We start from the raw sequence: 126,681 nt of genomic DNA, 5'->3' as shown, positions 1-126,681 counted from the left end.
GAGGAAACCTTGGAGATCTGGGAAGCAGTTGCAAGAGATTAATTCTTTTTATTGTTTAGTATGTAGTGATACTTTTTAGTAGTGTAACAGATATTTTGTCTCCACTCAAAAATAAATTAATGCTGTAGACTTCACTGTAAAAAATATCCTTGTCACTGGTCAGACACAGTTGGTAACCTCATTTTAAAATTTGATGTGGCAGTGTAAGCAAATGTATATTAGATGATGTATTTTTAATATGATAATTTGGTATTTTCCTTTCTTTACTACTGATATGCAGGAAAGGATTACAGCTGTAAAGACCAAGTAACACTTGCGTGTTGTGTTGTGAATATGTCTTGTTAAGTGCAGAATGTGTATAGGAACTTGCTGACTTCAGATCATCACATCTGTGGCATTTAAACAGCAAACCATTATTTCACGTTAATCTGTAAAGAGAACATAGCTGTCTTGTTTAAAGAAAAAAGAGTTTAGTGAAACTTTATATATTTATGAAAGGGTTGAAAAGGGATGTTAAGTTTTTAAATTTCTTGTCAATGTGATCATTTACTAAAGAGATTACTAAGTCTGTAATTTGAAACACTGTCTCTGTAAATGGAGCTCAACATTCCATGTAAATATTTTATTTCACTTCATACGCTGATAAAGCCATCAGATTTTGCAGTTTTATTCTAAATGCGTATTTAATGTGTGGGTCATTGCATTTGGCTTAGAGTCGTATAAAATAAATGAAATGCAAGTAACAACAGCAAAATCCCTAGGAGTCTGGAAATGTTTATGCAAGAGTTACAGATGTACTGAATCCCAGTACGGATACACGCTCTGCCTGAATAGCTTTAATGTAACTTTTGTCAAATTTCACCGTTTTCCTGGTGGACTTAAACTTTTTTGTAACATAAATAGGAATTTTGTTGATTAAATTAATTGCATGGAGATTATGTGAGTTGAGAAAACGTTTTCTATTTTTTTTAAATCAAACTATTTTTCAGGGGATCTGGAATTCAGCGGGTCTGCTTGCCTTTGCCTGCGAGACGCCGAGTGCCCTCGCCATCTCTTGCAACCACCCCAAACTGAGAGGGCACTCGGCGTCTGTCAGGATCTGGCCATTTCCAACAAGAGGGGCTTTAGCCCTTACTGAAACACTCTTACAGTGCTTCTAACCTGGGCTGTCTCAGAACATTAGTGTGCAGTAACGCTCACGCAAGGGACCTGCTTTTCTCTTTAAGAAATAGATGCTAGAATGATCTGCGGACTCCCTGGTAGAAACAGTTCTGGCTGTCCCGCAGGCGGTTTTTCTTGTCCTTTTGAAATTAATTTAATTCCCATTCCTGGGTCGGTGTGGTCTAGGAGGACCTTCTACAACAGGTTTGCTGTGCCGGGCAGCAGTAAGCAGCACGGTGCCTTGCTGCGTTTACAGACACTGACCCTCTGATCCTCAGCGCAGCCCTGGCAGGAGTTGCCTGCCCCGTCTCCAAGCCAGGAGCTAATTCCTGAATTGTAACACCTGCAAAAGAAAGGGAATCACAAAAACATAAATCCAAACAACAGAGTAAAACGTGTACAGTGTCTTTCAGGAGTGAGAAATAGTTTTAATTAAATTACTAGATTGCTCTTGAAAATCAACATTATTGCAGTGTTAGCTTCAAAAAAAAACCAAAATCAAAGCCACTGGCCTCCATGAGGTGGGCAGAGATGATAGTAGGTCAAGGCAGAAAAAATTTCTTAGCCCAAAAGTTTCAACGGGACAGGAACCTGCTTATTGTGATGGACGCTGAATTGTTCGGGATACCAAGGCGGGGATATTGTTCCTTTGACTCCTAAGAATTTGGGAATGAAGACGACTAAACATGTTTCCAATATTCCACATATTCAACTTGTGCTGTGTGGGTTTTTAGAGAACTGTATGTTTTGACAGTCAAGTCCAGATGTTTTTATTGTGTTTTAGCTGTTTGCCATAGTCAAACAAATGGTAGTATTTTTTAATATTGTACCGAGCTCTGTACTTGAATTTGCCATCAGGTCCTTGGTTGATGTCTTACCTGAAATCTGATCTTACCTTCTTACGCAAAACAATAAATTATTGATATATTACTGAAGGTAGGTTTTTTTGTTGTTGTAAATTGCACCGTAACATACAGGTTTAATGACTTTAAAAGGTAAAATGCCTAAGTAGTAAGTTATTTCATAGGTGTCTCTATTAACTGTAATGCTCCAATTATCTTTAAATGGAAAAATAAAGCAACCTAGAACAAGGACTAAAATTCTTAATTTTTCATTTTTGTTGCTGAATTCTCCTTCAAAATAGATGTTTACCCTTCCCTGCAGCCCACCCCAAAATAAACCATTTTCTTTCTGAGAGGGAAAGTGTAAGTCAGTGAGTCAGACTGAGACATCAGCTGGCCTGGGCCTCCAAAGTGCTTGGAGTGTTACCTGAGTTATCAACGCGGTCACATACGCTCCTAGGCCACTCACAAGTCCCATGGGAGGTTGTGTTTATTTGTAGGACTCAAAGAAGGTAATGCTTAAACTAAGTTACTTTCTGCTTTGTGTTAACGTCTTTTCCAGAAAAAAAAAGCCTAACACGTACTAGGATTAGAGAGAAGACTTTTAAGCCCCTTCTGTTTTGTTTCTGCATTTCCCACATGGACTTAGGTTCAGGTTTCTACTGTGTGTGGAGAATTTTTTCCTCGTCAAAGTTCGTATTTAGTTTTTGTGAGATTGTTTCAAAGGATGAATGGTTTCTTCAGAGATTTACAGTTAAAGTTATAATCTGAGTCTATTTTTGTTACTGCAGTGTCTATAGTAATTTCCCCACAGAATTAAGAGGTTTCTGTGTATCAGTGCTTAAAATCATTTGTACTTGCAATTTGCCCAAGATCCTTTTGCTCTCAAAGTCATTAAGTATTTATCATATATTACCATGATTAATGTATGATACTAAGCATTCAACAGAAAAATGTCTGAACACAAAATTAAAGGAACACAGTGGGTGTATTTGGTGTTTAAGACTTATGGTGCTAGATAATGGTTAAAGGTTTCAGCAGAATCATACACAAAAACATTTGGAAACAGTTAAAGTCTGGTCTTAAATTTTGTCTTATGTTAAATGACAGTACAAATGAGAGAATTTGGAATTCTAGACAGCTGGAGACTTTTTCCCTCTTGGTATCTGTGTCTGAAATACAAGTTGGATATTTGGAAGACTGTATGGAATGATTTTACATCTCTATAATAAAATACTATGGTATTTTGTGTAGCTGACATCCAACATTTTAACAAAGAGGGTAAATCTTTGTGATTACTGGGAGTTTGTTTTGCTTCTATTTTAGTTGTACACATATGTCTGTTTAAACATTTTTTTAAAGACTTAGTGGCACAAAGCTGCCAGCTACACATTTCAATATATGAATGCAGAAAAATATCTTCAGGATTTCCAAAAGGGCTCAAATGGCACAAACAGTATTTGAAAACTTCTTGATAAGAAATAAATAGAGAAAATTAGATCACAGTTTCTTTTGTAATTAGGTCTCTTTTTTTCCAGTAGTTGTATTAATATTCAGGACTTGAATATGCTAAAAAACCAGAAGGCATGTTATCATTTTCCTCAAGCGAAATTTAGATTTGTGATTTAATAAAGATGTTACAAGCTTTCTATAGGACTATGCACAGGCTCATGGAAACTTAGTTTTAAGGGATTCAGTACCTGTTTTAAAGGCAGAGGGTCTGTAGGTATAGCAGAGAGGGACTGGGAATGTTACAAATGCGAGTACTACCCTGGAAATGCATCTTTGGTTTTGTAAGTCTCTGAACAAGGAGGTTAGCGAGTTGGCTGCGAATGTTCTGTGGTTTTTGTTCCCTCCTTGGTAAACATAAATAAGCGCCAGTAAATCTTTATTGGTAAGCAAAGCCAAAATTGTTGGAATTATGGAGAGTTGAAATGTAGTGCCCAGGAGGAGGAGTACTCCGGATCCTGGTGATGTTGGCAAAGCTGTTGCCTGCCTTCTGATTTTGTAAACTTTTAAAGCAAGAGTACAGAGATCACGGCTTTAACACAAACTGGGTTTAATCATTGGCAATTTCATTCTTTTTTTCCTCTTGGCCCTTGTACAGCTTTAGTTTAGTAATCTCAGTCATACAAGGAGGGGGAAAGGGATAATTGACTCATCTCAAAAAATAGTGAGACACCAAAAATCTGACACATTTTTTACTTCCCTCTCAATGGATGCTAGAGGCGGTGTGTTTCTGAAACAAGGGGTGAAGAGCTGGTGTTTGATGCAGATAGAGAAACACATGAGCAGTGTTTTGTCCCATGAAAACAGAACAGCTCTGAGAGTTCCCTGTGGCCTCTTTGATACATGGTACCAGCACGTGGTAAAAAAGGCCAGGAGCAATTTTAGTTTTTATGCAGCCAGTGTTGGCTTCGAGGTTTCTTGTTTAAGAAAATGGCAACTGGGGGCGGTTCTGCTTGTTTTGTGTGTGACCTCTGGATGCTTCATGGTGTGTCGCCTCTTTCCTAGATATGCATTATGGGCTTATTCTTAAGAAACGATGGTTCCCTGAAATTGGGCTAGGCTTCAAGTGGTGGGGAGTAATCACCATGATCAAGGCACAATTTATGATGTGGAAATTGCACAGATGGAAGCATGGGTTGAGACCACTCCAGAGTGTATGTAGCCCCTCTCACATTTTACTCTCTCTGAGAGCTTTACATACCGTGTATGGGTTATGCTTCCCCACTAAACCACTTTGATGTAGGTTCTGGAGCCCTACTCCCAAATACTGACTGGCCTGGTGTAGGCACTGTATGAACACAGAACAAAAACGTAGTCCCAGTTCAAAGAATCTCACTAAAAAAGTCAGAGAGATGGCAGAGCGGTGCAGACCGGCAAGAAGGCACAAAGAGACCCAGTGAGCACAACTCTTCTTACCGACTGGCACCAGGGGCTGTGCTGGCATGATGGGGCAGTCACATCTGGGCTTCGGCATCTCACAGGAGGATCGGGTGGTTGGGGGGCTTCCTGGCAGGGCTTCAGCCCCTGCTGGGTAGTGCCCAGGCACAGTTGAGGGGTAGCAGAAGGTTGGTCCCAGCAGCCATGAGGCCAGCTTGTCTGGGGGAGAGGATTTAGCTGTGCGTATATGAGCTGTGCTGGGCCTCTCTCCTTCAGAGCCCGAGCAACAGGTCTTGGCCCATTTCACTGGCCGGTGCAGATGGAGGCATATGTTTGACGTCCCATTTGCAGTCCTGGCTACTATCGATCGTGAGGCACAAAAGGGATCTTTTTGTTTGGTTGGGGTTTTTTGTTGTTGCTGAAGACTGGCCTGAAAGCTTTGTTATTATTGGTGCTATCTGGATAGTATGAAAGAGCAGCCTCAGTTATTGGCCCTGCTGGGGTATTATTCCAGATGTTTTTCTTTACACAGCTGTTAAGCGGGAAGTAGAACCAAAACCAAAGATTGATTTGAACCATTGTTTTGTCAAAAACCAGAACTGAACCTGAATTATTGTCTTCTTTTGACTTCATTGAATTCAGATCGTCGTTGGCCTCAGCTGGATCCAACCCCAGCTCAAACCAAACTGAAAAAGGCACAGGCTCTGACCAGGCTTTTGAATAGGTGAGACTTGTCTGCATCTTGCAATGAGTGCAGCTGATGTTGCCTTTATGCCAATAGCAACTTTATTTTATTGTGCATGTGTGCATGTGTATATATGTTTATGTATTTATCAAGTGCTGGGGTGTATACCAATTTATTTTAATGAAAAAAGCAGGCTTGCAAAAACACTGTTTATTGCTTAATTGGAAGATCAATGACAGATTAAAGAAAGAAGTCTACTGATATAATACCAAAGTTTTAGCAAATAGATGCATAGTTTTACCCAGGCAGGAGTCACACACATCTCAGGGAGCTTAGAATTTTACATTTCAAATATACTGGTTTGCCCCTATTTTGTGAGAGTCAAAAGAGCTTGATTGAATGCAGACTACAAACTTGTTCGCTACAAACCTAGTTAACATGAAATCTTGCTGGGATTAGCGTAATTGTTCCCTAAATGAAAAGGCTGGTTTGTACATAGACTATAATTTTATGCTTGCCAGATAAAGAAATATGAACCTGTCAGGAGACACAGGAATTTGTCTGTGTAGGAGTATCCCTGGGCCAACTGCCTTGCCTTTTGTGCGATACTGTGGTGTAAAACACCACTCCACTGGTTTCGTTTTACAGAAAATAGTCTCTGTGGTGGTATCCTGTGGGAACTGAAGTATCAAGTTCTATTTTCCCTTCGCAAGTCCAGCTACATACCTACCCCACTTCTGAAACTACGCTCCCCGTGACTGTCAGCCAGCCCCCCAGGGCTGGGGACGCGGTGGCAGGCGGGGGAGCTGCAGGGGAGCTGTTCAAAGCAAAGCAGGAGGTGCCACTCTTTGCCATGGTGGAGACTGCCATAGGTAACGCCACAGTGTTTGAAATGAGAGATGCTACTTGTGATAAGATTAGACAGTAACTTAGCAGAAGAGGAAAATACTTTATTATGCCATTTTTAATCTTCAGAAGTTTATGTGACACTTCTGATTATCCGACACTATTACTCTGACTGCAAACTCTTCTATTTTTCTTTTGGCTTCCCTACTGCCTGCTTGAAAGCAAGAGTTGCTGTAATTAAAGCCTTTATTATTTATATAAATGTAACCCTAAAAGATGTGGAGTTCCTATCTTCCAAAGCTACCAAACCAAGCAAATAAAGACAAAATTTCTGCAACTGTTCTCAAGTGACCTATTGTGTTTAATCTCGTTTCCTTTCTTCCTAACCAGCCACGTCAGGGGCCAATAGTTTAACAAGGGCAATGTGGAGCAGAAAGGAGAGGCTGGCCAGAACCGCTGGAAGGGGGAAGCTGAGGCACTTCTGGGCTCTGAACCTCCGGGGAGTCTGCAAGCCTGGCGCAAAATTGAGCAACCTGTGGGTAAAAACTGAGCAACCTATGGGTGAAAACAGCATGGGAAGATGATTTAAGCAGTAAGGTGTCGTTTACTCCCTCTTAACCATGAGAAGAAGCAGTCTCCACCCCTGTGCCCTTCACTTACAAGCATTTAGCAGGGAGCAGCTAAGTTACCCCTTGTGCCAGGTAACGCACTCCCAATGTGCAGTTCGGAACTCCATCGTGGCAGACTCTGCACGTGGTTTCCCTTCACAGTGTCACGGTCTGAACGTAGCTCTTGACTTTGCGGTCTCCAGAAGTCATCTTCTGAAAAATGGTATTAAAACCGCCTACTCTTAGAGTCTGTTCGAGTCCAACAAGTCCCGAGGCGTGCATGGTGGAAGTGTCTGTGTATCACTGACAAGGTGGGTGCATTCTTAATCTTGAGCCTCCTCCACGGGCACCTACCTTGTGCCAGAGGGATGGCGGTGGCTGGTGTTAACTCTGCTACTACTCGCAAAATGTGATGCATTTATACACTTGGTGTTTGTTACTGTCCTTGCAACCGCATTTAAGTACCTCCAGTGAGACACTCAATCTCAGATTTCCTGCAGGAACTCCTGGGTCGCTCCCAGCTACAGTAACTTGTCTGTCACAAAATCTAAGTGGAAAACACAAGAGGCCAGACTCTCTCTTAATCTGAGAGAGCATTGCAGGGAGGCAGTGCTACTGCTCCGCTCCCTGCACAGCTCCACTTACAGCAGTGGTTACTTGGCTTGGGCTCACTAGTGTCATGTAAAATCCTTATGGATCCTCATGGTTCCAGTGTTCAGGATTGATGATCCTTCCTTCTCTTTTAGCATCTTGTGAATAACTTAGAATTTTTTCATGTTAATGCAACTCCCTCTCTTCCTGGTAAATTGCCTCATTCTGTGCTATTGGAAAGCGCTTAGTCTGGATTGCTTTACTATTAGTACCTAACGGCTGCTCCTGCTTTCTGTATTATGTGTACGGGACAAGTATGAAATATCAGCAGATAGCTGACACCATTTCAACCCCTAAATGAGTGATAGTAGGAACTCTTCCTATAGCTAGCCTCAAATGACTTTCATCTTAAAAACACGGGATTGTTCATGCAGTTAAACAGTGCGGCACAGATGAGATGGCAGTGGATAAAAATGCGGCGCTAGTGAAGTCAGTAGAAAAGTTTCATTTTTATTTTAACAATATCAGAGTTTTACCTCTTGTCTTTCTGTGCCTGGGAAATTAGAATGCCTTCGCTCTGAAGACCTTGTAATCTAATGCCAGGTCTTGCTGACTTTTACTGCTGTCGAGCTTTAGTGCCTCGTTTCATGTGTGGTCCCTTTGACTTCAATAACACTCCTCACAATGGGGTTGGCAGCTCTTACCCTGGAACCAAGCTGATGACTTCTCTGGGCTCAGGGTCTGGCTTTGAGATAAGATGCAAACAGCAAAGATGATAAATATTTTGGTGAGTAATCAAACAATGTAAGAGCTGTCTGGTTATTATCTTTGGATTAATACCTGAGATTAGAACCTGGGAGTGACTTTCAATGCAAATGGATCTAAGTCTTGTCAAGCACATGACAGCACATGAAAAATAAGTGTTGCTGATAAATCTATTGACTCTTTGTCTAAATTATTTAATGCAAATTGTAGGATTGTGTTAGACTGGCATGCCCTTTGCTGCTTAGCTGTTCATCCAAGGTTTCATTTCTTTTACACCTACAATGTGTTCCCAATAAATCTTCTCACACACTTTTAAGTAATTTCCCGAGTGCTCTCAAAATGGAGGCAGCAATTCATCTCTGTCACTTTAGGCAATTATTACTAAAATCTCTAAAACAGTGCTTCAGAATAATTAACCTTAATTAACCTTAAGCCTTAAAAGATTTTCTAGTGTTGATCAACACGCCTGTAAGCTGCCAGTCATACATTTGTAAACTCGGAGCTGTCAAGCAGTTAGTAAACCCATATGAAGGGTGCTCTGTCTGCTTTACTGATTTCGGCTCAAGCAAAGGCACAGCACTATATATTTCAACTTGTAAACTGCGTATCTTGTTTTTTCGTTATTATATTTCTGTGTAATACTTTCCAAACTCTATTTTATTGTATTCCACAGTTAAAAAGCCACCTGGATATTCCTTTTCTAGTCTTTTTTTTGAAACTATCTCTAAGCCTTTTTGCATGTTTTTGTAATGTGTAAGACAGACTCAGACGACAGAGGTTTCAGAAGACTTGTGCAGCTGGTAGCTTTCTGATGATTTCATTTCACAATTCTTTTGGAATAAATGTGGATACTAACGAGAACAATGAGTAAAATGTCAGTTGTACTAAATATAAGTGATCTGTTTTAGAAAAATATTAACACTTTTGTCAGTTCAATTACACCTGTGCATCATGCTACTATAGCAGAGTAAAAAAATAGAGTCTAACAGATGTAAGTACCCAAATGGGGTGAACCAAGGAAATATCGTAAATCCTTTATACTAGAGCATTTTGTGAATGTTTTAAAGACTAGCAGATGAGAATATGTCCAGGTGTTCTTTGAACCCTGTGAGGTGATTAAAGTGAACAGTAAAAAGCTGAAGTGACAGTTCTGAAATACATGAAGATACATGCATGTGGTTGGGATTTACACAAAAGGAACAGCTAGTTCATGGAATGGCAAGACTGCTATGCATGGGAAACAGGGGAGATGAATATTTACAACTTTCTCCAAGTGGGAAAACTGGTTGTGGGGAATCTCTGTAACTATCTTCTTACACAGGAAGTAAAATTTTATTTATTTATCTGAAGTAAAACATTCACTGCTTTGCTGAAAGAAAAATCAGAGATATGGTGAGTGGAAAGGGTATAGCCAGTTATGAGCAGCATCCAGGGTCTTCATGAAACAGTGAAATACTGAGTGCTAGAAGAGGCTAATCAGTTTTATGCATTTTTAAATTAATACGAAATGCTACTCTCCCACTTTTGCTGTACAGCCTGGGTTTTAGAATGTCAAGAAAGTATTTGACATTTACAAGAGACTGCAGGCACTAATACAAATCATTTTTATCCATTTATCCATTTTAACCACCACGCTGAGTGAATTGTTGGCTCTGTGCAATTAGTCTCTGTGCTTCTTGACAATATAACCACAGATTATCATGAATTCTATTAATAATGCAAGGTGGAAGCTCTGTTCTCCAAGTCTGTTATTTTACTTCTAGAAAAACATCTAATTTCTTACAAACCTGATATAAATAGGCCAGCTGACAAGTATCCCAAAAGAACAGAATATGCTCGGAATAGCGAGATTTGAACTGACGTATTTTTGGCCAAAAAAACTTATACAGGCTGTATTTGTCTGAAAGTTTAAAAATAGGAGCCTTTGTCATATATGGCAGGAGAGGCCAGGTTGAGTCATGATTGATGTCACTTGAAAGAACACTTTAAGCTTAGAAAATGACATCAGAATCATCAGAATTTAGTGAGATTTAGAGCGGCCCCTGAAGCCAGGGTGCTGGAGATTCTGGAAGATGCTTTGTGGATGATACACAGCGTGCTGCCAGACATCATCTGAGTGGAAGCCAGGAGCAACGGTACTTTCAGATTATGTTTATAAATGATGGGTATCATTTGTTTTAATAACAATCATTTTTAGCTAAAGCATATTTCGAACCGTTCTCAGTTTTTTAGATTTGGTGCAACCCCCCGTTTCAGGCTGGAAGAGCAGTCTGTCACTGCCTGACCTCTCCCCTCGCTCACTTACATGACAAGTTTCCAAGAGCAGCCAGGAGTGCTTTCCTTATTACCACGAGTCTGCAAATACAGCAGGGTCTCTTTCCATTTACTCTTCTCCAGTTTTAGTGCTCAATTCCTGCTGACTTTACTACTAGGCGTTTATAAGTCAGACTGTAACAGTACATATGTATGTTAGAAGTATTTCTTCTAGCTCCCAGGCTAAAACTAAACTTTGTCTGTCTGTCTGCTACTGCTAGTGTTAAAATGGAAGTAACAAAACAGAAAAGGTGCTTGGATTTCGCTTTATTAAAGATAACCCATAAATCATGCAGAGCTGGCTGTGGTCTAGGTCATGGAGAGGCTATGCAGAGCTTTTGCTGTGCAAAGTGGCGAACCTCTTTAGAATAGTTTCTTACATTTCTCCTTTATTTCCCACATGTAGCAATTCTTTGCTCTTTAAAGTAAGCTTAGTGTGAAAATTAATTATTTACTGTATGTGCACAATGCTACTTTTGATTCAGTTAGATCTGTTTTGCTTTTGAATAGCTTTTAAGTGTAAAGAGAAAGTAAACTGCAAATCACATTTCTAAGAAGTAGATTTGTACTTATTGCAGTTACCAGAAGCATCTTTTGTTCCTAAAAATGATAGATATTAGTGAAAAAGGGAGTTGTACAGTTGTTCGGCTACATGCCTTTGACAATACTTTGTGCATAATCAGTTTTCATACTAAAATGAGTTCACTCCAGGAAAAGAAAAAGTTCATCATGCACACAACTCCGCGAATAAGCATGCTTGTTAGCTAATAGCTGCTGTTATCTGCCATTTAGATTTGCACATTGTGCTCGTTCCTGTTCTGTTCTAAGAGCCAAGTGGTGGATGAATTATTCTTGGTATTCCTGATTTTTACTTCAAGCCAATAAACACCTGTGTGCGACTGGCCTGCCGGAGCAGTTCCATGAAACATCTGGGCATGCTCCAGCCCTGGGGCTACTGGCGTTCAAAACGGTCTTCCCTGATCCTGCCGCTCATTGCGGCTGCAATCTGGGGCCTGATTAAGCGCAGGAATCGGATCAGGAATCCTGTCACTCCCGTGCACCCAACTCTTTTGGTGGTAGAAGAGGCAGACAAAGGGACAAGGACTCTGGTGGATTATGTGAGTGGTGAGGGAGAGGGAACTGTGTGTGATTCCTTTGAGAGCAGAGAGAGTTTTCCGTAGGTCTTCTGTGTTATGTAGCGCATAGAAAAGACCTGCGCCGGAGGATGAATCATTGCGTAGTAAAAGCGAGTGTGCTCTGCGGAATCTGTACTTTCTTTGTTGCAGCCGTTGGAAGTACATAGTGAATGAAGCAGACAACTGTAGAGAAGAGAACATGTTTTCATGATTAAGGCGTGAGTGCAGCCCTGGGGAACTGAATCGTATCCCTGCCTTTGCCACAGATTTCCTGTGTGATACTAGTCACTTCGCACATGTGGTTATTAATTGTGTTTTTCTTGGTGCTTGGTACGCTGGAGTGTAATTTGTAGAAGTGCTGAGCACTTGCAACTGCAAGCCGTAGGCAGCGGGAGCTGCGCTGTGACTGTAAGCACTGCTGTGCAATGAATACTGAGAAATCAGGCACCACGCATCTCAATGAGGCAGTCAGGAAAAGCAGAGACAGGGATTACAAAGATTAATCTTCATGAGTTCAATTTATATGGCTGGAGAACAGCTTGAAGGGGCTTGTCCTTCTTAAACTTGTCCTTCCTTGTACCTAAAATAAGAACAGGACATTTCAAGCTGAATACAAATGCAATATTTGTGAAACATTGCTGAGTTTAAGACACTTCTGCTAATCCGAGAATTAGTAAAGTTACTGTTTAGACTTGTCAGTCCTTCATCTATCTTGCTTTCTTTATCTTTTTAAATGGAGATATTATTGTATCACTGAGCAGTCACTGAAGAATCCACTAATAAAGCAATATTGTGAGTACATGTATGTTTTTACTGACTATATGCAAAGTAATCGCTAGAGATTCAACAGCCTCTGTGTATTTTCCCATAGTCTTAACATTGTACAGCAAAAAGATAACACTTTAAAAATACTACACTGTTCTGTTGGTAACAGTTGAAAAAGACACATAATACACTTTATGGGAAGATACTTCTTGAAGAGTTACTCTCCTGCTTAATCTCAAAATAAAACATGATGGTTTATGTAATGCGGTGTATCTTATAAATCACAAATTATAGGAAAAAATGTACAGCATATAAATACACAAGCTGTCCTTATATCAAGATGGACAAAGCAAAAACCAAGTAGCTTTCATATGAGAAATGGAACAATGAGAACAGGAAAGCACATAACTTCGCAGATTTCTGTAGTATAAATAGCTTTTACAGCTTAAATACACTTTGTCACTCCTTGATGCTGTAATCCAATGCCAAGGAGAATTATGATTTTTTTTAAAAGTGCTATTTATTTACCATATTTTAGTAGAAAAGTCTTCTATTCCCCCATTAGTTAATCACAGCTTTATAAGACATTACATTTGGAAGTGTCTGTTTTATGTTACTAGAAGAGGTATGCTCAGTTCCACCAGAGGTGTTAGTTACATAGATGACTAGAAAATTACAGAATTTTTTTTACTTTAGTAATCACAAACACATACTAAAATGGAAAACCAATTATTTTCTAAATTTTGTTTATTTGAGATGTAGCCTATATTTTTGTTGGAACACAGAGCCATACACTCAGGATGCACACAAGGCACCGAAAGTGGAATTCAGGCAATCCAAATCCACAAAAGCGATTCAGAAAACCTCTGCTTTACTGACTGTAAAACCTGAATTCACTTGGCTCCGTTGTTTTGGTCCTGTCAGTCTGCTAAGTGCCAGAGCTTTGGTTTCTGTGAGTACACCGGGCTCTGAACTTCTAGCTACAGCGTCTTTTAACCCCATTAAAAGACAAGTCTGGCCCCGGTTCCCTGCGGGGTTCACTTCAGCCCGGGTGCCCTGAGCACACCTGCCACTGACTGACACCACGGGCTGCTTCCAGGAAGGATCTCCCTCGTGTCCTGGGCTCACGGCTACTTGGCGATTGCCCGGCAGCTTGTGGGGTTGTCTAGTAAAGTGGTGAGTTACGGAGGAGTCGGGTTCCTGCGTGCTCCAGAGTCACTGCCTTACTGTTTTAAGCTTCAGCTGTTTTACAGAAGGGAATCCCACTGGCCTGGGAGAGTGCCTCAGAGCCCGGCACCCGCACGGGCACCCCCAGGCTCCCGAGAGGAGTGGAGGGGTTTGGAAACACCCCTGCGCTCATCAGTCCTGTTTGGCAGGAGCACAGCTCGAGCTCTACGTGCATATGTGTATGAGTATGTGTGCTCACGTAATCAGAAAGCAGTAAAATATTTTGAGATCCATTTGAATATGGTCTCAAGTGCAGCATATATAATTATCACCAAAAGCGGAGATGAAAAAAATCACCAGATCATCCTTTACTGTTATCAGTATGGCAGACAACACCGAGTATGTTTAATTACTGTATTCCACTTCTATATAGAATAAAATTAAGCTGAATTTAATTGTAAAGTCTCAATGCAGTGAGGTTGCAAACAATTTTCCCCGTTGAAGATTCTACTCAATCCTTCACCATGTGGAGTATTTAATTCCAGTTTTGCTTACTTTAAACTGAATGGAATTTTTGTACCAAATTAGGACAGCTAAGTCCTTCCACGCAGAAAACTACTGAGCTCACTGGATATTTTGCAGTCGTGGTGCCAAACCATACAGCAATCATGCTGAGGATATGGATGGAAGAAAGGTTGCTCTGTACAGTAATTCCATATAGGAATCACTATTGATTACAGAGAGGATACTTTATGGGTAGTGGTAAATTATGAGGTTTCTCTTGTAAGTGAGAACATTGATTTACATGAGTAATGCAAAGGCTCACACGTAAGCTGAACTCAAACTTTAACTGTCAGCCGTAACACATCTATTTATACCACAGATCTGTGCTTAGCCACTTATATTTAATTATAATCAGTTGTGATGCCTCCATTTTCTGTGTTTTCTCAGAGAATCACATTTCTGAGGTCAAATGCAATAACAATTATACTGTAGTTACTTGAAGACATGCTTAGTTGTACATTCTGCATGTATCTGAGGACAGAGTTTCTAGAGAAGAAAGGACGGGCACGATTTGCCAGTCCTTCCTTACATGAATAAAATTTCACACACATCAATTTTAGTCAGGGCATGTCTGTGCTGCACAACACAGTGCTGCCAAAGCAGCTCAAAAGGAGCCAGCTTGGGTAACTGGAAGCAGTTTAACCACATTGCTTAACGCTGCATGCTGTCTAATTTACCCTGTTTTTTAGCAGAGTAAATTAGCTTTGGCAAAGCGTTGCACAAATAGGCTAGCCTGCTTCCAGTCCATGAGCCAGTTTTGGCACCAATTTCTACATCATACTTATCGTGCAGTATAGCACATCTAGTAGGAAATGCAAAGACTGCCTGCATAAAAATTTGCAGATTCGGATCCTCAAATTTTATTCTGCACTTATTCATTTTAATGGCACAAAACTTTTATTAATTCTTAAATGTCACTGCTTCAAAATTTAGTGGTGCTACTGAACCAAAATATCAAAAGAATAAAATACCATTATAAATTAATCACTAAAGCATATCATTTGGGGCTTCCCATGCTTAAATATGCTTATATTTACTTGACAGCAGCAGCAAACTGCTAATTGGTGGTAGATTTCTTCAGAATCTTAAGCCTAATTGCTTCTGATCCCTGGCATACAAAGCCCATCCTTATTTCCAGTGTGAAAGGCTTTACCAAAATCAGAATAAATCACAAACCTTTTACATTGAAATCTCAGCAGAAAAATGTCATTAATATAACTAAACTATGTTTTAGAATGTCATGGGGACTAGATTTTTTGAAAGAGTCTGGTAAAATCACGTTTAACTGTCTGCTGTCTTGACAGTAATGTTGATGGACTGAGTTTTTCCTCCCACGAAATCGATGACAGAAATCTATTGATGACAATGAGAGCAGATACTAAAGTCTTGCCATGTATGATTTTCTAGTAGGGAGAGAATCCCCTTCCATCTCTGAGAAATTATTTCAAACTACCCAGTAAGACAGTCTTTTGGCATCATAATCAGAAACCATTTCAATACAAAAGCAAATAGATGCTAACTTGATATTCCAGGAAAAATTGCATTCAGTGTTATTCTTCCCAAATCTAAACAGAGCACATATACATGCATTTTGAAAAAGTGGCCTGCTTCATCCCCCAAATTTTACATTCAGAGTTAAAGGCTTGCTGGAAATCAACAGCTTTTGTAATAAACCGAAATATTCATTTGTGCATAAATTGGCTGCAAAAAGAATAAAGGGGCTTTTAAAATAGATAGTTTTAATCTCCAACTCTGCTTGAGCTGAAAAATAAATGAAGATGTAACAGCTAGATGCAACTCTTTCTACAAGAAAATAACTAACTACCAAAATGTGGGAGAGCTTCAGATCCTCCAGAACAACCTTAATGATTCTAAATTTCAACTAAAATGCTTGATTTTATACAGTTATTACCAGAAGAAGAAATGGAAAAAATCAGAGGAAAAATGTACCCATATGGAGGACTCTAATATCCATGGCACAGATCTTGAGAATAATACCAGAAAATTGGCTGAATTAACTGTATCAGAATGTACACTATGCAAGAAGACATGTATATGTAACACGCAGTGCTGCTTCTCTCAATAAATTTTGATAAAAAGACAACTTTCCTCCCAATTTGAAGTTCTACTGTAAATGGATTTGGAATGGAGCTATAATCCCTATTCTCATCCACGCAGGACTTATTTTTCATCCAAGTTGAGTGAAGATGTCGGTATCATCAAATATATTCTATGGACTTGAAGGAGAGTTGCTCTTTTATTTTGTTTTGTTTAATAGCTCACACAGTACAATCACTATGAAACAGAAATTTAGATAAGTAAATTATTTTTCTACCAGGCACTGGATTAATGCTCAACCTTGCAACATCCAACTGTTGCTCTATATTAATTTTACAGCCAGTTGCTGCTCAAACCCCGTAGCGATTTGGCTTTATTCTGATCTCCACTCCTCTCACAATTTCACATTTTCCAATATAATATTACCGTACCACCATAAATGATAGAAGCAGTCTCTTCAAAACCAGTGATTGCTCCAAGGTGCTTGAATTTCTGTCTTAAAATGACCTACAAAGAAGAGAAAACGCCCTGATGTCAATCTTGGCTTTCTTTCTGATTATATAACGGGGGAAAAACGATTTGGATTTTTTTTTAATGTTACTTTTCATAAAAACTATGCAGAGAATTACCCAGAATTACTATTGGTGATTGCCTAAGTAATGAAATGGGGCTAGCACAGTAATAACTGGAAGCTGAATACCTGAAAAGAAAAGGATTTAAAATCCTCTTTAACTATGTAGTGTCTTTTGCATGTTTGTATTAGCACCTAATGTGAGAATCCGGTCTTCATGGAACAGCCAAACTCTCTTTCCTGATTAATATCACCAAGTTACAGTCCAAAATAGTTTCCACCAATACCTCTCATTTTTCCTCTAGGAAAAGAAATCCATAAATGGAGACTACTTATGACATTCTATTTCTAATTTTAAAACAATCTCCCTTTCACACTCCCACCCCAAAACAAACAGCCCAATCCTTTCTCCCTTTTTCCCCTTGAAAAAGGAGGCAATTTTTAGAAACCACTAGGAAAGCAAAAGGTATTTGGGCATGTCAGTAGCATTCACTTGCAAAGAGTTTATGTTTGAAAGCTAAAAACACTGTCTTCAATCACAGTACAAGACATACCGGTCTGCAGTATTACTTTTAATATCAAGTTATTTGAAACGTCTAGCACCACAGGCTAAACAGAAAACTAATAAGTGTAGCTGGTAATTTTTCTTCCTACATTTTAAAATACTTCTCCATTTTTTGTTTTACTAGCCAGAAAGTCAAAATCTCTTCTAAATTGCAAAGGTGAAAAGTGGTTCTGGATACCCCTGACCTAGAGTAAGGTGCTCTATCGTGCAGGGTTACCACTTTGTCCATTCCACTTGGCACACACTATTTTGGATAAATATTCTGTTGTTTTTCTTTTGTTTTGTTTTAATTGAATCTCTACTACTTTGGAGAAAAATATCACTGTTGAAGTTCCATTGATTTTTATAATATAAATTAGAATGCCTGATTTACACTGAAGCCTTAAAAGGCTTCTGTATCTTTTTGATGGTTGTACAGAAACTGTATTAACTTTGTAGTTATAATCCACTCATAAACCTAATACAACTAACCAATAAGCAAGTTTTAAAAGACATTATATAGCTTCTATGAATACTGAATTGCTATACTATTAAGGTCGGAATAATTAACTAGTTCTAGAAAAAGCATTTATGTAAACATCAAAATGGAAAAATATAAGTAAAATATAAATGTTTTATCCAGGGAAGAATCAATCAGAAACGTAAAGAGAATCAGCCATTAATCCTTTCTGTGCATAAGGGGTTGTACCGGCACATGAACAAACTAAGGTGACTAATGGATTCAATACTTTGGTGACTCCTCCTGTAAAAGTCAGCATTTTAAAACAATTCAAAATTTATTCATATACTTAAATAACTTTACTCCAGAATATCTTTCTCTGAAACTTTCTCTTTCAGTGTTATTATGTACACATATTTTAATAGCAGAAATTTCAAGACAAAATATTACATGAAGAGGGAATTGAGGTTGACGATGCAGGAAGATAATGTAGGAATTAAAAAGAAAAATCCTTGAATGTAATTATCCCCCGTTAAAGTATTACAAACCCAGGGAAAACTGCCTAAGTTTCACTGAAAAGATACCCCACCATGTTAAGGCCCCTGATAACCTGACCTACATCTTGTTCTGAAGCTACAAAGAAAACATATGAATGAATTTACATAATCTTTAAAAAACACAGCCTTCTAACCCGGTACTCCAAATATTATTATGACATAGTCATCTGGTTATTACACCATACTGATTATTTCTTCCAAATTATACTCAGAAATATTCAAAAGACCTGGGCAGTAGTAAACAGAAATGAACAAAAGGGAATAAACAACTGTCTACAAATAGAGGGAAGCACAGTCTAGTAACACAGTTCATATTCTGAAATATTATATTCTTTACTGATAAAAACTTATTAAATCACATTCAATCTTGGACTGTAAACCATGATTCCCATCTGGAAGCCATTTCTAAAAAAGAACAGCAGAATCTCTGTTATTGTCATTGTTCGGAAAATAACTATCCAGAAATTGTTAATCTATAACTTATTAACCAAAATATTGTCCTGCTTTATTTTCTTTGAAGATTTTTGAAGTAACTGTCTCTTTGCCAGACACCCACGCACAACATTGCATACCTCTTTGTCCCTTGCATTGAGTCCCATTTGAAAAATGGTCTTTTCTATTTTTTAATTTTTAGGGCCAAGACAGTGTATTGCGCAATGTCCAATCTTTAAAAAACCCCTCACTTCAGATCATTTGGCATTTTTTAAGCACGTAATTACTCAGAAAACAAGAGGTAAGTAGGAGATCACAACACAGAAATCAGAGACTCAGTGAAAAATGAGTAGTCATTTGCTTTGTACGGATTAGGTTTTGAACATTGTTTTCCATAAAATTGTGCTTAAAGAAAAGACATCAACAGATTCATCATGTCCTCTCCCTCTTTTTACATTCTCATGTAGGTCGCCTCTTGAGCCGAAACCCTGCCTTTCCACAAAATACTAGTCCCTAATAAAAAAAAAAAAAAAAACAAACAAAAAAAAACCAACAAAAAACTAACAATGGGTTAGAAGAATTTAAGATGCGTAAAAATGTTTGTTAAAAACTCTAAGCACCTAAATATTGCATTTGTACTGATACAAAATGAATTAAATGCAGCACAACTAGATTTTTTATTTCTCTAGCTAAGCCCTTTTCACCAAAACAGTAGGACTTTTGATTGTTTTGTGAATAACAAAAATATGTAAATTTTGCAACAAAGGCAAGCTAATGAACAATAAAAGGAAATAAACAAATATTATTTTGTTTTCTCCTGATTTTCAACTTGTCTCACAAACTGCCTAGGAAGCTGACCAGGTAAACTGCTATTTAACAGAAGGAATAGCTGGTATTGTTTACCTTGAATGGCTTTTTTATTTTATGTAAGCCTCTACAACTGTTTTTTACAACTTGTATTACTGTTCTACTTTAACAGTAATAATCTACACCCTATTCTGCAATAATGTGAGGAAAAATATACAAGAAAAATTGCTTACACATTCTGTCTGCAACTTTGAGATTGTAAAAAAAAATTTCCAGTTGCCCTTCTCTCCATGTTAACAAATTCTTCATATTCCCCATTTCTTTGTGCCAGTAACAAATTATCTCATCTTTGACTACGCTGAGGCAAACATTTCACCTACTGTTTTATAAAATGTCTTTTACATTAAAAATGTAAAAATAACTTACAGTAAAAAGTCACTAAAAGTACATAAATGGACTACTACTAATTTATAGAATTAGCCAAACACGGAGCAAATGCCATCTCTGGGTGGACACAGTTCCTGAGTAAGCTGCTTTTGAGAATACATTATGACTTCATTGCCTGGAATTTTTTGCACGCTGATTTTGAGTCACCACGAGAATACTTTCATAAGTCTTTAAGTGATTACTTAACACTTCAGCTTTTAGACAAAATTTTCCAAGATATCCAGTTATACTCTTGTGCTAGGAGGTATTAACAGCATTGATCAATGAACCTGGTAAAAGCTAAAGCTGGTATTAAATTTCCTTCAGTCTGGCTAAGTGAGGGAGTTGCTAAGTGCTTATTTTTTAGTGATAGCTGATGTAAGAAGGCATGACTTCTTGTCATCCAGCAAGACAAGCCTGAACGTGACCAAGGGAATCGCCCAGAGCTTAACTACCAATGCGATAACTGCAGCAATGACTTGCTACAACCAATATGTGTCTGAAAACATGCAAAAGACTGTAGAGCACAGAGACTATGAGCAGACAGCAGGAACAGAAATAGTTCATATCACATGAGGGAATGAGTGAAGAGTTTTGGTACTGAAGAATGCAGTTCCCAGAACCCAGCGAGGTGCAGGGCAGGCATGGCAGAGCACCTGCATGTGAACAGGCACCACCTGGAAGTCCCTGCACCCACAAACTCTGCCTGAGGCTCTCTAACCTTCTCATCTGACTTGAAGGTCAAAAAAAGAGTTCATGAGCAGCAAAAGTAATGAGATCTGATTTCTTATGGAATTATGTGCTTTGTCCCTTAATCATCTGCTGTCCACCTTCTCCATGAAACACCCACTGGTCAAGGCTGAGGTTACTCATGTTCTAATTAGCCAGAATGGTATGAACAAAACACTTGGCTGGCTGGTTGCTGCAGAACGTGATCTGCAGTTCATATGCCTGCCTTTGCCTCAGCAAGGGCATTAATTTTGCTTTTGCCTCCATTCAACTACCTCAGGTTTTACAAAACTCGTAGGAGCTTAATTATTTCCAAGACCACAACCCTCTGTGAAATACGGTCCAAATTTGCTATCGGGTTCAAAAATTACTTTGGAAAGAGGAAGAGGATGGGGACCAAAAGATAGAGACTGCATGCTATAAATATTTTTTTGTCTTTAGAAATGAAATTTGATTTTGTAAGAGCAAACTGCAATACTATATGCTTAAATCCTGCAAAAAACTACAAACTCATCAGCTGAAAATAAAAGTAATGGATTAAAAATTGGTTGTATTATTCAACTGCAAGGTGACAACAATCCTTAATATGATCTGAAGAACAAAAACTATCCTAGAATGTAGTAGCTGAGGAACTTCCAAAAGAGATGAAGGCTATTAATGCCATTGTAAAGGGTCCTGGTGAAATGTCCTTAGAAATAGTGTCAAATCCATTTAAGAAAAACAAGCTCAGACTGGAACACAGGCAAATAAGGGATACTAAGATGGTAAAAGAAATCAAGAACTTGCAGGCTGAGACTAGAGGAACTGAACTTGTTTAGCCTAGCAAAGTGAAGTCTAAGAGAAAATATTCTAACTCAGAAACTGGCTGTAAAATCTAAGGAGGAAAAGTAGCCGCTGAAAATAAGGTAAAGGACAAGTGTTGGTACAAGAACAAATAGACACAAACTAGTCATACAAATTGAGGTTAGAAATTAAATCAGATGGTCTTCAGAAGAGTTAGAGCAGTCTTCCTATGAGTACAGCTGAGCTACAAACTCAGTATTTGCGTGCCACAAAGAAGAAAGGGGAAAAGCACCTCTGACCTCTAGACCATCCATAGCCCTTTAGCTTCTAATATCAGATCCCAGCAGCATTCCTCACTGCTGCCTTGCAGGATGTGTTCTGCTTTTTCATTTTTTGACTTATCTGTCCCCACAGGAAGTTCCACTAAGCCTAACTAAGGTAACTAAGCCTAAGCTAGTTAGCGAAGCTCCTTTTGTGACCAGTGGAGATGTGTACTCTTTGAGGGCAAATCATCCCATTTATCTTAGCCACTGAAATATCTTCTTTCTTTCTTGCTGTTCAGTGGAACAGAGTGATCTCATTTAGGAATTCTATTTCTTACTCCACCGACTTCTTGCTTAAAATACTCAGCTCTGTGTGAAAACTCACTGTTTTCACTCCCCACCACCCATGGTAGATCATACTTTTACTCCCTTCCACATTTTGCTGTTTGCACCTTCTGCCCATCAAATTCAACTTTTTAATGGTCATTATTTCAATAAGAAGAAGTGATTTAATCCTTTCTGGAAATGCCTTCATATTCCATAAAGAAAAGAAATTGCATTAAGTCTTTACCCAGCCTTTTTACTAAAAATGCTCTTTCATTTTCACCTAATCAAATGATTCATTTTCTATCTTCTCAAAGTTATGCAGTGAAACAAGAAAAGCCAATGCTATTCTTAAGTCATTATTGTGCAGACTGCACGTACTTATCTGTAGTTACTGCTTGAAAGTTTCAGTAAGTAAAATGTATGTGGACAATCATCTCCATGAAAAAATGTATTAATCCCACAGTTATTCTTTGAGATACATCCCACACACATTCCGTGACCTTCCTCATTATTAGAGGTTTCTTATCCAGCTGAGCTCTGCGTTGGTAAAATAACTCTTGGCTCTGTTAACTCTATGTTGTTGGGACAGCTGGTTACTTCTGTGGGACCGTCCTTCCAAGGATTATTTTCCTAAGCCTTCGGAAGGACATATATACTGGAAAGTTGAACATAGCATCCTAACCTCAGCTAGAGTGTAACAGGTAACCATTCCTTCCTAGGTCAAATCTAAGCCCATTTTTATCATCTGATAGGTATTTTGGCGGACCCAGATAATGAAACTGGAGGGGATTTACGGGTGGGAAGGGAAGTCAGGGAAAACAGTTCTTATCTGCCCAGTGGTACAAAAGAGGAGGCAGGTGGGTGGGAGTGGAGTAGCAGCTTTATAACTTAAAAATTTATCCAGAGTGGTAGCTCATTCACATTATGGCTCAAAAATAAGACTGGGGAAATAATACTGATTGCCGTTCTGGTTTGGGGTGCTTTATTTGCATGTTTATAGTGTTGTGTTGCCCTCAATATATGAAAGGACTTTATTCATTGGCACTGTCTGTACATATTTCCTTTAATTCTTTCAAGAAACACTAATTTCACATTACATTTTGTTTAACAAAAAGCATTTCAAGCATAATCTGTCACGCTGCCCCAAGAACTAAAAGTGGTCAATGTTAACCTTATTAATTAAAGCTGTTTTCTTGTAATGACTGAAAGCTAGTGAAAGGTTTAAGCTATACTGGCTAAAATTCAAGCTAATTCAGGTATTTAGTGGTCTTCATTTAAACTCTGGTGTAAAGTAACTCTAATCACTACATTATTGAATTCCACGCGAAAAACATATAGCCTGTTTTATTACTTTAAATGTACCCTCCTCTTACCTTCTAATGAGAAACGCCCTACCCCAGCTCCACGGGCCCCACCACCCGCCACCCTGCTCTCGAGCCTCCTGAGGAGCACAACTGCCACAGCCCGACCCCTCTGCTGGCGCCCAGCCCCCTTTCCCAAGTCAGAAATCTGTGTTTTCCGCTGCGCAAACCCTACCCCAGCACCTCCGGATTTTGAGGGACACTGTGGATAAGGGGGTGCCGCCGCAGCAGCAACCACCCACCCCACTCATCCATCTGCTCTCCGGGGTTCAACGCCTTCGGCCCTCCCCTCAGGGTATCACCCTCCGGGGCACACCTCCATGGCCTGCACCCGCAGCCGCCGCACCAGGCTGCACGTCCAAGGAGGCGGCAGCCCGGGGTGAGCGGCCCTTCCCCGCCGCCGGGCGCCCCTTGTGTTTACCCGCTTCTCCCGGCAACGGCTGCGCCCGGGCCCCGTCCCCATAGCAACGCCGCCGGCCTCGGCCGCGGCCCGAGCGGCGATGGCGGGGTCCAGGGCGGCACATCCGGGGCAAGGTAGGGGGGCGAGCGGTGAGGGGCGTCCATCCGCCGGGCTCCTTGCGTCCCTGGGGGGCTCCGCACTGCCGCCGGGCGCCAGGATCCCTCCCGCCTCCTACAGCAGCCCTGACCCCAGCCTCTGCCCCGGGCACGCCGCGGAGCGCGGGTGGGCCGGCGCCATGCCGGGCGCCCCGGGCTCTCCTCGGGAGCGAGGCCTCCCCGCGCCCGTCTCACTTCGGCAGCTCTCGGCCCCTCCAGGCTTGACGGGCGGGTCTGTCACCCCGCTTTGTACTCCATTTAAAGAAAATGTCTGGGGGATGTCATTGTTGGGGGTTGTATGTGCCTGTCCCCCTGCACATATGGTCTCTAACGGTGGCATCAAGTTTGCAAGGAGAACCTGAGAGCCTTTTGTTACAGCCATAACAGAGGCCTTAGGCTCTCAGCTTCCTGAGTTTCTCGTAGCACCAGGAATTAATTAATCAAGATGAAAAACCCTATATTTTCACCAGATTTTCCTATTTCTTCAAAAATATTTGCAAGTTCTCTTCTTCTATTTCCCCACTTAGGGGATTTAAACAAGTTGAAAGAATCTAATCACTCATAGATATGTTTATTTCAAATTATAGCATCCACGGCATATTGCATTTATCATCTGAGAGCTCAGTTTGGTCATTCTCTAACTGTGTTTCTTTGCTAAGGTGTACATCTTTCATACTAGTTGAGACCATGGGAGCGGCATTGGCGAGAGCAGCTCAGTGGACTGCTGCTGGTTGTGGAACTGGCACACTCGAAATCACCCCTTTGAATGAATCTCTTTTAAATCAAATTATTAAGTTTGCGGAGGACTTCAGCACTAGACATCCTCGGGAAGCAGCATTTGTCTTCAGAGAGCCCCTTGAGTGGAAAACGCAATTGGGCTGTTCAGTATTTGGAGAGGGTTATGAGATCAAGTAAGTCTGAATTGCAGTGTGTTTCGAAGCAAAACTGTGCTCATTTAGCATAAAGAAAGCTTTAGTGTATTTGGGAGGCTGAAATGGGTGGGTTTTTTACTGATACATGTTGAAAATTTTGAGTTAAAATTTGTAGGGTTTTTTGAGTTTGAGACTATTCTACCTTGGTTGTGATACAGACCTGTTTAGTTAGTGATTTATACAACTTACATTGTTTATTCCCAAGACTTTTTACAACATGCATCTAACAGCGATTAACCCTGTGATTTCTGTTAGTGTTAGGAGTGGCTCCTGTGTGCTGGGTTGACCTTGGCTGGCCACCAGGTGCCCACCAAAGCCGCTCTATCACTCCCACTCAGTTGGACAGGGAGAGAAAAATAAGACGAAAGGCTCCTGGGTGAAGATAAGGACAGGGAGATCACTCACTGATTACCGCCACGGGCAAACCAGACTCAACTTGGGGAAATTAATTTAATTTCTTGCCAATGAAAAGTTAGAGTAGGATAATGAGAAATAAAAACAAATCTTAAAACACCTCTCCCCCACCCCTCCCTTCTTCCTGAGCTCAACTTCACTCCCGATTTTCTTTACCTCCTCCCCCCTGAGCGGCGCAGGGGGACAGGGAATGGGGGTTGCTGTCGGTTCAGAACGTGTTGTCTCTGATGTTCCTTCCTCCTCACACTCTTCCCCTGCTCCAGCATGGGGTCCCACCCACGGGAGACAGTCCTCCACGAATTTCTCCAACGTGAGTCCTTCCCACAGGCTGCAGTTCTTCACAAACTGCTCCAGCATGTGTCCCTTCCACAGGGTGCAGTCCTTCAGGAACAGACTGCTCCAGCGTGGGTCCCCCACGGGGTCACAAGTCCTGCCAGGACCCTGCTCCAGTGTGGGTCCTCTCTCCACGGGTCCCCAGGTCCTGCCAGGAGCCTGCTCCAGCGCGGGCTCTGCACAGGGTCACAGCCTCATTCGGGCACATCCACCTGCTCCGGCATGGGGTCCTCCACGGGCTGCAGGTGGATATCTGCTCCACCGTTAACCTCCATGGGCTGCAGGGACACAGCCTGCCTCACCATGGTCTTCACCGCGGGCTGCAGGGGAATCTCTGCTCCGGCGCCCGGAGCACCTCCTCCCCCCTCCTTCTTCACTGACTTTGGTGTCTGCAGAGTTCTTTCTCTCACATATTCTCACTTCGCTCTTCTGGCTGCTGTTGCCCCGCAGGTTTTTTTTCCCCCTTCTTAAATACGTTATCCCAGAGGCGCTACCACCATTGCTGATGGGCTCGGCCTTGGCCAGCGGCGGGTCCATCTTGGAGCTGGCTGGCAGTTGCTCTGTCGGACATGGGGGAAACTTCTGGCGGCTTCTCACAGCAGCCACCCCTGTAGCCGCCCCGCTACCAAAACCTTGCCATGCAAACCCAATACACTCCTGATTAAGCATAGGTGTTTTACTGCTGTTATTGAGGCAGATTAACAAGCACAGTCTTGCATTACAGCTTCTTTGTGAACAGTAATCTCCAAGTTCTTTCTAAGTAGGCAGTTTTAATATATTAACATGGTTTCAGTCTTAATCAGTAGTTATACTGCTGTAGCTTACTTATCAAATATTCTAACGGTTCTTTTAGTATTTGAAAATTAGTGCTGAAAAAATAATGATGATCAAGAGGTTTATGCTTCTTTTTTAATCTGGTGCTGACTGATTTTGCAATGATACCTAAGGCTTATACGATAGTAACTCTATTTAGTTTTTGTGATTCTTTGAACAATAACATAGCAAGGTGCCATGGATGCACACAATCATTTTTCTTGGCTAAATCACAAAGCTACTGGAAAATTTTCAGAGTTTTCCGTGATAAGTTGTCAAATTCAGGTTCTGTTTAGGTAACGCTGTAGAAATACCCTAATTCTGAGAAAATATTTTATTCCCTTCCACCAGAGAGTTTTTTCCAAATAAAAATATACATTTATATAATTTTAAGTCAGTTGTCATTTGTGAACCTAATACTCAGTAGTCTTGTAGAAGGAATATGCAGAATACGAGTGAATATTTTGTGAGGCCAAACAGCAGGTGTGACCAGTCCTGTAAGAATAGTTTTTCACAATTCAGCCTGTCAAAATTCTATTTAAAGATGTTGCCAAGGTAAAGCAAATGAGTTACAGATGTCTGATTTGCAGTGAATAAATTGGCTTACCTCTGAAGTTTTCAGAAATACAGTTTAAAGAAATGGTATATGCTTTATCATGTGAAGCTTGAATAACATTCAAGATTCTTCTCTAAAATTTGCTGTTTATTAAAGTTCTTATTTTAAAAAGATATAATTTAATTTTTCTAGCGAAGCAACTGTTCAGTCTGAAGCCAAAGGTAAAGATGGCCAACCATTGCTTCTCCTCACAGCATCAACTCTCAGAGTTCGCAGTTTTGACCAGCTGTCCTGTTTGCTACAAATTGCTATGGAAAGAAAGTTAAAGGAAGCACAAGCATGCCTTGAAGGTTTCCTTTCTTCTTTTTTTTTCATCTTTCCTCTCTCTTAAAAAATGTGTCTTCTCCTTCAATTCGTGTTTATGAAATGGGAAGAAAGAAAGGCATGCCTTCATTTTAAGTATATAAGAAGGTGTTGATTCATGAAGGTGGCTAAAGGTGCTGATCCAGAACTTAATGAAGTTTCTATTTCTTCTTTTATTTTCACAGAAATCAATAACAGAGAAATCTGGAATAAAGTTAAAATAAAACTGTTGAATCTCATATACAAATTCATGTATACTGAGTAATACCACAGCTATTGCAACAGACAGTAGGTTTAAATTTCTGAAAAAGAATGTCTTATTGGAGGCTAATAGTTTTTCCTATGTTTGTAGTTTAATCCTCTTTTAAAATGTTACATCCTTAAAAAATAACCAAAAAAAATTTATATGCTTAAGGCATTCTTACCTGCACAAGGTTCACAGTGAGCAATTCCAGCTTCCTCTCACAATGTTTTTTAAAATATAGGTACGAGTACTTTTACTATGTAATATTCAAGTCCTAGATTTTCAAACTGACAAGAAGACCCTCGGTATGCTAAACTGGATATCCTCCTCTCTTTGGAGGTAGAAGAGATTAGTAATATTCTTTGGTAATATTAATAGAAATTGCATCTGCAATACTAAAATATAAATGCTCATACTGAATTAAACTTCAGATCCATCTAATCCACGGTCCTGTCACTGACAGTGATCAACCATGAATAATAGGGAGGAACAGTATGGATAGGGCATTGTGCAAAGGCGTTCACAGATGCATGGGACTTCATTTGCAGGAACAGAGCAAAATGTTTTTGTGAAACCCATTGACATGCAGTTATGTCACTGTTTACCAAAAAGAACAGCTGGCATAGCTGAGGAAGTAATGGGGCCGTTGGGAATGCTGCTAGAAAACTTCAAAGATGTTGTTTATCACTAAATCATATTTCCAAAATTATCAATTTTCAGTGAGTTAAACCCATTGATTTCCTGTTTTGTTGATCAGCCAGGCATATTTTCTGGAAAGGGGGCTGTTCATAAAGGGAAGTATTTAATATTCACCTCTTGGTTGAATGAATCTTAATCTTTGTTGTGAAAAGCAATTTTGTTTGTTATGAAAAATTTCTTTTTGTTCGTAATGTTTTCATATTTTTAAAAGTGCATTTCAAATTACAACAGAGAGCTATGAAACAATACTTCATACAGTAATATTTGATGAATAACTATGCACATTATTAGAGTATAGTACCACATTATATGATTCTGTTTCATGTTTACAGCTAACAGAGATCCTATAGTGAAAATTCTTGGCCCTGAATATGGGACTGTTGAAGGAGAAGATATGTCCATGTTGCATTTATTTGACAAAGTGAAAAAAGATGATGACCCGGAAACAGAGGTGAAAATGAGAATCTTTCTTCTTCTTCATCAGCTGGATTTGCAACTGCTTAATAGTTCTTTGAAACACATTTCACAGTAAGTGCATTTCAAATGGAAACTAAGCATGTCAACCAGTGCATTTTTTTGTTTTATTGTTAAATCAGATTGGTTTCAACCCACAACATGTGCTTTTGGTGTGACATAAAAATAACTTTCACTGTTCACTAAGTTATTGAAAAAACATTTTTTTTCTGAAGATTTTGCTGTAGGTGTGAGTATGCAAGTGTGTGCCCGCGAGTGTGGTTTTTTTATTGCATATGTTTTGCATTTTGGTAGCAAATTGAAGTCATTTGTACAAACAACAAAGTTACAGTTAAATATTTTCAAGGAAATGTTTATTTCTTCATGGAAGCATATTAAGTATTACATTGAGTCTGTTTTGTAGTTACAAGGACTTCATATTATATATGGAACTAAAATTTCACTAAGCTAACAGATAAAATAAAGAAAAACAATGGGAGATGACCCATTTCCAGATTTTGTTGCTACTATTAAGACTCAGTGTAAAAGAAAAAAATAATGTAATATTCTCTTTTCATTTCTCTGAATACATTCTTTTGATTAATACATTTTAGTCCATTTTCTATTAATTGCAGAGACGTAAGACTAAATCCAGCTGCTATAAATAATGAAGTGAATCTTCTCAAGAATTTCTCTGGGAAAGGAGAAGATACAGTACTGGAATCACTGAAATATACATCAGGTCCAAATCTGATCATATCTCACATTTATATATACCTTTATTAAAGTACTCGACTTCCGTGTGAAATTTGCTAAATTAATTTCAGTAATAAATTTAAAGTGTTTATTTCTACTTTAAAGTTATAAAGTAAAATAAAAAGTGTTTTCAGATATGGAATGTTGTTCTTCAGCCTTTAGTTATAGAAATAATCTCCAATCATATGAATTTCTTCAGTGGAAGTAGAGGAAGTGAACTGAGTCCCTGATCCTGAAAAGTGCTAAGCACAGTTGCACGGGGCCACGGGTTACAGAGCTTTGCGTGATTAATTCCTAACACTATGAATTCTTAAGAATAAGGTATTGTTATGGGAATTTCATTTGTATGCATGTTATATTTATCATCAAGCATAACTATTAAAAATACTTTTAAACTGGATAAAAACACTAATGCTAATTGGTTACAGATTACACATTCTCTAATGGATGCCGAGCTCCTCCCTGGAGACAAGTGCATGGAGAAATTTGTTACTTAGTCATCAAACCACATGACACTGATCCTTTGTATATCACTTGCAGCACAGCAGGAGTGTTTTTAAATGGAGTAAGTAATAATAAAGGATACCATGGAGTGATGAATATTTTTATGTGCTAAAATCAAAAATCCATCAGGTTTAGGGTAGTGGTGTTGAGGCTGTAAGACCTGCAGAGTTAGTTTATAGGTACAGAAGGAGAAGACACGCTAATAAATGTATGCTAGTTTTCCCATATGTTTTGAGTCCTTTTTCTATAAATTTTATACTAGGAGTGTATTCTACACTTTTTGCTAGCAGTGTTTGTTTAGTCTTTAAAGGTGTCCTAACAGTCCTTCACACTATTCCTGTTTAAAAGTACTGTGGGACTAGATGCCTCTCTAGTGCCTCATTGCTCTTGATCTGAGGTGTAATATTATTGTGTGGCTAATATAGCTTGCTTTTGTCTTTTTATAAATGATAAGCAGTTCTTTTTCCTTTCAGTGGAAGTTTTTTAAAAAGTACCTCTTTTCTTCTACTTTTCATTTTGGTTACCTCTTTCCTTACAGATTTTATTTAGACATAATAGTCCCCCCTATGTATTTTAAGCAGTTACCAGAGCTCTTATATTCATTTTGAAGAGAGACTGATATCCGTCAGGTGTAACTCCACAAACTGATTTCCTAAGAGTTAAAAAATCCAGGGAGATTTTGACTTAGCACGTTTTTAATGGATGAAGCTCAAAGCTTGGGCTCAGTCAGGTCACATTATTTTCTGTGATTTTAGACATCTGCCATACTGCACTGGAAGCTCACATTTAGTTGGTTGTTTGCCATTAGGCATAAATTCTTTTCAGTGGAACTACCCACAGTACAATTAACTGATAGTAATTACTTGCAGAATTCTATGTAAGATCTTGATTATCTGTTGGGATCCATGGAGATGATCCGTGCATCTCTACAAAGCGTTATTGAAGTTTGATGGACTCTGTGCTGAGCATGAGACTTCTGTATATAATTCATTACAGTATGACCTCTGTGCTCTTTAGTAGTATTTTATGATGCAGATTAAATTACCCATGTAAGGTGATACTATTAATAATTTAAAATTTATTCTTTTTTTAAGGGTGAGATAAATGGTAAAGATGGCATTGACTATGAAAGAAAAAGTGATGTATATAAAGATATTGTCACATTTTTAAGGGAGAGATCACCTAGATTTGTAGAAAATATGGCTAAACAGGTATGTATTTACTGATACTGGGTGTAAATTCTACTTTGTACAAGCATACCTTGTACATTCCTAAGAATTACATTTTAAATCTGGCTGAATGTTTATGTTCTTTATCAAAGATAAATCTGTGATTAAATGAAGAATTTTAAAGACTCTGAAATGTATTTATTATTTTTCTTTGTATTTGTTTCAGTTTCTACTAAATATATTCATTTTGTAAATAGCAAATAATATACTATTTCACGTATTGTTCTATCATACCTTATTATGAGGTTTGATCCAATATGTGAAGTCAGTTTCTAATTTTGCATAAGAAATTTTGCTCGTCTTCCAGTGTTATTCTTTGTGGAGCACTGGAAATGTTAAAGCAGGAAAATATGATATCCTTACAGAAAAGGTCAGCTTTTTATGACAATATTTTTCTGTGATCAAAACCACTTAAATTTTTATCTTCATTCTTTGTAACAAAAATATAAATAATAGCCCAACTTTTTTACGAGAACTGCCTGATTTAAATATCAGAGCTGAGAGTTAAACACAATATGTTTAAGCTGAGCTTACACACAATATGTTGCCTCAGCCACTGCAAAATGCAAGTGTTTTGGCTTTTATTTAGAGCTCTCTATTAGCTAGAATCACATAGTGCTACTACAATTTTAGTTGTTTCATCATTCCTGATAAAAACTCTTTTTTTCAGATTTATAGTGTGGTTACAGATTAATAACTTGGTGGTAAAATTCATTACAGGCTAAAACCTGTCAAAAGTTTTATTGTGGTTATTTATATGCAATTTTAATTATTGCAAGAAGAAAGTCATTAACAGGGAAATTTTCTTATCCTTCAGTTCTGATTTTCTGGGAGGTAAGGCTGATATTTATTTTCTTTGAGATATAGATATTTGACAGTCCTGAAAGAACAGAGCATTTCAAGTTGTACACATAAGTACAGTAGCTCATATTAACAGTAATGGAATTAAATTTGTAAGTTGTTCTGTTTGAAAGTGCAGTAAGTTCCAAAATGTGTTTTATTTATCCCATAGGCAAGTATTTTTTAAATGTTTTATCTACATATTGGTTTACATTTCACAAATGTGACAATACATGAATGCTTTTAGACATAATTACTGGTTTAATGTATTTTCAAAGTGATTTGGCTTCATTTGGTGGTCATGAACAGTAAAATGATAATATTTTAATAATGTTTTACACTTCTAAACCTAGATGTTAATATAGATTAATGTTGATATCAGTAATAGAGATAACATACCTTTCTTTACTGGTTTTCTGCTCTTATAAAGATACTGTAGCTATTCAAGAAATGTGTACACTTATTAAATAAGAGTAAATAAATAGAATTTATCCTATTTTCCTTCAATTGTCATGTAAATCACTTACTCAGTATTCCCTGACTGTATAAATAAGTTTATGCTGAAGAATATAAATTATACCATTTTAAGGTTTAGGAATATCATATCATATTGCCTTGCTGAAGAGCTGGTTTAGTACATTCTGCATTCTAAAACTAGGGTTTAAACAAGTTAATACTGTAGAGCTGCAGAGCATTTGTATTTGAGGGAAAATCTTCTCTACTCTAGAACTCTGAAAAGCAGGGAAAAGTTGTATTTCCAAGTTGCTTACATGAAATAAATTATGACTGGAAATAGTTCTGATTTATTTTCTGAGGAGAGGAGAGCTTCAGAAAGCTCATTACATACACATATATTGCAAACCCAATTAACTTTTATAATATCTTCTTGGCCTTGTTTAAGCTAACATTTAGAATTGCTGTGTTGGCATATAGTGCTGTAGGAAACATACTTTTTAACATGTGCTTAGCTGGTCAAGCTACAGCATCAATTCCCCTGTGATTTGTCTAGTTTATCATGTTTTAAATTGTCTTGTCTAGAGTACATTTTCAGAATGAGATAATTAGCATGAGTTAGTTTATGATTATACAGTTGGGTCAGCAAGCCTGGAACAGCCGATTCACATCAGGGACTGGTCGAAAACAGACCATACTGTCTCCTAAGTCTCCTTAAAGTCTCTTAAGACTCCTCTTAAGTCTCCTTAAAACTGTCTTGAAGCAGATATATAAAGGAATGTCTTCACCTATCTGGTAGTGACAGCTGCAATAATAATAATAAGTAATGATTGTATGCTGTCTTTCCTGTAAAAATTGAATACGTTCCAGTAGAGAGTTGACAAGAGTCCGTTCTGTTCTGGATATTTTTGATCAGACATGGTACTAGACACAGACAGCTGAAGGATTGGTAGGTGCCACTCATCTCCATTCTTGTATGTGACTTGTTCAACAATGTTTTGTCCTGAGAAACGGAAGATGAAAAAACTGAAATGGAATGTGTTTATATTAATTCTAAACTATATCAAATTAAATTACTTGGAACTGAAGTCTAGCAGTTTATCATAGCCTATTTCCAGTTTTATGTTCATTATTTTCTTGTGGGAATTCTTTGTAAATCCTTTATGCAGGGAAATAGTTTTTATATGAATGATCCATTGAAGGCAGAATGACTGACTTTGCAATTCTAGATCTTAAAACTGATTTGGAATTAGGTTCTATAAAAGTGCTTGTGTCACAAATTATTTAACATACTAGAAATTGAACAACACCCAACATTCAAATATGTTCAGGAAGTTCCAAATTTAGCTAGTTCAGTTATTTCAAAAATTTTAATTTGCACACGGTAACAGCTACTTTCCAGATTAATGTTTCATTCTTTTAAAGGCAATATGATTTTATCCTTATAATCTAATTCTACATTTAATACATACAATTTTTAAGCACAGCATCCTGGAATTCTGCTTGTAACTTACTGTTTTAATATGCATTATTCATATAGCAGTACGACTGACAAACCATGTCTCCTTCTTTTATTAGGAATATAATTTTTTTAAAGAACCAACATATGAGAAGAATTATCAATGTATGGAAGTAGTTTATGCTAAGGTCTCTGGCCAATCCCAGAACCTTTATGATTTTACCGAAAAGAATGTATGTGAGAAAGTGAAAAGTTCTGCAGCAAGAAGGAGATCCATTAACAAGAAGAAATTAGAACCATCTATGAAGTGGAAGAATACTGGGCTTTCTGCTTCCCACAGATAAGTAGTTGTCTTTATAATTGAATTTTCCTATAGATCTCTCTAAACTGTGCTAACGATTGGACTGCATGTTATAGGTTTGTGTTATTATCTTAAGTTAGGAGCAATAAAACAAAATTTACTACATGTTAATTTCTAAGAAGAGAATAGAGACTACCAAAGAGATTTCTCTGTTTTCTTCTGTCATGCAACAACTTTGATGATGTTATGTCATTTCCACAGCAAGGCAGAAAAATATCTTGCAACCATCTGCAGTACTCGTCCTCCAGGACTGTGATATTATCATACTTTTGGTGTAAAATGCCCTTTAAAGCAAGACAGAGTAGACAATCTAATCTAAACCACACTTTCTGAGGGAGGCAAAAGAGATCCAGGATGGAAAATCAGGATGACTATTACTTGCACTACCAATTTTTAATGATTTCATATTACATGAGCCACTTTTCTAGCTCTGCTTAGCAACAGTCTTCACTGTTGAGATTATTTCAAAGTTTGGACACCCAAAAATACACTATACATATATTGGATATTGTTGGATTTTTCCCGATTTTGTGTTAATGGAGGAAGAAGAATATCTGAAGGAAAGGCTTTGATTGCCATCCTACAAAAAAAAGTCAGTATCTTCTCAAGTCTGCCAATTTGACATGCTGCAAGAAACACTTCAAGAGATTTTGGGTGTGACCTACAGTCATCAGTTAAAAAAATGTGGTTTTCCAGAGACAAGAGTTTATCTTTTTCCACAGTCATTGTTAGAGTCTAGATGTAGTGAAATTGGCTGTAATCATGAGTAGTATTCTCTTTTATTGTTGTGACTGTATAGCATGACCAGCCCAGGCTCGAAAGGACATTTTGTTTTCACAACATTGTAAATTAGGGCCAAAAAAGCACCAGAGATTGTGCCCGGTTAGGCCTAGGAGTCTTCTTGGAATATGAGGAAAGCAAGATATATTGTATTCAGCATGATCAAAGCTATGGAACAGCTCAGTGTGTGGAAGAACCAGGCAGACCAGAACTCTTCTGCCTGGAAAAAATATGTCTGGGGGACAATAAGACAGATACAAAAAATCATGACTGGAGACGGTAAATAGGGAACAGATAGACACTGTCAATTCTAGTAGAAGAACAAAGGGCATCAAATGAAAATGAGCCAGTGAGACCAGTTCAGAACAAAGGGAGAAGCTTCTTCATACAACACATGGCTAAGCTCTAAAATTCTTTGCCACAGGATGGTAGAGGCCATTTGTTTATGTGAGTTCAAAAAGCAACAAGACACATTCATGGAATAAAAATCCATCCAAAATTGTTAATGCAAGGATGATCAGGAGTTCCCTGAATCACAATGTGCTGAAGAATATTCTGGAAAAAAATAATTTCCAAGTTCTTCTATTGTTCTTCTGCTGTTACCTAGATAGCTGCTATCGGTCATGGTTGGAGATGGTATGCTAGGATAAATGGACCTGTGGTCTGTCTGCATATACTCATTCTTTGTTCTTGTGTCACATACAGGTCAGCATAATATAATTTTTCTAATATTCCACTATTTTATTAAAGCAAAATTAGTCACTTAAGGCACAGCATACTTTCTGTTTAATGAAGTTTATTGTGTAGGTTCATAAGCTCATATGTACTGACATAATATGTGTCCAACCATAGCTTTTCGGTTCTATGTATATATATAACAATTTTTTTTTAAATAAAAACAAATATTTTAGTGACAAGGCCGCAAAAAAAGATACTGAAGAAGAAGGGAGAAGTAGTACTGTGTCTCTGAAAATCAAAAAGAAAGCCAGTGGCATTTCTTCTGAATCTGTTAAAATACAACCAGCTTCAAAATGGTATGGGTTATTTACCTTTCTTCCTTCAATTCTTTTATTTTTATTTTCCATATGTACAGTAATTATCACCATACTTAGTATTTGGCAATGTCAATTTTATTTTTCTAATTCTGTTATTAGGCAGTGTTGCCATACCTGTTTAAAATGTGCTTGTTCATATTAGTTTATAGCTGTTTAAAATGGGTGATGCTGTTTATTTATTTTTAGTAAGACATCAGGCAGGTTTGAAGATGTTAGTGAAAGTTCCTCAGAGACTGAGGAAGATGAAGAACAGCCTGTACGTCATCAGGAAGGAAACACCGATTTGCCCTCAGAATACTGGGGAATTCAGAAACTTGCAAAATATTTAAAGGTACATAAGAAGCGTTGATAAATTTCATAAAAAAAAAAAGCTACTCTTTACCTTCTACATCTGAGGACACCAGATCAGCTCCTCATCCTTTCTATCTTCCACATCTTTTAAAATAGCCTTGCTATGTAGTGTGTTCAAATCCTGGAACTGTGGACTTTCCTATCACACACCCATTTCTCCTGCATTTTCTTAATCTGCTATTTTTGGCTTATATAGACCCTTAGATTAAACCATCTGTTCAGTGTTATTTAAAACTTAAGATGGTATAATTTCTTTATTAATTATTGGGTTTCTGTTCTGCTTTTTGGGTGAAACTTTCCAAGATATTTCTTTATGTGGATAGTAACTTTCAAGAGTTTTTATTAAAACTGAATACTTGCCTAAAGTCTTTCATCAACTATGATTAATGCATGACTGAAGTAATTCTAACATGGTCTTCTGTCTGGGTAGATGCTGTTAGTGGACAAGAAAATGTATGATAAACAGGCATCCTCTAAAACAACAAAAAAAAGCTTTTTTACACAGACTTGTTGAAAATCTTTTGGAACCTATAAATATAGACGTTTAGAATTCTGTGTATGTCTGAAACACGTAAAAAGCCAACAACCCTACTATTCTGGAAAACTCTAAAACTATGTTTTTCCCTCAGGAGAAATTCCTTTACAAGTTTGTACTGGAATTTATGTACTGTAAGTTACTAATAAAAGCGCTGGTTTATTTGGTTTTTTGAGTACAACTACAGAGTATACACATCCGACTGATAAAATGATGGTGCTGGCATTTGGTACAGCAGAAATACTTGTGAGGAATAAGCAAAGCTTTGGCTGCTTCCAGTCCTTTAACCATTGTAGAAGAGTAACTTAGTCTTTTAAATAGTTTTCAGTGCACTCACACTGCTTGTTCTCAGTTCGTGTGTGTGGGGCCTATCCTAGTGGCTGTAGCCAAAGAGACACAGAAAAGCATGGATAATACAAATCTTTCTACAATTCTCTTTGCCTTTTATTTTCTAGGTTGGACCTCTATATTCTTGGCATTTTGGCTACGCTAAAATAACCCTTTGCAAGTGTAATCAGGTGTAACATTCAGCATTTAACTTGCTTAGTTATCCGCTAAAGCTAAACATACTATATGCACATTTTGCATGATACAATTGTTTCTATTTGCATATAATTACAGTTCAAGGTGTTATTTTCAAATCTTTCAATCTACTAATAGCTTGCTTCTGTCTGTCTTATGGACCACCTCTTTGTACTTTTCTGAGAGCTCAGAGAAATAACCATGCTACTTTTTAGTAAAGACCCAAGGTCCTCCTGGAGAGATACTTGGAATTCATTACTGTTGACGAACTCCCAGAAATCTTTTCATTGGCCCATCTATGGACCACCCTCTTTACTGACAAGGCTCTTCTCTCCTGGTTCCATAATTCTCAAACTCCCTTTCCCCTTTAGACCCTTCATGTAATCATGTTTAGAGTTTAGTATTGGACCTGATTGAATACTATATATATGCTTGCATGAAACCTCTTCTGAATGAAGAGTGAGAATGGCAAATAGGAAAATATATTTTTCATGCTCCTCTGTTTTATAAATGAGTATATTTTGTTCCAGCTGTCAACAACCAAAATTACTTAATGGCTTAGAACTAGAAAAAGAAAGGGGAGCGTTTTTGATCAAATTGTGAGTACCTGTTAAGAAGTGTTTATAATACAAAATTCTATCATATGAAGAAGTTTTGTTATGAAAATTCAAATGTATACTTGTTTATGTATTCATGCACACCCGAGTCTTCCAATAGTTCTTTAAATTAGACGTAAATTAAACAAAGTACTTGAAGATACTCTTAAAATAGTTCTCTGTTGATTCTTAGCTACGTAAAGCAAGAAATCCCTAGTGTCAGATAAAGCTGAAAAGAGATGCCTCAGTGCCATACCACAGACAGTGGTTGAAATTTTTATTGATGGAGTGCTACTTTAGCTTGCACATGGAATTCATTTTAATTCAAGTATAAATACTGCACTTCTGGCCAGACTTAGGAGATTTTTTGGCATTCTTGTTGTTCATGTAGGCAAGTGTTCATGACACATGCAACATAAGAGAAAATAAATTTATGACTGCAATATTTAAGTATCTACAAGCATATTTATATAGAAGCACAAATTTCAGAGGGCTTGTGTGTCTTCAAAGGTTGTATACGTTATTTGCACATCTTGAAAATTTAATGAAAAGCCTTAAATAATAGATGTTTGAGATACCAAGTTAGAAAATATAATAATTTATAGATGCGACCATTTTTTAAATTCTGCTACCTAGTTTTTATACCAATGTTAGATTGTCATTAAAACTTAAAAAGATGTTTGCTTCCTGTATAAAGCAAACTTGCCAGATCCTGTGAATTGTGCCTGTAGACTATGTATTTGTATACCTCTTCATGGATAGAAAATTTCAGTGCAGGGGAAATTCCCTTCTGACTTTTTGCCCTTCTCCATTCCCCCTCCTTTCTGGGAAAGAGCAGCCATGTTGGAATTGCTCCACTGGGAAGCAGCTGCTTCTGTGGTCTGGCTCCTTGTCCTACCTTCAAGCTTCCCAGGGCTGTGAAACAGAAGATGGAGCATGTGTGCTCTTGCCATGTCTCCCCATCGACTTAAGAATGGGGAGCGCAGATAGATCAGTGAGCTTGGTGATGGTGTTGTGTTAGGCATCTTTTGGGGCTAGAGTAAATAAAATTGTAATGAAGCGCTCTGTTGATGTTTGTAACAGTGAGATTCACTCAGGAGAGCCTGCTTCAGATTTCACATTATTTATTAAAGTAGTGCTTCTGAAGTATTACATTTCTAGGGGAAGGGCTACATTTTACATGAGAAAAATTTTAGGAATAGGGTGAAGAGGTCACATTTTACAATGATCTTTTTAATATAAATACGAAAAAAAAGGTGATGATAGCTGGGCACAATGCTTTGTGCTGCCTGCTGTCGAGCACTGATTATTGCCAGTTTTAAGATAAAATTGAGATGTTGAGAGGTGAATTGGGGCTGGTGACTGCGCCAGGAATAACTCCAATCTCCAGAATAAGTCTTTAATCCCTTAAGCCTTTGTGCTGTTCGGTTTTGGTTCCCTGTAAGGGTGTGATTTATATGTATACCTATGCCAGGGTGAGCTCTGGATAAAGTTCTGCAGGACCTTGTCAGTTACAGAATTCTTCCTTCAGTTTCTTACCTGGAAAGTCATTCTACTTTCGGCTGTATTTCAGGGGTATACTAGTGAAACTAGTCAAGTCTTACACCTCATGTAAAATATCCACTGATTTTATATCTGTTTTGAATTACTCCAGCTCCAACGACCTCATTCCCAGAACAACACTGTGTTTCTTTTCTACTTTGGAATCATAGGTGGACAAACCTGCTGTCTCTCTCCAGCTGCTTGCATCTTGTGCCAGGTCCAGGAGCTGGAGAAAGGCTATGGCGCTGCACAGGAGCTAGGGAGGATGTGCCTGAGTATGGCCTTGAACACCAGCTCCCAGGTGCCTGTGTGTGCTAGTGCTGCATTGCAGTGGATGGCTGGGAAGGGAGGACATCTGTCACGTGAATCAGTGAAATCTCATTGACTGGACAAGGAAACGTTTGAAAGAACTGTGGGGTACACTGGGTGTATTCAGGTCTGCTCTACAGCTGCATTTTGGCAGGACCTTTGGAAGACTGTTGCGTCTGCAGCTGGCAGGAGGCCCCTCTGTATTGGGCTTACATTACACAAAGATGGCAAACAGTCCAGGGAGGTACGAATGTATAGGAATATTCCTTCTGGTCTTTGTCTCTTCCCTTTTCTTTCTGTCCAACTCCCTCTAAAAGTCCTTACTTATTTCTAGGCAATTGGGTCAAGGAAGTGAAAGTCTTAAAAGACCAAAGCTATGGGTCTAGTTCTTACAGTGCATGTGTTGCAGTGAGTATTGGCTGGGCAAGACCTACTGCCCATCACTTCTACTTCCCCTTTGCAGTGCAAGCAGAGCTGCGCCGGGAGGATGTAGTGTGGCTGCTGCACCGCAGGCAGAGTTTGTTCACAGGAAGCTCAAAGTTATCAGTTAGGGAAATGCAGCTGTGTGTTGGCTTGCAGGAAGGAATAGTGGATCCCTAGCTGAGCTCTTTGTACATGGAGGGCACTTAAATTCTTGGGGAAGAAAGGTACAGGTTAGAAATGCAGAAAGTCAAATAGACAGTGAAAAGATGCAGGGAGGCTCTGCCAGGAGCTAAGATGCAGGATCTGAAATGAGAGGTTCATGTAGCTATTGTTGATAAACAATATGGGATAGTTTTATTCCCCAGGAAAAGACAGGAAGGTCTGGAGGTTGGAATCTAGGGGCTTGGGGCAAACCAGAGTGCAGGAAATCCATGTATGCATGAAAGGTAGGACAGGGTGGACAGGGAGGGTCCAAACTATTACAGAAACAGGGAGCCTGTTTCAGAACTTTTGAGGACCAAGTCTTAAACGGCAGTTGCATGTGTCGGGGGGGAGTTCTTTTGCACTGTATATGCAAGGTTTGCAATGTGACATTTCTCTACTTGGAGGGGAAGGAGGAGGCAGTCAGCAACTGCCTGAACACTTCCCTACTATGCATTAATATAAAGTCAGTCACAGTTTATCTCTAAGATGAGACTTGTCATATCTGAGGTCTAAGGTTTTAGATACCTGAAAAATAGATATCTTCCTCATAACATTTTGCGATAGAAAACATCCAGCCTTTCAAAACAAATTATTACTTACTTTACAAATGAAAATTGTGTAGCAGTCTCAACCCTCCTGTGGTTTAACAGGTGGTGTATACAGCAACTCTTTTATATGAACCAATTATAAATTTATAGCACTTGCGAAGACATTGATGTGGCTTGTAGATTTTTCTCAAGATTTGTATGAAATAGAGGTAGACACAGTATTTTTTAACTGCATAATGGAAAAGTATAGCTTTCTTAAGTTATAATGGTATTGGAAATGTTCCAAATTATTAAGATTACACTAGTACTCATAAAAATTTAAATCAGCTTCATAAACATGCATGGATTAAAAAATCGATTGTATTTTGGGATTAGCCGAAAAGTTATTCTATTTTATTCTAAAATGCAGAACCTCAGAAGAGACATGAACATAGTAGCTTAAGGAATGAAATGTTTTTTTTAATACTAATTCATTTAAAGTGAAACTACACAAAAAGTAATTTCAAATTTTGTAAGACGAGAAAAAATAGTATTAGTGTTACAGTGTACCCACTAAAGTACAAATTATGTGTTTACTTATTTTACATATTGTAGTACTGCTCAAAAGTTTGGTGGTAGTCATAGAAAAAGTCTAACATCTCTGGTGTTTATGGATATCCCTGAAAAACAAACTGCACAGAGAACTGCAAATACAAATTCTGAGGAGCTAACTCTCTATTTCTTGACTCTGCTTCCATCTTTCCAGGAAGAGTTACTGGTGGGTAGAACTTTACAGCTATAATTGGATACTTAGATGATTAACACAGAAGTTATGAATTTGGTCAGGTGCGTAACAAACTTAGAAATTATTTTGTGTGCAAAATTATCAAAGAAATTTATCTGTAATCTTGAAATCTGGCCCTGGATGTGGAATCGAGGCAAATATTAGAGTCTAATAGCAGGAGCAAAAATATCTAATCTGTGTAGGAAATATGTTGCACATTATATTATTTTTTCCGCAAACTGTGGATAAGCGTTAACTGTTTTTTTCGTTATAATCTCACATTAACAAGAATTGCATGAGATTATATTTTAGCTATTAAATACAAAATAAGCATATATAAGTGCATTAAAATATTTTCGTATATAAAATAATTTTGCCACTGTGTTTTCGGGACTGACCAACTTGCAGATAATTTAGCTAACCTTAATAGTAGAGTGTCTAACAATAAATCTTCTCTCTTCCCTTATGAAAGTATATGGTGGGGTAATACGAAGGAGCTTATTCAACTGAACCGAAAGAGCAAGATGAAAAATAAATTTTGCTGTAGTTTGGCTAAGTGGTAGACTGTTTTTCAAAAAATACCAAATGTATGAGACATAATCATGTGCCACATGCTAGTGTTTCTAGGCACATGGCTAACCTGTCAACCTTGGCAAGTAATCTCTTCATATCACTCTCTTCTCCACTGTTAATGAACATCTCTTGTTCCCATCTTCCAGTATTAGCCAAGATTTTTTTTTTAAATTTCAGTAAAGAATATGGTTACTGGAAAAAAAAGGGATAAAACTATGGGAAAACTGCATTTTGTAGTTAATATATGTATTTTTTAACAACCTAGCCAGTGCTGATCATGAAAAAGAAATCTTTTTATCATAAATTTACTGGGCAGGAAATATTAGCAAATGGTGAACTCTCAAATTATTATTATAATTGGCAACTCTGAAGCACTTGCATAGCTCTCTCCTCAACAAACTGTACAATCATTCTTCATCACAAGAGACATACACAATTCATAACAACCAGTTGATTTTTGACCATTAACACCAACTCTGATGAATTTCTATATAGTGGAGGTTAAATTAATGTTCTGAGGGTCACCCATTCCTAAGAGTTTCATAGCTGATTAGATGAAAGACAAGAATGAAATAAAGAAAAAAAAAAGGCAAAAAAAGTAGAATTCAACAAAAAATGAGAGAGATGGTATGTCAAAAATTAAGGGCTGAGGAAAAGAATGTAAAATAACTGATGTTTGATTCTCCTCTTTCTGCAGGATTGTATTCTATTGTAAAAGCAGGTAATTAAATTAATGAGCTACAGTTTTGACACCATAACTACTGTACCTCTAAAATAATTGTAAATTGCCACAGTTGTCTCAATCTGACTTACAACGATGAAGTAGATAATCAAATTGTTGCTTTCCTAAAGAATTAGAACATGATTGTGTCTGAAAGCTACCAAGAGTTTTAAGAAGTGAGAACAACATTCTTCATTGGTTCTAAGTGTTCCACATTAGATCTAGGCTCAATTTAATCACAGCTTACTATACACACAGTTGTTTCAGAAGCTTGCCTGTGCTTCAGGCATATCTTCATCTGTATTTGTTTTTCCGATGCTGTGACTAAGCTCAGTTTTTAAGTTTGTTTTATTTCTCCAGAGAACATCTTTCTCTTAGTTTTTCATAAACTATTGATATCTTCTTTTTTTCTTGCAAAATCTTTTTTGGCTGGTTTCAAATCACACTGTCTTTTCTGTTTGCTCAGTGCCTATGAAACTTCAGCAGTGTGCTTGCTCTCCAGTAGTCTGTACAGGCACAGGTCCTTCCTAGTTCAGCCTCATTAAATTTTCTCCACAGATTCACTTCCACTGGTTTCCCAAATGACTTGGATCTATGAAAATAAAATAGCTGTAATAACATTAGGGCTTTTATTCTCTTTGTGAGCCAAGTGCTAGACAAAATCAAAATTGCTTCGGCAGGTCTGACACTGTCACACAAGGTCAGTAGTACATCTGTATTATTGGCAGCATATGTCACATCTCCAACTCTGCAGTCAGGATTTACAGGTGTCAATGTTAAATTAAAAGACAGTAGTGCTGTTTGTGTAGGGTTTTTTTTTTAATTTAATCCTAGATCCTTTTCTCTTTCTCATTCAATCCTCATTTCCTGCTAATTTCTGCATGTTCTTTTTAAAAATATATTTGCTTTATTTTCCTCAGATAAAGCGGCCAAAACCAGGGAGGGGACTGTATCCTTGTTCTAGTGCCAAGACATAAAAGGCAATACCGAGACTGGGATTCATCTCACCTAGCTCTAAATGTAAACAGAGTAGATGTTTGTGGCTGAGCTGGGCATACAAGGCTACCTTTATGATCAGTGGAAAAAATAGGCACTTTTAGGATGTGATTCATCTGATATTTTAAGCATCTAATTCAGAGTGAGATGGATCACGTTTTCAACTTCATTGTTGACTTGATCTCAATTAACAGGAATGTAGGATGGCTGTAGATGACTCGATCTTAATTATCAGTAATGTAGGATGGCTGTAGATGAGTGAATTTAGACAGATGATTCCCATCCCCACGGTCTTGTGTATTTGAAATCATCAGTGAGTGTAATGTGAAGTAGCCTTCTGAAGGCCTACTCTTATTATAGGTTCTTTAGGTATTTGGAAATAGGGGTTTGCATGCTTTCTGGCCTCTTTTCCTTGGAGTACTTTGTAAAGATCAGCCTATTTTGTAACAGCCTTAGAAACTAATTGGCAGTCCTCAGTTAATGGGAGAATTAATTGATGGGCATCTGGTAGATACCTATGCTCTAACTTTCGCCTAGCCAGCTTGGTGACTGTGCTTGAGCTTTGTTTACATAGACAATAGGCATGTGATCAGCATCCTATAGGTTTGTCTTGCTTCTAGTTCTTCAGAAGGGTTTCAGCAGCCCAGGCCTACTAGCTTTGCACAGCTCTTTACCTTCTTATCACCATATGCTGCACTGTCTCTGGAGCTCTTCAGGGAGTGGGCTGCGAAGTATCCTCACATTTTTAGGACAGTTCTTCTGACATTGTGTTGGTGAACAAAGAGAGAGGCTATCTGCATTCTGGAGAAAAGCAGGAGTGAATAAACATCTGGAAGGAATTTGTAAGAATTAGCTATTAAAAAAAACAGCAACATGTAGAGATTTTGTGACATCTGACTGAGATCGATGTTGTCTGAGCAATCAGAAAAGCAAAGTAAAAAATCCAATCATTTCTACACAGATGCAAAGGACCTTATCTGCCTTCTGGTCACTAAAACATACATATGTCCTTTGGAATCATGAATCTAAGTTACTCACTTACTGTTGTACGAGAAACAGCATTTTTGTTGTCTTTATCCAAGAATCACTTTTAAGTTTGTATCTTGGCCTTCTGAGTTACTTTGGTCTATAACAGCCCAACTAGCTGTTCTCACCTATCTGTACTGGCACATAATACATCTGAGAGCTTATTTGCTTGTTTTTCTTGCAAAACAAATTTAGCCATATTTAGCAGTTTTCCTGAAGGAACATCTTTTGTTCAGTTGATATCTTTTAGCTAGTTGGTATCTTTTAGGAGGGAGATTGCATAGGCAGCATAAAGGGCATCTTTATGGGATGGGAGGGAACTGGGAGAGAAGCATAGCTCAAGGACACCATGAGCCCTAAATGTTCACTGCTCATGTCAAAGGAACATTTTGAAGGCCATTGAAGGATTATTGTAGGGTAAGTTTGTCTCAAGTTTGTGATTCATGTAGCATCACATATGACTTCAGCCAGAGACTGAAGGAGGAAAGGGAGGAAAGAAAGCGGATAAAGGCTAACATCAGGTGGAAGCCTATATAAAAAAATGTTTGCAGGTGACTGAGCTCAAATATTTAAATTTAAGGAGATAGCCCACTTGCAACAGGACAGTATAGGACTGCAGCAGTTTTAGATTGAATAAAGTTAGTCCTGAATGCCATGGTCTGATTCTCTTAAACTTGATAAAAGGGCTCTTTGCTGGCCTTGCAGAGTTTTTCACGTCTGCAGCCAGCCTTGTTCAGGACACAGAGTATCCAGATACTTGTATAAAATCAACCATCTCAGGATGAAATGTCTGAACATAGCTGTCTAGTTAGCCTGCAAGAGCTGAACGCATTGTATTGTTTGTATAGGCACTACAGACTCATGACGGTATAGGGTATTCAGGCTTACCAACAATACAGGTATTCTACCAGCACTATGTCCTCTATGCCTGAAGACACAAACGCTGAAGACTTGGGTGTGGTGCACACACTCATTGTATCCTATCTTAGTGTCCATGATGATCCTCCAGGCTCTGGGTTGTTGCAAAGAGGCTAGTCTTTTTATATACATAATTACTATCCCTTTAGAGCAGGCAGCAAGATGGAATATGAATATCTTCTTTAACCTCACAAGTGAAGATGTTTTGTCAAGCTGTGAGTGGTATTGGCCATGTTTCTAATGCTCATCAGGCAGGCTGAGTATACATATAATGACGTTGCACGTTACTATTACAGTTACTGTGGCAATGGAGTTCCTACCCCAAAAAGATTTGTTACTTGATGGTAGAAGATAGCGTGACCATTTCTAGAGGGAGTTGTCTGACCTTTTGGCCACAGATGTAGGCATGCAGAAAGCTTTGCATTTCAATACCAGAGAGTATTGAATGGAACATCTCTCCAATTGTGTGTGACTTACCAAGTGTGTAAGTCTCTGTTCTCCAGAGCAACCTCTTCTGAAAGTGAGGAGAAGGCAGGACAGTGACCGAGATTCATTATGTCATGATCCAAATGAGTGAGGAATCTTCCTTCAATTGGGGCTGAAGAAATGTGTGGCCTGTCACTTTCAAAGACACGGTCCTATCATCAAGGATGCTGAGGTAAATCACCTGTTCAGGGACTCCGTCTGTGTTGGTGATAGTGGCAGCTGAAGGCAGTGTACTGCTGGAGAGATAAGACGGTACCAAGGAGAGTGGCTTCTCTTACAAAGAATGGTGGAAGATCATCGTTTGTGCATTAAATAAAGCAATTTGCATATGCTAAAAAAACCTGTCATGGTGGGCAGAGGAAGTCTAGGATGGTTCCTGAAGCTGAGTTCATCCATGCTGGAGTGTCACTGGGGGACTATGGTGTGAGCTGGAGACAATCTAAGATTTACTCTGTAAATACAGTTACCTCAAGCCACTTTGCCATATGAGCTTAAGTCTGAACTCTGGTACAGCTACCAAAGGTACTACAGGTGGCCTATGGTAACTAAAACCTAAGCCAAAGCTAAAATTCAGAATGACCTCAGTGCTCACACGTTCTCTTCAATGGTGGCATTTTGCAGTAACAGTAGTTTCTGATGGATCAGTTAGATTAAATCCCAAATTAACATCTGTTGCAGTGATCTAATCTAGAAATCACTATGGGATTGTGGTTTTGTTGTCCACATTACAATCTTTTTATTTTTCTCCCCAAATTTATCTAGGATTGAAAAGAGTGTGGTCCATCGTCTTTACAAAATTGTCCAGATGCAACTGGGAAACAAATTCACTGCTAAACTGAAAATTTCACAAATGAGAAGATAAACTTGCACTGTTATGATATTATATATTACCTTGGCCAGGTTTTTTGTGGTTTTTTGGGTCAGCATTTCACTTCTCTCCAAGTTTGAGGTTTGAGAAGTTACCGGGAAAAACATTCTCCTATTCCTACTCCAGTGAAGTAAAAGTTCATATGTTTGCACATGAACTACATTGACTCTTACCTCCTCTATAGTAGAATCCAATTACAATGAATTTGAAAAGGAAAGCTGACAGAATGGATTCATGTCTTGGGAGAGTTTTCAAGAGGGAATCAGCAGTTGCCTAACAAAACGTTCTGCTTCCCTCAGAAAATAATAGACTTATTCTTTTGTTTGGAAATTCATTTCTTATCAATTTCATAAAATATGGTGACAATTTAAACCCAAACTGTGTCTGGGTCATAACATATATGTCACTTCTGCCACTGTGAAGGGTCAGGGTCAAAGTATTAATCTGCAACTAAAACCATGCAGCTTCTGTTCATGGTTTTAGCCCAATGTGAACGTTTTGGATTTTGTGATTTTGTGATGCCTGTGATTTTCCACTGGCTTTAGTTATATTAATCTGTATGGTTTACATACTGCCAGGCTGTAGACAAAGAATGCCAGAAGATTCAGGAAATGGGGCAGGGAATTATTCCATAACTCAGTTATACTTGTCCATAACTCATCTTTTAACAAGTTGCAGCTTGTAGGTTTTATAAACTAAAATGAAAAAATGGAACTAGTATTTAAACCAAAACAAAACTGAGTGTTTAGAGGTTCACTAGCATAGAAAAATTGTCCTGCATATTATACATATTATACTACAACACTCAGTCTTTCATTAAGCTTTATTAAAATTTATTTAAATTTTGAAGTATTTTCCAGCAGAAAATTACAAAATAGTCTGTGACTTGAGAGAGCCAAGTTCAACAGAAAATCAAAAAGTCAGAAACGTGTAAATAAAGAATTCTGTTTTATACTTTACTACTTATTTTGGCTTTCTTGTTTTATAAAAATGGCAATATTTAAATAATATTTTGGGCTGGGATTCCACTTAATGTTTTTGTTCTAGGAGATTTTTCATTCCGTTAATGAATTTTAATTAAATAATTTCTAGTATAACAATAAAGGTTTCTATAATTTGACCTACTTTCTTTTGGATATCACATAAAACTATTTTGTTTATTCAGAATTTTCTAAAAATATATTGACTTGGTATGTTTGGTCATACTTTTTTCAAGTATATTGTAGTTGCCATTCAGATTATATATACTCATTATCAAAAGTAAGTATTATTATACACATGAATGACAAAACTGCCCACAAACAGCAATTTTCTTTCCTGTTATTCAGTCATAGGCATACTATCACAGACATGCACATTAAAGTATCTATCCAGGACTTAATACAGTAAATAAAATGAACTTTTACTATGGCAAAATAAATTTCAGCCATAGGTCTAAACAGAAAAATATATCTTTGACATTGTCATGCAAAGTAAAACAATATTTCATTTTCTGGTTGCATTCAGTCATATTTGCTCTAAATCCAAATACAAATTAAATAAATTAACAAAAAAGCTCCTAATAGGTACCATATTTATAGATATGTTTGTGAGCCAAAAGCTGTATAATTTTCATTTTATTTAATCTTGCTTTCTCTCAGGAAACTGAAATGCGCTATAGCTTTATAGTAATGTGTATATTTTTCCATGCATGTAGGTGCATTTTACTACAAATTGAGCAACACATTTGGAATCATCTTCTTTATAGTCTTGTTAGTACTTTTATTACTTGTACTCCAATAATGCCTTTAGGTTTCAGTTGGAAGTGGGGAACAAAGATACTAGGAAAAGGCATCTGGCCAGTAGCAGGCAGGAATTTTGTTAAAGGACTCAAGGATCACTGGTATCTTGAGTCCAGGTATGGTGCCTTTCTTATAAAACTGTCCTTTCTCTAGTGTCAGTTGTGACAATTCTGAACTCTGATACAGGTCTCTGCTGTAGGAAGATCAGTCAAAGTGGCATAATTATCCCACATGTGATGTCAGAGCATTCAAGCAAAAGGAACAGAGTAATGCATACCGTAAAGTGGACTGTGCCAGGATAGATATTCTATAGGTCTCCTGTACAGCTCCTGTACAGTCTCAGCTGTCTGAAAAGCTCATGTTTCCGCCTGCTGCCAGGTCATCTGCAAAAACTTTAATGGTGTTTACCCTTTCCAGAGATGACTCTAGAGGAAATTTTGTATCTTTCTTTCTGAAAGATACTGAACTGAGATCATAGTTTCAAAATTTAAAGCTTTGTATTCACGAGGAAGGGTTTTAATTAGGATGGGACACATGATATTGAAAACTTAAGCCTGTATATTTTATTATCTATTATCTGTATCTATGATCTTATTATCTATTATGGATCAATCATCCTTTTTTAAAGAAAAGAAGGAAATATCTAATCAAACACATTTAATATCTACAAAATTTCATGGTCATAAAAGTTCACAAAAAATAAATAACAGAAAATAGGGCTAGAGCAGAATACAGGAGGTCATTTATTCCGTCTAAAACAGCATCAATTCTTTGTGTGTCTTCTGGACAAATATTCCAAAATTCAAATATTCTTGCCATTAAAAAAGTTCTTAAACCTAGCATAAATCAGCCCTGATGTCATTTAACCCCATTATTTCTTGTCTTACCCACAATGGACATGGAGAACAGATGATTGTCTTTATAGCCTTTCTTTAAACGATCTTCTTCTTCTCTGCATCTCTAGAGTAAAGAGCTTCTTCAGTTTTTCTGTGTAGATCGTACTTTTGAGATATTTTGCTATCCTCCTCTGGTCTTCATCAAGTTGGTCAGTATCTTTTTTGAAGTATGATACCTAGAATAGATGTAGTACTTAAACTGTGGTTTTATCAGTGCCAAACTGAAGAAGGTTGATTTCTTGTATCTTACAGGTTACAATCTGGTTATAAGCCTCTCTGTAAAGTTTGCTTTTTTTTCTGACAACATTGTGATATTGATAGGTAATATCTATGTTGTGTTCCATTCTTAACACCAGATTTTTTTCTGCAGTTCTGCAAACTAACGTCTTTGGCATGAGCCAATTCTTTCAGTACCGTAGAGCAGATTCCATGAAACTCAGCTAGTATGAAAACATCTAAGTTATCTATGTCCTTAGCATAAGCAGAGTGCTTACGTCATCACTGACATTAAGTATACATTGCTAGAGCATAGTAAAGACTAATGCATAAAAAAGATCCATTAATGTTTTTAGCCTTCTTGGTTGCATTTGTTGAAAGCTTGCTGTTGACTAACAGTTTTCTTCCTCTTGATTATTACGGAAGTATCAAACAAAACGATGGTTTCAACTCATGTGTCCCTTGGCAGTTGTATTTTGGTTTGTGTCCTTATATGCTTGTGTTATTCTTTTATTTTCTTTCTTAGTTACTTGATCTTGTTGTCACTCTCTGTATGCTTCCTGAGTTTCAGCCAACTGAAGAGCTCATGATTTTGCCTGACTAATCTCTTTCTACACTTCCTGTTCTTCACCCTCAATGACATTTTTGCTTTTGTACTCATTATGTAATTTTCTTAAGGCACTCATGACTCTTCTGAAGTTCCTCTTTCCTTCTTTCCCATTACATCATGCCTTCTGGTTTCCTGAATTTAAATAACAACAATGGATGCATTTCTGACCTCCTACTAGCTTTTATTTAATTGCTATTTGATACACTGCCGTTTAAAAATATGATTGTACCTGTGCAATGTCCTGGGCAACCAGCCTTCAAACTGCCCTGACTTATGTTTGGAATCAAGACAATTTCAGCTGCTTTAGGAGGTAATGGCTGCAAAATAAGCAGGAAGCCATCTTTGCCCATTCTTTTCATTGTAAAATTCATTTAACAAATTTACAGGGAAAAAAGTGAAATCCTTAAGAGTATTAAAATATGTCCCTGTAGCTAATTTTTTTTTTTCCCCCCACTGGAACTCTCTTGTGGCTTAAGAAGCCCTAGGGTGACCTTAAATACTAATTTTAACAAACATTAGCACCAGCCACTAAGTATATAGTTATTTTCTACCATTTTCTATCATTGAGGAGCCACCATAGCTTGAGATCTTTGAGCAGTGGGGCAGGAGAGAGGCATGCTGTATTTGAATGCGTTCCTGCCAGAAGGTGTCAGAAGGTACTTGACTACTTCAGAAGCAGTGTCCAGCATTCCATGAGACCCTAAGGAAGAATTTCTGAAGGCCTGAGGATTTTTAAATGGAGAAAGATAGGACATTAAACAAGCCAGTGAAAAGGGGGCCTGGATGCAGCCAGAAGTTTATGCGTCTTGCATCTTGCTGTGCATTCGGAACGGATGCATACAGTCATATTTGGAGAAACAACACCGAATAAGTATGTTTCTAGTATAGTGGTGACTAAACCTAGCACTGTTCAATAGTTTTGTCAGAGTTCTGGATGTGAATATGAAGTCACTCTTGAAAACCAGAAATGGAGAAGTACGTGGAATAACAGGACAGGCTCTCAAAGGCAGATCTGAATTGCTTGGCAGGGTGTCTCCATTCAGATCAAATGTGCTTCACGATGCCCAGGTGCAAAACTAAGTAGATGAGAACACAAAATTCAGAACATGCCTGTACAGTGGGGGGCTGTCTTCTGGAAACAGTTACTCTAAAAACTTTAGAAATTAGCATGCAAGCAACTGAACAGTTGCTCAGTACTTCTGTAAACAAAGTACATCGGCAAAGACGATGAATGCTCTTTTTTGTAATCGGGAGCAGTGAGTAGGCTTAGGGAAGTAAGGTTAGCTTGTTATACAGCACTGGTAAGACTGATTTTGGAAGCAGTGAGTCTTGTTCTGGTGTCCAAATTTTCAAAATGTATTGAAAAACAGTGGTGAAGTCAGGCACGCTCATTACTTTAACAGTAAAGATGATTAGCCTTTAGAATTCCCATTTCTTGACATCTTTAAATCAAGACTGAAGTCATGCCCCAAACAGATGCGAAGTATGTGTTAGTCAAATGCTAGTTATTTTGTGGTACACAAAAATAAATGGATGAAAACTTAATGACCTATATTATGAAGGCAGTCAAAGTAGTTGGGCTAATATTCCTTTTTACATTACATCTTGATTTATGTTTTTAAGAATGAAAAGATAATTCAGCAATCTTTGCATGACACCTCTGTAGCTTCCACCATTCCTGAAATGCCCTTTTCAGTTGTGGAAAGAATATAAAGGCAGGCTCCACACTCTGCCCTACCGTAATGGAGAAATTTTATGGGGAAGGTCTCATAGAGACCTTTTTTTTTCCTTCTTCCCATCACAGAATGTGGGATTGGACTCACAGATACCAAGTTTATATACAGTCTTATCATCGTCTGAAACAGCTGCCTTTGTATACGTGCATTAAAAGTTTTAACTAGATTAATCTGTGCATTATTGTGTTATGAAAGTGGTCTGTTAAACAACTCAAAAATAAAAGTAAAAGAAAGACAAGCTTTGCTACACATTGTTTATAGTTCTGTAATTCTCAGTTGTGAGCTCTGGGTATCATAATAGAGACATTACACATACATAGCATGGAAGATGTTTTATGCTAATGTAGCAGTGATACTGTTTTATTTTCATTTAATTTGTGGATATATACATTATACCACCATATAGGAAGAGAGACACATTTTAAACTAAATCTGTGTTTAATTTCAAGCCTTAAAATTGTTAATCTGCCAGTAGAGTTTATTTTGCATCCAGCATATCAAATTTCAAATGGTATAACAACATGATGCAGATTTTATGTCAACTTAATGGAGAGGTAACTATTTCCATGCATGTTAAAATCTATGCTGTAAGTACTGCAAGACTTACTGTAATGATAACTTCAAAAAACAAAAATAATTGTTGAAACCATCAGTAATATTTCTTATTTTGTAGAACTGATGCTTCAGCACATATGAAAAATATTTTATTGTGGTTTTACTTTAAAAACAGTTCAAGTGGTGTGTGCATTTTTGAAGCTGAAGAAACAAAATGCATATATGTATTTTATATACAGTTCTATTTTTTATTTAATGTAAGAGAACCAAAAGTTGTTTATTTTTTAAAAACCTGGTCCATATTAAATGTCAGAAGCCAACCATTGTATATGTAAGATAAGTGAATTATTAATTGCTATGTTATGTATAAATGTAGTTTCACTGTAGGAGAAGCACTCCTCAAAAGAAGAGACATCGCTTGTCAGATTAGCAATATACTTCTTACATTTATGTAAAATAATAAAAAGACAAGTTTTCTCTTTAAACACCTGTGGCGAAATTTTTATAATACAAAGCAAAGTAAATCTCAAAGTCTAAACTATATGAAAATACCACAAACTTCATAAAAGGACAGCTGTTGGTCCTTTTGAGCTACAGAATATTCTGTGTAGTTTTGGAATAATATTTTACGGATTTTTCAAAAAATCATTTAGACTTTGATATATGTGGGTAAACTGATTTCTCTAGGAAAACAGTCGAGAAATTGCTACAATATTTTATTCCTTAGGACATATTTTACAAAATAGATCGAAATATATTCTTAAAGCTAGACACGTTTCATTTTCTTCTGAAGTCAAGATGATAACAATGATTAAAAAAAGGTAACATGAAAAAATTGTAGGAATCTTCCTTTAGGACACTATATGTTACAGATGTTAAAAAATTACCTGCGTATTTAAACAATTTTCTGTGGGGACATTCTGTGGATATCTATTGTTACAAGAAATTTAAGTAAAAATTAGCTATGAAGCTCCATCCAGATACACTTCATTGATTAGCAGAAGTGTTTTGTCTGATGTGTTACTGATCTGAAACTTTATCAAGTATTTTTCTCACATTCCTTTTGGATGTATTTTCTCACTTGTGATTCTCTACTACATATATGGTGTCTGTTGAAGAGCATGTTAAAGACTTTTTTCTGTATTTGTCTTACTGTTTCTGTTTACATTTAAGACATGCTGCAAAATGCTATGTTTTTGTTAGATCTACTTGTTTCATATTAGCAAATATTACTCAGTTTTTCAATATTCTGTATTACAGTATGATGTGCACAGCTGAGCAGAATATTTTCCTCTAGGAAAGGGTTGGCTCAAAGTCCTTTACAGTTTCAGAAGTGTCATCTGAAAGAGATGGGCTTGGGCAGCACATTTCAGATCTGGATGGGAGCCAAAGCTTCCCTGGAATTCAGAGGCATGTGGGAGGTGGATACTGTAGTTTGATTTACTAGGTGCTCTAAGTAACTTCCACATTAGCACCAGTTGGCATTGCTCATGCACTCCAGCTTCTGTTGCAGCTACATGGTAGCTCAGCCCTCCTAATTTCTGTGCAGCTGGGTTCATACCTGATTTGATTAATTGTAAATCTATATTATAGGTTCAAAAGAATCCATTGTTATCATATGGTTTAAATTTCCGCATATCAGGGTGTATTCTTTGATCTTTTTCTTGCTTTTAGTGTAGCAGCTGTTACAGAAATAGAGCTTATCTTTCAGAAAAACATCCAATCTTGACTGAAAAATTTCCACTGCTGGAAAACTTATCATCACTCTAAGTAATTTCTTCCAAAGGATAATTAACCACACAATGGAAAACTTGCACTTTACTCCTCATCTAAATTTTAGTACCTTCGAATCATCAAACCTCTGTGCTAGACTGTAAAGCTCTCTGTGATCACGTTCCTCTTTCTCATAGATTTATTTATTCACTATGAATAAATCATACCTTAATTTACTTTTTAATAAACTGAATAGTGCTTCTCCTGTCTGTCTTAGTGCAACTATTTTCCAGGCTTACAATCATTTTTATTTCTCTTCTCTGAATCATCTCCATTTTTTAACTTTCCTTCTAGAACTGTAAGAAGGAAAATTAGACATAGAATTTCAGTAGTAATTGCACAAGTGCCTAAAAAGAGATAATACCTATGTTCCTATTTAGTACTTTCACTTATACATCCCCAAATTCATCCTTTTAATCAATTGTTACATTGTAATCTCAAATTCATATTCAACATCCCAAATCTTTTTATATGCTCTGGTTTCCAGGATAGAACTCCTACCTTGAGCTATATCCTGTTTTCAGTGTTTGTATGTATATGAGCTTAAATTTAGACATAAAAGACACTGTATTGGGCAGATCAAAAGACAATGTATCGCAATAACCTAACTGCAACAGGAGGGGAGACACGATAACCAGGATGGAAGTTTTCTGTGGTTAAAGCTCATCTTTTGCACTCCAGATGTCCTGACCTCTGATTTCCACAAATGTGGGAAACTTGGCTGCATAACTTACAGTAGTGTGAAACTCTGTTCATACTCTACCAAGGCAGAAGAAACCCAGAACCATAAATGAATGCCCAGGGCAAAGTAAGAACAGGGCAAACACACAGCTTTCTAATACTGTCCAAGCCCCCACCTGTTTTTAGCTCAGGGAGTTGAAAACTGAATGAGATATTAATGATTTTACTGACCTTCAATGAAATCTTTTAACTTTCACAGAATCCTTTCCCAACTAGTTCCACTAGTCTGTTGCCTCATTTGAAGAACCAACTCCCTTTATTTCTTTTTAACCTGAATCCTATTACACCTCATTATTAAAAGAGATTATATCTGTCTTAAGAGAGACATGGGACAGTCAATCCCTATCTATCCCGCTCAATGCCGTCCCTAACATCGTAGACCTCTATCATTTCCCTTCAGGCATTCCTCTTCTAGACTGAAAAAAACTGGATTATCTTTGCTGCTCTTCTCTGAAACTTTTCCCGTGCTACAGTAACCTTCCTGAAACTGAGGCTGCAGAACTGCATGAAGTTTTTAAGGTGAATGTGAACCATGGATTTATACAGTGGTATAGTGACATTCTTTGTTCACTATTTTTTTCCAAGTCCTAATATTCCATTTGTTTTTTGGTTGCCATCTACCCTAATCCCAAGATATCATTTCTGATTTTTAATGGTCAGCTGAAAACCTGTCATTTCATCTATGGAGTTAGGATTGTTTTTTCTGATGTGCATCACTTCTCATTTTCTCATTTGCCCTCTTAGTCTTAGTAAGTTCTTTGACAGTTGGTCACAACTGACCCTGAATCATAATATCATCAACTAACTTTGTCACATAACCAGTGCTTCCATTTTTCAGGGTGTTTGAGTATGTTGAACTGCATAGCTTCAACACAGATCTGTGGAGCTCCACTAAATCACATCCCTTTATTGAACTGACTATTTGCTCTTATTCCCAGTTTCCTATCCTTTAGTCATTCTTTTCAATCCATGCAATGACCTTTCCTCTTATAATATAGTGGCCTAGTTTCTTTAAAAGATACCAGGGAGAATCTTTGTCAAAATCTTTATGGAGTCCAGTTAGAGATATCAACTAGATCACCATTGCCACAAGCTTGGTAAGTTTTGTAAGGTAGGACTTCTCTTAACAGATCCGTGGTGACTCTAAGTATACCATATTGTTGCAAGAATATTGTATTTAGACAGATGTCTGTTCTTTATTACAGTCTACCAATTTGTCCAGCACAGCTATTTGGCTAAAAGGCCTTGGATAACCCTTGAACTCTTTTTAAAGTTGACATCACATTTGTTGTTTCCCAGGACATTGGTAACAGGGCAGTTTGAAGCAAGAGGATACATGCCACTTCTACAGAATCAACTATTTTACCCTGTTTCCTTTATAACTCAGTTGAATACTATCTAATAATGGCAATTTGTAATTGTTCACAATGTCAGGGTTTTTTTATAAAAACTTTCTACAGTGACTTCAGTTTCAGAAAAATCCTCTGAAATGTCCTCCACAGTAGAAGATTCCAGCTGGAATCTCTTTGGTTTCTTCCAGAGTGAACACCAATGCAAAGAATGCAGATAGCTTCTCTGAAATGTCTGTATCTTCACTGTGTGCTCTTTTGCTATCTGCAAACACTCATACAAAACTCACAATACTCGACTGCCTAATTTACTAGTCCATTCAGAGCAAGCCATATTAGTAATGGGGCACCTGTGCTATTCACTCTCACTCCCATCTATATGCCATTTGCAGACTTTATCAATAATTCCATTTCTTACTCTGTCTGCATTATTTAACACCATAGAATCAAAATAATCTAACATGTTTCTTCTTTAGTAGTAGTTTTACTGGTACTAGTAGAAGAGATTAAGTTTTATATTAAATGCACTTTACACATTTGTTAATTATTTGCTTTATTTTAGGGAGGTAATCCAACAGCTACTGTAATCGCATTGTGTTCAATGAGAGATTTCAATCTGGCTCAAGAAACTTGTCAGCTGGCCATCAGAGACATTGGATGTCTTGAAGTGTTAATTAATTTACTTGATACAGAAGAAATTAAATGTCAGGTAAGTAGCTTTGTCGAATAGAGCAATGAATATGCCTTTTCTATTAGAATATTTTTTCAATTTTCAAAGTTACATAGTATAAAGAAAATTGATTTCTTCCTTTTCTCATTTCTCTATTTTCTCAATTTCAAGGATTTTTTAGAAAAAAATCAATTTCTTTGACTTTCAGTTTCCTTCTCCTGATTCAATTTAAAAGATAAAATGTTTTAGATAACCCAGCATTTTAAAGAATTTTTCTGTTTATGTGTACTTAAATAATGTTTAACTTCTGTTATCTTCCATTATTTAGATTGGTTCATTAAAAATCCTGAAGGAAATCAGCCAAAATACACTGATCAGACATGCAATTGCAGATCTTGGGGGCTTACAGATCATGGTGAAAATACTGGACTCTCCAGATAAAGATCTAAAATGTTTGGCAGCTGAAACAATTGCTAATGTTGCTCGATTTAAACGAGCACGAAGGACAGTAAGGCAGCATGGAGGAATCAAGAGATTGGTAAGCAGACATTAAAATTTGTACCCTTGTCGTATGCATATTTTTGTCCAAAAAATATGTCATATGTTGTATACGTGATTCTCATGGTAGTGTTTGCCATCATTAAAAAGCAGTATAATATCAAACTTCCCTGTAGATAATTAAAAAAATGGGTTTTTTAGGTTGGGCTGTTGGAATGTATTTCGGTGGGATCAACCAGTCTAACACCATATCAAGCAAAAGATACTGAAGTAGCACGCTGTGGGGCTTTGGCACTCTGGAGCTGCAGCAAAAGCAGCAAAAATAAAGAAGCAATCCGTAAAGCTGGTGGCATTCCATTATTAGGTAGATGGCTCAGATGTTCACATGCAAACATCTTAACCCCAGTAGTGGGGACACTACAAGAATGTGCTTCAGAGGTAAGTAAACACATATAGCTAAGTTATTTCTAATCATTAAAACAATTAGCTACTAAAAGGAAGCATTATGGTCGACTGTCACTTAAACCAGGGTAGTTATTCTGTCAGGAAGTAGATGCTTTGTGAGGTCAAACTGTTTTTGAGAAGGTCACAGCTTGTGATGAAGTAAAGACCACATATTTTTTATTTAAAAGACTAGGAGTAGTTTCTGAAAGAAAATATATAGAAGTTAAATCCTTAATCAGTTTAATTTTATACTCATTTTTTTCATCATACTTGACAAATTTGGCAACTTAAGATGCCATATTCTGGTTAATCAGTAAATTTAAATTCTACAAAGCCAACCTGCAGGTGTGGCCAAGAAGATCTAATGCAGTGCAGGGCAGTGTGGTTTACAATATCGTCGTGAATTGGGTAAGTCGATGTCTGATTGACTGCAAAAAGAAGAAAGGAATATATGTGTTTTTTCTACAGATTTCCTTGACAGGTTTCACAATTTTGAGTATATTCAGTTTTTAAATTTGAATACAAGTATTTTTTACCATCGCTATATAAGATGAGTCGTTATTTCTCCATTTGTGGAATCATATTTGAAATTAACGTGCATTGCACTTAAGGTAAAAAATATACATAAGTTCTTTTGGTGAATTTGAGACATGGAAGACATGATTGTTCAAAAGATTTTGCATTATAAAACACTTTGTATTTTCAAAATTAGCTTTGTGAACTACACAGGTTTATGCATGCTCCACGAGGCAGCAACCTGGCAGATTTTAGCTTCAATAAGTCTATATTGAGAAAGTGAAGGTTTTGAGGGTTTCTTATCTGGAAATAACAATAAATGCATCTCTTTTACACAGATGTTTCCCCTCTCTTAAATAATGGTCCCCTGTTACAATGCCTGTGGGTTAAAATTTGGAAGAAAAGATCACAAAAAAATTTTAATTCTAGGCACATGTTTTCCTAACCTTGTTCTAGGAATTGATCTGTTGTTTTGGCTGCTGGCTCTCAATGAAATGAGTGAGTATTTCTTGATCCCATTCTGAAGCATCTTTTTCTCCCTCGGCTTGGAGCAGGGAGTCTGGATACCTGTCAGAATATTCTGAATTCTGTTTTAGCCAGGTGGCTACAAAATAGGCATTGCAGCACCTGGTTTTACAGGTGATTTGAAGAGCACTGCAGAGAATTCATGTATTTGATTAACTTTGAGAACATCAATAGTATTTTCAAGGCAATGCAGATGACTTGTGTTTAAAATAAAGTATAAGACTTCTCAAAATCAAAGCCTAGAATTGTAGCACTGTCTTATTATTGTGACTAGTGTTATTAACTGTTATATACAGGATTTAAAAGATGCAGTTTATCTTTTTAGCCAAGTTACAGACTTGCAATAAGGACAGAAGGAATGATTGAGAACCTCGTGAAAAATCTAAGCAGTGAACACGAGGAGCTTCAGATGCATTGTGCAAGTGCCATATTTAAGGTAATTGTATTATTATAATCAGTAGATCAGAGCCAGGATTAGCCCTTTGTTTTCATGTGCTGTCAGTTTTAATATTTCTTAGTTTTACTATTTCTCTATTGTGTAAGAAATTACTTTATAGAAATGTTGATGGTCTTTGGCTTAATTCTTATGAGAATATTTTAGCTGCATATTTAATATTGTAATTAAGTTCCTACTTGTTCTTCTTGTGTGCAAGCCCTAAATTGCACAGCTAAGCAACGGAGAGAGGTGGGGCATACTGTGCAAAGAACTGCTTTGGTTTTTTATGTTTGTTGGCCCACAAGATGGACAATGTGACAGTATAAGCACTGCTGCATATACAGTAGCAGTTTACTGTCAAACTCTCTTAGTGAGTTGTTAGCATATTCAAATACTTTAATAGAATATTTATGTTTTCTTCTGTATTTTTTTACTATTATTACGTAATACACCTAGCTTTTGAAGACATCATTTTACACGTTTTACGTAATATGTACATAATATATATATTTAATGTTTTGTATAGTGTGCAGAAGATAAAGAAACACGTGACCTGGTTAGACAGCATGGAGGTCTACAACCACTATCTGTTCTGCTTGGTAACTCTGAAAACAAAGAACTTTTAGCAGCTGTGACAGGAGCAATCTGGAAATGTGCAATCAGTGGAGAGAATGTGTCAAAGTAACAGTTTAATTTTACGAACATTTATTACATTTTCATGTTTTGATTTTATGGGCCTCTGTTGTTTTCAAAATTGTTATGTTATGATTCTTCAAAACCATACTTTATAATCAGTTGGGTTTTCAAATTAGGTTTTATAATACTTAAAAAATTGCTGCCTGACCTCGTCAGGGTACAGTGGAAAGTGTTAAGTTCCTAGAACCTTAAGAGTCAATGGGGACAATTGGTGCCTCTAAACAATAGTTAAGATATAGGACATTGAGTCAGGAAGTGTACTAGCACATACTAAATGTTTGACACGTGGGCGTATCTGATATCTCCACTCCTCTCTGTAGCTTACAAACCAGAATCACTGCTGCATCATAGAGAGAGTAGTTAGCACACTTAGCTTTAACGTTTTACGTCGAGACAGAGAGCAAACTATCTCATTCTAGGGTAGATATCTAATACACATTAGGTCCACCTACTTTAGAAATATACTTGAATCTAGGATAATTAGCCTAGATGCCTCTCTCCTTGACTACAGAAGGAGCTCAGAAAAGTAGCTTAGTCTGGACACCCAGCTTCTAAATGAGTGGAATTAACTGATGAGAGTCCTACCATAGGTACCTACAACCTCTCAGTATCAGGGTTCTGAGTGATTATCTGAGCATGTGACAGCAGGAGTTACTGCCCTCCACCTTTCATGGAACAGCTTAATGATTGAGAATACTCGACCCCCTCATCTAAAATTCATTTATCAGATTCATGCCCCTTACCTCAAAAAAAAGCCTTCTCCACTGGAGTATGTGCTAGGCTTCCTGCTGAAGTTATGCTGCTCTACAGAGGAATGTAAGGTTCCTGGTCTGGAAGGAGTATCAGTAAGAGGTAACCTCTTCCTGCAGCCCTAATTTTAGTGTACTTTGCTGGACAAGCAGATATGATAGATAACTGCTGGATAAAAATCAGAAAGAATTCCAGTAATAGGGGTTTACAGTCTGGCTTTTTACTAAATGAGTTCCCAAACTGTTTTTATACAGAGCCATGGTCTTTACATACTCTACTGCTGTCCTACTGCTTTTTGCATTCTTGACTGCACAGTAACCTGGCTTTTCAGAAGGGTATATCCTTCTTCTCTGTGGGCTTTGGGTATCTGCACAGAGGCATCCTGGTTCTGGATCGATCAGTGATGATACGGACTGAATGGCTCTCTCTATACTAGTAAACTAAACAGGGCCAAACTTTTCAGGGTTCAGGCACTATGTTATGATTATCCATACTGTTTAACTGCTAGCACAGTCCCTTACACAGTTTGGCCTGTGCCAGCAGGCGCTCTCCCAGACAATGCCCAGACACTCCTTGGGAACAGTGCAGGCAACAGATTGTTTCCATTAGGCGGAATGGGTGAGGCCACCCTGAATTGTGAGGATAAGAGATTTTAGCCATACGGATATTATGTTGTGCTTTTTGTCCTCAGGGCTAGAGAATGAGCCACGGCCTGTTTTATTTATTAGTATAGCTGTAGCCAATAATTCTGTCCAAATACAAACAGATTTTTGCTGGGCTACTCACATATCTTTGGCAAGTGCTTGACGCTTTACGAAGGTTACTAGCCAGGCGCAGCTCCAGACTTGAGCTGAATTCATGTATTATGTAGTGCTGAGTCTGAAGCAGTATACCCTATCCAAATGCAAGATGGGAGGGCACTACAGAACAAGCAGGGAGAATAATATGAAAACACGTGAGTAGATCTGGAGGGATGAGCTTGAGTCTGGCGTGAAGCTAGAACTAACAAACCCTGCTGGTTCCTGCAGGGCCACTTAATTATCTTCGAACTACTCCACAGTATTTCCTATACCTGAAGTACATTGCTGAGATGTTGTGCTGACTCAGCAATGACCTGATACAGGTGCCTGGGCCTGACTAGCTCAGATTCCAGTTTGCGTGCAAGCAGCCGTACTGCTTCTGAACACAAGATGGCCCGAGCCAACAGCTCTGTCAGAGAGTAGCCTGCCCATCACAGAGCCAGCTCATATCGTTCCATCTGTGAAGCAGTTGATATGCAACACAGAAAAGGAGCCAGAGAAAATCAGGGGTTTTTTTAAATTGTTTGCTTGCTTTGTTGCTCTTTTTTTCATGCTGTTGATGTTTTCTCTTGAAAACATTTATAGGGATACTTCCAAATTATAATGAACAAAGAGAGAAATATTCCTCCTTAAGCAAAGTCTTGAATCATGAAAAATGAAAGTTTCTCATTTCTCAGTTGCTTTAATAGTTATACTGATAAACCAGCTTGGAAAGATTAACTTTTATTGAAACAGTTCTAGTTCTGCCATCAAGATCTCAAAAATACTAATTTTTTTGTATGAAAGAAAAGCCACATGTACAACTGATTCCTGGAAAATACAGAGTATTTGTAGCTCAAGTAGACATTTCCAGAAGCTAGGGGCCGTGAGGGAAGCACAAATGAGAACTCTGTACCTTCAGAGAAATTATCTCTTTAGGGGAGGAACTATGTATATTTACACAAAGGTATAAATCAAAGCATAATTATTAGATAATATACAGGGTAGATCTAGCTTGATATACCAAGTAGAATTGTCCAGGTGTATCGTAGAAAATGTATGAAAGGAAGATACAGTATTTGTTAAGTGTTAAGAATCTTCTAAGTTCTGAACAAAATGAACTTAGAAGACAACCCCAGTACTGAAGAGTAAAGTCCTGTTCTGAAGGATGAACTTCTGAGGTTTAGCATGCATCTATTTGTAGGATGGGACCTCCAGGATTTTTAAAAACATATTTTTAATTTTCAGTATCAAAAGTGCTATGAAGAATGAAGGATGTATTAATATAGCAGTCAGCTCAAATTTCTGTCAATTTATTACTTGATTTCAAAATGGAATCTAACATAGTACAACAGAAATGTACTAGAACTATAGGTCTGACCTTAGGAAACTACACTTATTAGGCCTGAACTAAGTATAGAACTGGTCAGGGCAAATCCTCTAAAGGTTAACATTTAGTGAAAAGTAAGGGTGATCCTTTGGTCCAGAGAGGTGGAAGAGGGTCTGATATATTTCTATTCTAGCTATTGTTAACATGGCAGGAAAAAGTACTGGAAGTTAGGATGCCACAGTACTTGCCAGTCTTCCAGTTTGTTTTCAGCTATTTATAGATGTTGCATCCATATGTCAAGTTTTAAAAAACTCTCAAACTACTCTGCAGATTCCTAGGTAGCTAAATTAGAAAAATGTATTTAAAAAGGTGGAGTAAGAAATTATTCGGTATGTCACACATTCAAGAACTTCTTGAAGTGGTTTACTTGTATTGTGATTTCTTCAACAAAATACTTTACCTACAGAAATTAAACTTCAATTATAATTCAGTTATAATTATCCTTTAATTATAAAATTAAACTTACAACAGTAACATACTGAAAATAACAACTTTGATTTTATTTCTATATTTTAGATTTCGGGAATATAAAGTGATAGAAGCTTTGGTAGGACTGCTTACTGACCAGCCTGAAGAAGTTCTTGTAAATATTGTTGGAGCACTGGGAGAATGTTGCCAAGAGCCAATAAATCGAACTATTATCCGTAAATGTGATGGAATACCACCTCTAGTGAAGTTACTTACTGGAACTGATCAGGCACTACTTGTGAATGTCACCAAAGCAGTGGGAGCTTGTGCAACAGAACCTGAAAATATGATGTAAGCTATCATATTCATAGCATTTTAAATATTGAAAAAAAATTTTTTTTAGCTATTCTGGCACAAATGTAGTCAAGTCTAATCTGACTTAAAAGGGTATTTTACTTTTTGTTTTCCACAGGGCAGTGTGGATTAGTTATATCCTACTGTAGAATGTGCTATATATATATATAAAAAATTTCATTAAGGAAGTATATAGAATGTAAAGCTTTTACATTTTGGGGAAAATCAGATAAACCTTTAGTAAACTGATTTTTATTAAAGTTAAAATTCAAAGTTACAGAGCACCATTTTAAAGTGCTGTATGATAGGTACCTGTTTTGCCTCTTGTTTTACATCTGTTCTCAAATCATAAATAGTAGTCTAGATTACAGAAAGTCATTTCAACAGGAAATGTGCACATTTACTGTCATGAAAAATAATTTGAAAATTTTAAAGTAGAATATTATTTGTATTTTATCTGTTTTGTTCCTCTCCATCATTCCTTTTATGAACTCAGACGTTTTTTTGACCCTTTTCTGCCCTCTTATTCCTTTGCAAAACCAAAGAAAAAGACTGTCTTTTTACTGAGAGAGTTGCTACTCTCTTTGGTTTTGTGATGTAGATTTGTACAGCTTACAAAGATCATTGAGTTTTATGATTAAGTGTTCCAGTTAAATGTTGAGGTCAGCATTTACTGTGCTTACTGTTCCCTTACAGGGATATTTACCTCAAGATTCTTGGCATATTTCCCTCCTTATACATAAGAAAGGTCAGAAAGAGAGTTTTATTAAGCTCCTCCTGTTCTGATTTGCATAATTCACTTGATATTCATATAGCAGTGCAGGGAATTCTTCCTCTGAATAGGGCTTTTGTTTTCATGCTTTGGCTGTCACCCAGTGGCAAAAGGCTAGATGGTACACAACTGTAAACATGGGTTATATGAACAGTTAGCCATGTAGCATAAAAGTATACATAAATGAAATCACTTCCATGACATATCTTACTAAAAATCAGCCTTTAGAGTAATATATTAACCTAACAGAATTAACATTGTAAATCAACTGAGAAATTTAAATGTCAATAAATATAAACTGATATTTATAAAACCTCTGACATACTCCAGTACTCAGGACTATCACTTGTAGTATCCAGTATGGATAGCTTCATACTGGAATGTGGTCGGTATAAGCACCAAAAATAACACAAATTGCTGATAGCATTGTGATGAACAAAGTCCATCTTGTTTTTAAGAAGGAGAGTACAGATTGTTTGGGACAAAATTTTATGGAGTTTGCAAAGAGTGGACAAAGGGATCAAATGTCGAATTTGATTCATATGAAAAAATTCTCTGTTGAAGTTTCTCAATTTTTAAAATGTTTTAAAAAATATTTTAAAACATTAACAAGTAAGCAAGATCTTGTACCAAGAGTAGAATATACTTTTTACTACTACATAAAACCCACTACACAGAAATTATTATTATTAGCAAGACTGTGACATGTACCTGATGTATTGTGCTATTTAGACTTGTAGTACCAGAAGAGATAATGCTGCTATCTTTTTCCAAGGCATGATTCATCCGGGTGTGGATAAGTTTGATACCAATCCAGCAAAATATTTTAAACCAATGCTTAGTTAAAACATTGACAACAGTGTAACTACTCACACATTTAAATGATTTGCTTGGTTGAGTGCTCTGCCTCTCACAGGGTTAAGATATTGGATTCCCACCCCCCCTCAAAAAAAAGGGACATCCGTTCTCTCCCTTCTCCTCCTCTCAGATAGGTAGAGCAAGAATTGAAATTGTAGCTTCTCATCCAAATTCCTCCTTTTTGGGAAGAGTAAGTCAACAAAGACATGAAGGATACATAGTCTGTAGTATCACTTTGTTCCATTTACAGAATTTGGGACTAAAGCAATAGTTAGAAACTACTAATGGAGTTCATTTGCTTTCTGTAAACCTTTTCTGACGTTCTTAACCAAAAGGACACATCCTAACAAGGATGTGGAGATGTGCTACAGTGGACTGGCCCTGGCTGGCCACCAGGTGCCCACCAAAGCCACTCTATCACTCCGCCTCCTCAATTGGACAGGGGAGAAAAAATATAACTAAAGGCTCGTGAATCGAGATGAGGAGCGGGAGATCACTTAGCAATTACTGTCATGGGTAAAACAGACTCGACATGGGGAAATTAGTTTAATTTGTTACCAATCAAATCAGAGTAGGGTAATGAGAAATAAAATCTTAAAAAGACCTCCCCCCCACCCCTCCCTTCTTCCTGGGCTCAACTTCACTCCCGATTTTCTCTACCTCCTCCCCCCAAGCAGCACAGGGGGACGGGGAATGGGGGTTGTGGTCAGTTCATCACACGTTGTCTCTGCCGCTCCTTCCTCCTCAGGGGGAGGACTCCTCACACTCTTCCCCTGCTCCAGCATGGGGTCTCTCCCATGGGAGACAGTCCTCCACGAACTTCTCCAACTTGAGTCCTTCCCATGCGCTTCAGTTCTTCATGAACTGCTCCAGCGTGTGTCCCTTCCACAGGGTGCAGTCCTTCAGGAACAGACTGCTCCAGCGTGGGTCCCCCACAGGGTCACAAGTCCTGCCAGGACCCTGCTCCAGTGTGGGTCCTCTCTCCACGGGTCCCCAGGTCCTGCCAGGAGCCTGCTCCAGCGCGGGCTCTGCACAGGGTCACAGCCTCATTCGGGCACATCCACCTGCTCCGGCATGGGGTCCTCCACGGGCTGCAGGTGGATATCTGCTCCACCGTTAACCTCCATGGGCTGCAGGGGCACAGCCTGCCTCACCATGGTCTTCACCGCGGGCTGCAGGGGAATCTCTGCTCCGGCGCCCGGAGCACCTCCTCCCCCCTCCTTCTTCACTGACTTTGGTGTCTGCAGAGTTCTTTCTCTCACATATTCTCACTTCGCTCTTCCGGCTGCTGTTGCCCTGCAGGTTTTTTTTCCCCCTTCTTAAATACGTTATCCCAGAGGCGCTACCACCATTGCTGATGGGCTCGGCCTTGGCCAGCGGCGGGTCCATCTTGGAGCTGGCTGGCAATGGCTCTATCAGATATGGGGGAAGCTTCTGGCGGCTTCTCACAGCAGCCACCCCTGCAGCCACCCCCCCTCCCCAAACCTTGCCACACAAACCCAATACATGTGCCAAGATAATCTTCTAGAAAGAAGCAAAGCAAAGCCACTTGTAGCCTGTAAGTGTATACAGGTGATGAGAACTTCCTACTGCAGTTTGATACTTAACTGTTTCTGGTCTTTCTGGTTCATCTGACTGGATCCCTATTCCATTCCTTATTTCATAATCACTTATTCCTTAGAATGGCTTGACAGGTTCTAGGAGATCAGTTGTTCTCTACTATTAGCTTTTCTTCTGGCAAATTTGGCTGGCAGGTCTTAAGGCTTGTTTTCTTTGTCATCTGGTACAGACAAGCACTGTTTAAAGAGTTACTATTTTAGTTTGGCACTACAGAAATTCTGAAAACTATAATGATCTTTCTGGATTCTGCTATCATTGACTTTCATACGTACTAGAAACCCAGAACGAAGCAGGAAAATTTAAAGGGAGTATCAAGCCCTCATAAGGATTGAGAATTTTCAGATATATTCTTACATTTCATTAGCTGCGTGTGTGTTAAGGTAGATTAGAGACTAAATATTCAGTTGAGCAGTCTTCTATTTTGAATGTGGTTATATTTGCAGCAGTAGGTATGTGGAAACCTACAGTGGAGACCGAGAGTGGAGCTTATGTAGTTTCTGTGAATGATTCAAGGGTATGTAATGAAGAGGATGGGATTAATATAAGAAATAAAAAACTGAGAGTGTTCTATGAAACAGTGCAGTTAACTTCTGAGGGAAATATTGTACGTTTATCATATGTTCCATGGAGGAAGCCTGCACTGACACAGAGAGGCTAGTAGATCTGCATAGGTAAATCTACAGCTTCTATATGTCTTTTATATATTTTCTCTCTGTCATGTTTTCTAGTTGACACTTTAACTTCTAGAACTACTGAGTGGAAGGTACAATAGTGTTACTTTTCTGCACCAAGCCTTTACTTTAAGGCAACTTCAAGCAATTAAGCGATTCTTATTGACTCTATTGGCTATGTAAAATAAAGAACAGCAGCCAGCTTTTCTCAGTAAAAAATAAGTTGGCTTGTCTTAAAAAAGTGTAACTATGTGACCGAATGTGTCCTTATGTCCACTATTATGTGGACAGTGTGAAGCTGTTCTCCATACTCAGTCTGCTGCACAGCCACTGACAGAGATGCCACTGCACATCTTTTATGTACACTTGTCTTTTTGAGGAACTTTTTACAAGTTATTCTTTTTCTCTTACTAAAAACAGAGGACTAGTGCATATTCTTTAACTGCTACTAGACTTTCATTTGCCCTTTTCATTTGAAAACCTATAACTTCAACTCTTGCATTCAAAACTGAGGGTTTAGAATCTTATAAACTAAAATGTACAATTATTTTAGCTAAACAGATGGGGTTTGAGTCATTGGTATATAATACTATTTATCAAAGCAGTCCACAGCAACTAGTGAAAGTTTTAAGAAATATGCTAAATTGTGGTTTGAAAAAAGACAAGATTACATTCTGCCAGAATTAAACCCTGTAATCTTACCAGCGAGCACAATACAGAGTCAGTATAACTTTGTTTATTTACATTTGTATTTGTGGTCTAAATTGGCAGGCAATTAAACTAGACTTCTCAAAAGTTCTGGCAAATAACACTGTAACAGAAAAAGATGATAGATATGACAAACAGATGTCTAGGCTGTGTGTATGCATGTGTGTTTAAGCAATACGTGTTGAAGTTTCTACTGGAAATGTTCAATATTAAGTTTGAATTTGAAAGAGAAGTACTATTTCAGATTAACAGCTTTGCTAGTTTCAGATATATAAAAATAACAAAGTAAATTTCTAGAATTGTATCCCGTCTTGCACAGACATCTCATGATGTTCAATGGTGTCATGATACCAAGGTTCTTAATGAAATAATGTGAAAAGCCTTTATTAAACAACTGTTGACTGTAAACAGCCAACAAAAGTAATAAAAAAAAGTTTTCTTGTTAAATTATCTGCACTGGTCAAATAGCAAATAGCAATTCACTGTAACCTGAGATTTCCCGGAGGCTGTCCTAGACACTCCAGTAACCTCTGAATGGGTTTAATTGCATTAAAATTATTTGCCCATAAGACATATTCTATATACACCATATGTCAGCTGTTCTGTGTGGAAACCAGGAAGATGTTTTGCTCATACACCTTGCAGTTGCCTTTTTGTTGGAGTGATCTCAGCTGTGTACCCCTTCATCTCTGCTCTAATCATGTCTGGCCAGCACAGGAGCGCATGATAGGAGCACCTCTTCACTCCAGCTATTTCTAACTGCCAGTACAACTACTTTTGGTTATTTTGAGGAGCAGAATAATTTACACCTTGTTCTAAATGGTATCAGTGATCAAATAAGAACAGTCTACGACAAGGCACAGACCTTTGAATCAGAAGAGGTGGCCGCTGGCCATCTTGGTCCAGCTCTATTGTGAGATGCCTCTGCTATGTTAAGGTCTATAGAATCTAGGCTCTTGCTTCTGAACTCTGCATATTTATGTATTGTTATGTACTTATAGTGAAGCACCAGACAGCAATTACCTATAATAAAGTTTACATTTCTACTTTGGGTGACTTTCATGCCTGTTAAGATTTTGACTATTAATTAGAACTAGCGTTCTATATATTAGATACATTACATACATGTAGTTCAGCTACTCTATAAAGTAGTTAAATATTTGAACTTTAAAATATTAAATATTAAGATTTTTTATATCAACTAAATATTGTATTATTTCAGCTTTTATGAGATTCCCTTCAGCTTTCAAAGGAAATATTCTGCATCTTTATTAAAAGAACTGTCCTTTAACAGTCCTGTGAGTGGTTGTTTAATACAGGTTTAACTGTATTTTAATTTTATCATCCTAATGTCAACAAATTATTATAAAATATATCATTTAAGTGACTGTAACCACAGAGTGACTAATATACTAGCTATGGATGAATACAGAATTGAATGCCAATGAAAATAAAACTTAAGGTATGTTTGCTTGTATTTATTGTGATAAGTAGCTTTATTACAGCATCCTGCTAATAATGTTGTAATAAATTTTGGGAAGAAAATGAGATACAAAAGCTATATACAAAAGCAAATCAGAATATTGTTTAGTGTAATGCCATCAGAGCTGAAATTTTCAAGATTGCAGGTCTATTTTCCCATTTCTTTCTTTGTTTATTTGTAAAGAAACCTAAATGTATATTTTTGTCCACTTTAAAAAGGAATTTTCACATAGAAAGGAAACTAATGTCTTAGCACTTTATTAGAGAGGAAACATTTTGCAAGGCCATTTATTTTAGTGTTCCCTTTGCTTTTATAGCAGATACGCTCATTTAACACCCAGTTTCTTCATCTGCTACATTGTGCAGTGAAACCACAGACAGATAAAAAATTGAACTGAGAAAGGATTAGTCACTTGTTTAGCAATGCTTTCTTTAATTGGCAAATATATGTTCTCAGCAACATGAAAATAAAAGAGTTTGTGCTTGTATGGTGATTACACAACAATAATTCTTCCAGTATGAATTTAAGAGCATCATTCTTGTATGTAGAGTTCTTTTCATTTGAGTGGATCTAGTGTAACTGAGAGAAAGCAGTAATCAGTGATGAACAATGTACTTTGGAGAGTTGCTTGGTTTGTCCGTACTGTTTTTTAGTTTGATTTTATACATGTTGAATGGACAGAGGGCTACACTTTCAGATATTGTGAATTGTTCTGTTGAGTGTAAGACAACTGGTCTTTCTGGTCTTCCAACAAAAAGTAAAACTCTTCTTTAGAAAATGAACTATAGAGTGAGGCTAGTTTGCCTTGAAAAGCTGAAGAGAAGACAAGAAAACTGAAAAGAAAATGAAAGTAAACTTTAAATTGAAAAGGAAGCTTTCAAAAAAATAGAAAGGAAAGACAAATCAGCCTAGAGGTTGTTTTTTGAAGTGTGGTGGAAAAAGCTGAGCTCAGTGTTTGGCTTCTATCTTTTGATTTTTATATACTGGTTGGAGTTGGGTCATTTATATTTAGCCCCTCTTGGGAGGAAGTACCTCATGTTGGTAAATGGTCAGTACTCTGCTTGACTAGAAGAAAGATTCATGGGTTCTTTTTTAATTAATTCCAATATAGGAAAAAATTCCTTGTGCTTTCTGAAATGACAGGAAAGTTAAAATTGCTTAAAAGTGTTGGGAGTTTGGAGGGATTTAAAAGCTTGTTTTGAAGCTTTTACTTAAGTCATCCTTACTATGTTGAACATATATATGTAATCGTGTAGTTTCTGATCATGCTGTTTTATTCTGATGTGTTAAGATTTCTGAATTTGTCCTTTGAATGGTGATTTTCTTGGAATTGATTTGGAGCTGAGATTGTAAAATAAGCTGTATTAAAATTAGCAGTTCTTAAATAACTTATAGTGTCTCAACCATAGCTTTGTGCAAAAAAGTATTATTTTGAAAAACATAGTTGTTTAACCAGTTTGCATAAAAACATTATGAATAAAATCCTTGGATATTTTAGGCAGAGTTCATGTCCTTAATTATTTTTTCTGCTTCAAATAATGGTAGGATTACATACAAAGCTGATTTTATAATTAGTTTAAAAATTTCCTGGCAAACCTATGTATTGTGAACACAAATGAGATGTTTTATGTGATGTTTTTAAGCACAACCTGTATTTAAATTTCTCTTGTATTTACAATTAGAGATGTAGACTAATTTTATACAATTGAATTTTTACTTCTGAGGTTAGAAAATGAAGGTATATTTGTTTTTCTTTATCTTCAGCTCATCTGCTTTGGGTTTAACATATCTTTTTTGAAAAAAAAGGCATGTTTGTAAAGGCTATTAAGTTTTGTTTGACCTTCCTTTCCGCTTAAGGTATTCACTGAACCCTCATGTGAAGTTATGATCCCCAAGCCTGATTGATATGTAAACATAACACAGATGGTGTAGAGATGATTCTGATGATAATTCATTTTTCAGCTAGTCATGAAGATACTTTGATTGCAGTGTGTTTAAGTAATTATAACATAGTGTTCAGTGTTAGCCTTGTTGGTAAGGAACACATGGGAAACAAGTTACACATTATTCGTGCCCAACAAAGGATGCACTGTGGCGTGACCATTTTAATTTCTAATGCTAGATTAGAAACATAGTATTTTAAAATATGTCATAGAGTAAGGTAAATACATTAAGCATAGACTGAATAAAAAGTTAAGTACAGAGTTTTGGGCATAAATATTTGTTTTGGAAAGTATTTGTTACTATATGAAAGAAGCCAGTATGCTTGAATTCAGATTTCACTTTGCATGCAAATCATTAAAAAGTTTTTCATGTTGATATGAGTTCTGGTTATAATGTAGTTTACTTTATCTTCTATAAGCATTTTGAATGACAGTGCTGAGAAAAAAGTAAACAGCATTAATGAGATTTAGTTAGAAAACATATTCTGTCTTTACATCATTTGTTCACATCCATCTGCTATAGTAAGCAATGTTTACTGACTATGTTGATGGCAATTAGCTGACAGTAAAGCACAAGCACTTACATAAAGCAAAACAATATGTTAAAGAAAATTATACCAATATTTATTAAAGCAGTGCTCCAAACAAACTGATATAATTTAAAATTCAACATTGTCTACTCCATAATTAATTATCTCTTTTTTTGGTCTGTTTCTGCAATAGGATAATTGACCGTCTAGATGGAGTTCGTTTGTTATGGTCATTGTTGAAAAATCCTAATCCAGATGTTCAAGCAAGTGCAGCTTGGGCTATTTGTCCTTGCATTGAAAATGCTAAGGTAAGAAAGTATTTAAAGTAATAGTTTTGTTATATATATACCCCCACATACAATTTTTATATTTTGGATGATTTCCAGCAATACTCTACTGTTTGCTACTTACACTCTATTTCATTCTGTTAACTGCTTAAAAAAACTGATGTATTCACTTTTCAAAAGTGAATCGTCCTCTATCTCGCACTCATTATAGCATTCTGTTTTGCCTTTACAGTGCTTACTGTATTTGGAAAATATATTTTAATAACTTATCAGGACCTAAACATGCTGTTCTTGAATAAAGCATGCTGAAAATCTGACAAAGCCGAAAACAGAAAGCTTCTACTCACAGGCTATGAATAGCACAGGTAGTTGTAGTTGTTCTCCACTATGAGGTACTTCAGCTGTGTTCTCAAGAGACCATCATTTGGTTTCAGAGCATATTTCAGACTCGGTGCCAAGGTAATCCTTAGATTTTCTGCTCAGACTGCCAACAAAAAGTGCCAGTTGTGAATAGTGGTTGTTGTGCAGGTCAGTTGTGCACAGAAGACTGAGCTATTCATTTATTTCATGTCAGTTTCCAAATAGAGATAAAATGGTGAGTATAAGCTGTAAGTCACCTTCAGTGAATTTTTACCACTGACCTGTGGTAAAATAAATGGGAAAGGTTTTGTTTCCCATTAGAAGTTTCCTGGAATACTAAGTAGACTTTTATCCTTAATCCTTGTACAGTAATATCTTCCGTTTCCATTTACCTCCATATTTAATGCAGCTTTTGCATCTTCTCTCTACTGTACCACAAATATATGTCCTTCTACGTATCATTTGAGATCCTGACTATGTAAAGAATGGAAATTCCTTCAAAGTGCTAGATATCCTTAGCATCTTTTGCAGGCAGTGCTTCCTGTTTGAAACTGAACACTGTAAGGTTGCTATTAATTTATATAGATGGATGGATGTAGATACAGATATATGGATGAAAGTATTGTGAGAACATTTGGTCTTGATTTTTATAACTGAAGCATTTTCTATTTCTTCACAATGATTTCTACAATGGCAGCTTGCTTGCCATTTTTCAAGCATGCTGGTTATTCAGAATTATCTTTCCTTCTTTTTTTTAAACATATACACTCCAGCATAATAAAGTTTTTTGTTACCTACATGTCTCATCTGTCAAGATATGACTATACCTGCCTGTCTTGAACAATATTGCTATAACTGAATATTAAAATATTACTTTATCTCAGAACTGAGGTAGTACTTATTACGTGTAATACTCTGCAACCTGTATTGCCAGAGTAGAACTCCACATTGCTAGAGCTTTCACTAAAAGCACTTTTTCAGGAACTAAGGAGATAGAGGACAGCTACTGAAATTATAGACTACATGGATTTTTTTCTTGTTTTTTCCCCTGGGTATTTGATGAGTGTAAGCTATGTACATCCTTAGTGTAGCCATCCTCCTTTCATCTCTCTTGGCTGCCTGCCCAAATGCTAATCTGTGACCCCACAAAGAGTTCTTTGTGTGAGACCGAGGCAGAGTGGCACACTGAAACAAGCCTACTAATAATACCCTTTCCTCTGACACTGAATGGAAAGAAATATGTATAAAGCAGCGATTATAGCCACACTGTGGAAGTGCAGTAACTATTTCTATCTAAACAAAATTTTGATTTTTTAATTCAAAGTTAATAATATTCAACAATTTACATGATCTTCCAAAAAGCACTTTGGTTTATGCAGTGCTTGATTCAAAAGCAGTAATAAGTATATGACTTTAAAAGCATTATGTGCATTCTGGCTTTTCCAAGCCTGTGCTTGGGACTGCAAACCATGTTTCAAATAGCTGTGAGCTTGGCATCTGGATTTGTTTTCTTTTTCTGTTCTTTTGTGGAAGCTGTAGTGGTTCTCTTTTGTAGTGTGGAGCTTCATAGATTAAATAGAACTTGTTAATAGTATCAGAAACAAATTTTTATAACAATGTAGTGCAGCATCCATTTTTCTGCATAGACATTTCTTGTAAATACAACTTAAAGGTTATTTTATATGATATAAAATCTTAGAAGCTCATCTATTATACTGATAGGGCTGTTATTGTTATAGTATGTGAGTACATGATTATCTCTCATGCATTTACTCTCACCATAATCTACCATTTCTGTTTTACCGTTAGGGGGATGAGAGTCACAGAAGGCCAAGATTTGAATTCTCAAAATGTTTAGGTGCTAGCCAGTTTTAAGCTTTTGGGTCTATTAGTTTGCCTGCTATTAGACAGGAAATTAATTGCAAAGGGAGTTGCTGTTAGACAGGAAGTTAATTGCAAAGGGAGTAGAATCCAAGTTCCCATGATCCTAGATTACATATGTCGACAGTTACATTATGGTAGCTGGTTCAGAGTACTTCCCATAGAATAGAATTGTATCAGTATGATATACCTAAGTGATATTGTTTGTTACAGCAATATGATATAGGTCAGTGATATTTGGTCCATGACAGATCTAAGACTTTTTAAATAGAGGATATAAATTGTACACTGTGGTACATAAACCGTTACAGCTCTGACAGTCATAATATTGGTTTGGTATCAGTCATCACTTCTGTATGCCAGCATTAGTTCTAAATATTTTTAGCCTTAAGAATTTCTTGTAAAGTGAAGATCTTACAGGTAGGCTGGCAGTGATACCATTCGGGTGGTAGAACTCTCCTGAGAAAATTTGCATAGCACCTGTGAGTGCTACTTGTGAGTCTTAGACAAATATCTAATGATTTTGGATAAATTAGTTCATACATTCATTTACAATATAAGACTTAAAGAGACAAGAATGTAATTTATTCAAAGGAACTATCTTAATAGAAGCAGATTCTTATTAATTAGTTCCTTACTTCCAAAAGGAAAAGTTACTACTGCAGGCACACTGGTAATGACAAAGTGTAAGTGCACTGTCCAAGAAACACAAATGATTATGAAAAATGGCTAAGAAAAGTCTACTCAACTCTGTTGATGTTGGAACAGCAATATTTGGTTATGATGCTTCTTTGAAAAACAGTATTTATAGTGTTCTCCCAACATACATCAGCCCAAACAGAAAAATTTAGAGAAACTCTACAAAGATATTATTTGGTCTACTATAAAATTCATCCAAAGGCATTGTGCCAATAAGAGGAAGACTGCCAGCTTGAGTTTGTATGAAAATACCTATTTCCTCACAGAGTAACCTTTAAATAGTATGTCTTGAAATAAAAAAAAGAAAAAAGTTATAGAGTTTATTTTCCGTCCTCATATTTAGTAGAGTTTTGGGTGCAAACATTAGAACAGGAATGGTAATGTCAGGCCTCATCCTTTCCTCTGTCCTTTGTGCTTGCGTATCAGCTTTTAACTTTCAAAGTTTCAGGTTTAGCCTTTGTTATAGCTACAACTGTAAAGGCTTTCTTAAAGAACTTCAGGAAGCCAGCTACGTACAAAGTCTATCAAAATAATTTATGTAAGCAGTCTGAGACTGAGGATTTGAGGGAAGAGAGAGGGAAAGTTATTCTATTTTCTTAAAATGTACTTGTAAAATGACGTCTCACACTTTTCTGATAAAGCGTGATTTCTTCCCCCCTCCCCCCCAAGTTATTGCATCCCTTTCAGCTCTGCAGTGGAATTTCATGGCTGTGATGAAGGATGATCAGCCATCTAAAGTTGTCTGTGTATTTCCTACATATGGGGAAAGAGCGTGTCCATGCTGACACAAAAAAACCCACACAACACACTAAACCAGGTTTAAAAGGGAAGGGTCATGAGATAGGTATGTGTGAAGGTCAAGTAGCCTTCGCTCTTGCAAAAGTATTATATACTGAGGAAGTGACTTCTACTGGAGCCAGCAGTCTGGAATTAACCTGTGGGTGGAAAATATGCTGATGATGACCCATGCTATTTAGGATTCTTATATAGATTTTGCTTGTTATGGAAATTTTAACATAACCATATGTATAAAACCACGGAGAACATTTCTTTACTAAAAGTAACAAAGAAAGGTAGTTGAACTTGGAAATTCTTCTGATATTTAACAAATAAAATTATTTGCTGTTTTAAAAGAATTAAGATGCTTTGTTTACACATTTTACTAATTTAAAACTGTAGTGTATAAAGATCAGTCATGCCCCATAATGCACACTGTTGTTCATTTGTTTTATATTTTAAAAATTTTTCTTAAGTAGTACCAATACATTTTTGTTTACTTACCATTCTTTGGTTAAGCTTATAATGTCAAAATTCCCTGCTTGAGTATGTACACCATTTTCCAGTGTCTTTGTTTGCCTTGCTATGCCTCTTGCAATTCTATACAGAAACCTTGGCAGTTCAAACTTAGTGCTCTTACGGCTCTCTTTCCATTTTCCTATTTGTTTTCTCTAGACATTATCATTTTTAACATAAATCATACCTACTTCTCTATATGTGATCTCATTTTTATGCAGTTTTTAATCCCTGATATCTGGATGTAGACTTCCCAAATTTTAAGTGTTTGTTATGAACTAAACTTCAAAAGAGTACTATAAGAGAGACAAAAAGGAATTTTTGGCTTGCCCTTCAGGCCTTCCAGAGCACTAGGGTCCTTGGAGATTTAGGAAGCCCAGCAAGTTAGACCTGACTGGGTGAATCCATAGCTGGCTGCCATGCTTGCCAGGGTGCATGCAGAACCAGCCTATCCAATTATTCTTGACACAGGCTGCCTAGAAGTTTAGTGAACCAACTATCATGAGGAGTTTGGGCCTCCTATAGATATGTTACCCTAGAGATCCTGAATGGACTGCCATAAATTGCCCTGAGGTCTACAAATACAGGAGTCCAGTTCCTGTAAAACACATAACCTGAAAGCTGGGGGGCAAAGGGAAACTAAGAGCATAACCCATATCTCCCTCATTGGGGAGCCTCAGGTCCTAAGTTCCATGCAAAGCAGCTGCCTGAGAGCTTGGAGACCATAAGAAGCCAAGAAGCTTAGGAGCTCCTGGAGACCTGGCTTTCCAGCTGTTTGGCAGCCCATCAGGCAAGAAGTCAGGGACTCTGTGAAAACCAGAAGCCAAGCAGCCTGGCAGCCTACTCACCAGCCATCTGGCTGACAAGAGAAAAGATGAAGAGGCACGTTGGTAATTTAACCTGCCTTTCTGCCTGGTTTCTGTCAAAACTTTTCAAGAAGTCGTTGTGTTCTTATGGAAGGTTTGGTTCCATTCCATTAGCATTTTCTGATGGAATACTGTTCCACTGGAAAATATTTGACCAGCTTTCCTTGTAACTTAGTTTATAATAGCTACACATGCTAGTCAACAGCTTGTCATGTAGTTTCTGTACTTTTAAATTAGACTTGCTAATTGGATTTTAAAAATCTATAAAAAGTTTAAACCCCATCCTCCTCACATTTTTTCTTTTTCATCTCTGCTTTGTTTTTCCTTCTTGTCCATCTCACTTTTTTCCTATCTTTACCCTCTCACTTGCCACATGGGACTTCCATAGATTTTGAGGCAAGAAAAGAGCACAGAGATCATTGTGTCTGATTTGCTGCATAATATAAACCAGAAAATTTCAAGCAAACATTTTATCTAGTGCAGAAGCTTTTGATTGAACTATAACATATTTTATACTTCATGCTTGTTGTTCAGATTCTCAGTGGTCTGTAATGGTAAGTGGTACAATATGATATGATTGCCTTCTCATATACCACTCTAATTTATGGAACCATGCCAGAGTTGCAAAGACACAAACAGTAATTGTTATAACAATTTATTAGTTTGTGTTGTCTCTGCATTGATTGTTTACTTAGACTGTCCTCAGAACATTGCAATATTGCTGTCTTGCATCTCAACAATATTGAACTACATATTAGTGATGACTATCTCATAAACGTATTAATAATTATAAGAAGTTTGCTTAGACACTTATTTGGATTCAATTCAATCCAAACCCAATGGAAACAATGTTTAGTTTTCCCAGTTGTTCAATGTTATCTGTTTCTCATACTTCCATTATTAAAATGTTTTTCAAAATAATCGAAAGCAAATCATGACGTTTTCTCTACTGTGGCCTCAAAGGACTTTGATATTAGTAGTTTCACTGCTTCTGTAAATAAAATTAGGATTTTGGCATTTACCCAGGACTGAATTTCAGTGAGGGTTGTGAGGAGGGGGAGGAAGAGTAGGTGTAGTCCGCCAGACTGAAAAGTAAGGAAAACAACAGACAAAAGGACTACTAGAAGTTGCATGAGTGACTATGTAGACTTTTTCCCCCACCATCTTTTCGAGAACATGCATTGCATGCTTTCTTGGGCTGTACACTTGGCTAATGGACTTTGCTTTTGTTTCTTGAAACTATCAATAGCAATATACTTGCCAAGTATTTAACTGTGCGATGATCAAATCCCTGAAGAGCCAGGAGTAAGGAATTCTGCTCTTCAAGGCTACAGAGTAGCTAGTCTGCTTTGCTGCTCTGGTTTTAGCTGCTTCAGTGAGGTGAAGAGGACAGGAAAATCCATGTTGATTGTCTGCTGTTGTTTTCCCAATACATTACATTTTCACAACACAGAAGACGAGTTGTGAGAGGTAGTGAAGTAGTCTCATCTTACAAGGTGTTTCTTCATCAGTTCTGCTATAGTGGAAGCCTCCACAATGGTATAGACAGGAATACAATTAGCCTTTAATTAGAAAGTAATTTGATTAATAAGACCATTGAGTTGTTTAATAAGAAAAATGAATAGAACCTTCATTATATAAATTGTGCGTTTCCCTTTTTCACTGAACATCTATAATACAGAAATTTATCTGTTGCATTTCTTTATTTTGAATTTTAAATTGGGTTGTGCATTAGGATGATAAGTTATTCAGTTGGCAATAGGGGATGGAAATGGACAGCTTCCTTCATGAAAGAAAAGGTAGTTTAAAGATGACTTTCGCTAACTAAAGTTTATTTGCACAGCCATACCATCACTTTTTTGGGCAAAAGCAATTCAATTTGACAAATTAGTTTTGACACCTTAAGCTTTTTAAGATGTTCTAAGAGTGAAATACTACTTGTTTTTAGTGGAGAAACTTTTATCTTTCAAGTGGAATGTTTTTAAAGATAAACACAATGTGTTTTTGTAATACAGTGTTTAGCTTTAAATCTTTCAAGTAAAGAAACCAGTGTTCACTTTGGAAGAAATAAGAAAGGAATACAGTTACAAAAGAATTCAGTAGTTCTTTTACAAGAAATGTATGTCTCAACTTAAAGCTGATGAACTTTATTTACTTAATGAAAATAACCACAAAAAAACATATAATATGATGACAAAGAACTCAAAAACCCCAAATGTTCTCCTTGTATAAATACTACAAAGATCAAGTGATTTTTCCAAATCTATCTTTCTGCAAATATTGTAATGCTTTCTGCTCCTAATTTAAAAAAATACGTGTAAACGCAGTCTATCTCACATTGGCAGAAGCCAATGTAGAAATAAGTGAAAAGGGAAAGTTAATTAAATTTTGTTAATAGTCATGCAATTCAGCAAGATGAAAATATGTGATTAAAGAGTAGCAGGATGAGGCTTTTATAAGCACAGCAGGTAACTTTGCTGGCCTCAGCATCTATGCCAGATATAGGGGTTTTTTTACTGCTTGAGATTGCAAACTCATCCCTTTTAATCTATTTTGAAAGAATATTTATCATTCTTTCTGAGGATAAAAACTTCGCTGCCCACTAGTTAGAAGATGTGGTCGTATGAAGTCATGAAAAATCCTGTTATCTCTTCCGGTCTTCTTCAACCACTTAAAATGTAGTTTAACAATCTGTATTTCTTCGTATCTGTCACCTGAGGTTAAATATTACATTAAAAATTAAAATAATGATGAAGATTTAAAATTAAGATATTTCCTGTTAATACAGTAAAACGTTCTTGCTCCCCTGCCCCCAATTTTTTTTAACATTTTTATTGCTTCTTTAAATGTCTTTGTGTTTGGCCTTTTATTCTGCTCAGCTCAGCTCAGGAAATATTATTGTTAAAATAGAAGCATTCAACCTATCATTAACACATACACTCAGATGTATACAATAAAATTATCTATTTTATTGCTTATCAGTGGGAGTGAATTTATCAATATTTTTGTCTATAAAGGCTGTTTCTTAGGCTTTATTCTTAAAATACCATTTTTTTTCCTGCCTAACCTCGAACTGAGTAGTCTTGTTAGAGCAACTAAGAAGTAAGGTTTTGTCACAATAGGTAATGGGGGGAGTAAATTACCTCAGTTCATTTAAATGCATTATTCTTTTATTTCAAGCTATTTTTTTCTATAACTCTATCCTAAGATGTTCTCTAAGCTTTTCAAAATACTTGAAGTTTGTTGAATAACTTTATATGTAACATTAAAGAAAGTAAATGTAGTTTAATGGCTATATTAATAGATTAGTGTTTGCAGTATGTAAATACTGAAGTATACATGTAGTCTTGGGCTGGAAATGGAACACTTTCCACTTCAAGTTCAATATCAAAATCATGTTATTACCCAATTATAAAGTACCCAGACTTTGAAACAATGACATTTACATTTCTACAGTGACGTTTAAGGACTACGGGTAAATGTGAAAGCTTATCACACACTAATAGCTGGAAATGACAAACCCTTTGGGTTAAATATCACAAAAAAAGTTGTATGTCAATTAATTTAGAAGGTGGAATTTAAAGATTGCATTTTTTTCTATGTGAAACAAAAAGTGCAAAAAGGATTTCCAAAGACATGTTATATATGATTTTTCTTTTCTTCTGTTACAAAAATGAGTAGATGAAAATGCCCGAGAGTATTTGGAAACTAAAATCATAGAAATTATTTTACGCTTTTTAGTATGAACAGCTATCTGATCATTAATACAAGCATAGTCAAAGAACATAGATTCAAAAGAACTAAATCCAGACCTCCACAATCACACACGCAACTTCATATAATTTCTTCTTTAAATATCTTTAAAGTATGGCAATTGTATATAACAAATACACATCTTTCAGTTAAAAAAAAAACAAGTAGAAATTTACTGTGCAAAGCAAGTATGTGGGTTTGCTAAATGATACCAAAAAGATTGCATTTGTTGTTTAAATTTCTTTGAAAAAAAAAAAGATCTTGTAAGTAACATAATATATTTTAAAGCTCTCATTTCCGTCTTTCTTTCTGCTCATTGTTCTTCAAATTTCTTGCTTCTTTACTTTTCTCTTTGTCTTGCAGAGACCACCAGACTACACCCACAATCACATTTGGGAAACTTTCCTGACATGTGGTTTCTGCAGTTTCCCTCTGCTTTTCATCACTGGTAGAAGGTTCTGTCCTTGTGTTTAGCTGGTTTCACAGACGATTATTGAAACTCTTTTCTTTTACTTACTTCTGGATTGTTTATATATTATTCCATCAGTTTAATTGGACTGTACTCCTTTAGAAAATGTGGAAAGTATAAGCTTGTCAGAAGATAAATTTAACAAGTAGGGTTATAATCACCTGGAAAGAAAATACGTACAGGTAGGAAAATATAAAATGTACATATTAGTTCATTAAGATGAGATACAGATTATCTTATCTCTTAATGAAACATCTTTCAAGAGCATGAATAATAATACACAGACATCTGAACCATGCAGAAAAGCAGAATCATTTTCATGTATAGCAGGGCCCCTTTCAGATCTTAGACATTTTACTGTAGAGTTTACCTGTTGAACAGAAGCCTTTCTCATTTGTTGAGCCAATATTTAGATACAAGGTAATGCACACTTCTGTAGTAAGTTTCAAGGGATTGAAGTAAATGTAAAATATCTCATTTTCTTTCCTTCTCCTGTGTCTGCTCATTTAGCTGTCTAGCTCTAATACGTATAGGTAAGAAACTTTGTAGAAATCTTTCTCTGTAACCCATTATCTACTGCCTTTGGTCAAATTTTAAAATTTCAAGACAAACATGAAAACTGATATCAAGAAATATTGTTTTTATTCAGGTGATTGTAATTACATTTACATTGTGGTATGTATACACTAGCAATGATAAACTTTTATGCTAGCGTATCCATGGGAAACATGCTGTAACCCACCTCCCTTTACATGAGCTCACATGGTAATAGCAGTGGCAGAGCACTGCCCTTCCTTCTCTGTTTCTCTCAGCTGCTTTTCTCAGTCACAAACCTTTATTGTCCTTCTTCTGCATAAACATTTAGATCCTCTTTTAATTTCTGTAAGGACCTCTGTTATTTGTTCATTCTGGTTTTTTTAGGTCTTCAGCATGAAGTTTGCTCTTGGATATTACCCTTTTTCCACATGCTGTGGCTTCTGGTTTTGACCCTCACACTATATGGCTTTAACCTCTCCTTTCCAGTCTCAAGAATTGCACTGCCTGTGGTTGAAAATGTTTCATTCCTGATGGGTCTATGCACTGCTTTTGCTTTCTGTGAGAAGGAAACATCACAGCTAAGAGTTCTGTTTGGCATTTGGACCCAGAACTAAAAAAGATGAACTGCAGCATCTTCTGGAATTTTTATTTACCAAGTCCATGAACAATTTGATGGATTTGCTCAGCAAAGCTAACACAATACAATTGGACCCTATTCTGTTCATAAATCAGCCCCCAAAAAGAAATAAATATAATCAAAACCATTCTTGGTTTCAGGGTCACTCCCTAGCCTTAGGAAAGTTCAAACTATCCATGTTTGCACTTTAATGAAGTTCTAAGACCTTTCAGTCCAAAAGGGTGTCGGGAGAGTGTCTGGTAGTTTTTATTCAAAATTCTCCTATTGACCTGTTGAAGGAAGCAAATGAAAGAAATTCCACTTGCAGACCTTTCTTTCCATCTCTGCACGTTCATCATCACTAAGGTGCATAGGCTAAAATTTCTTCTACAAGGTTACTGCTGACCATTTGGCCAGTCACTTTTACTCTCTTTCCAATGTAGTAATAGTTTGACACCAGGCCATCCAATGCCAGCTGCAGATGTGCCACCACAATGTCACTAAGAATCTCCTCTGACCTATTTTCAGTTCCTATTTTCAGTACCCTTTGTGAAGGGTACGATTTGGGCACTAATGGCATACTTTTAGTAAATAGTTCCATAAAAATTAGATGACCATCAAAAAACACCTGAAGTTCTTGCCCACAGCGGTTTCTGACCTGTATCTATTTCATAATCAATAGTTCATTTGCTTTTCTTAAGTCTTATGTTTCTACAGGAATCCTTGTTGCCATAATTAAGTCATTCACTAGTTTCTATATTCATTGGACAAAGAACTTTAAGAGAACTACTCATCCTTCCATATCCACATCTGAAAGGTTGAAAATCTAACAAAAATGTTGAGCTGGATTATAGATTATATAAAGAAGTCCTGATAAACACAAATATCTAAGCTTAGTATAGAGGTCCACTCAACTAAAGTAGCTGATGGGCCCATTCAAGTAGAAATGGTGATTTCTCCAGATTACATTGCAATACTTGATATCCTCAGGTTAGGCACTTGAAGTTCCATCCACCCCTTTGCTAATTATTATGTTTACAATGAAGTTTCTGAAAATGCTGCTATATTTTGCAGTGTTGTGTTTCAGACTTTGTATAACTAGGCATCCTGAGAACCCCTTCTAGATGGTTGATGGCAAAATGTTGCTTAGAGTTACCCACAGATTGAATAAACATGTAAAAAATCATTCAAAGAAGTAGATGCTTTTCTATGCTGGCATTGTTTCTGTCCACGAGGAAACTGAAAAGAGATTGTCTAAAATAATGTAATCTTACATGGTGGAACATCTTACCAAAGAAAAGAGACATTTCATTTCACACATCTCAGTTTAACGGAGTGCAATGAATCTTGGTGTACAGCATTGGTCAGTGACTATGTAACTTAATCAGTTATGAATTTGTGCTTAAACAAAACTTAGATTTATACTCTGTGTGCTTTTAAGGGTACATGAAGTACTGTATGCTGCGTGTCACTTTATCAGATATTGTCAATTCCTCTTTGCGACCAAATTAATTCCATACCCATTAGTTCAGTCTCACAGTGCCAAAACTGCTGTTTTTCTCTCTTTTACACATTGACATGTAAACATGTGCTTGATAATTTGAGTTGACTAATAAACACAAGAGTGTGAGAACAGCCAATGAGGTGTCATACCGAAGGTTCACTGATACAGTATTCTGTTTCTCATACTAGCCCACAAGGGATGCCTAAGGAAAGGTAGAACAGGGCAAACTTTTAGCCGTGGTTCCCCTCCCCAGAATGCTCTCCCACCTTCAAGAAATCTGTGGCTCAGGAGCTTTCTAAATCAGAGGGAATACTTTTATATTGAATAACCCTTAATGGATTTTTTTTTTCTGTGAATTTTTCTAGTTAATTTCTAACATGCAAACTTCTAACAGCCACTGAATCCTGCTCCAAGGACTTAATCTTAACTATGCTTTGTTTGAAAATAACTTTATTTTATTCTGAACATGCCACCTGCTAATTTCATCTGATGCTCCCAGGTCTTGTCCTGGAAGAGAGATCCTTGTGTGCCCTTTCCATTCTACTCAAGATTCTGTACACCTCTCTCATACGCTCCTTGTTTTTCTCTTTTATAGCCTTGAGTGTCCTAGTTGGTTAGTCATTCCTTCTACGGAGCAGTTCCCTACCTTTGATTATTCTTGTCGTCTTTCTCTAAACCTTTTCTAATTTTATTATAACTTTTTCAAGATGGAAAAGATGGACCAGATCTGCATACTGTATTGAAGATCAGGGCACACTGTTTAGTTTTCTATTTATTTTCTAAGAGCATACTTAGACATTTTTCCAGAGTTGTGTTTGTGTCCATTAGTCACATTTTACATTGATTGTTCATACGCTGAGATGCACCATGGTTCTCCCACAGTTGCTGTCCTGACTTGTGTATCATCCCCTCTTAAGTACTCCTGAATGCTCATTTGCATTGATACAAGAAAATAATATTACCACCGCTTTGTCTTAGCTGTCAGACTTAATGTAGGAAATAGAAGACACTATGAGAGCCTAAACAGGGGTGTCTATTGCTGTTTTAGATGCCCTAAGGTATGTGAGGCACCCACCTGGCAAATATGATACAGCAGATAAGGAAGACTTGCACCCTTCTGGAGTGTCAGCTTGAGGCTGTAAAGAATACCCTGTGGTATCTTAAATGACACTAGATACCTTTATTTAGGCATTGAATTTCTGCCTAGATGGTGATATGTAAAACAGTCTAACTCTCATATGTCAATCAAGAGAGCTCCGAGTTCTGAATTAGCCATATTTCTTGGTGAAGGCAACACAGCAATAGCTGCAGTGTTGAATAATTATGTCATGCCAATCTCTTTTTTTAACATTTCCGTATAAATACAGATTGAATATTTAAAAATAATGTTTCTTTTGATTCTCATTCAGGATGCTGGGGAAATGGTTCGATCCTTTGTTGGTGGCTTGGAACTGATAGTCAATTTGCTAAAATCAAAGAATAAAGAAGTTTTAGCAAGTGTATGTGCAGCCATTACAAATATAGCTAAAGATGAAGAAAATTTAGCTGTTATAACAGATCATGGAGTCGTCCCTCTGTTGTCCAAACTAGCAAACACAGTAAGTAACTTCTAAACATATTATACTAAGTATCTGAGTTTCTTATGTCACACTGCATTATACCCAACTAAAAGGTTATGACAAGAGCTGTAGATTTTGCAGCAGCTACAAGGAAGAGCTGTAGAATCCTTCCTCTGTGAGGTCTATATTGGACATGAAAACACTCTGTGGCTGGTACTAAAATTGCTTTGGAAGATGAGCTTCATTTTAGTAGTCACTGTTGCTGAATATTGCTTTTGAGAGATGCAGCTGCCGTATGAAAAAAGCACAAAGGGTCAAGAGAGCAATAAATCTGAACCATGCAGAGAATCTCAATGGTGGGGCTATATGTTACATTTTAATGCTAATCTTATCTAATTTCCAGTCAGTCTAAAAGCACCTTTGAAATAATTTAAAAATTCACAGCACTTCCTACAAAGAGAATCATAAGGGACTACTAGCTCCATGCCTTACAGCTCTCTCCAGTTTTCAATTGTACTGCAGTTAAATTGGGAAGCCTTAAAGATGTTTGAGAATACAATTGTGCTTTCCTATGAAATTTTTATTATATTATGTTGTCTTTAATTTATTATGTTTTTACTTTCTTCAGAACAATGACAAATTAAGACGTCACTTAGCAGAGGCCATTTCCCACTGTTGCATGTGGGGGAGCAATAGAGTTGCCTTTGGAGAGACCAAGGCTGTAGCTCCTTTAGTACGTTACTTGAAGTCAAATGATCCATCAGTTCATAGAGCTACAGCTCAGGCTTTATATCAACTTTCAGAGGATCCCAACAACTGTATCACCATGCATGAAAATGGAGTGGTGAAGGTGAGGTGGAAGGTTTTTCTTATTTGGAGTTCAAATTATTGAAGGGGTTTGGCATGGTCAAAAGAAGAGATCATTCATTTGAACTAGTTCTTGAATACTGCTGTGTACCTCAAATTTTCTGAACTTTATCCTAAAAATGTTTGGTTAAGTAGTGAATTAGGGAACAGTATTTCAGTGCTAAAGATATTACAGCTAGGTGGTTGTTAGCAATGGAAATATTATGTGGACATTCACCTCTAGAGTACTTGACTTGACTCTGACCTAGGTAGTGATGTCACATCAGCATTTTGTCATTCTCAAGTGACTTTTGAAAAAAAAGTTGGGTTATCTTAATGGATAGTTGCCTAGTATGACAGAAAGTAACCTAGGAACTGAGTGTAACTGGATTTGGGGACAAATTAAGATAAAATAATACAAAGGCTTAGTTCACCTAGAGCTATTGAGTGAATTCTGCATTTACTTATAAAAATTCTTATTTTAGGAGTTAAGTATGAGCACATTCTGCAAAGACCTTACTCTAGAAAGAATTTTTCTCTCAAAAAGGTTTTCCTAGCAAAGTTTTATCTCACTAGTTGAAGGCAGTAGAGTTATTCCTTTGGCACAGGAGAGATAAGGATTATGGCCTTAGAGATGGAGATTGTAGGAGCTCTCAATTTTCATAAATTTCCTGAAAGATTCACTGTTTGCAGACTTTTCATTTTACTTCATGTTCAGGTAAATGTATTGAAAGTAAGATTTGACTTATGATGTAGTGTTACTATTAATGTTGAATTTATGGCTGTACTAATGATTGTGCTCTTCATTGTGAGCTGGCACAGTCTAATGGTCCTGCATTATCATACATTTATCTGTAGTTGGCTATATCTGTAGTTGGGTTAAAAAGATCTATTGGTCAAAGATGCTTAAAGACTCAGTTTAAATGCCAGTACTTGAATCCACTCTGATCTAAGCTGCCCTTTCAGTGCTGGAAAGTAACATCTTCCCATCACAGTTGCATTATACTGGCTACGCAGCACAGAGGAATATATACTGTACTGCAGCTCAATTTGAAACTAGTGTCTGATGACTTTTTAATGTTGCTTATCTTTCCATTCAACTACACAACCCATTTTCTGCTCTCCTGTCATCTGTTGTTTTCATTCATTTTATTATTCCGGTTTTAGGTTTTATAAGTTATAGCACACTGAATGTACTGTATAAAGCCGTTATTCTGATGATATACTTCCGTCTCGGTCTAGGTTCATCTTTATTTTTCAGTCCTAGTTAAAATATTTAAACTAATTAAAAACATTTATTTGCACTTGCAGGTAAATAGAGATGTACAGAAAAATATCACAGGTGTTTAATTTTTTTATTATTCACAATATTCTGGAATGACTATAATATGTTAAGGGAGAGAAAAGAGAACTGATAAAAAAAGAGTGAAACTACAAAATAAAGGAACTTGCGTTATGTTTGTTGCATCTAAACTTTTTGTCTAGGGTGCACTTCTCGTGTACAAGAAACTTGCATTTTTGTAATGCAGTGGACGAGTGTTTGAATGTTGGTTTGTATGTGGGTCCATCACAGAACCGAAGTGGAAGTGCCTCTCATCTCATAACTGATGGATGGCCTGAACATATGAGAGGATATATGACCAATTCTCATCACGTGTGCCAGCACACACGTGTATTTGTATCATATAAGCAGATGTCCATTAGTAATATGCCAGGAAGCAGCTGCATTTGGTCCATGTTGAGACTAACAGCCAGGGTAGCAGTTAACGACCTGGAGAGTAGGTTCAGCAAGCTGAACATGAGCCAATAGGTGCCCTGGGAGTGGTGAAGGCTAACAGGATCCTGGACTGCATTAGCGGGAGCGTAGCTAGTAGGTCAGGGGTGGTGACTTAGCACTTATTAAATCACATCAGGACTACTATGTTCAATTTGGGCTCCAAACTGCCCAGTGGAGGGCCACAAAGGTGGTTGGGGACTGAAGCACATGACTTGTGAGGGAACTGAGCTTGCCTAACTTTGAGAAAGAAGGCCTTTAGGCAGCGGTGCCTAATAGCAGCCTGCCAGCATCTAAGAGAAATTTATCGAGGCGACAAAGGCAGGCTCTACTGAAGTGCATGGTAGGAGGACAAGAGACAATGGTCATAAATTGAATCTGATGGGTTCCATCTGGATATATGGAAAAAAATTCTACTGTGGGGGTAATGAAGCATTGGAACAGTTCCCCAGAGAAGCTGTGGAATCTCCGTCCAAGGGAATTTAGACCTGACTTGACAAAGCCATCAGCAACCTTGTCTGAATTCAGTGTTGACCCTGCTTTGTCTAGGAGATTGGACCAGATGACCTCCTGACATACCTTCCAACCCAAATGATTCTATGATTCAGATCATCTGATTTCTATCAGATGGAAAATAATGAAAATAATAGGAAATATGGAAAATAATGATTGATCTTTGCAAACCACTTCTTCACTATCTTTTAATAATTAAGCAGTATTCTTCAGCTTCTCAATGGACTTTATTGAGCCATACTCATGGCATATACAATTAGGGGAAACAGCCATAGTTGTGATAATAAGCTTTCCCATTCAGCATCTAGAAACAGTCACCCTGTCTAATGTGACAGAAACCTTCTTCACTATACTTAGTCAGATGGGTATCTCAAAAGAAATACTGTCAGAGGAACAGATTTAATCACTCTGTTGTTTAGATGCTTAGGGAGATGTGTAAGATAAAGTGTCTGAATTCCACCCTGTGTCATTCAGAAATGAAATATTCATTCCATGAACAGAAAATTCACTTGAATTTTAGGCCAGGGCTGCAAATGTATGTGACTAAGAGATGCAGTGCCATCCCACATACCTTGAAGTATTTCAAAATTCCATGAGGTTTGACTAATCCTCCTCTGTAGTTCACAAGATCTCACTTTTTTGGGGGAGAGCAGTCTGACTGCAAACAAAGCTGGTTCTGTAATGAATCTTTAAAATGCAGCCAAACCTGATCAATAATTAAGAGGTTAAAGAGCATTAAGATAAAAACACCTGTGAATGCACATTGCCATGAAGGACCTGGAATAATTCTTCATACCTGCTAAGTATCACAATATGCAAAAGTCTTGGGAAGGACTTTTGGAAGTTATTCAGCGTATCAGTGAAATCACCTCTGACCTTAAAAGACTGCACTGTTGATTCATGCCATAAGCTGTTTGGTAGACTGGAATCTCTTCATAGCCAGGAGGTGACTGTGAACCAAATACATAGCCAGGAAAAGAAACATTATGATTCCTTACTGCTCATTTTTCTTACTGGCAGTAAAAAATGAAATATCCTTGCAAGACACAAATTTACCTGAAGGAGTAGTTCGTGCTAGTCCCCCAGAAAGCAAAAATAATGGAAGTTTGGTGGAGTGTGTTTTCAGATAAACTAAATCAAACTAGTCAGATGGTTGATGTCATCCATACCAAAGACTGTCAGCCAATGCACAGTCAAATGTACTGAATAAGTGTAAAACTTTAAGAAGAGATCTGTCCAGCTCTTCATGTAAACTGTCTTCTGTTCAATGTCCTACTGAAGTCAGTGTGTATAGCATAGAATCTGAAGTCCTAGGGTCACCCAGCAAATGTGCAACAATGAGATGTAACAATTTGCAACTGTAAATTGAACCTTGAAAACAAGTTTGGTACTTATAAAATTAGAAGATATTATTTTAAGAAATCCGTCCAGCTGAAGAGATTCTTTAAAAACGTCCCATAATTAGTGCTAAGAGCTACAAATAAGTAGGTAAGCTACGCAGAATTATCTTATTCAACACCTGCACATATTTCATTTTTCTGTGTGTTTGTTTTCAATTACATTCAAGAGAACATTCATGGAAGTGCTTAATTACAAATGCTGCAGACATTTAATCTGGAGAATATGAAAGTAATTACATCTAAACAAACAAAAACATTCTTCACAAATAATATTTCTGTATTTTTATTATCCTGCTATTTTAAAATACCATTTTTTCTAACATAATAAGTATAAATGGAACAATTATTAAAGCTTTGCTCCTTTAAGTCTTTAAGAAATCCTTAACACAAGACAAATTGATAAAATGGGTACGTCTAAACAGTAGGACCCTGCAGCAGTTCCCAGCTCTTATGTCCAAGTGCATAGCCTGGCCACAAACTGATTGCACATTAGGTCTAAACCTGAATGCATACATTCCAGTCTGTGTCACAAAAAAATGCAGGTGCAGAACTGGAACCACAATATGTATGAACAATTGGGAATCAGGACTGCAGGGCATACTGCAAAATGCATTCGCCTTTCAGGTAGTATATAGCCAGAGAGAATCCAATACCACTGTAGGTGTTGAAGTTAACATGGCTTAGAGATCTATGTTAATAAACTGTGAAAAACCTGTTCTCTCTAGGCCATGAGGTGACAAAAGTGCAGTGAGAGGTCATCAGAGCTAGCTCTCTCGAGCTATCTTGAGCTTTCTTACCTGCCTACCTTTGGTAGCATGGAGCTCAGTGTCAGATGATTTGCCTTATTCTAGTACTATGACTGCAGTATAGGCATATCCATTTTTAAAAAAGTGTGTAGTTTGGTTTTGCCCCTATTTTTCAGGGAATGGAATTCTCCCACCCACAAGAGGACAATACCTATGGTCATCTGGAGTTTCAAACCCTAAAGCCTGGTTAAATTAGCAATTATCCTGCTGTGATGTTTCCAACCAGTTTCTAATGCTGATATGTTGTGTTATACCTAGAATGGCAAAGCAGCAAAGCAAAGTGAAGCAACAAATAGGCCTTTTTGGAGGATATATCAGACCAGTGAGACATAGTGGTTCCTATCCAGTGAGGATGCCCATATAATAAGAGAAACGTGGTGGGCAGTCTAAGAAATTATGTTCTGTTGGACCTATGATAGTTTCTCCAGATGTGCTAGTCCAAGTGCTTTTGTTCTGTGTTGCAAGAGCTGAGCAGATCATGAAGCACCATGACAGCTCAGGGCACAGCTGGCCAATCCAACGACGATTATGAGCTTGACTTCTTTGCTGGCACTGTTGGAATTACCATCAAGAATCAATTATTGGAGTTTCAGAAAGACTAAAGAGGCATTCGCAGATGGCAAGGAGAGTGGGTGGAGGAGATTTAGTTGCTCAGCTGTGAGAGTCAGTATAGTGCTGAATCTTGCCTGGTCTATTCAGTTGGTCTGCCCAGCGCAGGTGAGACAGTAGTTGCAGCACTGTGTCTGTGCTATTGGGTATCTTTGCACCATGCTTCTCAGTGATGACAGAATGTCCAGGTGTTTTCATTCTTCTAGCCTCTCCAGTGAATAGTTGACTGAAAGCATACTTTGTATTTATGTAGGAGTTGTTATGTACAGATTTTTCCAGGACCAATCATATTTTTGCTTCTGGAAAATTTGTCTGGGTTCATGTGATATTTTTTCATCCTTTTACTAGATATCTGGTGTTTCAGTAATCATGCCCAGTTGGATTAATGTCACAGCTGCTGTAGTTCTGACTAGGTTGCAGTACATGCATAATCCCAGGTGTTCTTCAGCACATGTTCATGTGCTATGTTCACATGCACAAAAAGTCCGATGCTTCAGGGAAACATTAACTCTGCGTGAATGACACCATTGCTGAGTGCTTGAACAGTTGGTCAGAGACTTTCTCAAAGCATCAGACTTTCTGACCATTCACTACGCAATGTGTATATACATGTTTCTGTCCAGGAAACCAGGAATAAAAATATATAGGGAAAGTAATTTCAGCCAGATTCTCATATTTCACATTTTGCCGCTGCTGCAAACAGTATTTGCTAATCACAAAACAACAAGTATATGCACACAGTTGTGAGAGAAAACCAGTGTTCCAAGTTTTCACCTATTTGTAACTGCATCCAAAATAATACGTTCAATTTTCTCAAGCAAGGCTATGTGACAAAAACATTGGGAAATACTGGTGTATGTCAGCTGCCATATGAAATTCTGAGTAGACAAACAGGGTGATTTTGGAGGAAGTTTAGAGAGGCAGTTTATGAACTTTTTCTTTTATGTTCTGTTCCACACTCAATATTCTTATGACTGGGAATGGAACAATGGTTATGACCTGTGACAGATGAATCAATGCTTTCTTTCTACCAAACACCAGAAAATATTTCCTCTTTATGAAGTAAAAATTCATGGCTGTGCTGGAAAAGAGATTTGTATTTTCAAAGACCCAGTAATGACATGTGGGACACTAGAAAGCAGGAGACATTTTTAAACATCAGACTAAGGAACAGGCATCAACCTGAATTCAAGACTGGAGATAGTGGTCCACAAACCAAGGGAGAAGAGAAATCTAGTGGGGGATTGGCAGTTTATAGCCAAGATAAGTAGGAGTACCAGGCAATGTTCTTCACACTTGGAGTCTGTCACAATTAGAGGGAAGAGAAATAGGAAAAGTCACAGACAACTGGAATTATCCAGCCATCACCACATTCTTCAGGGAAACAGCAGAAAATCTCCCTTAAAATGTATCTGTTGCAAAGGAACAAAGATGTCTACCTATAGTTGACTGCTGCTGAAACCTTAGAACAATCAAGCTTGTTCATGAAAAGATCTCCAACTGTCCACTAAGGAGTATACATTTTTTTATAGGGATGCTCTTTTAAGATGAATTGTAGAAAGATTGTTCTGCAAGGCACAGGCAGATGAGGAAGTGCAACTACTTTAGTAGTTAAAAGATGAGTCTAAACATGTTTTAAAGGAAGAATTCAAGTCATTTGAAGATCCTGAAAGAATATTTAAATCATTGTCCTAGAGACCATGTCACCATGTCAAATTAATGCAATGCTTCTCTGTGTTACAGTCACACTTTTTCTTGGTTAGGTTGGCAAGCTGTAGATTGGGATATGCTTCTGAAGTGAGTGAGTGAGGGTGGTGGTGTGTATAGGCACTTATGAAACTGCACATAATATACCTTCTAAAAGACTTCAGATATTTTGAAAGATTCAAAGTATATACAAGTGAAAAACATGTAACTGATTATTTCTGGTCATTCTTACTTTGCAAATGAAGAAAGATAAAAGGTAATCTATTGTGGAAGTTAATTTCTGCTATTGTGGAAGTTAATTTCTGACTTTGTAAGTGATACAAAAGATTTGTTTGTGTGGAATATCATTATTATTTCTGTGTAAAGAAGACCTAGAAAGTTTGAATGGCCTCATCACCTACAGAGTTGAGGCCAGTTTTTTATGATGAGGCTAATGAGACCTCTGAGGAGATTATTAAAGTAATGAAAAAAAAGTAACAACGAGGGAAAATAAGCACCCAAGATCAGGCTGTGGAAGAACAAAATTCATCAAAGTCATCATTCATCTTAACTTTAAATGTTTACATTGTGGACATGCCCATCTGAAGTAGTCATCCAAATTCTTATAATAGACAAGGAAGAGGAATAGATTTTTTATTGTGTTTTCTATCTCCTAATTTAGACATTTATGCAAAAGTAAGGCACCTCAGTCTCTAGTGGCAGTATTTTCTGGTCTCCTTTGGCTATAATGGGAGTGCAGGTTCAAAGTTCAGATCTGCACATCTACACTGTAGGTATCTATGTTTAATGGGGTGAATCCCATCCCAAGGCAGTGGAGAACTTGTTTAAATGACTATACGGTCCCGTTCATTATTAGATAGGAATGACAGAATTCTGAATAATAGTGCAATAAAAAAGAGCTATTTAAAAAAATAATTTATTCTCTTCCTAGAAAAATACAGATGAGGTGCATTTACGTGCTATGATGGTGATGAAACACTATCTGCTCAGCAGTAACTGAAGCACACTTTGAACATGACCTAATAAAGCCAGATGTTTTAAATTGGTGGATCTAACTAATTTGAATCCAGGGATTTTGAAAAAGATCTTTGGAGTATTAAGGCTGGATTCCTTTCATCTAACTTTGGCCACTTTTAGGTATGGAGTTTAAAGTAGTCTAAACTAAGACACCTTCTGTAGTCAATGGAAAGAGAGATAGGCAGCTGCAGACTTGTGCTAGCTGAAAATAGATGCCCAAGATATCTGGAAGGAATAGACTCATGAAAGTGCCTAGTTTTCTCCACTGAGTATAGAAGGGACCTAGGTTACTAGCTCAGACTAAACAGCTAGCTTTCAGACAGCTGAATTTAAATTAATATCCTCCTGGATGTTGATTTTCAACAAGCCTTGCGGTACAGGGGAAGTTGCAGGGCTGGAAGAAAGGTAGTCTGCCAATATTTAAAAAGCCTAAATAAGGTTATAGTCCTGTAAACTGGACACTATTCTCATGTTAAATAATCATAGGTACATACATTATAACACTAGAAGGGATCGTTTTAATGGTCTAGTCTGACTAGCCTTGCTCATACAAACCAGAGACATTGCTTCAATTTATTTCTGTTTGGAATAGAGTATATCTTTTAGAAAAACACTGACTCTTTACTTAAAAAATTCCAGCGATGGAAAATCCACTAGAACCATCATAACTTGTTCCAGTAGTTAAATACCTTCCCCATAAAAACATTTGCACCTTATTTGTAGCCTAAAGTTTGTCTAGCTTTATCTTATGCAATTACATGTATGATACTGTTGCTTGGTAAACTGAAAAGTCCTACATAACTTCTGTTTTCATATACATTCTTTTTGAGTAAGATCAAATTACTTGTCACATTGTCATCTTTTTAATTAGCTAAACAAGTGTAACCTCTGATGGAATTTCTATAATCTTTTTAATTCTTTAGTTATATTTGTGTGTCAGTTCTGAATTTTTTATTTTTGAACTTTTCTTTTGGACTGAATTTCAACATACTTCAGAACAGAATTCAGTATTCCATTAATATCTGTATGAATACTTAAAACAGGTAAAATAACTTCCCCGTTTCTATGTAAGCTCTGTTTGAACATCAGAGATTTTCATTATTCTGTTTGGCCACAGTATTGCCTTCAAAGTTCATATTCGGCCAATTTTCTACTTTGATTTCCATGTCTTTTTGGAAACTGTTCCCCAGGTTAGACCTTTGCATGCTATAATGTTGGCCTTCATGCACATGAGTAAAAATTAGGTAATATTGTTAATGTAAATCATCAGTGAATTTAGACCTCGTGATATAAGTTGGATTTTTTTTTTTTTGAGACTAAATCAGATTTGAATTGTTGTCAATACACTTTAAAAATGTCAGATGAGTTAGCTCTCATTTTTGTAAGAATAATTCGCAATTTAAAAGCAGCTACAAAATGTATTCAAGCATTTTATTGTTTTAGAGAGGAAAATTTTAAGAGACCAACACACTGACACTTCTTGTAATGCCTTTAAAACAAAATATTGCCTTTCCGCAATGGAAGATTCCAGGTTTGGCAGAGCTACGATTCATTAGAAAACTGAAGAAGTTAACTGGCTGAGAAAGTGGTAAATACTTTTGAATTATGTAGACACAAATGGATTAAGGTCTGTGAAAAGAATAGCAGTGGCTTTGATTGTAAAGTATGAAGCTAAAAATCACCTGTTCTGCTTGCCAATGAAATTCTACATTTGCAAGTACCTGATCAGATGGTACATAAATATTCTAAAACATTTAGGGAAATCTTCCCAGTGAGGTAATTTCTAGTATCTCATATGAGGATCTCTTGATGTTTTGACTTAAAGTTTATGCTTGAATTCCAAACTAATTAAATAATAAATAATAAAGGTATTAATTTTTCTATTTATTCATTTATTTCTGTGTACTGTGATGATGCTTAAAGCCATTGATCACAGATAGTTCACTTTGCTAGGCAATGATGTATACGTACATAAGAAGAAGACAACCCCAGAAAACTTTCAATTTAAATGTGGCACACAACGAGGTGGAGGTGAACAAACAGATAGGAATGGAGGGGTAGAAAAAAAATCTATAAAAATATTTGTATTTATCATATTTGATAGTTCAAGCAAACCAAGATACAATTACTGCTAATTCATAGCTACACTCAGTCATCATAATTAAAACATAAATACCAAATACTGACTGTAAGCTTTTTGTGAAAACCAAGGAAACAGGACCACTGGATAATAGCCAGTCACCCAGACTTTAAGGCACTTATACCATATGGGAGCCATAACTGGTGCTGTTGGCAGTTTTTTGCGTGTGTGTGTCTGTGCTGAAGGCTACACGAAATTAGAATAAATTAGCCTCTGTTGAGCTCTGCATTGTTCTGAGCTGCTTTTATTATCCAAACAAGTTTATTTAAAGATAGTATTGCTGTGCTGCGCTATGAACAAGTCCATTTTCTCCTGTTCTTATTCCATCGTACATACAGAACTAATTATTTTTGGGCTAGAGAAACCATTAACTTAATGATTACAGTACGTATCTGAAATGCAGAAGATGAGACTTTCCATTCATGTTCTGACATATTTTAATATTGAAAGTGTCTATCCAACCTACCGGTGCATAGAACTGATCTTTAGCCTTACTCTGTGGTTTGGTTTATTGAATTATTTGCACAACATGGAAGTACTCGGTTTTCTTAATATTACAAAATATTAATAGATGCCTGCTAGAATATCAATTATTGTAGCTTCACACCAGGGATGCTGAAAACCTAATTTCAAGTGCTTGGTACAATAAGGCAGGCAAAGCAGAGATACATGTTCCTAAGAGTCGGACTTGATTTGTATATTCATATGTTTGAATATATATTTTTTAATTAATCCATCAGATCTGTTCCTGTCTTTCCATCAGGCTATAGCCTCAAGAGATGCATGGGGTTTTTTTCAGGTTGTTTTTTTTTTTTTTTCTTTTGGCAAAGAAGGTGTAACAGCTATAATGTATTTTGTGAATTCTGTGATGAATTAATACGTAAGAGGTATTTGTGCTTTTTGAGTTCTATTCTTAATGGTAGAAAGGTTAATCACATGTAGGCTCTTCCATTCCCTTGTAATAATCTAAGATATAAAAACAGTTGGTTTAACCATGATTTATTAGTTATTGTGAAATGTAGATTTAATATTTGGAGAGTTCTTTTATACTTTGTTATAATGACTGTATTAAAAAATACATCTTGTGTATTTTATTGTGCAGAGCTTCCAGAATATTGGTCATTGTTTGCTAAAGTCATAAATCCCTACAAGAAGTTTTGGCTAACCATTTAATGTGAAAAGACTTTCATAAGACCATCTTTGTGAAATAAATAGATGTGAATTACAAAATACGGAAGACAATTACTAGTAATTTCTACTGAAAACATTGTAAAAACAACTTTTTGCCACAAACCATATACATCTGAAGTTTAGAAAATGAAATGCAAAAGTGCTGGCACCTACTTCTTTAGGAGTATTTGGCTATGGGGTTCGTTGTTTTTTGTGGGGGCCCTTGGTGAGAACACTGAACACAGAATATAGAGTTTTACATTATTAAGCAAGGTTTAAGATAAGATCTTTATAAATCAATCAAAAATATTTCATAAAATATCTACGCAATAATATGATCGGTACAATAGTATGTATTTGCATATTTACATATTTATATTTTTATTTTAAGTTTAGAAGAACCCACTTTTTAACTATCATGGCTGGCTCTATTCAGGCTCCACAGTTCAGGCTGGAGATACAGCGTGTTTGGCACATACTCCAAGCTAATGCCTGTTGCTTTTTATAAATTAGTTGTTACAGTTCTTGGACATCAAGAAAGAGGGCACTAGGTAGCAAAATTTCTGCATGTCTTTTGGCTACGGAAAGTATGCCCAATCCCTTCACCCAAAAATGTATTGATCACATCACACGCTAAAATTTCAGATATAAGAGGTTCCATAAACTAAGTCCAATACTGGCATATTGAGTTTCATTTCAGAAGGATTAATGAAAATTGACAACATTACGCCACTGCAATTTCTATTGTGTTAGCAACTGCCAGGTGTGAACATTTTCCTTACAGCTTCAGCTCCAGGAAACAGAAACCAGTAAGCCTTTACCTTCATAATAAGCAAAATTTCACCATTCATAAAGTAAGGGTACTTACACATAAAACATTTTGCATTTGTACCATTGCCAAAGGTAATGAAGTTTGGCTTCAGTGTAGATTAAGCCTCAGACTTTAGATGATTTTTTAAAATTTCACATTACTAAAGTTTATGATACGTAGCAAGTGTTCTGTTAAAATCTGGCTGATCTCAGATGGGAAAAACCAGCAGCCTAAGGGAGATCAGCTTATCTTTGCCCAAACTCTGTGCTTCAGGAGACCTCTAATTTAGTAACGTTTGGATAGCAAACCTAGAGGTTGGCATAAAGCTCCTCTTGGCACATTTTAAACATCTTTTAGTCTTATAAAAAGAGGCTTGTCCCACTAAGCTGTAGGTTTGTTGGAGCTGTTTAACAGTAGCTGTGCCCTGCAGCTCTTTTAGTGATAAATGAGCCGCTTCAAATAAGTACAATTGCAGCCAACTGTGCAGAAGGAATCATTAAAAAAAAATTTTAATAGACATTTTTGAAGCTTAAAAATGCACAAACAAAGTATGTTAAACGAAAATATATGCTGCTCCTTTTAATGGAAAAGATTGCTACTGGCTAAGTCTGCCAGCTTCAATAGGTGTGCCAAAAAGCCAAGGAATCTGGCAGAGTCCATAGATAGCAGTTCCATCTTTCATCTATATTTCTTTTCTGTATTTATCTTGCTTTAGAAAATGCAGAGAATGTCTTTTCCTTCCGACTTGGCACTATTTCCAAACCACAGAAATACACAGAGCAGCTTCTTGCAATTGTTTAGCTCCCTGCACCAGTCTTATCCTTGTGACTACGTGAAATGTTGCTTTCTAATTTGGCAATAATAAGAAGAATATTAAAATATTTTTATGTTAACGGAATACTATCTAAATTGTCAGATATTAAAATTAGTTTTCTTAATTGAGAGATACTGGGCTTAATGTACAAGGACAGAATGCCAGGTAATTATTTTTGGCATTCAGCTGATCAAAAATAGTTTCCTTGTATGTAAGGAGCTATTCAAAGAAGCTGAACACAGGAACTACAAAGAACAATACACATACATATATACACATACATATGTATACATATGTGTAAATAGAGGCTGAATTGTCACTCAGAAGTCCTTAATGTACTGAATTATGCATTCATTGTTGTTATCTATGAAAACTTACTTTTTTTTTTCCTTCTTCCTGTAGAATCAATCACTCAGTTCAAATTGGCTTCAAGCCCCAGTCATTGTAATCTCTTTTATGTTGCCATTTCAAAGAGCACTCTGCGGTATCTTTTAAGTAATATGGCACATCTTATTGCTGTCACTTTCAAGGTATAGATGCTAAGGAAAAGTCCTTTTGCAATGTGTAGATTACGGGATGGGCTCTAGTGTTAATGTTCCTCGTCAGTGTTCTGTACTTTGGCATAAAATCTAAAGGCCTGACAAGGCTGCCAGGAGACAGGAGGCTGATGAGAATTCTGTCACTTTCAGTGAGGGCTGGATCAGGTTATAATGCAATGGGGGTTATATGACAATCAATTGTATGTAGAAGCTAAAATGTATCTTTTCCTAGACTATGAGTGAAGGTCCATGCAATTTCATTTTATTGGAAATTTTATTTTATTTAATTTTGCATTTATCTCCAAGGATGATAATTGGCTGTATTTACCAGCTGTTAATCAGTACAGGATTTCTTGCAACGGTTTATGATAATTTTTAATCTCTGGAAGTTTTGAAGAAAAAGTTAATTTTAAAGTAAAAGAATATCGGTCAGTATTGCTAGTTAATTACCAAAAGAGTCTGATACACTGCAAATTATACATTATCTTTGGATCTGGGGAAACTGGAAAGCTTTCACTACAAGAAAGACATTGAAGTGCTGGAGTGCGTCCAAAGAAGAACAATGAAGCTGGTGAAGGGCCTGGAGCACAAGTCTTATGAAGAGGGGCTGAGGGAACTGGGGTTGTTTAGTCTGGAGAAAAGGAGACTCAGGGGAGACCTTATTGCTCTCTACAACTACCTGAAAGGAGGTTGTAGCGAGGTGGATGTCAGTCTCTTCTCCCAAGTAACAAGTGATAGGACGAGAGGAAATGGCCTCAAGTTGCACCCGGGGAGGTTTACATTGGATATTAGGAAAAATTTCTTCACCGAAAGGGTTTTCAAGCATTGGAACAGGCTGTCCAGGGAAGTGGTTGAGTCACCATCCCTGGAAGTATTTAAAAGAGAGATGGTGTAGATGTGGCACTTAGGGACATGGTTTAGTGGTGGACTTGGCAGTGTTAGGTTTATGGTTGGCCTTGGTGATCTTAAAGGTCTTTTCCAACCTAAATGATTCTATTCTAGACAGAAAGTGAATTTAAGTTGTATCTAGTCTACTCATTGCATTTGTGTTGAAGATAAAGATAAAAATAAAAAAAACTCTCCATGACATAGGATTGAGAAAGCAGGCACTCATAAAGGTGCTTGCGTACTGTCATATAGATATGACGGTTGCAAATACAGGATTCAGGCTAAGATACATAAATTAGGGCTCTGTGGCAATATAGAAAGATTAAAAATCTCCAGAAGGTATTTAGAACACCTAAAATCAGAACTGTCCTCTGGAGGTCCTGCCCTTCACCAATTCTTGCCTATTGCTTACGTTGTCCCCAGGTATGTGAGATGAATCCAGGTTCATTTGCTCTTTTTATCTCTGTACATTGTATCTGTGCAATCTGCACAAATCCAACAGTCATTACACTGGATTAGCTCCTTTGCAGAATTCCAAAGAGAGGTAATTGCTGGACTCCAGAGGCATTGTGGGCTAATGGAGCGGTCTGTCATACTTTGGTACTGGATTTGCTGGACATTCACTGTATAGAGAGTATTTTATGAGTCTTATGCTTCTCAAAGCATTTTGTCTTCCCATCAGTTGTAGAGGCTATTCATGTGCAATAATCTTGTTGCTACTTGGAAGTGTTGAATTGACCACACTTGGATTTTAAGAGAGCATTCAACACCACTCTTCACCACAAACTCTTAATGAAGTTAAACTGCTATGTGATGAGAAGGCAAAGTCCTAGAAAGTATAAATAATTGGTTAAAAATGAAGAATCAAAGTGTAGGAATTGGGATCAAGTTCTGCAGCCAAGGGATCTTGCCATTCAGTATTTCATAAATGATAATGGGAAGGGTGGTGAATGGTGAGGTTGCAAACTTTGCTGACAGTAAGTTCTTCGTGTTAGTAGAGATGAGAGCCAATTGCAAACTGCAGTTCACAGTGCTGAGCCATGGAGGTCACATCTCCTGTGCGAGTACATTACAGCTCAGTGCAAAGTTTTTACCTTTTGTGAAATTGGATTTACTACACTGGACAGTATGGCACAGTACACATGCAACAGATGCAAAGGGACTATCAGTAACTATCTGTTAGAACTGAAAAGATATTCATATATTTGGGCAAGGCAATACAGTTCTCACAAACAATTTGGACAGAAAAATTTTCAATGTAACACACACCCTGGAGCCCTGACTTGGATCTTGGGTTTGCTTCTGATTGATCAGGCTGTTTTTGTTAATCTTTCTGCTCTTCTCATAATCCAAGAATTCTCATAAAATTTGCAGTTAACTGTATCTTTAAATTTGTGTTGACTTTCTGGGGAGTGGGGCGAAAAACTGATATTTTGTTTAATCCTTCAGCATCACAAATGCATACGAGGGAATTGTATTTTGAGAAACCACTCTCTGACAAATGCCAATATTCTGCGTAAATCTGATCCTGTTCAGGAAAAGATGTTAAGTTCCTTAATTTCGTCATGATTCAAGCATGTGATGCAGTGTTTTCATGAAAAAGTAGCCTCTTTGAGTTGGGAATTGTTGAAAAAGAGAGCACATTGTAGTAGTGCTTTGTCTTACACCAGCTTCCCCATATTGTTATAATTAGGTGGCAGTGTGCCCCAAGTATACTCACCCAATAATGTCCAACGTGCTGTTAGTAATGTTCTTGTGCTAGCATTAGTGTTGTGAAACGATATTTTGGGTAGCTAGTTAACTAACCTTTCCGATCATTTCATCCTACCTGAGATACAAAGTAACCACCATACCAAGTTTAGAGTATTAATCGTGACTCTTTTTAACTTTTGCAGTGGTAGCATTCAGCTAGCAGACCCGCATGAATTTTTTCTTTCTATATTAAAGCATAGAGTTGCATGGTTTTAGGAAATTAATTTTCATATCTTCCCCTGCATGCTTTAACCAGCTTTAGCAGAGCTTTTATACATGTGCTACAACCTCCACTTGCCCAAGCATAACGATAACTTTCTTTTTATAAAACTAAAAAAGTCCAAGCAAATGAATAAGCCAAAAACATCCCCGAAACTTGAAGCTTGGAATTAAAGTTGAGCAATTACTCAATAAAAAATTTGAGGAACAGACTTTTGCTCTAATCAGAGGAAAGTTTTAGATTTAACTTCTATTAGTGAATTTTTCATTCCCTACTTCATAGTTATGTCTTTAGAGAGGGAAGGAAGCAGATCAAGGCATCTCCTATTTCCTGGCTCACATACACAAGACAGGCAGGCAGGTATTGTTTGCTTGCAGACTACACAGTGTCTTTAAAAATCTCTGATCTCACAAAGCTTCCAAAATCAAGCAGCCACTCAAGCAGTTTGTGGCCAGAGCGAGTCCTTGAGTGGTTTTGGGGAGATGTTTTGCTTCTTTTTAAAAAAAAGTCTGTCTAACTCCACTCTAGAGAACTGCATGCAAATCACAAATACTTTGGTTGCATATGACCTGAATGGAGTGCTAATTCAAGCCACCCCTTACATTTTAATCACCAAAAAAACAAAGCATTTATCTGTCACAGTAAGTGTGCATGGTAATGTTTTTCCACAGCACAGACTTTAGGAAAGCATATAAATTTCCAGCACTAGTAAATATATTTTATGATCACTATATCACACACTGTTCATAAGGCAATGCTCAAGTGACTCAGAAATTTGGGTTGATTATAGGAAGTTGACTCCTCAGTATAAAATAATCTATTCCTTATGTTTTTCTCGAATAACAAAAAAGAAGCAGTTTGACAATCTTGAAAAGTAACTTCCACTCTATGTTCATCGTTGCTTTCATTTTTTTCTGATATCATACATTTAAATCTACAGCTATGAATGAATATGTGGACTATGCATGGACCTTTGCCCATGAACAGCCCCAGCTCATTTCTTGCTTCATCACATTCGGTTTCATATTTGTATGCATAGAGCTGAGCTGTGTTCATACCATCTACACATTTATTTATGCTACATTCTAACTGAACGTTTTCTAGTACATTTACTAGTCTGAAACCAGACTATAAGTTGAACAATGTCACTCATCTTCCAGTTTATGTAAATGTATGCACTGTTGCCACCCACACATCTAAAAACATGACATTATAGATCAGTCTTCTTGCATGCCACAAAAAAAACAGCTTTAAAATACCCTGGCTTGTTATTTGAAATAAATGCTATTGTATGGATCTACAGTGAGAACGTCCTGCTTTTGTCCCCAGACTTTGATATGTAAGGTTTACTAGCAAAAGCACCCCATTGGTTTTGATTATAATGATCATATATAGGCAGAGAGACAGACACTTATACCATTGGACCTAAAGCTGTATTAACTTCTGAGATCAAAATCAGTACTTGGAATTGAATGCTGAAGAGACTTTGAAGTCAGTTCATGCATATCAGTAGATCTAACATACTTTTAAAATACTAGTACAGTCAGATTTTGTACCCTGTTCTCAGGATAAGATGCAACTTGAGATAAACATTGCAAAATTTGTCACTAGTCTGGAAACTGTGGTGTCTCTTTGCTGCAGTTCGATGTTGTCTTCAAAGACAGACTACTTATAGTGCACTTCACAAACATCAGACAAACTAGAGAAAAAAAACACACCATGTTTTCAGGGTATTGCTGAGAAGTCAGGCAGAACCCTTCAGTATGTGAGGGTTAATGGACAGCTTAAACCTACTTTTTTTCCTCTGACTTGCTGCTTTTAGTTTACTTGCAACTGCCCCCTCTTAACTTTCGTATAATCTTCATATGACTGCTAGAGATAGACAGACAAAATGTCAGTATTCATATTGATAGTAATGTTAACAAATTCGGAAAACCAAAATTAGCAATTCTTTCTCAATTTCTTATACTACCTCCTCAGTAATACTTGGGAAGGGAAGGCACAGTAAAAGTCATGCTCCTGCAAAATCAAAAAGAAGGCGAAGTGTGAAAAAGCAGATAAGTATGGAAAAGGAGCAGGAAATACAAAGAAGAAAGATTGACCAGGCTGGCAGCAATACAAGGGAAGGATAGTCCCCAACATGTTGCTGAGCCAAACTAAATTATGAAAGGAAAGAAACATCCATGACATAAGTTTATTGTTTTGAATGTCCATTATATATAGTAAGTAAGCAGGCTCCTGTTTTCATCTTAATAAAACAAATTTCCAGTGAATTGAAAAAAGCTTTTTTTTAAAATGTCACTCTATTGAAATTACGAAAAAGTTCTTTATTCTCTCTATCCCACCAAAAGCCTTTTATATGTTAATCTTCTCTTGAAAACTACAATGAAATAAAAATAAAATAGAGAAAGTGATTCAAATAAAAATATGCTGTAAGACCCCGGGCTTCATCACTTCTGGATTATCAGATCTGCCTATTGCTTTTTGTGGGATGAATTTCATATCCCATAAGACTCTTTGTACATTGGAATGTTCATGATGATTGAATTCTTTCTTAATATTGCACCAAACTTCTTACAGCTGAATGTAGATTCAAACTACCTGCTTTTAACGACTCCAATTGGTTACATATAATCATACTTTTTAAACAAAGATTAGAAATAATTTTTATTGCTAGTTTTATTTAGCTACATTACCTTTGCATGGTATGTTTATATTTAGTTAGACTTACATCTGAAATTGTTGGAAATATCCCTCTGAAGTCCTGTAGGTAACAACTTGAGATGGGAAAACCTTTAAACTTAGTATTTTAAAGTGGCCTGCAAGTTTACAATTTTTAAACTATTTTGCATTTCACCATTGAGCTTTTTGTTCACTTTCTCCTTGTCACTGATATTCAGAGTTCTCTGCCCATTTATTATGTCTTTGCACAGACGGGGGGCATCCTTCTCTAAATAATTATATAAGAAATAGACAATTAATACAGATGAGGTGAAGAGAGAGCTGTAGGGTTTATTCATATTTTGTAGATATATAAAAACTTGCAAGTATGTATGTGTACTCCAAGTGTGTACCATATTATAGTTCCCTTCAGGCATTCAGGCTGTATGTATTTCTCCAAAGTGATGCAATGTAACATTTAACCTTACTGGAGAGTATGAGAACTATATTCTTATTTTGCATTTTATTAGTGTGTGGTCAAGAGGATTTCTTTTCAAGAGTGCTATCCCCATTGTAGTAGGCACAATTCAGATGTGTTGGAGAAATATGGTCCTTGTCCCAAATACCTTTTGGTTGAGTTGTAATACAGGAGGTGACTAAACAAAATAAAAGACAAAAAGGGACAGATAGCAGGTAGGAAAAACAAAAAAACGAAGTCGTACCCAGAAGGATTTTAAACTTCAAATCTATCATGGCGTAAAATCAGCTGAAGTTCACTGAAGCTGTGTATTCTAAAGAAATAGTAAACATCTCATGGTAAGGTACCAGTAATCAGATATTCAGAATACTTCACTGAATCTATCAAGCCCTACTCTTCTTTCTCCCTTGTTTCCCAGCATTTTGTGGCGTTCAGCTTACCAACGGCTGTTTTGTCACAGGCAGTAGCGTAGGAAAAAGTAACAACTTGCAGAGGACAAGTCACCTGTTGTAAGTCCTGAAATAGGTGAAATGGTTAGATATCTGGAAGTGCACCACAAACTGCAGACAAGTTTGTTCTCATCCTAACTGTCCTGCACCTGTCTGCAGAAAGTGCACAGGTTTGCCTGCCCCTGGACTCTTGCACTGGTTTTCTGAGGGAGGAAGGGAAAGATGAGAAGGAAGAGACGGCTCCTGGCCAGCCTGCTGACGGCCACCATGTTCAGGTGTACCTTAGCCCGAGCTGCATCCTTTGGACCTCCTCATCCCCCCAGCCATGCTTGAATGACTCCCAAAGTATATTACCCTTTTTCCGTGGCTGCCAGAATGGAAATGTGTTTCATGGGAGAGAGAAGAGCAAAGACAGGAATAAGAGGAAGGGAAAAGAAGCCAGGTGCAATCTTCCTAGGATTTCTCTCACTCCAGCCAGAGCGCTTCAGTTCCCACCTCTTTACATTCAAAGTGAGTGAACTAGGCTACACCAGGGGCTGCTCTGACTTTAGTCCCAGAGAGGAGAGACCTTATACGAGAGAGAACCAGCACAGTGGGTGTCTGCCCTGCCCATCTTTTGCCTTTACTGGAATTTCTTGGTACTGGATTTTGTACGTCTGCTAGCTCAGAGTGTTCCCTGGCACACAGGACTTTTAAGTTTGAAATCTATTCTGTTTGTGCCACCTGAAAAAAACAAAATTAACAGGAAACACTGCAGAACTTACACATGCATCTTCTTCTTAGGAGGCCGTGCGTGTTGTCTTACCCTTTCACTCAGATGAAAGAGGAAATCAGGAAATCAGCCTGAATTTTAGTTTAGAAACAGTGACTTAGCTTAACCTTCATTATGCTTTGATTGTGGAGTATGTTTTATTGTTTATAGTTTAATTTTATGAGAAGTATTTTCATAGGAATATGTGTAACATAACTGTCAAACTAGGTGATTTAATATTTTCCAGTGTGCAATATGGTGTTGAAAGTTAGCAAAATGCTGGCTGGATCTAGACTGATACTTTCTTGGATAAGCTTCTACCATATGCTTTTATTTAAAGTATTTTTTTCTTTTAGGTTAGATTTATAAAAAGCATGTGAGAAATGTCTTTTTTGGAAAAGAAGTGTTATGCAATTAGAAAATCACAGTGCTAGAGATTTAGGATCCTTTAGGAAACATTGCATGTAAAAGAAGTCAGATACTAAATCTAAATTTAAAAAAAATGGCAAGTCCTACCACCAACTGGAAATGCTATGTCAATCTACAAGATGTCATCACCAGCACAGCAGATAGAAGCTGCAGTTGTATTGAAGTAAACGTCTTTAGCTCCAGGAATGTTAAGCTCTATGTGAACTCTAACTAGCTTCCCAGTATAGATATGAATCTTGTTGAAGGAGTTTGTCCATATTTCCTTCTGATTAGAAAAAATCAAATAAAATTTGTTTTACAGGGCAGAAAACCTAAAGAAGCCAGAAAAAAAAGGGCATTAAATATTCTTTTTATAGTTATTCTTTATTCATTATTTGCATTCATGTTCACAGGACTCCAGAGTATTGAATAGGCTGATCATTTATCTGTTTTATATGAGCAAGGGAACCTCTTTCCAGCAGTATTGTTCTCCACTTTCCACTGTTTTGGAAAACTTGTAGAAACATCACATGTGATGTAGAAACATCTCATGTGATGTAGAAACATCACATGACTAACTCATGTTATTTAAAGATTAATACAGGCAAAACTGTATTATTTCTGAAATCATCACTTTCTATCTTTCCTGCTTCCCACTTCTGAGCCTGGAAGCTGCAATGACTGTGACCAAAGGAAATTGAGTACTTATAAATTATTGTACCCATACATAGAGCATCACTAATATCTGAGATTTTGTCAGATTCAGGATTTATTGTTGCAAAACTTGTCTACACTTTTTCTGCTTTAAAATCCCCTTAAGCTACTTCTTTTGTAGAAGTGAAAGATTCTAGAAAGACATCTTCATAGAAAAGAGAATTACTAGCCCATTTTTATTAGTCTTACTCATCCAGAGATCCATACCCATTTTGGAATGACACTTTCACAACTTCTTATGTTGACGCTTATGTTATCTTGTTGGAAATAATAATTTTTCAATTGGTTATTTTGTGATTGTAGAGATAGTAATTTAAGGAAGCTGTGCTATCAGAGAGTGGAAGGTGGCATCATTCATGATGCATGAATGTCCAAGCAAATATTACGGCCTAGCCCCTTACATCTTACTATTGCCCTGAGGAATGAAAGACTTTCCATTTTTGTTATACCTTTGGTATGCCGGAAAGCATAAGACCCAACAGTGAGAGTCTGCAACGCCTGTCTTCAGAGCAACAATTCTCCTCCCGCTCTGGGGCACTACAGACTGGTCAGCCTCACATTGGTCCCTGGGGAAATTATGGAGGGAGTCCTCTTGGAACACATTTCTGGACACAAGAAGGAGAAGATAATTTGGACCAGTCAACATAGATTTACCAAAGGTAAACGTGGTTGCCCGCTATCTGTCTAAGATTGTAGATGAGAGGAGAGCAGTGGATGTCATTTACCTTGGCTTTAGCTAGGTTTTCAAGCTGTTTCCCACAGCATACTTCTGTCCAAGTTAGGATGTATTATATTCTAGATGTATCAACAACCAAATGGATTAAAAAAAAGCTCAGAGGGTAGTAGTTAATGGGTTGTACTCTACCTGGAGGCTGGTGACAAGGGGAGTGCCGAAGTGCTCTCTCTGTTGGGACCCGTCCCATTTGCCATGTTTGTCAGTGACCTGGGGAAGGCAATGGACTGCTTACTCATAAAGTTTGCAGTGACACCAAATCACCAGTTGGGGCTCGGGGGACGGTTTTGATACAGTCAAGGGAAGGGCTGCCATTCAGAGCCTTAGGCAGGGCTGGAGCCGGCCAACAGGAACGTTATGAAATTCAGCAAGGATAAATGCAAAGTCCTGCACCTGAGAAGGACTTGCACTTGCACTTGCAGTTATACAGGCTAGGGACCAGATGGCTGAGGAGCAGTTTTACTGAAAAGGGCATAGAGATTTTGGTAGAGAGCAAGCAGAACATTAGCCAGCAGTGTGTCCTGACAGCAAAGACGACCCCATACTGGGCTGTATGAGCAGGAGCACAGCCAGGAGATGGAGGGAAGGGATTGTTACCCTTAGTACTCATTAGACCACACCTAGAATACTGCACCCAGTTTTGGCCCTCTGGTATGGGAAAGACATGGCTAAACTAGAATAGATTCAGCAGAGGACCACCAGGATGGTCAATAGCTGGAGCATTTGCCCTATGAGGAGAAACTAAGGAAACTGGGCTTTTTCAGCCTGGAGAAGAGAGAGCTTCAAGCAGACTTAATAGCAGCCTTCCAGTACCTACAAGGAGGTCAGTCATCAAAAAGATGGACCTAGCCTTTTCACAGTGATGCATGGCAAGAGGATGAAAGACAACAGGCATAAACTGAAACGAGTGACTGAACGTAGGGAAAACCTTTTTCTCTGTGAGGACAGTCAAATACTGCAATAGGTTGCCCAAAGAGGTTGTGTCATCTCCATCACTGGAGGTTTTCAAGACTAGGCTGGATAAAACCCTGAGCAACCTGGTCTAACCTTGTAGCAGACTCTGCTTTGAGCATGACATTGGACTAGAGACTTCCTAAGATCCCTTCCATTCGGAATTATTCTATGATTGTGCAATCCTAATATAGCATCACAATTCTGTGCTATTTTAAAGCTCAGATAGTAAAAGCAAAATCTTCTTAATTGTTCTGAACACTTAAATGATTTGGCTATGCAGTGCTCTTGCTTTTGGAACCCAGAAATGCTACATATGCTCTGTACGTTCTCCAAACAGCTTGTATTTGTGCTTATTTGCTGGTATGACGTGCTAACTGTGCAAAAAATTTTGGACTCTCGCCTTAGAATATAGATACCTGCCAACAGAAATGAAGGCTACATAGTGCTGCAAATGCTTTCTCTGTCTATGGAAAGTGCCTCTTATGCGCCAGAAAGAAGCATTTATACCGCATGCTTTTTTACTGCTTCTCACATCTGTTAACATTTACATGTGTCAGAAAACAATACCTGAACAGTAAAGGGAAGGGATACGTGAAGTTCAAGGGCATTGCATCAAGAAAAAGGACATGTTATATTGCACTGGTGCATTGGAATAAAAAAAGATTTCTAATATTTCTAAAAAATATGTCTAATATGTGAGTATGGTCTGTGTATACTATCTATGAATACATTTTCATACCTGAATTGGACAACCCAAATTGCCAGTAAATTGAACTGAACCCATGAAAGGGTCAAGGAGTGGCAGTCAGGAAGTGAAAGAATTATAACTTTCTTGGTACATACAAAAAGAATAAAATTTTATTTCATTTAAGGCAGGATTTATATAAAAATCTTCAAAGTTAGATTCCTAAATATGGAATTACCTTCTTATATTGAAATATTTTGCATTTTCGATAATCTTCTCTTCAGCTGCCTTTTTTGTTAGCACAAAAGGAGTAGGTTGACTGACAAATGTTGCTGTATATCCTCAGTCCTCAGAGGCAGCTACTGTATTAGACTGTGTTTCCAAGAATATTTCTTTGAAGTCGTATTGTGAAAATGCTGAGACACAATGTAGTACAGGATTTTGTATGACGTGGCAGTTCTTACAGATGTTAACCACTGGCAAGTGATTTAGAAGAACAACGAATTGGAGAGGAACTGATCCTTGATCTCCCAAACTCAGAAGGAAAAAAATCAATATTTGATACCTTTATAAAAATTGCTGTTTGCATTGGTTGCATTCATACCACTAATTCTTTAGACATCTATTTGGGTACTTTTAACCCGTGTCATGTAGTAGGCTGTTCTTTGATATCTAACCCTGATTTTCCAAAATGCACCTGCAATAAAGAGCACAGTCGTCCCCCCCCCCTACTGTTATTGCTTAATATTGAGCTCTGCACGCAACAGAAAAATACCTGTTTTCCTAAGTTTTCTGAACCTAAAAAGAAGTGTTGGCTAAAAGAAATAACTAACCTTGAATTGAGTCCTACCTAACGTAGTCATAATAAAGGCAAAAGTCTATTTTTGCTTTTTGCTATATTTCTGCTAGATAATGTACCTCCAAAACATTATTTTTGTGATGAATTTCTGCTCTTACAAACAGATAACAAGTCTTACGCTGAAATTACTATGAAAGTTTGAGTTCCACACTCACTACGCTGAAAAAGCCTTCCACTAACTCTGTGGAGATGCAGTGAATAATCACATAAGGCATATAGTTTTCTTGCCCCCAAATTTGAAACTTATGGCTTTACCAAAACCACCGTATGAACGGTATGTGCATACATATTTTTGGTTTTGAGTCGGGGATATGAAAGATCTATACCAGTTTTCCTCTGTTAAGTTATACAAGAAAGTTGTGAGACACCCAAAGAAACACTTTACAGTTTAAGCTGATGAGAAATCAGCTGGTGGAAAGTAGCAAGGAAGAAAGATCTTCATCCAGCAATATTTCTTAAGAAAAAAAAGAAGTTAAGCATCTGATAAGACTTGCATTCTGGCCTTCGTGCTTTGTAGAGCAGCTTTATCACTACCCAGAGATGTGCTGCTTGGTCTTCCTGCCCGTTGAAGTCAGTGGTGAAACTTCCACTGACTTCTCTTGTTGCTGCCCCTGGCCCATTTGCATGCAAATAAAATGTAAGAATATAAAGCTTTCTCATATCACTTCTTCTCATGTCATTTTAACTCTGGCATATCCCTTTAGGAGTGTTCACACTCTAAGAATTCTGAGCTAGCTATATGTACAGAGACATCTGATTACGTTAATGAAAATTAGAAGAAGAATTGGTAGGAAAAAATTATCATCGATGCTTAATTTACATAATACTCTTTTTGACATAATTCAGGCCCATCACAGGCACCCTTACAAGTTACATGTAGGGGTCAAAGGGTGAAAGGTGACTGGCAAGATGCTTGTTTTGTACATTTGGCTAACACAAATACTTCCTCAAGTATAAAATGCTTTGATCTCTATAAGCAAATGCCATATGTGTGCAGCTGTGGCCCATGCCTCACGATTGCTGGAAGGTTAGAAAAAGGTAGCATACGAATTTGATGTCTGCATTCAATTTATGCTTTTATATTTAGCAGTTCATAATTTTGTGTAATATTTTAGCTGTATGAAAAATATGCACCGGAGTTGAGTGATAACAGATTTCTCTGTGGTTTGACTCAACATTGTTTGGGTGAACACAGAATCCTAAGTATTGCAGACTGAAAATATAGGTTTTAATTAGAGCTGTCTGAGCTTCAAAATACCTGAAAGCACATTAAGCTTGGCAGATTTTCAGAAATCCAAGCATTGCGTGGAGGTGATTTAAGCTAAGCAAGAGTCCTCTGTTTTCCAGCATATACTGCATTTGCAGTTGCATCACTGACTTGCAACACACTGAGGAAGTGAGATCCAAAACCATTATTAATGGTTTTGTGATATGTAAGACTGTTTTATCATGAAGGCCTGTCTTATGTCATACTTGTGTTGAACAATACCTTACTCCAAGGGAATTTCCATTGAAAAAATTGAATGACTTCCAGAGTAAAGGATCTACTCCACATGACTGAAAAGCTGAATCAGCTCCAAAAGTTTGGCGCCTTTTCTTAGCTTTTGTTTTTTACTTTTACATGCAAATGTTTAAGAATGATATGTCCAGATCTGTACCCCTCAAGCAGTTTAATGTGAGTGGTTTGCTGTGACAATAAAGAAACCTGCTGCAGTCAATGGGACACGAGGGTCCATTCACATGGATACAGTTTCACGATCAAGGCCAAAAAAAAAAAAGTATGGCTTTGTTTATTAAAAATCTTGAGCATGTAGAAATATACTAGTGTACCTGGGGGGGAAACCATGAATTCAATTAAAGCATATGCAATTTCTACTTACAAGAAAAAATCCAAGTCACAACCAATAGGCAGGCGTGATACAATAAACAGAAAATCAGACACGAAAATATCAAATTACAGGTACAAATGTGATAAAGCGTTATGCTCTATGTGTATGTTAATATACAAAAGTGTGCATATATAGGTATACATACATAGATATATAACACAGTGTTGTTAATATGATTTTTAGTGTGTGAGTGAATTAATGCAATTGTTCTAGCTATGATTTGAATAATATTTAAATAATAGCATACTTATATGTTTTTCTTACGCTGTTTCTCTTTTGTGTTTTTGCTAGCTCCTACTGGCTATGGTAGGCTCGACAGATGAAACTCTGCAGGAGGCAGCAGCTGGTTGCATAGCAAACATTCGCAGATTGGCTCTAGCAACAGAAAAAGCAAAGTATGGCTGATGCTTTAGCAGCTTTTACCAACACACTTGTTTTGCAATACAGCTACATTTAAATACATGATTACTCCTAGCATCTGTATTTCATAGCAGAGCTCATTTATGTGAGGATAATTTAATAACAACAATAAAGCTGTGGAAAATTATGTTTGTTTTTACATTATTGATTTCTCACGTCTAGGATTTATAGAACACTCACACCTAGTTTTGTGTGTATTTTAGTATTACACCTTTTAAAGGACTATCAGTTAAGATATGTCAAAGACTTTTTCTACAATTAATACGCTTGTATTTGAAATTCATTGTAGATATAAATGGTTTTGCATATCTGTGACATTACAATAACTTTTCCTTCACTGCGTGTGTGGTTGTGCGGTGATTTATGAATGTCTTGAACAATTCCCTTCGTGCTAAACTTGTCCAATCATCCTGTCATTATGTTTTTGCCTGTTTGATCACTTGCAATTCACAGGAGAGGACAAAATACAGATACATCAATCTCACATCTGGTGTTACATAAGGACTGCAAACAGCTGTAGCAGTAGACATCACTCCAAATTTCCTGTTTCTACCAACATCAAACAAAATAGTGCTTAATTTTATAAGTAGCTGGTGAAATGTGTTTTAATTAACACGTGTTTAACTCAAATTTAAATTTACCAGCTGTAAATAAAAAGTGGAGCATTACATTTACATTTACACATTATCTTATTGTGTTTTTTTGTTTTTAAACTGAGGACAACATTGTATTGATGTAGTTACTTTATTTTTCTGCATAAAATTATATTCGGAATTAGAGTTGCTTTCAATAACCCCATAAACAATGATTGATATTATAGATTACAGACCCACTGTTATGTACCGTACTAACAAATAATACTAAAGCATTTCCTTGAGAGCAGTAATGTCTTAATTACAGGCACAGACTGCTGACAAAACTGAAAAAACCCAAATGTTTAAATAACTCGTGTTTGTCAAGTACTGACTTCTGAATGATTTTTTTACAGCCCTTAATAATTAACAATTTTCTTGTTTTGGAAGCTGTTTGTAATTTCATTATTTTTCTTCTAACTAGCAGGGCTACTCAAGGCAACTAATTTTAGTGCTAACAGAAGCTTCTAAGGAAGACATAATGCAAATCCAACTTTTTATTTGTGTTTTCTCTGAAGCAGACGTGAAGGCTCATTTAAAATTTCGTTTTAGAATGATGCAATTCTGAAAAAAGAGGATTGCATTGGGCCCTTAGGGAAGGTGTAGAGAGTATTTTAAAGGAAGCAAACTATGGACAGGTGCTGACAGTGTGGAGATCAAAATAATAATCCAAGTAGTATTTTTTGGTCAATGCAAACGCCAACATAGTCATGGGGTTGTAACAAGTTCCATCAGCAATGAGTGACCAAGCAAATACTATTTTCCAGCTCTGCCCCTGGTATGTTATTGTGAATAAATATATCCATATTATTATACTGATGTCACAGCTGTAGTAGTATCATATGCTTCACCACCAAAAATACTTCTAAAATAAATGCTAATTGCCAAATTCATTTGAAAGAGGAGAGGCTTGATTTTATTTTTGTCTTTTCTGTGAGAGAAGCTGTAGATACAAATAAGTTTATCACAGTCTTGCTTATGAAAAATACGTAAAATGGTGGCTTATTTTTCTAACTGTTGAGGGGGAAAAAGCTCCCTGGCAGTAACTGTTGTCCTTAACATGACCTCTCAAGGCACTGTTGACTGTTTAGTGTGGATTTCAAATGGAATAAGTTCTAAAGTAAACTTAATTTTATGATACGGGTGTCAGGGTAATAAATGTCATGTTCCTGACAATGAAATGGCCGCAGCTTGCCCCTCTCACTCACGCTGGTAGCCCTTATGCCTCTGAGCAGTTGATCTGAAGTCTTTATTTTAAGGCCTCAGACAGTTAATCCCAGACTTAAGCTCACTTATTTGTGCTGTTTTCTTTTTCTTTACCATGCCTGCCGTTTTTAAGTTCTGTACAAGGAGAAGAAATGCTGAAATCGATACAGATTGCCACACAGGCAAAGGATCAGTATTAAAAAAATACATCTTTTTTGGCCAAAACTGGTGGATTCCATGTAATTAATACAAAGAGATTTAGTTGTTGGAAAATGAATAAATGAATGTGATCCCTGGCCTCTCCGAGCGGTGCAGTACAGCGTGTACATTTGAAAAGCTTCCACTTTCTCGCAGGGCTGTGTTGAGTTTCATAGCACTGCAGCCCTCTGAAAAGGGATCCTCACAAAGCTGGGTCCCGCTTGCCGCTCACACGCCCCTCCTGGCAGCGCCCGCCAGCCTATTCAAGCCCTGGCACCGACTCGAGCAGCCGCAGCCGCCCGGGCCCGGCATTCCCACCGCGTACAACCGGGCACCAGCCAGCTCCCGCTCCCCGGTCCTGTGACTGGAAGGGAGATGCCTTCACCCGTCTCTTTCCACCAGCTGCTAGTTGTCCGCATAAACCTGTAACCTCTTAGGAAATACGGTTATCCTGAGCACTGGAGCTCAATATTATGTTCAGTGCGGAGCAACTGGATGTACAAATTCAACAGAGAGTCTTATTTTAGTTGCAAAAACGAAGTGACTCAAAAAGGGGGACCAGCCCCTGTGCTGTTCGTTTGCCATCGCCTGCTCAGTCTGCTCCCTCCTTGTTTTCTCTATGCCATCCCTGGATTTTCACAGTCTTGTATAGGGGTTTTTTTTCAGTTTATTTACATTGATGTTACCGTCAGCAGAGAGTATCTGTCACTTTTCACGATTTTGGGAGCCAGCTCCCGGCTCTGCGTGGAGTGCCGTGCTCCAACTCACAGCCGTGAAGCCAGGCCTGCTCGTCACCGCTGCTCATTTTCAGCTTCATTCCTCATTTTCATAAAAATGTCAGAAAACGTAGAGGCCAAGTAAGAAAAGTTGTCACGAGAAAGTGTTGTTTTGAGTATGGAAATACTATAGTTGATGAGAAAAAAAGCAAGAGAAGAAATCTTTCACCTTTATGCAATTATTTCTGGAACCTTAAAGGCCCACCACATCTTTCAGTCTACGTGTCTGTCAGCAGCAAGATAGCTTTTCTTCTACCACTCTCTGATTTTATGATTTATTGCTTGGTGACAGATAACCATTATCAATAATTTAATTGTCCCAGGATGTTCAAACTACACATTTGAATCTGGGATTTATGTTCATTGCCTCTTAATGTTCATGCTAATGGTAAGTGCATGTGTTCTGACACACAATATTGTCTCCAACTTGTAAGGGAAATATAAACTTCACGGCCTGGGTGCAATGGGGCTGCGATATGTTAGGGGCTTTGTTATTCTGTTCCATCACTGAAACTTTCTTCGGCGAGTAAATGAGCTTGAGATTCACGGGGCTGTCTTGAGAATTGACTCACTAATTTGCTTTAGGCTAACTGATCGCTTTGTGTGAAAGCGCGGTACCTCTTCCATTCCACGTCTCCTAAAATGAGTCGAATGAGCTGCTGACGCCGGGGGTCAGAGGTGAATCATCCCAGGAGGCTGAACTAGATAATATGTTAGTTTAAGAATTTCATCTCATAATAAATTAAATGGTTGTTCCTTGCACATTTCCACCAAAATAATCTTTGTTTTACAAAGGATGACAGCAGGATGACTGCGATGGAAACATGTAACGTGTTTCTTCAGCAGTGGTATTCAAGTTTCCCTGCGGGCTGTTTGCAGAGCTTATTTCCAAAGTCAGACGCTAACTGCTGCCCCACTGTAAATTGTGGTTTGTCTCTTCTTTAGCCACTTGAGCTTTGCCACACACTGTTCAGGATCCAGAAGAACAGAAGGAAGCAATGCTGCATCTTGGCCACCTCAATTCAGACAACCTAATCTTCTGCTGTTCGGTGACCTGGCATGTGCCAGGACCAGCGTGTCTGCAGCCACAGCCATTGCAGTGGGAAGTTATATTGCACCGTTTCTGAAGGAATTAATTTTACCAATTATTGTTCCCTCCCCTGCTTAAATAGAGGTGTTCCTCAATGCTCAATATTTTGCTGCTTTGGCTATTGAAGCCAGCCAAAAGTCATCCATTTTCATGAATCTTTTCTTTGAGGGCAATTTTACATTGTAATGCGTGCTTTTCATCCTATTGCCTAGTTATCAGTTCAGTAATACTCACGACTTGCTGGGAAGGATTTCCATGGACAGCATCACCATGGCTTGTGTTTATCCTCTTGACTTGTTTCTGTGCTGCCAGACGCCTTTCAGTTGTTAAGTTCCTCTCTCTTTTCCAGTTGTTGTTATTGGCAAGTTATGTGTTTTATCCTAGTCTGCATGGAGCACGGTAACCTTCAGCTGCTTGATCTTTCTTCTACAATGACTGTAATCAATTCTACTCTGAACACAAATGTTTTCTTTCTGAAAGGTTCATAAACCCACATAAGGAAGCTTTGACTTTGGCTACCAAGTTATATGATATGGCCCAATCCTATCACCTTTGCAGTTCTCCAGTGGCACAAAACCATCTTCACTAATTTCATGTGTTTTCTTCCATCATTTGGGAATCCTGACGTGGTGACTAGATAGTAGTTGGCCAGTCAAAACCTTTGCTTGTTGTAATTTTGAGTGCGTATTAGAGAAAGGCCAGAAGAATGACATTATCCTAATGCTGAACCATGAAACAATAGGTCATAAACCAGCAGTTTTCAGTCAACTCCCCAGTGCGCCAGGATCCTGGAGTGCCTTTAAAGCTTCTCCACTCTTCATTAGGTGAGAATCTGCCTAGAAGCTTTAGGGGGGGCAAAATCGTTCATTACAATCTTGCTGGTAAGGTTTTGTCCAGCTGTGCTGTGACACACCCCACTTCTCCGAGGGGCTTGGTGAATGCAGGAGAGCAGCCCAGAGCACCTGTGATTCAGTGGGTGCCTCTGGCAGCAGAATTTTTCTCCAATGACCGAGCTTTAAACTGCACCTTCTAACACCCAGATTAAATAACTAGGGATTTGTGTACTGCTTCTGAAAAAAAAGGCTTTAATAAAAACGGTAATTAAAAAGTTACAGATGCTGATAAAATTAAAAACATGTGATATGGAATTGAAATGATTTAGTGTTGAAAAATGTTGGTTGATTCAGTAGTAGTTGAATTTCCAAATAACTTGTCTTGAACAAGCAAATAGTTTTAAGCATTTGGCTACGTGTCTTCTTTCAAAAAAATGTGAACACAGATCATGTTGCTGGTTCCCTCTACCACAGACTGGTAAAGGCTGCGCTATAAAATTAGTGCAGTAAACCACTCATCCTTCAGTTGCCGCATTCTCTTCTCCAATCGACAGCCTTTTGGGGCCTCCTTGGCTCTTCAGTAAAAAGCACCAAGTGCAGTTCTGTTGCTCTAATGAAAAAATAACAACAATGTCTGGGAAGCCATAGAATGATGCAATAACCGTGCTGCTCTGCTTCCTTTAATGTGATGAAGCTTGCATATTTGCCTGGCCCCAGTGTTTTACTCCTGCCAGTATTGTACTGTAAAGAGACTTGGCAGAACACGTTCAAAGGCTGTTCGTGGTTTTTCACTCAGCATTAAACCTTCCAATGACGGAAGGGTGGGGGAACCCATATTGGGACAAATAGACGCTCAAAAATTAAAAAAACAAGAGGAGGCGGCGGCTGGTGGTAGATGGTCAGCAGTTTAGTAAACCTTGGTCACGGGACTGGGGTTGATTAGGGCCAAAGCTGAGACCCACTGGAGGACGATGCCATGTATTAAACCAGTGGGTCTTCTCTGCCCACTTTCCAGGGGGCAACCAGCCCAAAGGAAAAACAGCTCCTAATGTTCTGAGGGAAGCTATCAGTGTTGCTTCAGTCTGATAACCAAAGTCACACCGTCCTTGATAACTGCGCTCGGTCACAAGGGATGCGATAGTGCAGAGGGTCTAGGATTGCCATTTTTTGTATTGTGTTTGCCCAGTATATGGAAAATCCCTGTCCCCGTGGCTGCCAGTCTTGCTCTGCAGGCCTTCATTGAACTCACTTATCGCTGACTTTCTTTTTTAGTTACACCATTTGGAAAGCAGACTACCTAGTCCTTACCCCTGCGTGAGGTTAGGCAGGAAAATACTCAAAGTGGAGCTGGAGCAACTCTTGGAGAGAAATATTCCATGCACACTCGCAGATGAGGGGCAAAATATGTTCAGAGCAGAAGTTATGGTCCGACTGATGCCTCCTTCCAACCCATTCCACAACTGTCTGTGGTGGGGTGTCATGTAAAAGGAAAAATATTTGGAAAAGCGGACATATGTGGGCCAGCCTTGGTATGCTTCCCAGAATGTAATGACTAGGTGAATGTTTTTCAGCACAGCAACTAAGGAATATAGGTGACTGCCAAGCACTGGATCTGATGTGGCGTAAAGAGGTACAAAACAAAGAGGAGTGATTTCTCTGAAGAAACTGAGGCCTAATTCTTTCCAAACTCAGCATTAAAAAAAAAACCAAAAAACAAAACCAGAACTCTCTTCAGTCCCCCTGCATTGCTTTTCAGATTTTTGCATATCTTTAAGACACGTCCATTACGTGTACATGCTCGTTTTCACCAGCCTTAGAGCCCTACAAGTACCAGTGTAGACTCATTATTGTCCCCATTTCTAAATCAACACAGTTACTGAGATCTATGTTATGATTTTAGTTCCACTGGCAATTACTGATATCTAATTACCATTTAATCTGTTCTGAACTTTGTAGGAATGTGTAATAGAAACCACTTTAACTTTTGCTAGAACTGAATTTGAATCATGTGTCTCCTCTCCTACATGACTGCCACATCCACACCCACCATCCCAAAGAACTGAAATATATTTCAGCTTTAAGAGGAAAATACTCTGTACTCTACCATGTACATCCTTGCTCTGGGAGATGGGAAATGCAGGCTCAAGTGCCCCACAGCACCCTCAGACACTCTGCATGTCTCAGAGAGTCTCCATCAGAGAAAGCTAACATGAGAGAGGACCCAAGTGGCCTGGGAACAGCTATTCCATATCACGGACAACCATTACAACTAGGGCAAAACACAGCTGTGATGCTGGGGCCTCAGAAAGTGCTGGCCAAAATGCTCAACTCCAGAAGCAGCTTTGGGGCTGTGAAGCATCTCTTTGCAACCTGAAGTAAGTGTCTGTGTCCCCTGAGAGGGCTGAGATCGAGCACAGAGCTTCTCCATGGGGTTTCCCAGCGCCACGGGCCCCGCTGGAGATCTGTAAGCATCCTGCAGTGCCAGGCAGGGGCTTGATAAGCAGCCTGGGCTCAGGGCTTCAATGTGTGTCTGGCAGGGTGTGCACTGGATGCACAGAGGCATATATTTTCATAGCAAATCTAAGTGGCAGTTTAGAAAGGCTGACCCAGCCAAAGAAAACCCTGGAAAACCCCGCAGAATGAAACAATAAAACTGTCTAAGAATTTAATCCAATGAGAAAGTTAGTAATTGTCAGAGGTCCACCAGATTTACATTTCTAAAATGAAACAGGCCAATGAGGTAACAAGCTTGTGCTTCTATAATCAACTAGTTTTCTATAATCAAACAGTTTTACAAAGTAATAAGAATGTGGAGGGAATTCAGTTACAAAAAGTGGCTGCCACCTGCAAGTACCCCTTCGAGGTTTTAATCAATAAGATTTGCAGAAAAATAGTTGAACTCTCACTTTGCTGGGGCAGATAACATTTTGTGTTGGCCAGCAGCAAGTGCAATTTGGGCAAACATGTCTTGAATAACTGCAAACGAAGTGATGGCAAAACAGCTGAGTGAGAGCCAAAGGGGGCTGCAGGCTGCCTCTGGAGAGCTCCCGACGGCTGAGGATGTGCTGCAAACCCAGCCTGCTGTGACCAGGAACAGTTCCCTTGGGCAGCTCTGGGCGATAGGTAACAGCGCGAAAATCCAAAGACAAATTGTAGGATATCACTCCTGCCCAAGGAAAATCTAAAGGGAGGAATGCGGGAGTCACTCCCAGTGATTCCTGCGTCTGCCACTGATGTGCAGGTGCCCGATGTGCTCCAGCCCTGGGAGCACCGGGGCAGCAGGACTGCGCTCACGCACTCTGTTTCTCACCTTGCTCTTTGCTGCAGAGCCCAGGCGAGTGCAGCTGCACCCTCAGCTGCAGGGAGAGATGTTGGTCAGTCACATCACTGTGTGGAAGCAAGTGAAGTGGAAGGAAAGATTTATTAAGGAACGACTTTGTTAAGAAGCAAAGAAAGATGATTTAGTTTCTTGGCTTGGTAAATGCAGATTTTGGGATGCTGCATGCTGGGATGGCAACCCAGACTGTCAGGATCCAAAGGCAACCCCTCTTTTGGGGAATCATTCCAGGCAACGAGGTGTATGAAACAGTGCTGCTTCTACTCCGGAAAAGGGCATGTGCCCTATACACCATATACTACCCTCATGCTGCTCCCCTTTCCATAAAGACTTGAAAGCGAGACAGATTACCCTCCTCGCTCTGCTGAGAAGGGAGTTCCAAAAAACTTTACAGAAATTTTTCTTGCAGCGGGGGATCATAACACAATCTGTGAGTCAAATGCTGTCCTTGTGTCACAGTATTCACTGAAGGTCATGGGCATGCAACCTCAGGAGGGCATCCCTCCAGCCTGTCCGGACCCCGCTGCAGCCAGGCCTTGAGGTTGCCAGCCCTGACAAGCAGCTGAGCTACGAGGGAAACAAAAGGACTTGCAGAATTAAAATGTGCATTTAGCTCCATGGGCTGCCTTGCCTCCAGCTCAGACGATTTCCTTCTGTCTCAGTCTGATAACTGTGCAGTCTCCCAAAACCTTCTCAGATGGCTGCTGTCCTGCAGATCCCAACAGAAGCAGGGTGAAAGAAAGCTTACAAAAGGCTTGATATCTCTCCCAGCAGTCTCAGTCTCTGGTAGATTAGCAATGCAAACAAATGAAGGCTTCTTGGAACTAGCCAGAGACTTTTGGCAAACCCATGTGTTTGTGACTACTACCTTCAGTGGAGACGATTGACACGACTGTGTCCTTTCCAGGCATTTTCAGCATTTCTGTATTATCAGCCACCTGGTCCAGGGCTGCAGAGCCCATCCAAGGGAGGACCGCGCATGAGGACTGCTTGAAGCAGCTCCATGGGTAAGAACCTTAAAAAGCTGGATCTTTTGTGTAAGAAATCATACTCCTTGGCCGGTCTGTAAATGTTCATTGCAAACTATCTAATGCTGCTGCCAGACAGAATTACCTTAACTGGGATCTTATGTCTCAATCCGTGGAGAGTCTCCCACATAAACATAGGCACGAATCAAAGTGCCTTTTTTTTGGAGAGAGTGCTCCAAGCGGGTGCAGGCACCTCAGTCACAGCCTTTTACAGGACAGTGGCCGTGACAACATTGAAAAAGGTCTCACAGTTGGGTTCACTGAACTACAGGAGGCCCAGCAGCTATTGCGGTTGTCTTCCTCAAGGGCTTCTTAAATAAAACCAGCAGTGTGTCACTTGTGCACTGCAAAAGGCCATCTGTTCCTCCCCAGATATCTGCATCCCAGAGGCAGATATTATAGGCCGCTGAAGGAGGGTCAAAAAATGTTGAGAAGGAGGTCGATTTTCAACTCCAATATTTTGTAGCCAGGTGGTTTTAGCCCTGTTACTGTCTGGAGAAAGGTGAACAGCAAAACCCTCTACTAGGATTCAGCTGTTCCTGAAGTCCCCTCTCAGTCTGAGATCCTGGGATTCATAATCCCAGGGCTGGATCCACAAACCCTGAACTGCCTGGCAGTTCGTGGCTTGCCAGGCAATTATTTTCACGCTCTGATTCATCCGTCTGGAGTAAGACACCGATATCTCAGCTGTCCTCGGGGAGAGCCTCGGCACAAAAGTAGAGGTTTCCTCTCTATCTGTAACCATGGCTTGACGCACTCCACCCAGGACCTGATGGGGTGACAGCTTTCCTAAGAAGCCCGAGTGCTTGAGCCAACCACCTGGTTATACGTGGTGATCTGGGGTTAGCAGCTAGCAAACAGATCAGTTGAGGAGATCTGGGCTTTCACTGCTGTCCTGGGCAGACCAGAGTGCTGTTCACTTTCCCTCTGGTTGGAGAACCTAGCTTATGGGAGAGGTGCCAGGCTCCTCATCAGGAAAAGCCTGCCAGTGGCAGCAAGGTACGCCTGCAGGTGCTGCGTGGACAAGCTGCTCACCACGTCCCACGTTTCTTTCCTTACTGAACTGGGGAAGACGAAACATAGGCAAGCAAGGGTTGTCCCAGTCTACTAAAACAGGCTGCCTTGCTTCAAGCTGATGGAGAAGGTGAAGTCCAATAAGGCTTTGCTGACCTCCGCTGTGCCCTGGGAAGCACCCATGTTCAGAGATCTGGAAAACCTCGCTCTGCAGAGAGGACCATAACCCTGGCTGATGCCACCACAGCTCGGGTGCAGGTGGAGAGCCTCTCTCCAGGAGGGGCCCAGCCACTCTCTGGGCAGAGCACGTTTAGACTATTGCTCTGAAAAGAGGCAGGAGCACTTCACAACAGCGCTGTAAGTACCATTACGGGCACTGCCAGGACGGGGCAAGCACAGCACCAAAACCTGCCCTGCCCTGCCAGGGCTGCTGGCCCCAGGCATATCCCGCGCCGGAGGAGCAGACGGGAGCAGGCTGCCACCCTGCTTCGTGCTTGCACTTACTCCCAGTGTTTACTGGGAGCCAAAGCAGGTAACGTTACATCGTTTTGCTACTTTGTGGAAACGCCGTGAGGTAACGGGCACCTGAATTTGTTGAGAGCTTTGAAGGAAACAATTTAATTATGCAAACCTGAAACTGATTCTGTCCTTATGCCCTGGGACACATCCCCACTGATGGCAGCTGCAGCCCTCCCCGGGGCATCTGAGGGCAACTTCTGTCCCAATCCAGCAAACACTTACTGGATGCTTAATATTACACAAATGAGGAATGCTTGCAAAGCCAATGGGATAGCCAGCGGGATAGCCAACATTTATGCGTACAATCAAATGTGCAATTTGGCTCTGAGCACTTTGTCATATTCTTGGCCTGTGTTTAAAAAAAAAAAAAGAAAAAAGATGAAAACCCACAAATCACATTTAAGCAGAATGATTTATTAAGAAAAAACACTGACGGATTTTTGAAGTACTGAAAGGGTTGAAATAGTCTGAATAGAATAAAAACTGACACAAATTTTTACCACAATGCAAAAGGAACTTGAACTATTCTAATAAGAGTTTGCTTTAATGTTCATGCATGTCTTCACATCCTGCTTTTGGCAATGGCCAAAAAAGAACTACCGAAATACTGTGAGAAAGCTGTTCTCATGTTATTTCTGGCCCTACTGTAATCCATGAAATCAGGACATCTCATGAGAGAGAC

At 37.8% G+C, this 126,681-nt stretch overlaps 1 protein-coding gene and 1 long non-coding RNA gene across 2 annotated transcripts; one reads left to right on the top strand and one right to left on the bottom strand.

Moving 5' to 3' along the window:
• Window positions 1-9,699: 9,699 nt before the first annotated feature.
• On the bottom strand, window positions 9,700-24,032 carry LOC142079575 (uncharacterized). Its single transcript, XR_012672717.1, has 3 exons — window positions 23,823-24,032; window positions 16,819-16,894; window positions 9,700-12,413 (listed from the first exon to the last, which is right to left on the bottom strand). It is a non-coding gene; the product is annotated as an uncharacterized LOC142079575 (long non-coding RNA).
• A 102-nt stretch (window positions 24,033-24,134) lies between these two features.
• On the top strand, window positions 24,135-116,890 carry ODAD2 (outer dynein arm docking complex subunit 2). The gene is given in 21 exon segments (XM_075143983.1): window positions 24,135-24,181; window positions 24,862-25,113; window positions 27,443-27,600; window positions 28,889-29,084; window positions 29,645-29,751; window positions 30,194-30,330; window positions 31,364-31,480; window positions 34,370-34,597; window positions 35,056-35,063; window positions 36,303-36,425; window positions 36,633-36,777; window positions 58,047-58,193; window positions 58,483-58,692; window positions 58,854-59,090; window positions 60,463-60,573; window positions 61,100-61,254; window positions 64,705-64,947; window positions 73,729-73,843; window positions 87,210-87,398; window positions 87,988-88,209; window positions 115,238-116,890. Coding segments are annotated over 20 exon segments (3,186 nt in total). The 5' UTR covers window positions 24,135-24,181; window positions 24,862-24,889; the 3' UTR covers window positions 115,352-116,890.
• Window positions 116,891-126,681: the final 9,791 nt, after the last annotated feature.

Source organism: Calonectris borealis, chromosome 2 (assembly GCF_964195595.1).
Source record: "Calonectris borealis chromosome 2, bCalBor7.hap1.2, whole genome shotgun sequence".
NCBI classification, from domain to species: Eukaryota; Metazoa; Chordata; class Aves; order Procellariiformes; family Procellariidae; genus Calonectris; species Calonectris borealis.
Note: the sequence above shows the minus strand (reverse complement) of the source record. Positions and strands in the feature narration are given on the sequence as shown.